At 30.9% G+C, this 144179-nt stretch overlaps 2 protein-coding genes across 2 annotated transcripts; one reads left to right on the top strand and one right to left on the bottom strand.

Annotated features, from left to right (window-relative positions):
• The first annotated feature begins 61955 nt into the window (after positions 1 to 61955).
• Positions 61956 to 81768, top strand: LOC123300076 (polypeptide N-acetylgalactosaminyltransferase 35A-like). The gene is made up of 7 exons (XM_044882549.1): positions 61956 to 62456; positions 62959 to 63100; positions 64810 to 65107; positions 69692 to 70054; positions 72744 to 72896; positions 75732 to 76076; positions 81042 to 81768. Exons 1-7 carry the CDS (start codon positions 62141 to 62143, stop codon positions 81309 to 81311), a joined length of 1887 nt encoding a protein of 628 aa, XP_044738484.1. The 5' UTR covers positions 61956 to 62140; the 3' UTR covers positions 81312 to 81768.
• Positions 81769 to 115073: 33305 nt separating this feature from the next.
• Positions 115074 to 138193, bottom strand: LOC123301408 (organic cation transporter protein-like). Its single transcript, XM_044884146.1, has 8 exons — positions 138190 to 138193; positions 136852 to 137018; positions 136246 to 136426; positions 134680 to 135003; positions 125838 to 126111; positions 122068 to 122335; positions 116179 to 116500; positions 115074 to 115197 (listed from the first exon to the last, which is right to left on the bottom strand). The coding sequence occupies exons 1-8, from the start codon at positions 138191 to 138193 to the stop codon at positions 115172 to 115174; spliced, it is 1566 nt and encodes a 521-aa protein (XP_044740081.1). The 3' UTR covers positions 115074 to 115171.
• Positions 138194 to 144179: the final 5986 nt, after the last annotated feature.

Here is a 144179-nt window from a genome sequence, read left to right as displayed (position 1 = left end):
TAGAATTTGTGTAGAATTCAGAGTCGTCTGAATCGGGTGTACCTACTAGCCATTTCAGGATTTTAGATCATGCATTTATGAGACCTCGACGTTTTCTTAAAAGAGTTTTTGTTGTAGTCGGTTTGTCTAATTGTAAATTGTGGGATTGAACGGTATTAATTAATGATTTAATTTCAGTTAATTGTTGCACTAATAATTTTTGTTGAAGTTTACAAGCTGCTGCGTTGGAGTGATTACTTGGTATCAGTGAACATAACGTATAAGATTTATGGTAAAAGCGTGTTGCTGTGTTTAAATTTTCATTGAAAGTAGTAGTATTTATAAAGTGAAGTAGAGTTAAATGTTAGCTACATATTTTTGTCTTCGAGGCGTTTGAAGAATAAACCAGGTGATTTATCAATTTGTTCCACCTGTAGTTCTATTGTCGCCTGGCGAATTAATAGCAGTATGAACAATCTGATCATCATCTGAAATATAATGTTTCAGATTATTTTCATGATACGTTTTGTTTGATTTTTTCATTTTTATAGTGACGGTGTGTGATTCAGGATGGACTGAAATGATTTTGAAAGGACCTCTGAATCGGGTTTTTAGTTTTCCTGGGGCTGCTTGGCCTTCCTTGATTAATACATCGTCTCCCACATTAAATGTGCGTGGTTTGGTTTGTTTTTTGTCATATTGGGCTTTATTAACTTCTTTACTTTTGGTTAAATTTACTCTTGCAACTATCCGTATTCATTTTAATTTTTCCTGAAATTCTTTTGATAGATTTTGATAGGTTTTTCTGCTTGTGTTTTTCTCGAATGAAGTGGGAATATGTGGATCTATCCCGAAGACCAAAGTGTATGGAGTTTCGTTTGTGGAACGATTTTTATGGCTGTTGTATGAGAATGTTGCTAGGTAGAGCATTTCATCCCAATTATCCATTTCGGCGTTAATATAAGCTCGAAGATAATTTTCTATGTAAGAATGTGTCCTTTCTAATGATCCATTGGTCTGTGGATGATATGGTGATGTCAATTTTTGTTTTATGTCGAATAATTTGTTTACTTCTTTTATTAGTGCGCTGGTGAAGACCGAATCTTGATCCGTGAGGATGGCCTTAGGAAATTCGAATTTACAAGCATATTTCAAAAAAGAGATAGCTGTTGTTTCAGCTTTTCTATCTGACATTGAAAAAGCTTGCAGATGTTTCGTAAGGTGATCTTGTATGGTTAAGATGAATTTATTCCCATTTGATGTGACCGGTAAGGGACCTACAAAGTCCATTGAAATTTCATCGATGAAATTTTCCGCAGTGGTGGTGATAACCATGGACGCTTTATTTAGATTAGAAGATTTTGCTTTTTGACTTGTAGGGCATTTCTTTATATAGTTTTCAACGTATGTCTTCATTCCCTTCAAAAGTATTTTTTTCGAAGTTCACTATACGTTCTTGAGACGCCTGGATGTCCTCTAAGTGGGGAATCGTGATATTCTTGTAAAAGTCACTTCTTTTCTTCGTCTGTACGGATAATGGTAGTGGTTGTTCCTTCCTCAGATACAGTATTTTCGTTTGGTTCTGTATTATTTGGTTGTGTTTCATTTGGTTCTACCTCGTCTGTGTCTATCTCATCTGGTATTTCGTTGTTTTCGTTGTCATTTTGTTTGGAAGTAGATGGAATTTGTTCGGGTTCTTCATTTGAGATATTTAGTTCGTTTTGTAGTATATTTTGTATTTCGTCCTCAGTTAGAAGCGTACTGTAGTTTATATTTTCGACGTTTATTTTTTCGATATTATTATGAAAATGGTATAACAATAGGTTATTTAGATATTTTGTTTGAATTGATTTATCTATAAATGCTAAGTCGGTGAAGGTGTTGAAGTCAGGTGATGTAAGTGCTACTTCGTCCACTACTTCATATAAAAGTTTTGGGTTTATTTTATAATTTTCGTGCTGTTTTAGAATTAGTAAAATTATATTTTGATTACCATTTTCTTTTCTCAGAACTTGACCAAGATTTGCATTTTTAATTTCATTTAAGGTAAAATTGTTTAGAATAAATGTTTTTAAATTTTCGTTAGTATTTAAATTTTTTGCACATGGTATTATTAAATTTTTAATGGTTGCTATATCGCAGCCAGGGTTAAATCTTATTATTGGATTTGATTTTTTATTGAATTTTTGAAAATCTTCATAAGATTTTTCTTTATTTATCATTGCAACAAATATTGGGCGACTTAAAGTGTCTGCAGTATAATTTGTTTTTCCCGGTGTGTAATTTATCTTGTATTGGTAGTCCATAAGTTTTAGTGTCCAACGTACAAGTCTGCTAGTAGGGTCTTTAACCGAATTCAGTCATACTAATGGGCGGTGATCCATTTTTACTAAAAACTCGCGGCCATAGAGGAAATGATGGAAATTTTTAATAGTTTTTAAAATAGCAAGGCATTCCTTTTCCATAGTAGAGTAATTTTGTTCGGCTTTGTTTAATGTGTAAGAGTAGTATGCGATAGGTAACTCTACTCCGTCATACGATTTTGTTAGTATCCAACCTATAGCCAGATTTGAAGCATCTGTGGTGATTGAAAACATTTTATTATCATCGGGGTATTGAAGAATTGGTGCTGCAGTAATTTTTGATTTTAAGGTTTCAAAAGAATTTTTACATTTTTCGTCGAATATGAATTTTTGGTTTTTTTTTAATAGTTTGGTTAAGGGCTTGGCTATTTCACCGTAATTCTTTATAAATTTTTGATAGTATCCAGTGATACCTAGGAAACTTTGAATCTGTTTAATATTTTTTGGTTCATTAATTGTTGAGAGCGTTAATTTGTGGAAGTACATTTTTAATTTTAAAATAAAACAAAATTGTTTAGCAAAATCCACTTATCAATTTATTGTTAAAAATATGTTAACAGCTGTTTCGGCTTATTCAACCATTATCAAAACAGTAAACAATATTACGTTGTACACCTTTATTTATACTAAACTTATTGTGACGCAATATCAGGTGATATTAATTTAAAAACAAAACAATATAAACATAATAATAAATAAATCTAAAATGGGTTAAAAAGAATTTAATTTAAAACTTATAATAATTAAAACTAATGACTAGAAGATTGTAAATGTTAAGTCAGCGCCGAAAACAATGATGAATAATAAGCATCCTTTTGGTCATTAAGTAATGTATTAGGCCTTTTGGAACATTTATAAATTTCCAATCCCTCTAATACATTCATCCTACAACCCTTTTCAGTTATGTGTAGAATGTCCATTTTTGCATTGAGGTGATGTCCTGTCTCCAGCAAATGTGTGGCGAAAGTAGATGCATCTTTGTTGTTTCTGAAACAACGCAGGTGTTCACGTTCTCGAATATGGAAACTTCTTCCCGTTTGCCCGACATAAACCCCTTCACACCCCAAACAGGATAATTGGTATATGCCCGACTGCTTCTCTTTATCAATTTTGGATTTGTTATTTATTATAATATTGCCCCATTTCACCGGTGGTTGCAACAAAGATGCATCTACTTTCGCCACACATTTGCTGGAGACAGGACATCATCCCAATGCAAAAATGGACATTCTATTATTCTATTATCATTCTATTCTATTGTTTTTTAATATTTGTAAAATTTCTTTTAAGTATGTAAGGTGTTCGTCTAGACTTTTTCCAAGAATAATTAAGTCATCTAGATAACACATACATTTTTGTTGTAAAATTTGGTCATGAAATATTTCATTCATAAGAGTTTGGAAAGTCGCTGGAGCGTTTACCAAACCAAATGGCATTCGAAGGAATTCGAAATGACTGTGACCAATGGTGAAGGCTGTCTTAAGAATATCCTTGGACTTGATCGGAATTTGGTGGAACCCACTCGCCAAATCAAGAGCCGAAAAGTACTTGTTTCCCCCTAAATTTGATAATATTTCATCAATTCGTGGAATTGGGTAATTGTTTGGTATGGTTTTTTGGTTAAGCATTCTGTAGTCAATAACCATACGATATTTTTTTATGTTTGAAGCGTCATGTTTTTTATCTAATATCCAAAAAAAAAGAATTGTATGGACTTTTACTTTTACGAATAATATTATTTTTAAGTAATTCGTCAATTTGTTTTTGTGCTTCTTCACGTAAATGTTTGGGTAGAGGATAAATTTTATTTTTAATTGCACAGCTCTCATCAATCAATTTAATTTCATGTTCAATTTTATTTGTATCTCCTGGAATATCGTTTTCTAACTTTACAATTTGGTAGAATTCAATAATTACTTCGATTAACTTAGATTTTTCTTCTTCATTTAATGTGTCCGTACGTAATAGTTTTAAAATTACATCTTTCCTAGATGGTTCGATTTTTGTATTAAAAATTTTCGCGGGATCCAAAGAAATTGAAATAGTTTTATAGTTAATTACAGCATTATGTTTCGTTAGAAAATCTGTACCTAAAATTCCGTCATATGGTACAGTGTCACTATCCACTAAATGGAAAAAATGATGAAATTTGTGACCATTTTTAATCATGTACACTGATACAAGTCCAAATGATGAATTTGTTCCATCAGTTAATTGTTCCACCTTTAATTGATATTCTAATGTTACTATTTATATCCGTTTTATGATTGACGTTTAAATTGTTAACTTTTAATAAGACTAGCACCTGTATCAATTAAAAAATTAAATTGATTGTTTCGAGAGTGTTCGGAATTAAATAAAAGTTTTTTATCATTTATTATTGCATTTGGAAGTTTAGTGAAGCCCACTCTGTTGACTTGCTCGGAGTTGGGGCTTCCGTTAACCCGAGTGATTTGTAGTTTAAATGATTTACATCGTTATTGTAATTATTTGATTGGCTTGAAGTACTGGGATTATTTGAGCCACTATTAGCGTGAGCTATTTTGGGATTTGAATTATTGAATTGTATGCCCTTTAACATTCGTCAATAAGTACATTGTTTAAAATTATAATTTCGATTATCTGAGCGTGATGCCTCTCCAGAATTAGAATTATTAAATTGTGAACTAATATTTTTATTTCGATAGTCTTTAGTATTATGATTATTTTTTCTACAAATTTTACAATACTTTCGCGTATTACTTGAGTGAATATTATTTAAGCTTGTATTCCTAAGTTGGTTTTGCATGCTAATGAACGCTTCTTCTTCGCTTGGTATTGATAACGCTTCATTCATTGAGTTGCAATTTTTGTGACGTAGAATATTGGATATTTCCGGTTTACAATGGTGTGTAAACCTTCTAAGTGCCATATCCTCGATTAATGCTAATTTTCCAATTAACATGGATTTCGAAGTAGTTTTTTCTTTTACTTTTTGAATAATACGAGAATTTAAACGTTCAATGCGAGAGTAAAATTCTTTTATTGATTCATTCGGTTTTTGCTTACATGTTTCCAACTGTTCTTGTAAAAATGTTAAGCTTTCCGTAATTTGAAAATTTGTTCTAATTTTTGTTTTAGATTTGCAAAAGTTGTAATGTTTGTAGCGTTTAGTTTATTTTTTACATTGGCAGATACTTTAGAAAATATTAATGCCGTTAAGGCTCTTTTTTGAGAATCTTGTGAAAGACTTAAAGCATTTTCGACATTTTGTAGAAAATTTTGAAGTTCGGCTGGATTGCCATTATATGGTGTAATTATTTGTGCGAGAAATGATATTGGAATTTTTTCGCTATCGACAAATGAACCCTTATCTTCAGAGATTTCTGGTTCAGGAGAATTATTTCGTGATGGGTGAGAGGACATTGTGAATTGTGGAAGGGATAAAAATTATTTAAAAAGTTAACAGCAGAAGCAAAATAAACAATTCGCTTACCTTAATACAAGCTCGGCTTTGCTGCGTCTAGACCTACACTGGTTTGGAACTGCTTAAACTTTTGTTGTTTTTTCGTTATTGTTGAACCACTGTAATGTAATTATACAAGCACCGTCTTGACCTGGTATTTTTCCAAGCTGGTAATGTTCGTAAAGCACAAATTTTTAAGTTTTTCAACGTTAACTAATACGTAGTATTATCCTGGAAGGATCGCCAATTTTGTCGTGACCTCCAATTTCACTTTTAGTGTTAGTTGTTCTCCTATGAAATGGATTCGACTGGAAATCCTTCAGTGCGGTTTAACGGGATCGCCACTTGATTTTTTCGTAATTAATTCAAGAAACGGAGCTTTGATTTATTGTTGCGTTAATTTTTCGACTCTTTCGATGTTCACTTTCATTTTATTGAACGTTGATTGACTTCTATTCTTGTTCGTCGCATTTAGGATGTTTTTAAATTATAACAATTTATTAACTTTTAATTAAATTGAAATATTTTGTATTTAATTAATAAAAATAACTTTTACAATACAATAATGATTATAACAATTAATACGATATAAATTATTTTGAACATACTAACAATTCGAAATTAACTTAACATTTTTTTTTTTTCAAAACTATCAATGACTAACTCAAATTAAAAAAATAATCCTGCAAAAATCATCTTGAGAAAGGAATTTATTAAAAATGAATTTATTTACTATGGGAGTCTGATTAGTCAGCAATTATTATGGGAATCTTGTTACGATGTAACCGTTCGTTGTGAGAAGCATTTTGTAGTAAGCATCTGCCTTCATATAGTTACTTACTAACCTTTAGTTGATTGTAAAAAAAAATTCTAGGGTTTTTGTTTTTTTAAATAATTATGGTGGGAGAAAATTTGTTGAGATGTAAAAAAAATATAAAGGGTTTCCTTCTTCTTGTTTGGGGCTCCTGGGTGAAGGGATCTGAATTTTTATCTGGAAGCTTGAATATGGTTCAATAGACTGCAGGCCGCATGTTGAATACTGGCGGTCACAATGGATAACTTCTATTATAATATAATGTAACATACGGTAAATAAAATAAAAAACATTTTTAAAGGTAATGTGAATATTTTTCATTTGTTTGATTTTGCTTGTATATGTTAATTTGATAACTCATCCAATGTAGAGATTATATTTTTTAAATAATTTTAAAGTCATCACATAACCTAGATCCAAAGATGGCGTGAACGCATATTTTTGTATGGAGATGGTCGAAAAACGACGTCCAAGTTGACGTCCAAGACTGACGATGATTGCGTTGCAATCGAAATATCGATATTTAGCGACATGTAAGTCCGTTGTATGTTTTTTAATTGTATTTTTTAAATAGAATTTCTTAATATACAATTTTATTTCGAGTATCGTAGTATTTATTTCAATAACTATGTCTCAACTCGAAGTCAACAAGAATTCATCCTTAGACGTCCAAGTTATTTATACAGTTTTCAAAAAACGTAACACGTTTATCTTCGAATTAATACATTTTTGGTACATTGTATCGGGTGTTATTTGTCGCGATAATTATCCTTGAGATTTTGAAATTATCATCCATGTCGGGTTGGTATAATACTATCCATGGAGATTCTATTTCTTTTGTATTACAATAATGTAGTTTCGTTTTAACTAATAGTTTAGCCGAGGTTCCGTAATTCTATACGTGTGTAAAATATAATTTATAGTACGTTGTTTCTGAGCATCCATATTGCTGTTTAGTATAATTTATTTCGTGTACGTCAGTGTTGTAGTCGAAATTTAAGTACATTTATCGTGTTAAGTTTTTATGATTTATTTGGGTGACATGCCCCATGTTATAATTTAAATCGACGCAGGTTTAAATATGTTAAATTTAATTTTTAGTTTCCCATATAGTGTCTAAGTTTGTTAATATTTTGTTCAAGTTCACACTATCGCTATTAAAAAGATTGTTCATAGATTTAAAGTTAGTTGTCTAAATTTGTTAGCATTTTGTGTTAAGGTACACGGTATTGCTTCTAAATAAATTGTGAATAGGTTTAAAGCCAACTGCTTAAGTTTGTTAATATTTTGTTAAAGTTTACATTATAGTTATTGAAAAGATGATTGATAGCTTTAAAGATACTCGTTGAAGTTTGTTAAATATTTTGTTATAATTCATGCTATCGTAACAATATAAATTATTATAGATTTGAACGTAGGTGTTTAAGGTTTGTCAAACGTTTGTTCTAATACACGTTATCGTCACTAAAAATAAAGTATTTTTATATATCGAGTACAGTGTTTTCAATTATGTTCTCTTTCAGACGTTGCCTCTGTTACTCATTTTTTCACGCTGATGCATAGGGGTTCCTTTGATAGGAATTAGATCTGGGTTAAATCCTCTGGAAACGGATTGGGTTTGGTTACTCAATCCCCACTTGGCCCCATTTTAACATCTGGCACCCGCTTCTAATGCCAATCCAACTCTCGACGTCATTGACTAATAGTTATTTTTAACTATCATTACCTTATAAATTTATTTTTGCAACATTTGGTAACAAATATTTTATTATTTTATTTTTCGTAACAATCTGTGTTAGAAATCCGATGCACCATATATATATATTTATTTATTTATTTATTTTTCTTTAGCACACATAATCTTGCAATAGACTTTCAAATGCTTCAAATGAAAAAACTTCATTTGGACTTTTTAGGCAACTCGGTTGTTTTATTGTCGTATTTATCTGGGCTAATATAGAATGAATTATAGGATGATCAGTAAGCATATCTATGTTATAATTTACTTGATAAAAAGGTATTGCATGTAAAATTAAAACAACAAATGTAATATTTGTATATGTATATTTATTTACATAATCCACTTTTTTTTTATTTAAAAATTTTTTCACAGAAAAATTAATTGTTTTGTATACATTCGATCACTTGGATCATCTTCAGAACATACGAATAAAGTTAAAAATTTACACGGTTTATATACTATTTTTGCTTGTGACGTAATGATCAAGTGATAAAAAAAGTTAAAAACCTGTTCACTATTATGATAAAAAAACATTTTATTTTTGCTACAATATATCTTATTATTATGAAGGTCAAGAATTTTATTTATTTAATATTAATAAACTTATTTTGTTTCAAAATTTGTAAATAAGTCAGGTGTAATTTGTTAAAATAGCTATTATAAATATTGTCAGATTAATTAAAATAAATAAAAATTAAATTAAATTAAATTAAATACATGGTATGTACATGTAAGTTATATGTGGAAAATTAAAAAATTATTAAAAAAATTTTTTAAAAAACAACAAAGGGGAAAATTTAAAGTCCAACCCCCAATGACTCTAGTATTAAAAAATGCTGATTTCATCTTTATTTCAATAGCTGAAATAAAGAAGATGAAACTAGGTCAGTTTGGTCGTTCAACTATAAATCTGGACCTTCTTTATGCTTGAACACCTCCAGTGACTCCAGTAGGTTGAGTTTTTGTCCTTTTTCTGTGATATGTAATATTTTGAAGTTGGTGTTCTTGGGTGTGTGGTCCTCTTCTCGTAGGTGATTTGCAAAATTGGAATCCTGTTTTTTTAACCTATATGAAGATAAATGTCCCTTTTTTCGTGTAGAAAAAGCTCTAACCGTTTGGCCGATATATAGGGCATTGCAATCACCACAGATTATTTTATATACACCCGATTTCTTCATAATATCACATTTGGACTTGTTGTTAAGTATTTGATTGCCCATAGTTGACGAAGGGCGAAACGCGATATTTAAACCTTCATCCCTTAAGACTCTTGCGACCCGTTCTGATATGTCTCCGAAATACGTGATTGTGTCAAATATTAACGGTTCCTTTGTAGTACCAGGAGCTGCAATGAGGGCCATTTTTTTTTTCTTTTATTTCTTATGAGACGGTCAATTCTTCTTTCGGTTCTTTCACATATATCAGTGATAATTTTAATGGTGTCCTTGGTTGGAATGTTACCAAACATATTCGTTATGTCCAAAGACGCCAATTTATAACCCCCCCTGTATGTGAAAGTTGGATAATTTTTTGGTTAATTCTAAAGAATTTTTCAGGATATGTTCACTAACAAAATTTAATTCCGCTCTTAGCCATGTGTTAAGTTTTTTGCAGACTTTGTATGCTGGACTCCCAATGTATGAAACCACTGGTCTTATGGGCATTCCTTCTTTATATAATTTAATTAAACCATATAATACTGGGGCTCTTGGGTTCATTTCAATCAATGAACATTTTTCGTAATCGTTAAAGATGGCGCTGGAGTCCTTCAAACATATTCTAATTTTATTTTGGAATTCACTTGTCGGATCTTTTTTAAGGTTTTGTAATCTTTCTTTGTATAAATGATCACCTACTTTATTAATATATTCTTGTTTGTTAATTATTACAGTTGATCCACCTTTGTCTGCCTTTGTCACAATTAAATTCTTTCTAACAAGTTTTTCTTTTATTGAGTTGATATTCTTCCATTGGTATTGATCAGGAGGGGTGATAAGATTAGGTTTTAAAATACTCTTTATCCGTTCTTTAGCCATAGTGTTATCTGTTGTACGTCTTAATGCCAACTCACATTCCACAATTAGATTTTCTTTTATTTTATTTTGTTGTAACTTTGGAGCAAATTTTAAACCTTTGTCCAATATGTTTAATTCTTGTTGGTTTAATGGTTCATTGGATAAATTAACTGTTCTTTTTTCAAAAGAAATTGGTTTTTGTATTTCCGTATCGATCTGTGATGCAAGCTTTACAGATTTTTCTAAATTCAATAATTTTTTGATTTGATTAATGAATTTTTTATATATATACTTGCTTATATAGTTTCTAGTATCGGTATTGCATGTATCTAAAATTTTCCTCTTCTACTTTAATCTTGTTTGTGAGAATTTTGCTGTTAAGTTTTAAATTTTCACTAATTGTGTTCTGTTGATAATCTTTAAAAGTAATATTCTTGAATCAAACCATTTGTTGATTGAAACTGATTGTTTAAGTCATTTTCGTTAAGTTAAGTTGCTTCTCTAAAAATTTTTATGCTTTGGGCATCTGTGTCATCCATGTTTCCTGTACTGCTTTTGATGATTGATCCAAGTCCGTTAATCCTCGTATAGTCCTTGTGTAGGGACATTTTAAATTAATTGCATAACTCAGTAAATTTTAAATTACTAAATTTTGTTATACTACCTAAACTATCTATTATCTTAACTAGCGTTGCCTGACCCAGCTTCATCAAGGCCATGCTTTGGGTGTAATATTAACAAGTCTATTACAAATGATATTCATTATTTATTACTGTTTTTAAATGTGCAATCTTGGATTTATTTACTGTTTTTACTATTAAATCGATTTTATATTATATTTTAATTAATTACTTCACTTTGTTCAATTATTTCCTAATTTTTATTCATATGTTATAATTTATGTAATTTTTGAATATTATTAAAATAAACTATTTAATTTATTTCTCCTTCAGGGAGTACGTTTTGTCAAGAGGGCGGTAAATCTGAAATGAACGTTTTTTTTTAATTTTTGATTTATCTATCTTGGTATTGTTGCCTAATTTAAGAGTAATACGTCGATTTTCAGTTACTAAAGATTTTCGAAATTTTGGATTCAATTTATTGTATTTAAGTCCTTTTCGAAATACATTTTCCCCTGATTCAATGTTCGGTGGGTCTGCAATGTTTGCGTTTAGTCTTTCGAGTCGGTTAGCTTTTAGTTGTGTTTCTTTTTGTCTTACCTTTTTAATTCCTTTTGTTGCATATATTTTACGTTTTGGGGTACTTATGGTAATTATTGGGTGTAATATCTTTATTGAAAGTGTATGTTCTCTCCGTGAATAGTTCTAATGGTTTAAATTTTGTTGTGGAACGGATTGAATTATTTTAAAGAAGTTTATTTTCGTCTAACAAGTCTGGTGGTAATCTAGTCTTACCTTTATTATACAGAATTTGATAGTGTTCCGCAAGGGTTGAGTGAAATCTTTCTATGGGCGAAATACTTATGATATTACTAGTTGATGTAATTGAAAACTTGTCAAATAGAAATTGTACTTTGATTTTGTATATGAAATATACCCATGTGTACTAAAGCGTTTGATTGGTTGTCTGTCGTATTTTTTAGTACTTTTAGTTGTTCAGTTTTGTTCAAGGTACAAGAAGCGTAACAAATACACTTATCGGTAACTATAGGACCTTGAGAAAGTACAGTACCAATTCCATAGTCACTGGCGTTTGTTGTTAAGTTAAATGTTTTGAAAAATCGGAGTATTGCAATATTGGATCTTTCATTAAAAATTGTTTGCATTATTCAAACGGTTGAATGTAATCCGGTCGAAAATTTATTATTATACCATTTTTTAATTTTGTTGTTAGTGGTTTTATAATTGTTGCTAAATTATGTATAAATTTTTGGTAGTATCCTATAAGCCCAAGAATCTCTTTTAATTCTTTAGTTGTTTTTGGCAATGGATAGTTTTTAATTGCTGAAATTTTATTTGGGCTTTTGGGTTTAGATGCTGTCATTGAATACTATGTGCCCTAAAAATTATATTTCTTTAACCATTCTTAAAAAGATACACGGCATACAACTATGTCAATAACATAAACTATACAGTCCTTCTCTATGAGATCCCTCAGGGTATTATCCATGACACGTTGAAACGAACTTGGCGCGTTCTTAAGCCCAAACGGCATAACAACGCACTCATAATGGCCGTTATCTACGCTGAACGCTGCCTTTTGAATATCCTTAGAATCCACTTCTATTTGTCGAAACCAAGAGGCCAGATCTAGTGATAAAAAATACATACATCTACCAAGTTTGTCCAAGATATTAGGTTTAGGATAAATATTAGGTAAAGGATATTTATCGTCTATAGTTTGTTCGTTTATCTTGCGGTAGTCTATTTCTAAACGCCGTTTTTGTTTCTTTTTGCCTGGTTAAGTTCCTGTAAATAATACACAAAATGTATAACGTGTTAGCATAAAAATGCCACCATCTTGCTGGTATAGTCAATGAAGAAACGAAATTCCATGATTTACTTGCAGAACTGGATTTAAAGGTAGTAGAAAAAAAAAAAAAAAAAAAATATATATATATATATATATATATATATATATATATATATATATATATATATATTTAACTTTATTTGACGTAAAAAATCAATTTATACAATAAATAAAAGAAAATAAACTTGTATCAATCAAAATGAAAACTTAAAAATAAAATAAATAACAAAAATAATATTAATAATAGAAATAAAACATTAATTGCAATAGAAATTATACAAAGACGAACAGAAAAAAAAAAAAAAAATTAATGAAAATAATCATTCTAATATAAAAATGGAAACATAGACGGCTTCATTTGATGTACGACTCCCTTTTTTTTGAGATATGTTTAAGGTAGGCTACCACGGGTTTTATTTTAGCCTGTTCGGGCACATTCAAAATATCTGTGGCAGAGTATATGTTTAGGCGAATAAGCTCATCTCTTTCTACACCTGCAGTTCCAGGACAATCTTCTATCAAGTGTTTTATACTTTCAACCGCGTCACACATGGCACACACTCTAACACCCTCTTCTTTCTTGCTGTTCCATTTAAACCCATACATACAAAAACTTGCAATCACATACCTTTCACTCCTTTCACTTATACTCAGATACTGAAATGGTGTCAGATAGAAAGGTATTGAAATGGTGTCAACAGATCTACACCGATCTGTTAGCAAATCCAATTTGATATCAGTAGAAAGATAATTTAATTACGAAAATGATGGTGTTGGCTTGCGTTCATGGAAAAAATTGAATACATTGAAATGAATCATTATCACGAGCGAAGCAGTGAGCAAAACCTAGTAGTATAAATAATTTGTTCTGTATCGGATATATAGATCACTCCAATAAAAATATTTGTCACGTTATAAACAATTTTTAATATGTTGCACAGCGACAATTTTTTTAAAAATTTATTGGAAACGTTTTTCTTCAAGTGTGATTATGTCAGCTAATTATTTAGAAAATGTTTCAAAGTTACGATGTCGCGAAAACTATGATCATTGGGCGTTCGCAGACGAAAAATTCTTGATTTTGGTAGGCCTTATTTTAAACAGTGAAAACGTGCTATCGGAAACTGATGAAAATAAAGTTCGTACTAAATTAATAATGACCATTGATACATCTCTATATAGGTACATCAGAAATGAGGCTAAAATACACGGTATGTGGAATAAATTGAAATCACTTTTTGAAGATTCAGGGTTTACACGGAAGGTCAGTCTTCTCAGACATTTGGTATCAGTCCGATTAAAAACCAGTGACTCACTGACCAGCTATATTACCCAGCTAATTGAAACCGTACAGAAGCTAAATCGTATCGGTTTTAATATTGATGACGAATGGATTGCTTCCTTGTTGTTGGCAGAACTACCTAAAAAGTTTATCCCCATATTAATGACTATGAAACACTCAGGTATAAAAATTATGTGTAACACTATAAAAACTAAAAACGAGATATGACCTCGGATTTCGAAGAAAATTCGAAGAAAAGTGCTTTTATTGCTTAATAAATCGTCAAGCAATTCCAAGATCAATAATAACTTGTTTTAAATGCAGAAATGTTGGCCACCACAAAAATCAATGTACTGTTCAAAAATCAAATTAACAGACTAATTGTTTTAGTGCAGTATTTCGAACAAACTGATTGGTATTGTTATCAGTGAGTAGAATTGTTGAAACAGGGTGTCCTTTAATAAAAATGGTGGTTGCTATTACAACGCTCAAAATGATTGCATTGGTAAATCTAGTTTGGAGAATAACGTATATAAATTAACCATTCTAAAGTCTGAATAAGTTTTACCAGCTGCACTACTTGGCACAGTATTTAAGTAGTACTTGGCACAGAAGATTAGGTCATGTAAACGCGAATAATCTGGAAAAGATGTAGCAGGGAGTAGTTGAAGGTGTGACTTACCAGGATAAGTATAATATCAGCGAGGCAAGTTGTGTTGTGTGTAGCAAGCGCAAACAAGCAAGATTGGCGTTCCCACTTAGTTCAAGTACAACCGGTAGAATACTCTACTTAGGCGATATGGGTCTAAGTGGAACAATGGAATACACATCACTTGGTATGGCCAGTTATTAGTTATTATTTGTGGATGAGCATAGCCGCTTATGTTTTGTTTATTTCTCAAAAATAAGAGATGAAACTTTAAAATATTTTTAAAGAATTTAAAAATTTAGACGAAAACCAGAAAACCATTAAGAAGATCAAACCAATGACCAAGTCAATTAGATCAGATAATGGAGGGGAGTACATTTCTATTGAAATGGAAAAATATTTAAAGAAAAATGATATTTTTCATCAGAAAAGCATAGCTCACACGCCTCAATGACCAAAGTGAACGTTGTAACAGATCAATTACTGAAAAAGCCCGGTGCTTACTCTTTGACGCTCAATTGTATGAGCAGAATATGTAAATACAGCCGTGTATTTACAAAATAGAACACCAAAAGCTTGTCTTGACAAATGGACTACTCCTTATGAACGAGGAAGAAACCAAACCTTAGCCATTTCAGTGTTTGGTTGCCTAATTATGGTTCACATACAAAAAGAAAGTCGAAGATAGTGAGATAAGAAGGCATGATGTACTTAGTAAGATATTCTGAAAATATCAATGGTTCGTACAATCCAAAGGACAAAAAAATTACAATATTCAGAGGCGTGGTAGTGTAACTAGTGTAATCGTATAGAAAACACAACCAGATCAGAGCATCCTGAAGGAAAAGCTTCAAATAAAACAATGCTCGGAGAATGTAAATTTAACAAAAATTACGTTAAAATTGACTAGAAGCAAGTTATTGGAACCTTCAAAAAATAAAAAGATACAAAAGTACGAAAACTTACCAAGGTCAATAATTTCCATACAAGACAATAAATTAACAAAACTAGAAAATTATATTACAACTTATAATAATAATAATAATAATGGGGTTTAACCTCCGTTTCTCTGGCATATTCGCCTATAACAGAGGCCACCCACATCATTATTTGTGAATCTTTATTTATTTAATTACAAATTATATTTACAATTACATTTTTGATGTGGGTGGAGTCGGTTACTACGTTCTTATCCAAGCGACGACAATGTGATCAATTCTGCACTCCCATTAATTATAATTGTTCACACTGCCGCTGCCTGGATTCGAACCCGCAACCTAAGTCTAAGTAAACTAACGGTCTATAACTTAATGCCTTAGACCGCTCGGCCACTTAGGCTCTTATATTACAACTTATCACCAAATTATTCGGGGTATTAATAAAGAGTAAAGGAACTTGAACTAAACTTAAATCACATAAAACCAAATATTTTGTGTCTCACTGAACATTTTTTAAATGACGCGCAAATTAAAACTATAAATAATGATGATAACGAATTGAAAAATACATGTCGTTCCGTAATTTCACATAGTGGCACGCGCGGACCCAGCCCTCAAAATAGGTGATGGGCAAGGCACAGCTGCCTGAAAATCAGTCCGATTCCTAGACAGGACATGTTTACAAAATATATGCCGCCCTGACTATTTTGTACAGTGTATTTACCCACGTGGGCAAGTCCGTGGGACGAACACTAGTAATTTAATAAACCTGCATGATGTTTGTTTGTTCGCTTACAAAAATTACAAAAGTAAATGTGTATTTGTTTGCATATCATAGTGTCGTCAGATTTAGACTCTAAACTACTGAACAAATTTTGATGAAATTTTTACAACTTCAAATTAAATTAAACGCTAGTATACGATTTACATTACATAATTTTATGTAGGTGCTCACTTAAATCACAAATTCAACTTTTCGTTTTTTTCGCGAAAGCGTTGTTAATGTCATCGATATTCGAATGTTTAGGAGAGCTAGCCCGACTATACTTTCCGGTCCGATTGAGACACGCAACCAACATTTTATCCCGCGAAGTATAGAAAACGATTTCACAGCGGTAGCTACGCTCGTCGTAGGAGTTATCAGTATTTGTAAGAAAATCTTTATATTAGGGTTCAAATCTCGGTCGCATGCTTCGATGAGTTGAGCTACCGCTGGTATGACGGAGTTTTTTCAAATTCAGTTTTTCATTCGACCATCCAGGGTCGGTATTCATTTATAATATATGCTATCATTTATGAATCGGAGCCTTCATCTGAACCACTTTTTTTTACTGCCTGGATATCGATATTCAAGTCCTTGACACTGACATTTGTTTCAGGTAGTAAAAGCCCCAACTGAAATTGGTCAAGTACCTCTCGAGACAATCTTTGCCCCAATTCATTGAAAACGAAGTCTAATAGGGATATGTAAATTTATTTCCGAAAGTAGTCACATGCTTTGAAACAAATTTTTAACAAAAAAAATGTTTCTCCAAAAATTCTCAGATGGGGATTTTGTATAAAATTAGGAACAATAGACTAAATATTTGAAGCGATTTATTGTTTTTTTTTATTAAATCATTATTCTATTTAGGTGATGGGCAAACGCCCATCATGCCCATATGGATGGATTCGCCACTACATGGTAGTGTATCAATTTATTGTGTTAAAAATATCATCACTTGTAATCTTTTGGAATTGGAAGCAGGCCCGCCGCTGGGTGCTTGAACGCCCGCGTGCAACACAGATTGTTGCGCCCCTTGTTCTACTGCGACACTACGTTTAAATAAACAGAAGAAACAAATAATTATTCCTTATGAAGTATATTTCTTCTCATTTTTAAACCACCCATATGAAATAATTCTTAAAAGTTTTACTTGTAAATTTACTTTAGTAAACTTAACTAAATTTATATATATGTGAAAAATGTATTGTAAAGATTTGGCAGTGAAGCTTCAAGACAATTTATAATAAAATAAACTTACCAGTAAAAGACTTTAAAAAAATAAAAATAAATGCCGATTTCAATTAGGTATATCTGATGAAAGAACATTATTTTTTAGGGATTATTTGATATGGTTGTAAAAAATCAGTAGAAAAACTTCATAAAAAAGAAAATTTGTTCCTTTATTTTATAGAAATTTAACTATTCGTGACATATTTCTGGAATCTGAGCTAGCTCGAAATCTGAAGTCTTTCCTAATAAATTTTTAAAAGGTTTTTCTGATCCATTGTTGATCTTGTTTTTTTTTTTTTAATTTAGAAAAAGATCTTTCACCAAATGCAATTGAAAGTGGCAATGTAAGGAATATTCTTATTATAATAGTGGTGCTTGGAAATGTTGAAATTAAATCATTCATGAAAAGATAATCTAAAATAATTTGTGAATCCTACTGATTTTTTGCAAAATGCATTATGCATTTTCGTTTAACAAATCAATGCCATATCTGTTTCATTATTCGAATTATCTTGAAGCTGCCAAATCTTTACAATGTTTCATTAACTCATCATTAGAGTAACTTCTATCTCTCTTTCTCTTTACTCTTGAAATCTATTTTTAAGGATATTTTGCTTGGTTAAATATTCTAAAATAAAACTCTTTTGTAGAACTACTATCAATAATTTAACGATAAAATTACGTTTTGATTGTAGAAAGACTCTCTGTACATTCTTTCTTTCTTGAAATCTTGCGGCTTAAAACCTTTGATACATCAGGAACTGAGGTTTTACCAAATAGGTACCAATACAGTTGAAAATATAAATTTAAATCTAATATACAATGCTTCATACTTGCAGTAAAAGACTAATAATATACAAACATTAATATGCAAAGACTAATAATATGCAAACATACTTCTTAGTAATCAAATAATAATACAATGCAAAATCTTTTAATTTTTGGGTATTGAGTGATCACCGTAAAGTTGCCCACCGTATTTTTCGTTCCAAAATAAAAACCATATGATTCGATTGTACTCGCAAAAAGATGGATTGTTCCATAATATCACCCTCTTGTACCGCCTTTTTTTCGAGATATTCAATTTTATGTGTGCGGGGGGCCAACTTCACGCTAGCCTCCGCATTTTTCGTACTACAATTTTAATGCCACCATTCTAAAGAGCATGATGGCTTTAAGAGCAGCACAAAAAATGCGGGGGCTAGCGTGAAGTTGCATATAAAATTGAATGTCTCGAGAATGGGGCGGTAACAAGAGGGTGAAATTCTGAAACAATCCATCTTTATGTAAGTACAATCGAACTATATGGTTTATATTCTAGAACAAACAATGCGGTGGCTAACTTCACGGAGATTATTAAGAGTTGTTAATTTTGATTTTTAATCATATTATATATTGTAAAATTTAGCTTAAAAATTTACAAAAAATAAAATAATCAAATTATTTATAGCACAGTATCACAGCATTTAATTTTTATACATTTAGATTTGTTTAACTTTATATAGTTGAAATATAGGCCAGTCACATTTGACATAAAAAATCGCTATATTTGCTAGAAAACGTCTATTTCTGCATTTTTAATATGTTGTTGGGACCACTATCAGTAGCATCTATTCAAGTTTGCAGCTTCGAAAAACCTGTGCTTACTTTGCAGTACTCAAAAAACCTCGAAATTGTTGCCCTTTTTTTAGTTTTCTCAATATAAGTCCAAAACTATGCGTTTTTTTTCGAAAATATCTTCTACAAGTTTTTTAAATAAAAAAATTGGTACAATTTGAGACCAAAATCAGCTCTGTACTTCAATACTTACCGAGATATAGCTATCCGAAAATCGGCAATTTTTTCGAACAAAGCGAAATTTTAATATTTGGTCTATTTTCGACTTTGAATACTAATATAAGAAAAGAAGCTATTGCAAATTTAATTAGCTTTAATTTAAGCATAGAACGATGTCTTTAGGCCATATAGTTCATTCACTAATCTTAAAAATGTAAAAAAGAAGAAAATTGCATTTTTTGCCAATTTGCTCTGTTTAGTTCTCAAAATGGTTTGAAGGTATAAATCATTTACATCCACCTTTTTTGAAAAGATAAATCATATACATCCACAATATATCGGATGCTAATCGCAAAACAACTTGTCTAATCAGTAATAGATGTGTTGAGGGATACCCGGTAGAACAATGTTTCTTACGTTTTCATTATTTATTTTTTAAATTTTCGTTTATCAAGTTATGAAAATTGACATTTCCTTATTAAAAACTCAATGATCAGAAGCTATCAGATTTTTACATAGGTTTCATTTTTTTGTTACCCTTTATTTTGTTTCCATAGCGATGATATATATTTATTACACAAAAATTTGTTACGTTTTTTGGGTCTAGCCTCTCCTTAATTGCTCTCCACCATATACGCCGAAAATAGTGTTGATAAGATCCTTAGTGGCCACGCTCATTCTAGGGCTGTATGATCTGACATGCTCACCAATTTAGCATTTGCTCACCTGATTTTGACTGCTGAAGTTCAGTTCACGGACGAAGAACAAACTGAAAGCATCCTCAATGAAAGTCACAGGTCATCAATTCTTCTCATCAAAGACTATGACATTTTTCAAATTTATAGTGCCAAATTTAAAACAGCTCTGGATAAACTTGAATCAAATGGGCCAACTTCAAAAGTCTGGGTGCAGTATGACCGCACTAATGAAGCAATTCATCGAAGCGAAAAGAATGGGAAATAAAGCGCTACATCTAACGACAGTTGGAAAAATGCCACCTTTTTTCCATTCATCAGGCCACTTTTAACGCAAAAAGTGCTAGGCTGTACCTACAAGACATGCGGTTTAAAAGAGAGAATGGTCCCAAATGAATGGAGCATGTTCACAACAGGAGGCTTTACGATTTGCCGCTCAGAAAAATTTTGGTCTGGGCTATGGCCAGATTTAACCATAAAACAAGTGTTAATGAGGTTAATGAAAAGTCACGGAGGATTGACCCATGGTCGGGGGATATCAAGTAGCGTTTTTTCACGATAGACTGGAGATATGGTGTTTATGCTCAATATTTTCGAGAGCGTGGAAACGTTTTGGGACATTTCGAGTACCACCAGTGAACAGCATGTTGATATGATCAGCACGGATTGAAAAAGAAACAAGTGGTGTCGAGGAAGTGGAGCACTACTTTCATATCTACCCTACATTTCCTGTGACAAATAAACTGTTCCATCCATCAGTAGTGGCATCGTTGGAGCCCCCGAGATTAATTGCCACATGGCTAGAAAAATTGGAATATAAGGTGCCAAACAAATTACAAGCAAATCATTTGGAAATGTTTCTTTTAAAAGAAAAGACATAGTGCACACCTTGGCATCAATGGGCACTTCCATCAAAGTGAGAGATAAACGTGTGGATATGGAGCCGCAAGCAAAAATCATTTGGAAATGTTTCTTTTAAATGAAAAGACATAGTGCACGCCTTGGCATCAATGGGCACTTCCATCAAAGTGAGAGATAAACGTGTGGATATGGAGCCGCAAGCAATATTCCAGCGTTTGTGTTGTATAATTAAGAAATCAAACAAAGAGTTGAAGGAACATTTCAAGTATGAATTCTCTCCATACCCCACAGCACTGTTCACAGAAGAAGGTATGCGCAAGGGAACAAAATCAACGTTCTACTCAGCTTTCACTCCACTACCTCAAAATATCTCAGTAAGAGCCGACACATTTGTTGTGATAGATGGGGTTTACTTACTGCACACGGTGATGTGGCATCGTAACACCTCTGTGAGGAATATCGTCGCAGGATATGTCAGCTACACCTAGAGTCATTTCGGACAAAATGTTGCGGAACACAAAAACTGCCGAACGCATAAGGCGCTATGGCTCTTTACAGAGTAACGAAATCGTGTTTGAAGAGTCAACCATAATAAAAATGGCCCAGGAGAAGTTATTAGCTAACGACTGCAACAAGCGACAACTGATTGGTCTGATTTGCTCGACCTTCCAAAGCCAGGGAATTGAGACAAAGCAAGCTTTTGAGGATTGTGACTGCGATATTGTCAAGTTGGCACTTGAGCAGAGCATCTCTTCTAAATCAGTGCCAATCATTGGACACGATGTGAACCTCCTTGTCTCTGCAAATTTTGCTCCGATGTCTCTTGCAATAACGTCGTCGAGCTTCAAATTGAAGACGAAAGAGAAGACGATGTCGAATACTTTGTATAAAAATAATCGTTTATAATAAAAATAAAAATAGTCCTCGAAATGTCCTAAATATTCTTAATAAATATTAATATTTGAAACATATATTTCTTGTGTATACAATTCACATCCTTTCAAACTAAACTTCTAAGTAAGAACTAAACTTCTGATAACTTCTGATCATGATCATGAGTTTTTAATAAGGAAATGTCTATTTTCAGAACATGATAAACGAAAAATTAAAAAATAAATAATTAAAACGACAGAAGCATAGTTTCTACCGGGTGTCCTACAATACATCGGTTACCGATTAGACAAGTTATTTTGCAATTAGCATCCGATATATTGATGTACATGATTTATCCTTTCCAAGTACCTTCAAACCATTTTGAGAACTAAACAGAGCAAATTGGCAAAAATGCAATTTTCTTCTTTTTTAGATTTTTAAGATTTGTGAGTGAACTATATGGCCTAAAGTCATCGTTCTGTGCTTAAATTAAAACTAATTAAATTTGCAATAAAATTATCCCTTATAATTTTATCCATAAAATGAGTATTTTCCCCGATATCAAAGTCGAAAATAGACCAAGTATTAAAATTTCACTTTCTTCGAAAAAATTGCCGATTTTCGGAGAGTTATATCTCGGTAAGTATTGAGGGTACAGAGCTGATTTTGGTCTCAAATTGTAGCAATTTTTTTATTTAAAAAACTTGTAGCAGATATTTTCTAAAAAAATGCATAATTTTGGACTTATATTGAGAAAACTAAAAAAAGGGAAACAATTTCGAGGTTTTTCGAGTACTGCAAAGTTAGCACAGGCTTTTCGAAACTGCAAACTTGGATAGATGCTACTGATAGTGGTCCCAACAACATATTAAAAATGCAGAACTAGACGTTTTCTAGCAAATATAGCGATTTTTTATGTCAAATGTGACTGGCCTATATTTCAACTATATAAAGTTAAACAAATCTTGTAAATAATTATGTTCTTTATGACTGGCATAGAAGGCATAGGTTTGTAAACATTAAAAACATACTTTCATAGATGAATTATTCTGCATTTTAAACTTTCTTTCTTTAAAATTTGAAGTTCAAATGTACATGTAACAGAATTCTTAGCATACACTATTAGACCAGAGTTGATAATTTTTAAAATCCAACAAAATTATAGTAGGATGAACCCCATTGAAAAAGGAAGAAAATATAACAAAAATGATAGGAAAAATAAATTATGGGCGATCTGAGATCGGGAAGTGGAAGGGGGTGCGTTTTAAGGGTACAAAACAGTTTATCTTGATTTTCGGCGAAACTACAAGTCCTATAGAAAAAAGTTAAATTGCAAAATTGTAGGTAATGAAAAGTTTACAACTTTTGTTCATATATTTTTTTCACATAACCTCAAAATGTATATGAAAAATTCAAATAACCAAGTTTTTGGTTTATCATTTTTATCTTTAACAAAAAAAAAGGAAAATTAGAAAAATCTCAAATAAAATTGTTTTTTGGTTTCATAAAAATTCATGCTTGTTCTGTAGTAAAAAAGAAACACTTTCAGAAAAAGTTCATGAAAATTTATTTTTTTTTGCCTGAGAAAAAAAATAAAAACGAAAAAAACAGTTTTTTCCGATTTTCTTTCTCATGGAACTTGAGGTTATGTTGAAAAAGTCTCGTACAAAAGTTTTCCAATTTATCATTATCAAGAACTTTCCTGCTGAACATTTTCCGCTAGGAAGTCATTTTTCCCTATTAATCTCAAAAAAAAATCCAAGTTTGTGACCTCAAGCGCCGAACGCAATTTTATAAAAAATCGAAAAATTCGGTAAAATTTAAAAGTTTATATTTTTTGATAAAACTTTTTCATAACGTTTTTAAAGTAGACTAAATTTGCTACAATATGAGCACAACACAACCTAAACACATCAAAGCTAACGTCAAATACGGTAGTTTTGATTTTTAGCAGACTTGTTTATGATGTTGTCCTAATGAATAATCCAAATTTTCGTGCTCCAAACGCAACTTTGTTAAAAATCGAAAATTTTCGGCTTTTTCTGATTTTGGCAATTACAAATGGGTAGTTTTTAAAGCATCTTTTTAAAATATTTTTATAGTAAACTAAATTTTCTGCAATATGAGACTACAATCGTCCATGTAGACCTAATAGTTTCCGAGATAAATTATTTCAAAGTTTATCATTTTGTCTAACTTCGCAATGTCTTGCAATATTATATCGTTTTGAATGAATTTTGTCCCAGAACAACACTAGCACACTCCGCCGGAGGTAAGTGAAACTACCTCTCGCTAATTAAGTTAGAAAAAATGATGAATTTTGAATAGCTTTTTCTCGGAAACTATTGGGTCTTCAGTGACGATTTTAGTGTCATATTGTAGCGAATTTACTTTTAGAACATCTTGAAAAAGTCTTTCAAAAACTACCCCGTTAGGGTTAAAAGCGCCAAAATCTGAAAAAAATAAATCTGAAATTTTAACGGGTTTTTTCGATTTTTCACAAAGTTGCGTTCGTCGCTTGAGGTCACAGGTCACAAATTTGGATTATTCATTGGGACAACATCATAAACAAATCTTCTAAAAAACAGAACTACCGAATTTATGTTAGCTCTGATGTATAAAGTTACGTCGATAAATTTTGAAAGGCTTTATCTCGGAAAGTTTTGCCGGGTCTACAGAGTCCATTCTCATTTCATATTGTTGCAAATTTAATCCACTTTAAAAACGTTCTGAAAAGGTTTTATCAAAAAACTAGTCCTTTAGGGTTATAATTACTCCAGGGAATGAAGGTTTTGATCTCCGAAATCCAAGTAAATGAATCGATTTTGATGAAATTTTGGGAATATGCTCTACTTATCACCCTATGCAAAATCTATATCACGCCGAAGTATTTTAACCAAATACTTTTTGAGCTATTTGCAATAGAAAGCGCGCAGATTTGACATAAAAAAAGCATGTTTTCAGTTGGTTTTTCGTGAATTACACTAGACGTTTTTCCAGGATAGTTGTTGGAATAAAATTGTAGCCAATAAAAAAACAAAGAGAATGATTGCTTAATCGATTTATTAAATACAACGATCAGTAAGTAATACCGTATCAAAAAATATTTTTTTTAATTCATTATTGTTTTTTTTTTTTTTTTTTTGGTGTTTGACGTTTAAAAACGGGGAAAAATGAAATTTTATAGCTTTATAAGCACAAGTAGTGCTTCAAAATTAGCTGTGTTAAAAGTCGATCGGACAAAAATTGAGTGAGTTACAGTTGAAAGAACGCGGGCTATTCAAATTTTTAAAAGCGTGAACACCCCATGTTTTGAGCCTTTTGACCCTTTACCTTTTCAAAACTAAGGATTATAAAACGATGATACTTTTAGACGTTAGAGTCCTTATTTAAATTATCATCCAAATGCCCTTTGGAAAATCAAAATCGATGAAAAATTACGGAAGTTATCGCAAAAAACCAAAAAAAATTTTTTTAAGTTTTTTGGAGCAAAGTAAATTTATAGCACCTATATGATGACAAAACGTATACTATGTGTTTTTGTACCATCTAGATATATGAATATCACTAGTATGATATAATACATGCGTTAAGCAATGCATCTAACTGAGAGGTATTATACATATGTGTGCAACAAAACTGCCACTCTCTGCGTGCACACAACAGAAGATCTGTCGTATCTGTCTAAACATATATAATTTACGGAACCTGGAATATAGCAACACATATAAAATATAAATCACTCAAGTCAACAGATACAATAAAATACTTTTCTATTATTTCCCAAATTATATAAATAGCGATGTAAATGAAATAGCGTCATCTTTTAATTACCAACTTTTGACATAAGTTCAATTTGTGTAATTACTGGTGGACAAAGTTTCATAATTAGTTAATTTCATAATTATTGTACTTAGAATAATCAAATTCAATATTAATAATTTGTACTTAAAATAAAGAAAAATTTTTTTTAAGACTTTTATTTTTCGAGTTTTATAATTGGCGCAGCCGGTAGGATAGTGCCCATTTTTACGGTACTATTATCCATCGAAAATTCGTGAAATAACTGGTGTAGTAACTCAAGTGCGGAATTTTCGAGTGTATTTCAATACTTCAGGATACGAACCTACTAAACAAACAAATTTATTATAAAACTTCACTGGAATCTGGAAATTAGAAGCAACATTGTGGTCCAACAATTAACATCATCAAATCACTGGTGACTTAAAGTATTTATCATCGCAACTAAATACAAGTTAATTATTGGAAACCTAATTGTTAAAACTTAATATGGAAGGCGACCATAATTCAACTGTAAGTAACTTTTGATTATTGTATTTGCTTTCCTTAATGCCTAAAATTCCCAAATTATTTAACAAAAGTAAACGAGTTCCATACTCCCCTGACGTACACCAATCGACTTCAAGTAGGGACTATTCGGAAGCAGAAACCTCAGGCTCTGATCAAGCTTCTGAGGGCGAAAATAATTTATATAAAAATTTCCCATTAAAAAAATAAGTTTTAGACGAAATAGTAAACCAAATAAAAGTTATAACAATTGAAGACGAAAACATTGAAAGTAATTTTAAAGAAACTTTAAAACAAATAAATCAACCAAACAAAATGACTACCAAAGAAATGGTTACGGATATGTTTAGAAATAAAATTGTAGGAAAAGCTAACTAAATACTAATTTCAGTTGGAGACCCTAGTGCATGGAATCTAATTTTAGAACACTTGAAAACTCGATTTTCCGATAGACGAACCGTAGAAACTATTCTACACAAATTAAACACGATATCTCAAAATAACAAATCATTGGCATTATATTATTCGGAGATATCTGATTTACAAACCGCTTTGCTAAACTCAATAGTTTCTTCCGAACTACAGAATTTATTAACGGACAAACAGAAATTTACATAATGATCGCACTGAAATCATTCATAGCAGGACTCGACCCAAAACTTAGTTACATTGTTAGAGCCAATCGCCCTACAACAATTAAAGACGCATATGACATCTGCCTTAACGAAATCAGTATGCAACAATCAAGTAACGATAGATCGCGACTTTCTCACAAACATGAACCATTACAATGTAGTACGAATTATCAACCCCCAAGAAAACCTATGAACAACAATAGACCATTATTACAACCACCTCGGTTCAATTATAACAATCAAAATAATAACCCACAACAATTTAGACAAAATTCTCCTGTGAACAATCCCTTATTCAGAACTCAAAATAATTATAATAGACCTCCGGTATATGCACAACAACAATACCGACCCCAATATTTAATAGACCACCCCAACAATCGAATAACAATAATCAAAATCGACCCACACCTATGGACATAAGTTCAATAAATACAAGACAAGTAATACATAGACATCTAAATAATCAGGAAACAAACAATGTAGACAATCACGATAACTATAACGAATACGAATATGAAAAGAATTACGAAGACGAAACTTATAATGAATTACATTTAGAACAGGACGAAAATTTTTCGGAAACAGCCTCGATCTACGATCCTCCGGATTTGTCGAAATAAACTTTTCAAAAACTAATAATACTTTACCCTACATAAAAATTAACAATTTAAAATTACTAATAGGTACAGGAGCCGATAAAAACTTCTAAGATCCAAAATATTTGCCCAACTTTTCAAAATTTTACCCAACCAGTGTTAAACTAAAAACCGCCCTTACTTATAAAATAACGCAAAAAGTAAAAATACATCATTTAGAAAATTTTAATAACACACAATCAATTTATTTCTTAATATTCAAATTTCATCATTTCTACAAGATCTACAAGATCTTAACGCTACAAACACGGTACAAAAACTTTACAAGATCTTAACGCCCAAATCGATTATACAAATCAAATTATTCAACTTAACGGAATAAAAAATAAATTACATTTTAAAAAATTAAATGAAACGCAAATTCATAACATAGAACCTAACAAAACAAAATTAATAAAAATTACAATTAATGTAAAAAACGGCGACATTTTTATACCGGATATAAAATTAAATAATCATGTTAATATCTTATCAGGAATTTATAAAACAAAAGATCATATTACGAATGCACTCATACAAAATGACTCGTGCATTCAACAAAAAGTAATAATACCAAAACAAATAAGAGCAGAAGTGATCAACCAAACTAAGCAGTTAAATAATATACAACGCGACTACTCAAATTACGACTATGATTTTGCAGTACAACATCTACGTACAAGCCACTTGAACGTAGAAGAAAAACAAGCATTACTAACCTTGTGCTGAATATAAAGATATATTCTATACACCCGATCAAAAAATGACATTTACCTCCGACTTAAAACATTCCATTAAAACAACTGACGACGTACCGATATACGCTAAATCATATAGATACCCCCATATACATAAAGAAGAGGTCACGCGACAAATAAGTGAAATGTTAGAGAAAAATATTATTAGACCATCCAATTCTCCCTGGTCTTCACAAATATGGATCGTCAGCAAAAAGGCCGATGCCTCTGGCAAAAAGAAGTGGAGACTAGTGATCCACTATAGAAAATTAAATGAGAAAACAGTAGATGACAAATACCCTCCACCTAATATCTCAGACATATTAGATAAACTCGGTAAATGCCAATACTTTACCACATTAGATCTTGCTTCGGGCTTCCACCAAATTGAAATGGATCCCAAAGGTATACCTAAGACAACCTTCTCAGTAGACCACGGACACATAGGAAAAAACGTACTCGTATACATGGACGATATTATAATTTACTCTTCATCACTTCAGGAACACATTCAAACACTCAAGTTAGTATTTGAAAAACTTATCAGTCAGATCATCTAACTTTAAAACACAATTAGACAAATGCGAGTTTTTAAGAAAAGAAATCGAATTTCTAGGGCACATTGTTACAACAGACGGTATCAAACCCAACCCTAGGAAAATCGAAGCTATCAAAAATTTTCCAATTTCGAAAACAGTAACCGAAATAAAATCATTTTTGGGACTAATAGGTTACTACCGATAATTTATTAATAACTTCGCCAAAATCACCAAACCAATGACTGAAAAATTGAAAAAGGATTCAGTAATAAACATCAAAGAACCTCGATATGTTGATTGTTTTGAGTATTGTAAACAATTGCTAACCAATGACCCTATACTGCAATATCCAGATTTTACCAAACCATTCGTCCTAACAACCGATGCCAGTAACTTTGCGATAGGCGCCGTGTTATCACAAGGACCTATTGGGCAAGATAAACCGATATGTTATGCCTCACGTACATTAAAAAAAGCAGAGTGTAACTATTCAACCATCGAAAAAGAACTTCTCGCTATTGTTTGGGCTTGCCAACAATTTAGGCCCTACCTTTTTGGGCAAAAGTTTAGTATCCTTACGGACCACAACCCTCTAAAATGGATATTCTCACTAAAGGACTGTAACTCCCGCCTTTTACGCTGGATAATAAAACTATCAGATTATAACTTCAATATAGACTATAAACCAGGAAAACAAAACGTAAACGCCGATGCACTCTCTAGAGTACAATTAAACAACAACGAATCACAACAAGTAGAAATACACACACAACACTCAGCTGATGAAAATCTTTTCGACGGCATTAGAATAGCCGAAAGACCCTTAAATGAATTTCACAACCAAATAATCTTAGAACGAACAATAGGGAAAAAATATGAAAATTTGACACTATTTAAACTAAGAAAAGACAAATATTCGAACTAGTAACATTTAACGAAAACGACTTAATAAAAATAATTAAAGAGTATTTTTCTCCTAACAAACTTAATGCAGTGCTCACTAACGACGAAAAAACATTCAAAGCATTATCAGACGTACATGAAAAATACTTCCAAAACTATAAAAATATACGATGTACAATAGTATTAGAAGACATAGAAAATACAGACGAGCAATCAAAGTTAATAAAACAGTAACACGAACTGACCATACACAAAGGTATAGAAGAGACGTGGCAACACTTAAAACGAAAATATTATTTTGATAATATGAAACCTAAAATAACTTCATTCATAAATTCATGTGATATTTGCAATCAAGGCAAATACGAACGACCCCCATTAAACATTAAACAAACACAAACAGAACAAGCTACCAGACCTTTTGAAATACTTCACATAAGACGTACTCTTAATAGAAAAATCAAATTTCTTAACTATATTAGATAAATTCTCAAAATACGCCGAAATAATACCTATGAATTCAAGGAACGGCTTAGATATACTTAAGGGCTTACGACAATACTTATCACGACATGGACTACCTACAAAAATATATCACGATCAAGGTACAGAATTCAATAACTACCAATTCAGAGAATATTTACATTTGTATAATATCAAAAACCATGAGATTTGCGCTCGTTCGTCTCACGGAAATTCTCCTGTCGAACGATTACATTCAACAATATTAGAAACTTTAAGAATATTACGACTAAAGAAACTACAAGCACCATTGGACGAATTAATCGATATGGCTACTCTAGTCTATAATAATTAGATTCATACAAACACTAAATTGACATCTGTCGAAATCATAAACGGTATACGTGAAAACCAAATTATTAAAAACGAAACTAATAATGCAATTAACGACTATAACTTGCATAGACACAAATATTCTTTTCTCTTCAAATGCAAATAAACTTACTAAATGATCACGTAGATAGCATTATAGAATCAATACAATTATCCAAACTTGGATTACTATCAAAACATATTTTAACAAAAAAAGAACTCAATTTAATCCGCGATAAAGTACATTCAATGTTTAGAAACTTCAATGATGAACAAATTTATGAAATACTCGAGTTAAAAGCATATTTTAACGATACGAACATAATATTCACGGTACAAATCCCTCAGATACATACCAATGAAACATTCGTGACGTACAGACTAAGACCCTTACCTATCAACAATACTATAATCCTACCAAAAACAAATTATATCCTCTACAACCCCAAGCAAAATGCATTCATTGAGAAACCTTGCAGAAGAATAGATAACCTTTCATTATGTTCACGTATTCAACTGCAAAACAACGATGTAAATAACTGTGAAGTAAAAATAATCCAAAACGAACCAGCTAAATGTTTATTGCACCACACAATGGAAAAGAACTTTATAGAAGAAATCGAAAATAATCATATCATAGCCTACACGGACAATGCAATTAACATCAACACGACCTGCGGAAAGAACATAATAAATTTTATTGGAAAATTATACATCACTTACAATCAATGTAAAATCATTATTAATGGAATTACTTATGGAGAAATATCATCAACATTAAACAATTATAAGTTAGAACAAATTATTTACAACGAAATGAAGATTGAACAACTATCTAACGATACGACATTTGACACTCTCAAATTAGACAGCATACGAAACACAGAAGAAATCAACTTATTGAAGATTCAACATTTTTCACATATTGGAATGAATATTATCATCATTGTCGTAATAATCATAACCATAATAACCATTTTCATTTTTAGTAAACGATACAGAAATAAAAGGAATCAACCGCTACCAACAGCCCCAGAAATGATTGCATTACAACCTGCAGCTAACCCTTTCATAGTTAGGCTTCCGTCTTAAGGAGGGAGGAGTTACGGAACCTGGAATATAGCAACACATATAAATATAAATCACTCAAGTCAACAGGATGTCCATTGACGACATCAAACTATCCACGTTTTGCATACGAGTACGTACTATTATTTACATATACATAAAACTATATACATATACGTACAAGTGAAACTTCCGTAGTAATTAATTCGGGATAGTCTGTAGATTTTTCTTGATTTTTATTATAAATCATTTTTATTATAATTTCCAGTCAATTTTTCTTTGCTGCAATGTATTTTTTTGTACACTCATTGACAGTTTTTGAATTACATAAAAAGTTTCACTTTTGACGCTGTTAGTTTTGGACTGACGCATACATTTTTTTAAGACTTTTATTTTTCGAGTTTTATAATTTATATAATATATATAATACCTCACTTAGATGCATTGCCTAACGCATGTGTTCTGTCATACCAGTGATATTCATATATCTAGATGGTACAAAAACACATAGTATAATACTCATATAACACACACAAACACACATATATATATATATATATATATATATATATTTTTGCAATTTTGTAATAAGGCTCTACTTACAATCCTCTTCAAAGCCAGCCTCTCCCAAAGTGTACTTTTTGCCCTTAGAGAGAAAAACTATCCCTTATAAAAAAATGTGTAAAAAATAAATAAAAAGTGGTTTAAATTGCTTTGCTGGATTAGGTAATGATAAATCTTTGATTTTTAAATAGAGATGAATTGAAATTTCACATAAAACTATGTAACTTATTCCTTCATAAGTTACACAATTTTATGTGAAATTTCAATTTCATCTTTATTTAAAAATCTAAGATTTATTATTACCTAATCCAGCAAAGCAATTTAAACCACTTTTTATTTATTTTTTATACATTTTTTTATAAGGGGTAGTTTTCTCCTCTAAGGGCAAAAAGTACACTTTGGGAGAGGCAGGCTTTGAAGAGTATTGTAAGTAGAGCCTAATTACAAAATTGCAAAAAAGTAAACGATAAATAAAATAAATTTGTTATTTTGATAAATACAAGGGATGATCTACGGATACAGGGGATGTTTTTTGGGATTGAATGATGTTTCAAAGTATATTTAACATAATTTATTATACTCAATTCTGCAAAGCACTTTGAAACACTTTTGAATTGTTTTGATTGAATTTTTCTAATAAGGGGTTGAGTTCTCCCTTTATTGGAAAAATAAAACATCGGCATAGGGTAGACTTTGAAGAGGATGGTTTGTAGAGCTTAATTACAAAATTTCAAAAAATTCCATGAGTTTTAAGCATTGAATCTTTTAAAAATGTCGAAAAATCGTTTTTTTCATCGTGATTTATGGTAATTATTAAGGGTTGAAATATTCTGAAAATTATACTTGTAATGATAAATCATGGCACAACTCATATTCAACATAATTTATCATCCCCCCCACTCTTACAAAGCCCTTAAAACACTTTTTATTAATTTGTATTGCATTTTTTTCAATAAAGGGTATTATCCCCTTAGGATAAAAAGCGCCCTTCGGTATGATATAGATTTTGAATAGGATGGTGAGTAGAGCTTATTTCCAAAATTTCAACAAAATCGATTCGGTTAATTAGATTTCGGAGGTTGTACCCTATTTTCAGCTTCATTCCACGGAGTAAATCGCCAAAATCTGAAATTTTTACGAATTTTTTGATTTTTGACAAAATTGCGTCGGCGCTGCCAAGCCTGACAACTACTGGCCAAGTTGTTATCAAGTGAAAGTTTGATGTCTAACAAGAAATTTTTTCGTTTTTCGTACCAACAAATCCAAGGTCACAATTGTGGCTTAAAAAAGTAAACAAAATGGGTCATAGCTCGGTCCCAAACCGTTTTAAGAGGTCTATTTATATTAAATAGTTTTCAAACCGCATCTCGTTAAGTTGAAAATTCGTTGAGAAATTTAATTTTGCAACGAAGGATTTTCACGGTTTTTTAAACCGCTGTAATTGTTGTTAATATTGAATATGGGTATAGGGAACCAAAATTGCTAAATAAAATTGACATTTTGTCCTTTCCATTCCCGTCAAGCAGATTACGATCGGATAAAAACTCAGATCATGCGGCCTGCTCAAAGTCAACCACTTTTTTCAGACATCTATTGCAAAATGGATCTAGTGCAAACCTATGAGATCGAAGGAATCGTTCCAAAGCTAATTTTGTTCTTTGAGGTATCAGCTACAAGATATAGAGGTAAATTATTTGCAAACAAATAAATTCAATTAAAAAATAGCGTTTTTAGGCATTTTTTCGCAAAAATGTGCAACAAAAAATTTGTTTGTTTTCTTTTTAAGTTCTAGAAAAACCTCTAAGAAACAAAAAGATCCATGGCACCAGTATCCAAAAGTGCACCATTTACGAATAACATCGCTAACAAGGAAGCAAAACAAAATTTTCAGCCGAATTTATTTAATAATTCCCATCCCCTAGTTCCGGACAAGTGATCTCAGGAGGTCCATTATGAGGGTACCCCCTTCCAGAGATTAAAATCGCTTCTGACCTTTAATCAACCACAACGCGTTAGCCATATCTTTTTCCGTGATTATATTGGCCTAATACTAGTAAGCTAAGTTTCAAGGATACAAGGTAAAATACTTGACCATTGATAAAACACTAATTAGTGACCAAATATACTAACAATCTAGTGAAAGCACATTTCTATAGTACGAATCGGTAGGATAGTTGATCCGTACACTTAATTAGTAACCGAATATACTGGTAATCTAGTCAAGGCACATCAACGGCACGGAGTTGACATCTCCTCTGCCCTGGTGGTAGCGACTGCTAAATAAATTGGAACATCCTGTAGTGATATCGAGTCTGAGAAAGTTTCCTGATCAAGAGGAATATCCAACAATATATATATATATATATATATATATATAGTATGCCACGAAAGTTCTTGGCCCCACTTTAAAATCATATTTTTTTCTGAAGTAAATCAGATGCCAAATATGTTTCAAGCAAAATCTGTTCGTATAAAAGGTGGAAATCGTATAAGGACCATGGATTAGATCTGGACCTTGAAGGTAAGTAAAGGTATACTACATTTAATTATAGGTAAGTGATAGAAGAAAAGTTTTAATTAGAAAGTTTTATAAAAGAACGAATTCTTTTCGTTTGAAACGAAAAGAAAGAATTTTTTTTTAAATATTAATATTGGTAGTTTTTATAAACAGGGTGGATTATTTTAATCTATGTATATTCTTCCAATAAGATGCTATAATGACATATTTTTAAATCGCATTTCCTCCGAAAGTTAATGTTTTTCGAAAAAGTGTTTTAAATAAAAATTGTTAGTTTTTTTATAAGGGTCAAGTTTCTAATTTAAAGTCTTATTCTATCTCTTATCGTTTAGAATCTAAATTGTCTATTAAAGAAACTTTAATAGCCAATTAAAAGAAAGCAACAAGAGGAAGAAAAATATTTTAAGAAGTTATTACAAAAAGGAAGAGAATTTCACATCAAACACAAAGTGATAAAAAAGCGTAAGATAAAGTTGTTTGAGAAGGAAAGCTGAGTAGACTAACTAAGACTTCCACCCCACCAGCGCTTTTGTGGCCATAAAGAGAAACTTAATTTTATGTTTTTTGGAACTCTTTTTTAGTTTAACAGACATGAGATAGTTATCCTTTCCCTCTACCATTCATACATAACACGTTCACTATAACCACGTGAACCATCTTGTAGTTTATGCCTCAAAGAACGAAATTAGCTTTGAAATGTTTCATTTGATCTAATAGTTTTTGCACAACTCCATTTTGCACTAAGTGTTAAAAAGTGATGGCTCTAGCACACTAAATCATTCATATTATTATTCAGTAATAATATTTTATATAACCTAATTTGAAATATTTATTCATTAAGCTAGTTACTTATGTTATCAATCATAATAATTGAATTGAGTTATAAGTTGTAATACAACGGCATGGTTTTGATTATATTTACTTGTCAGCAAAAACCAATATCCAATATTCAATTTTTACGTCATAATATTTTATATTTTGACCTAAATGTTTTATATTTAAAGGCAAGCTAAAATATTCAAAATTCATACAGTGATAATTACAACTTAGTTTTGCATCTTTACAATACTGTGATCTAATAACGTTAACCACAACAATACAAGTGATAATTTAATATAAAATATATTTTAAACTTCATCGAATAAATTAAATAATCAAATACAAAAGTCGTTTTCATTCTACTAAGGATTCATAAGGTCTCTCCTTTCTAAAATACAAAGACCTTTGGTGGCAGCATCATTCCCTGGACCCAAGGGACACAACAATATATGGAAAAATGTTGCATTACAGCTTAATATAATTGATATTTATTTCTTGCACTAATTCCCAGTAGTTATTTTTTCACAGGTTTATTATAACGTATTGAATGTAAATACTCAAAATCCTTACAAAAATGGTAAAAACTTTTTTTATAGATAATTAAATTTCCTATTTTATAGTCAATTTCTTTTTTTTTATATTAAAAAATTAGTTTACAAAATAGATAGGTAATTTAATTATCTACAGTAAAAGTTTTTACCATTTTTGGTCTAAAGTGCACGATTAGGGAGATATAGCCTAAAACGGTTTTCCTTAAAATGGAGACACTTCCCCTGTCTATTTTTGTAATGATTTTGTGCATTTACATTCAGTACGTGATACTGAATATATTCAAACAATAAAATAAGACCCATACTTTAGTGCATTACAAGAGCACCTAACTTCTATATTATTCGAATTAAGATGAGCATTTATGTTGGCTGTATTATTCATTTTGTCAAAATATGTCCCCTTCAGGACCCACAATAAAAATATTTAGCTAGATTATAAAATTATTATTCATTAGCTAGACCGGTTTCGATTGCTTTGGCAATCCTCTTCAGTAGCATTAAACCTCTTAAAATCTTAAAATTAAAAAATAAATAAATTACAAAAATTTGAAAAAGACCGCAACACCTTGAAACAATTAAAATATTACCCTTCAAAATTATTTACCAGATTATAATAATAAAAATTTATGTTACACCCTCTAAAACAATATAACTGCCTGCTTTCTCCTAAAACACAATTAAATATTAAGTTTAAACCTTAAGATAAGATTATCGTTATGAATATATCAACCAAAGGATTAAGCCTGAAAATAAAAGATTAATAGAAAAGTTGTAAATATTAAATAAAAAAGCCAGAGATCAAAAAAATTAAGAGAAAAATAGACTACCAACAACTTAAAAATTTTAGTTAGCTAGATTAACTGTTGAGAGTACATGAGACGATTAAGTTTATTGCTTAATTATACTTGTTGTGTACACTTTTTACCTGTTTTATTTGAAGGGATCGAATGGTGCTCGTAAAACAACACAATTTGGGCGGTGTTTCTTTTAGTTACCTGTTTCATTTGTGTTTTCTCGAGATACTATATTCTATTCTATTTTTCAACTTTATTTTTATTTATTTCTCTTTCCTATTATTATTCTTTTATTTTTTTTTTATTATTATTATTAATATTATTTTTACTTCATTTGATTTTTGTTTGTTTCAGATAGTCATTTGGTAAATTTTTTTTTCATTTTATTTTCTTGTATTTTAATTTGTTTTATATTTTTCTTTGTAATTTTGCTGACTTCATTTTCATTTTGTTATTATTTTATGCTGTTGTAGGTACAATAACTAATAATTTCTTCTGTTTTAGGTACACTAATCAATAATTTCTTCTGTGTTAGGTACACTGTTTTACTTCATTTGGTAATACTTATTCTATTGTTCTTTAATTAATTCAATTTTTTTTTTTTTTTTTTTAATTTGCTTATTTTTATTTAATTTGATTTATGTTTTGCTATAGGATTTCTTAAATTCTGTTTTAGGTATACTGAGGATCAAAATTTGTAAGTTGTTGGTAATCTATTTTTCTCTTAATTTTTTTGATTTCTGGCTTTTTTATTTAATATTTACAACTTTTCTTCTTAATCTTTTATTTTCAGCCTTAATCCCTTAGTTTGTTTAATATATTCACAACGATAATCCTATCTTAAGATTTAAACTTAATATTTTATTGTGTCTTAGGTGAAATTAGACAGTTATATTGTTTTAGAGGGTGTAACAAAAATTTTTATTATTATAATCTGGTAAATAATTTTGAATGGTAATATTTTATTTGTTTCAGGGTGTTGCGGTCTTTTTCGGATTTTTGTAATTTATTTATTTTTTAATTTTAAGAGGTTTTATGCTACTGAAGAAGATTGCCAAAGCAAATGAAACCGGTCTAGTTAATTAATAATAATTTTATAATCTAGCTAAATATTTTTAGTGTGAGTCCTGAAGGGGATATATTTTATTACCTGTAGTATTAATAATATTTAACGAAATATCACTATAATATTTTAATATATAAGTCGAAGGTAGTGTTTCGAAAGAAAATTTTAGAAGCAAAATTTTAGTAGATTGTATATTTTGTGCATTTGACCTTCTACCGCGTCTGAGGGAGTGTTAGCCCCTTAGGATTGGTCTGTCTTATACAATATTTTCAAAATCTTATCATTATAAAACATTAAGATTTTGTGGTGGCAGCAAGGACCTTTTGGGCACACGACAATATTGTAAATATTGTATACTTTAAAACACTAGTAATATTATAACATACGTTGATCTATATTTTTCAATAAAATTATTAACATGGAGTTCCCATATACAAAACATACCACATCCTCTTTTTAACCCCTTAGGGGATGAAATTACTTTCTTACTGCTCATTTACGCCATTTAAGGATGGTGCAAAATTTCAGGCTTATACACCAAGCGGTTTCAGCTGCGCGTTGAGCGTTCAGTCAGCTTGAATTCTTATATATTGTTGTGTACCTGGGTTGGTCCAGGGGAAGATGCTGCCACCAAAGGTCTTTTATTTAGTAAGGAGAGACCTTATGAATCCTTATTAATGAAAACGACTTTTTTTATATTTGATAATATCACTTTATTGTTTTGACTTGATGTTGAAGTTAATAGTTTTAAAACTTAGTTTGTAATAATCACTGTATTATCGAATTGACGTTCAAGTTGTAATAATCACTGTATGATTCTAATTAATTTCCAATGTCTTTAAATACAAAATTTCTAGGTCAGTATATTAAATATTCTGACGTAAAAATGAAAATATTAAATGTTAATTTTGCTGACAAGAAAATATAATTAAAGTCATCCATGTTGCCATTACACATTAGAACTCAATTCAATATAAAATACAATATAAATTTGCTGACTTACTTAATAATCGAAACTATGCCAATATTCTAAATAAGGCTATTAGTAAATATTATTACTTAATGATAATAATTTAATTGATTTAATGTGTTAGAACCACGTTTTTAAGGATAACGCTGTCCAGGGCCTAACAATATATTGTTAGCACTCTAGCACACTAAATCATTCATATTATTATTAAGTAATAATATTTTAAATAACCTAATTTGAAATATTTATTCATTAAGCTAGTTACTTATGTTATCAATCATAATAATTGAATTGAGTTATAAGTTGTAATACAACGGCATGGTTTTGATTATATTTACTTGTCAGCAAAAACCAATATCCAATATTCAATTTTTACGTCATAATATTTTATATTTTGACCTAAATGTTTTATATTTAAAGGCAAGCTAAAATATTCAAAATTTATACAGTGATTATACAACTTAGGCATCAATTTAGATACAGTGATTAGTACAACTGAAAGTTTAACGTGTAACTCAAAAATCATAAATCGATCAAAGCAGTAATAACAATATAAAATATCTTTAAAACATCGAAGAAATTTAAAAATAAACAAAATACAATTATTAAACAAACAACAGTGCAGTCAGTATTCATTTTTAATCAACAGTTGGATTTCAACATTGCTGTAACAATTTACAAGAGATACTTGACATAATTGGTGTGTGTAACACTTTTGTGATTTGGTTGATTAACGAATCCAATAAGGTTAGTAAGACATTTTACATTTTTAATGCTCTCAAGCTCCTTATTCCCAGTTCGGTTCATCCTGGTATAAAAATCCCCAAATTTTTTTTTTTTTTTTTTTTTTTTTTTGTTGTTGCAAATATACCCTAAAAAGTTGTATAGTCCTGTGTCACTTTCCTATCCTCTCTTTTTCTAAACTTTTACTTAACTTTTTTAAACATGCTTTGTAACATTTTCGACACGACTTACCCCTACTCTTCTAGTGCTACCCTCAGACAAGACAAACTTACTAATAGAACGACTCTCCAATTAAGCAATTCAAAGAAAAAACCACCCCCTATATGTTCATCATACAGAACGACTCGTTAATAACGCGATGCAAGAAAATATTCCCCCTAAGTGTTCTTCTCACAGAACGGCCCCTTAATAGCGCGATAAATGCAAATAACCCCCTATATGTTCTTCGTACAGAACGACTTCTCTATAGAGCGAATTATATTAAACGCCCCTACCCGCGCGATGAAATCAATTTTCCAGCGAATTTAACAAATACTTCTCTCAATGCGACGCCGCATCTTGTTAACATTACACAAAGCATGGAAATTCTTAAAACTACTAAATTCAAACGAAAAAAAAATCCCAAAACTAAAAAAATCCCTTTCAAATCTCGGCCCCTATCTTGTAACTTAAACCATGAAATATTCTATGCTCAATCTATACGTTTCGTTTAATCCTCTTATCTCTACTTAAGTCTCAATTTAATTTAATTTTATCTCTCAACACGGCATTTTACACATTCTGATACATTATCCAATCTTTAAAACCCTAACTCCCAAACGAGAACATTAAATTATGCAGAAAGTTTTACTGGATTTGGATATAGCCAACCAAATTCTTGAAGGAAACTGTGAAGTGTAATTGTTCTCGGAACCATTAAATGGACAACCCAGAAACTTGTCGAAGTTGGAAGTGGATATTAAGCCATTGGTCACTGGAATCACAATTTATAATGGAAACAACGTATACACTACATACGTCATAATATTGTATATTTTGACCTAATTGTTTTATATTTAAAGGCAAACTAAAATAATCAAAATTCATACAGTGATTATTACAACTTCAAAATACTACCAGTAACGTAAGAAAACAAAACAATTATACTAGTGCAAGTTTAACATATAACATTAATTATTAATAAAGTAAAAGTGAAAATATAAAGTCGTATTCATTAATAAGGATTCATAAGGTCTCTCCTTACTAAATAAAAGACCTATGGTGGCAGCATCATTCTCTGGACCAAACCAGGTACACGACAATATATAATAGATCTAGCTAAAAATATCGAAATTGTTGATTCTACATTTTTTGAAAACAAATATCTAACAACTTTCTTTTGAAAAATTATTTATAAAACCAATTATTTTCAAGATATTGTTAATCAGCATATAAATATATTTTTTTGGCCGTTTTTCCCGATTTTCGGCTGAATATATCCCATTTGTTGATTGTGCGTTTTATTTTTTAGTAAACAAAATTTCCGACAATTTTTGTTTGAAACTTTTTTTCTTAAAGTTGATATTGATATTGGTTTCCAAGATATTAGTCAAAAATGGTTTTTTATGTATATTGTTGTGTGCCACTTACTAGGCTACCACCAAAAGTCTCAATATTTTAAAAGAAGAGACTTTGTGAATCCTTTTGAGATGAATACGATGTCTTTACACAGATATTTTCTTTCGGTATTTCTTTATTTTAATTTATACGATGTTATAATATATTCTATGTTTAATTTAACACTTGTTTTTTTCGAGATTACTAATTAAGTTGAAGTTGTAACTCGAAAGTTGTAATAATCACTGTATGATTTTTGAATATTTAGCTTGCCTTTAAATATAAAACATTTAGGTCAAAATATAAAATATTGTGACGAAAATTTTAAATATTAATTTTGCTGACCAGCTAAATAAATCAAACCATGTTACTATTACAATTTAGGTTATAACATTAAAATATTATTACTTAATAATAATAATTTTGATTGATTTGTGTGTTTTTAAGGATAACGCCGTCCAAGGCCTAACAATATATAGCGTTAATTATCGACAATTAGATATCGAAACCTTCCTTTTTTTAGTTTTTTTTTTTTTTTTTTTTTTTTGGACTTTGAATAAGTTTATGAAATCGCTTTTTTCAGTTATTTTGATCGACCTATCAGAAAAATTGAAGCATACACTACAAAATGTAACTCTTCCTGACATCTATGGGCCACAAAATAATGTACATTAACTGGGATATTCAATTTGGTATTTTTGTATAGACATTTTAAATGTTTCTTATATTAGTGATAAAATTTGTGTCTTTTTAACTCAAAAATACCGAGTACAGCTCAGTCATCAAGGTACAAAGTAATTTACAATTTTATTAAAATAAAATTTTGTGTAGTAGATATTAAAAAGTATGCATTGAGATACTTTCAAAGTCTTAATAAGTTGTGAAGAACTTAATGAAATTCACAATGTTACTAAAATGAAGAAATCAGTTGAATTTTTTTGAGACTTTGTTCCTATGACGTTTTTGAGAAAAGCGTTCCGTAAGTTGAAGAAATTTAAGATGCATCTTTATAAATATGGTCAAATAAAACTCTCGCAATATAATCACGGTCGTTCTGAAATTCGACGCAGACCATTCCTTAGAAATATTTAATAATAGTTTAAATAGGATAGAATAGAAAATAAATTTTAATAAAATTGAAATAAGAATTGGATTTTAAGACTCTATCTATCGATAGAAAATAGAACTACAGTTTATGTAGTTTCGTAGTTACATAATATTTAACGGAAATGTTATTTAATAATTTTACAACACAAATAAACGCGAGTTAATTTCTCATAAATTTCAAATTGTGGTCAGGATATAAAAATTTCAGACACAACTATTTAACCTAACATTTAACCTAAAAATTAAAAGTTCAAAATGTAAATCAAAAACAAAAAATGATAAAATTTAAGGTCCTAAATTTGTATGAAAAAAATTATACATAAAAAATTTATGTAACAGCATAAACTACAAAGTTTAGATATATAAAAAAAGTAGGAAAACTATCGCAATTATAAAAGACTCGAGGAGCCAATATGGTGATGTGATGGCACAGGACATTCTTAGATCATATATTTTAAAGTATTGGTATAGAGAGTTTTTAAAGTATGGTTAACATTCTTTTTTACTCGTGGCGCTGAAACCTTAGCGTTAAAATTTTAATAAATATAAACTAAGAATAGTATAAATAAGAAAAAAATTAGTTTATTGTAAAAAAAGTGTGGGATAATTTTTTTTTACAATAAAATACTTTTTTTTGCTTACTATTCTTGTTCTTAATTCAAATTTATTTTCCATTTTTCAAACTATTATTTATTTTTTATCTTTGTAAAAAAAAAAATCATTTCTCGAATTTTTCAAAAATTCGTTAAAAAGTATTTATAGATATTTCTTCATCGCAAATCTTACTGAATTTAATTGATTATATACTTTAGAAGATTTACTGAACATTTTAGATTTCTAAAGTGATGCAAACCATTTTAATGGGGACCCCCCGACAAAGAGTTTTTTCCTGTGTAACTCTCTCTAAACTGAACCGTTTTTCTTGAAACACAGCTAAGAACACTCTCCATTAAATTACGTTTTCAAGAAGAAAAAATTTTTTAAATGGGTTCATCCGTTTGAGAGCTACGATACTTAATTTTCTTCTTTACATTTTTTTTACTCGTGGCGCTGACACCTTAGCGTTAAAATTTTAATAAGTATAAACTAAGAATAGTATAAATAAGAAGAAAATTTTGTTTATTGTAAAAAAAGCGTGGAATACTTTTTAAGATATTATCAAAGCTATAATCCTTCTACTCATGTCTGTCAATAAAATATTTATAACTATTGATATCATGCACCCCACTTTTTTTTACGATAAAATATATTTTTGCTTACTATTCTTGTTAAATTCTTAATTCAAATTGATTTTCGATTTTTCAAACTATTATTTATTTTTTATGGGAATGGTTTTCTCGGGAATGAAGGACACAAATAAGTGTATTTTACTTTAAATTTTTTATTTGCCGACATTTAGACCTGAATTGGGTCTTTTTCAAGGCTCTATAATAGAAACACACAACAAGTTAATATTTAAAAAAATGTTTACACTTCGTCATAAGTGAGATAAAAACAAGTGAAAAGAAACAATTGACTGAGTTAATTGTTGAAATACCATGCATAGTCAGTGTTGATTTCTTTATCACATAACACATACAAAAATATATAGACAGTGTTGATGCGCAAATGTTTGTTTTTTTGACGTCACGTAAATAACAAAAGATATTCACTTTTAAATAGACACGCCCACAACTAATATTCCTATATAAATACATACTATAAAATTTGCACCTAATTAACGCCCTCGTGGGTAAACAGTGATGTTTACAAAAAAATGTTTCAAACAAAAGTTTTTTATTTTTTTATTAGGAACATTTTTTACATTTAAACTTTTGCTCTATCTCTAACGGTTACAAAATGGGTCCTACGGATCCAAGACCCAATTGACCTATGATGCTCATTTACGAACTTGACCTCACTTTTTACGTCCTGAGTACGCTGTAAAAATTTCAACTCGATATCTTTTTTCGTTCTTGAGTTATCGTGTCCACAGACGGACGGACGGACGGACGGACAACCGGAAATGGACTAATTGGGTGATTTTATGAACAGCTATGACAAAATTTTTTTCCTAGCATCATTATTTTTAAGCGTTACAAACTTGGGACTAAACTTAATATACTATGTATATTTCATATGCATGGTATAACAATATATAAAAACATAAATTAATAAATAGCTAACACATAAAACATACATTTAAAAATGTTATTTTATTTCCCCCATATAAAATTTACAAATTAAAAGTTGAAAGTTAAAAGTTAAAATTGACTATCACTCACTAACAAAAATGTCTTTTTTTGCTAAATAATTATCTGTCAAACTAGTACGTGCAGATAGACAATAATAGATGTTAGATATACCATTATCCATAGACTTGCTAGGTAGTGATATCTTATTATTTCTTTTGAGCGGTGTGTAACTTCGTATACTCGTTCAGTAGGTTGAGGTAGCTTGAACTGAGGTTGTTGGTGTCCATTCTAAAGTTTACCGTCCTATTCATTGATATATGAAGCATTTCACTTATGTTTCTTTTTGATCGAGCGCTTTCATTGTCCAAAATAGAGACTCGATCAAAAAGAAATTCATGATTGGAATCGAAATGGTGTGTAGCGAGGGCCGTTTTGGGTTCTTTGTCCCGTTTGTTTGGGGCACAATCGTTCATATGTTGCCTTATCCTTTTTTTTGAGGTATTGGCTCGTTTGGCCAACGTAGCAACTTCCACATATACAAGGAATTTTGTAGATGACATTGGATTTTTTGTCCTTATCTGTTTTGTCTTTCAATTTGGTGAACAGAACACTTTTGATAGTTTTTAAATTGTATAGTGCCAATTTTGATCCCGTACCTGAGAAACACCGCTCAACTTTTTGTGAAAGTTGAGGTATAAATGGAAATTTAAAGAATTTGATATTAGTATCTTCTGTTTTGGTATGGTTAGGACCATCACTATCTTTTTCCCTGTTTTCGAAAATTGCCAAATACATTTTTCGATCAGCCAATTGGGGTAGTTATTATCCCGTAATATGTTTTTAATTATTGCCACATTGTCTTCATAATATTTTTCATGGCTGAGGTTGTTTGCTCTCCAAAGTAGACCTTTTATTGTCCCAATTTTTTGATGTAATGGATGGTTCGATTTATAATTGAGCATCCGCCCAGAGCTAGTGGCTTTCATATACCAATTAGTTATTAGTTGGTTGTCTACGGATCTCGCGATTCGAATGTCTAGAAAAGGAATCGTGCCATCTATTTCCATTTCCATGGTGAACTTTATCCCCGCGTGGATGCTATTGAAATAGTCCAATGTTTTATCCATTTCGGATTTCGGAGCAAGTATAATCGTGTCGTCCACATACAGAAATAACATTGGAATGTCAAATGGAACTTTATTGCAAACTTCATCCAGAATGTGGCACATTACTAAATTAGCAATGGCCGGGCTTGCCGGGTTTCCCATACTTGTTCCTTTTACTTGCTGGTAGAATTTGTTTTTAAAAGAGAAATAACTCGTATCAAAACAATAATCTATTATTTCCACCAACAGTTGTTTAGGGACATTGACATATTTTTCCATTTGGTTCCAATATTTGTCGATGACCCAAAACGGCCCTCGCTACACACCATGAATTTCTTTTTGATCGAGTCTCTATTTTGGACAATGAAAGCGCTCGATCAAAAAGAAACATAAGTGAAATGCTTCATATATCAATTGGATAGGACGGTAAACTTTAGAATGGACACCAACAACCTCAGTTCAAGCTACCTCAACCTACTGAACGAGTATACGAAGTTACACACTGCTCAAAAGAAATAATAAGATATCACTACCTAGCAAGTCTATGGATAATGGTATATCTAACATCTATTATTGTCTATCTGCACGTACTAGTTTGACAGATAATTATTTAGCAAAAAAAGACATTTTTGTTAGTGAGTGATAGTCAATTTTAACTTTTAACTTTCAACTTTTAATTTGTAAATTTTATATGGGGGAAATAAAATAAAATTTTTAAATGTATGTTTTATGTGTTAGCTATTTATTAATTTATGTTTTTATATATTGTTTTTATCTCACTTATGACGAAGTGTAAACATTTTTTTAGGTATGATCTCAATTGTTTTTACGTTATTTTGACTAATTGGTGTAATTTTTAAATATTAACTTGTTGTGTGTTTCTATTATAGAGCCTTGAAAAAGACCCAATTGAGGTCGAAACGTCGGCAAATAAAAAATTTAAAGTAAAATACACTTATTTGTGTCCTTCATCCCCGAGAAAACCATTCCCATTATTTTCAAGGACAGAGATTACGTTGTTCTTTATCCTGAAAATCCCGGCAAGGATAACGGGACTAACTGAATTGAATGAATAAAATATTGAATTGTGATCGGTCCTTGATAAGTATGACAAATTTCGAATTAATCCGGCCTCTTGAGGCGGGTCAAAATGATATTCGAATTCCGTTTACGTTTCTTACTAACATACGTATGAATCTAATAAAAGCATATTAATTATAAGATCGAACGAGCCCGCCGAAGGCGGGTGAAGCTCGATCATAATTATATTGATAGTTTCGTTCGAAGAGATCATTCTGCAGTACTGCCCTTGTACGCTTATTCAATACCACATACTTTAACTGTAAATTAAAATTAAGTTAGTATCTATGGAGACGTGCTTATTTATTCTTCGTTCAGTTCAGCTTTGCTGGGAGGGTGACATATTGGGAACATATTGGGTGGGAGTGATCTCTTCGAACGAAACTATCAATATAATTATGATCGAGCTTACAATTATATTTCAAGTTTCATTCTCGAGATCACTGTGTAGATGTTCAGAGCTGTGATGAGCATATTTAATATATTAAATATTGCTTAGGGTTGATTAATAGTGTCACTTGAGCTGCAATTTTTTTTTTTTTAAATAAAGTTAGTAACTAAGCATAAACAAAAGCATGTTTACATGTGAACAACTTTTAAGGAAACAATAATATAGTTTGAATTCATAATAATGACAACAGGGTGGTATTGATTCTGCAAAATTATATCATTAACAATGGGTCTGTAATAAAGTCTTTCAAATACCCTTGACTTATCTGACCATCCTGCCAGAGTTTTGATAATACTTACGCCAACTCCTTCATTGAAAGCAGAATTTTATGAAAAGTATAGAATTCGATAACTTTACGCTTCAATAAAGAGGCTCGAAGCCATCTAATGATAGTATTCTTCGATGTATTTATAAACGGTTTCCTAGTTTTGATAAATAAAAACTCAATGTAGTCGGCTACTATTGACATGACATTTAAGTACCGTTCTAAAGTAGATGCCCGCATTTATATTTTATTATTATTATTATTTTTTTTTTTTTTTAAATTTATTATTATTATTTTATTTATTTTTTTTTTATTTACTTATTTATTTATTTAATTTTATTTTTTATACTAGTAAGGGTTGAAAGGCACCGGGTCTGGTTGGTATAATTTCGTCTGGAATTTATGTTTCATAATCTACACGTTCTTTAATAATATATAAATTTTAATATATTCTCTTAGAGGAATTGTCTGGATGCAAAAGCTAATACTGTTAATACAGCTAGTACAGCTAATTATGTTGTTAAATGTTGTAAATCAAGTTCATTTACCGAATTTAACTGCGATAGATTTCCAAGAATTTGATAGAAACTATCATTTCTAACACTCTGCTGTTTAGCAAGTTTAATATTACAGATATTAACGCCCTTGAGTAGGCGTGATACCAAAGGATTTTTCCAATATCCTTTTCACAATTAAGTGATAGTACGGAACGAATGGTATTTTAAGTACTACCTATACCTCTCTCCTTCTGTGAGTTTTTTTTTTTTTTTTTAAATATTCAATAAAAAATTTTTCTTTGCAAATAAACAAATAATTTTGTGATTATTATTACTAGTATTATTATTATTTAATTTTTTTTTTTTTTTTTTTTTTTTTTTTTTTTTGTAAATAAAAAGAAACCAAGTCTTTTTATAGACTTGGAGTATTATTTTAATGTTGGAGTGGAAAATGACTTAGTAAGAATGCTCATGGCATCATCATTTCTAGCCTTTTGTTTTAATGTTTGGCTGATAACCGAGTAGCACGCCTTGCACTTCAATTAAAGATTTTAAGCGCGTGATAAAAATCTGATCAGTTTTTTTTTAAATTTTTGAGGGATGGAATTGATTTGATTTTCGTTGCGAAGAATTTACGAATTTTTTATTCGAAAACTGATTCGGTCAATATTATTTAATTGTTAAAGAAGATTAGTTTAGATAATATCTTTCCGGGTTGCCGACCGTCAAACTGCACTTTTACGTTCAGAAGCATTTTGTAAACTGAATCCTGCAGAAATTTTCGATGCGAAGATTATTTACGTGTCCAATAACCTGGCATACGCAATTTTGCCAGCAAATTGTTGGCACGCATGTAATTATAATATATTTTTGATACTGATATTAAAACGCGTAAAGTGAAACTTTGGCTCCTATCACTATTCAATTAGGTATGTCGGACCTTTCTGGCCAATAGACTTTGACCGGCCATATTTTTTCTGAATAAATATGATATTTTTCACAAACATGATGACCATGAAATAATATATTTAAAATATTTTCGTCCAATTAAATTCAAGCCGACCAAGCGCATCTTGTTCGTCTAAGTGATAATTATTAATTTTTATGCAAAAATTAAACTAGACTTAATCACGAAGCGTTCAAGCTTGAAGACTCCTCTCCTATCGTAGGTAATATGATCACAGTTATTATTAGATTCTAATACATTTAGATGACGTTGTTGTTCAAACGCATTTGAATGAAATCAGCCATAATTAACTGCTGGACAAGCAACTGTGATATTTTTCACAAATTGGACAAAAAATCCCTGAAGATGCGATGGTGGAATCCCTAAATTTTAAAACTTATGTGTGGGATATTCAAATATCCGTGTATTCAAATATCAGCGTTTCCTGGGAAACGGTAGATCACTGAATGTTCAATTTATTAGGTACATGTTGTATGATGAACACACGAATTGTCAAATGATAAATAAAGGACACATTTGTAAATTAATTGATACTGTTTGTTTCATTCTTTCGAATTTTACATTATGTAAATGGAATCTTTTTTTTCTGTTAGAGCAATTGTCATTTGATCTAAATCAAAATAAAGACAAATTTACACCATGTAGGAGAGTTGAGATTACTCTTAGTCTCATTTAATATAAATCCTCAATATTCTAAAAGCTTTTTAAGTTTATTGAACACAGAGCAATAGTCAGCAATAGAGTCACCAGTCATCTGGGCAAACTGCTGATATCAAGCCTAACTCTCTTTGGTAACAGAGAATAGATTTATATATTTTTGTAAAAAGGAACCGCCAAATAATAAACAAATAAATTTTTAAGACGATTTTTCCAGATAAATGTTGGAATATCCCCAGAGAATTTTATGAATTGGAATAATGAAATCAAAATATCCCATTGATAATAATTTTTGAATTGTTCTATATTCCTCTATTTTAAAATTTTTATAAGATTAATTAAGCAAAATCTTTATAAGATTAATTAAACTATTTAAATTGCGAATAAATCTCATTTTGCTCCTCAGACATAGAGATAAAAGCAGATTTGTATCCAAAAATCTTATCAAGGATAAAAGAGTCACCGGTGATTTTGGACCCAGAGTGTGCAAAGTATCTACTCGAAATAGGACTAACCTTTATTTCCACTGCGTCTGGAGGTTTTGAACTGGAGGTAAATGATTCGCTGACCGGGATCGAATTGCTTGGGTGACACTGCTTGATTTATTTTACAGACAATGTTCTGATGAACTTACGTCTGTAGCCCGCCTGATTGCACTTAGTCCTTGCAGCGGACGAGCATCTCCAGTTTAAAACGAAAAAGTTATAGGTTGGTGCTTGATTTTTTAAATACAACCACGTTTTTTCAAAAGCAATTGATTCTAAATGATCTTAATAGTAAAGAAATTTTACCATCTTAATGTCTCCACCAAACACGTGTGGCGGTAGTTGATACTTATTTACCATTAAAAATTCCACTTTAAAATATATACATAGATAATATTTCTATCACCATAGAAATATTTTTGCGAGTTCAGTTGCATTGGAATGTCAAGTTTTACTTGTAAATGGCACAATGTTTTTGAAATCTTTTTGAACCATTTTTTAAATTTATACATTTTCACCTGTGGGTTATTCTTCACGGATTGACTTTCCATTATCATCAAGGCAGAGATACATCTGGAAAAAAACTCCAACATCGTGCTGCTGGAGTCACAAATAAGTTGTGATAGCGGGGCCTTGGATACTGACCCCTATTCATTATTCAAAAAATTTGCGGATGATATTGTACCAGTAGTCGCTAAAAAAACAAACAAATCTTGATGAATAGCACGATATTAATCGCAAGATATAGCCGTTTTATGTAAAACTGAGAGCAATTCAAATTGAAAATTGGAGTAATGAGAAGACAATTTCCTTTGTTAGGATAAATGTCAGTCATTATTCTAGAATTATCATTCTTGTTCATGGCTGAAGCCAGTAAATCTTTCCAAAAAGAATTAAAAAAAAAAAAAAAATTTATATATATATATACATATATATATATATATATATATATATATATATATATATATATATATAACCTGGACCATCGAAGAAGAGTAGAATGGGATAGCTAACTATTCTATTTTAATTACTGATTGATAATATGATTAAGTCGGAGATATTGGAGCGCTGTAACTACGTTAAAAATTAACAAAAGTTAATAAAATTTGCGGAAAAATGTTCAGAAACGTATTCTCTATAATATTGCTCTCACCTAAATTTATGATAAAATGACAAGAAAAAAAGTTATTAAGCAAAAAGAGAAATTTTTGATTTTGTTACTTTTTTGCTCATAACTTTTTAAATTTTAAGTTTATCGCAAAAAGTCGTATATACAAAATTGTAGCCACGACAATTTGCTACAAATTATGTCTTTACAAATTTTTTGAGAAATCAATATTTTACGAGATACAGCAAAATATGTTTCCACCCCTTTTTTCAAGATGGCGGGCGGGGGACAAGGGCGCCAACCCCACAAACTTGGGGTTAAGGTTGTATTGACCTCCCCTACATGTCCCACAAATAAAATTGCATCCTCCCGAAAATGTTCAGTCAATGTAACATTTCAATGGACTATCTTGGTAACACACAAACAAATAAAACATATAAAGTCATTTACACCTCTCTCTCTGAAGTCACTTTTTCTGGGGAATAAAGTGATCATTTGCTACTGTGGAAATAATTAGATATTTTCTTTGTTTTTCCACAGCCAACCTCATACATGTTAGATGAAATACGCCTTAAAATTGGAAAGGGACCAATTCTGACCCTATCCATTTTCTTACGATTGAGTTTATTTCCGTTTTCTACATACACTTGATCTCTTATTTTAAATTCATATATCTTCCTGTTTCTATCTATTCTTTTTTTTATTTAGCTCAAAACTTTTATTCGAATTTCTTATAACTTCTTCTCGATCACGGGCTAAATTTCTTTTTCCTAAGACCTCAATTGGTGTTATATTAGATATTTTTCCTAATAATAAATATTGTGGTTCGAATTTTGTTGAACTATGAATGGTCTTGTTGTATTCGGCCACACAGTCATCCGCTATTTTTGTCCAGGCTCTTCGATCTCCACTATTAATCTTGCATCTGATTCTATTTGTCAGAGTTTGGTTCAGTCTTTCGTTGAGACCGTTTGATTGAGGACAGTCAATTGAAGTAAATATTAATTCAATATTCATTTTCCGTAGATAATCTTTAAGTTCATCAGACTTTAGTCCGGTGTATTGATAAGCTAGGATGATATTAATTCTATGCTCTCTTGCAATGGGATCTATCAGTTTTATAAAGCCTTCGCACACTTACCTGTGGTAGTAGAGATCCACGGGTATCGACTGAAATGGTCAACCAATATGTGCAACTTCTTATTTGATCTATTTCCACTAAAACCACCTACGGAGTCTATGGACATAATTTGGTATGGTTCCACTGCTGGACCCAGTTTTGATAATAAACCAATGGGTCTGCTTCGACGAGCTTTATTTTCCGTGCATATTGAACAATTCTTGCAAAACTTTTTAATTAATTTATCAAGATTTTTGAAATAATAAAATTGTCTTATCTTTTCTCTTAGTTGGAATACACCAATATGGCCATAATTTTCGTGAACTCTTTGTATTAATTTCATACCAAATGAAGTAGATACAAATATTCTTGATCTACCCCGTAAATTTTTAAAAGTAATATTATTTCGTTTTTCCGTATTTGTAGCAGTGTTGAGTTCTTGAATATTTTCTCTTTGATCGTTAATTATTTCATTTAATTCTATAAGATTCACTACTTTAATAGCGTCTTCATTTTCAAAATATTCTAAAACCGGTTGTCGTGATAACAAATCCGCTAATATATTCTCCTTGCCTTTTTTGTATACAATTTTGAAATTGAATTGAGACAAATAATGAATTAAGTCACCTAATATTTCATCCGTTCTTGCTTTAGTTTTTAGATATTCCAGAAGTTTATTAATTATTGTTTGTTTTTTACTGAATGAATCATCTAATGTTCTGAATTCAGTAAAAAGTTCGCCAATAGATGTCTTGACGATCTAGTTTGTTTTGTACTTCTATGGATAGTCCAACTACAATCATGTTTATACCTGAAATTTTTGTACCGTTTCTCTCCATTTCTAAACATAGTCTTTCTTTACTTAACGCGTAATCAATTAACAAACCTCCTAGATATTTATAACTATGTGCTTTCCTGACTTTTGTCCATCCTTTATCCTCAAATACTGTTAAAAAAGACTCCCTCCATTTCACCCAATCTACTAAACCAATCTTTTTTAAATTAGATTCGTACCAGTCTTTGGACGAACCTACTACAAAGAAGCGAAGAATTTCCACCCTTTTTGAAGCGTTTCTTGCGTTATGCCTATCACATTCTTCTTCAAACTTATCCAACCATTCTGTCGAATTTACTTTTATATCAAATTTTTCCAAAATAAACTTTTTTTCAACTTCATATAACTTCAAGTCAGCACAATTTAATTTTAATTCCAATTCTTCGATTTTTTTAATTAAAATATTGTCAAATTCAGTTTGTCCCAATCCACTGTCTTCTAAAGTTGAATTAATTTCTTCTAATGGAATATCTTTGAAACACATATTCCCGTCATCATCAAAATACTCTTCTTTTAATTCGTCATCAATTTTTACAGCAATTTTCCGAAATCCATTAATCGGTTTTATAGCTAAAACAGCTCTTTTAACCGCTGATTTTGCAAATAATATTTTGTGATAGTTTAAATTTTGGTACTCTTCAGGTAGTGTATAGCACAATGTTTTATTTTCTGATAATCCAGCTAATTCAAAATCTTTTTCATTCCTCTTGATAATGTGAACAAATAATTTTAACTCTTTATTTTTTTCAGCCATTTTTGATTTATGTATTTAATAAATGTAATTTAATTTGTAAGTTGTTTTAACTGATTTATTTATTCTGTCTATCAATTTATAACAGGTGAGAAAAAAAAAATTAATATAAAATTCTCTTAATATAAACTCCAAGAGTGGGCAGGCGAAGATGACGTGATTTATGTCGCAGTATTGATAGCCACATCTACAATTCGTGTCGGGCACAACGTTTATTTTCTGTAGATGAGCGGGTAAAGTGTTGTGCCCCGTTCTGAGGCGGCCAATCATTGTAATATTTTTCCTGCCCACATCCCATTCATGGAACCATGTTTGAAGCGCTGGAGTAGGCTGTAGTGCATATGTTTTACGACCTTTTGTTGAATTTCTCTATATTTGATTCCAATCATTCAACATAGACTTTCTGCAGACGGCCCAAAGATCTTGTGCTGGCGGTGGTGAGTTGTCTCCTGCACCATTTTGAACTGCGTCCCTAGCCAACATATCAACAAATACGTTACCACGTATACCAATGAGTGACAGTCACCACACAAAGGCAACGCGGAAACGATTTTGAATTAGTTTCAATACGGTATTTTTTATCAATACTATCAGAGATGGGGTTTTGGAGTAAATACTACTTTGTTTTAGGAGGGAAAGGGAGCTAAGTGAGTCGGATATTATACCTGCCATTTCAATTCCATTTGACTCCACGTATGAGAGTGCTTCCAAAATAGCGACACATTCTGCTGAAAAGATTGAAAAGAGTTCAGAAATACTCAGAGTGGCAGAATTCGCGCTATTGGTGCAATGGATTGCAACTCCCACACGTGAATTTGGTCCCACTTTGGAGGCGTCTGTATAGATGTATGTGTAATTTGGGAAAATGATGTTAAAATAATTATTGAAAGTGGAATTGACAAAGGATGAATCATAATCGGCATGTGCCTTGTCAAGTCCACAATCAACAAAAACCGGAATGGTTAAATATCGGGAGGGAAAATCAAAAGAAAAGAAGGAGGGTAAAAACGATTGGTAGATGGGAATTAGCGCAAATACTCGATAAGCCACCAATAATAAAGGGAGCTCCTTGTTTCTCCAAGAGTAGAAATTTGTACTGAGGGTGTTTAGTTGAATAAGTTTCGGAATTAGGGGATGGGATAAAGAACTATATTGTTTTAGAAAATTTTTTTTGGTTAGATACAGACGACGGACTTTCAGTGGAACATCCGCTGCCTCAATCAAAAGGGAGTTGGTAGGACAGGAGCGCATTTACTCTAAAGCAATGCGTAAGGATTGAAATTGGATTTTATCTAATTTATACGAACGCTGGTCAGATAATGGGCATAAGAGGAAAGAACCATAATCGATGAAACTTCGAATTATTAGTCTATATATCGTAAGTAAAGTACTCTGATCAGCTCCCCACCAAACTTTAGTGAGAGCACGAATGATGTTAATTCGGGGAGTACAATTATTAACAATATAGTTGACATGTGAGTTCCATTGCGACTTTCCATCGAAAATGACTCCAAGGAATTCCATAGTTGTTTGACAAGGAATAGATGTGTTGAGAAAAGGGATGGATTCAATATTACATCTATGCCTAGTGAAGACAATAGCTGAGCTTTTTGTAGCCGATATTTCCAAATTGATAGATATTAAATGGTTATGCAGTAAGGTTAGAGCGTTTGAAACATATTCTATAACTGTTTGCAAGGATTGGGAAGACGTATACAGGACAAGATCATCTGCGTATTGCAGGAGTTGGATGGGAGGCTGATTTACAGTATGTAAACCAGAGGTGCAAACATTGAATAGGAGGGGGCTTAAAACTGCACCTTGGGGTAAGCCCAAAAATGCCGTTCTGGCCCCGGTTAAATGATTTTGATAATTAATAGTGAGATAACGAAATTTCAGAAATGCATATATAAATGCTGTTAATTTAGGAGGAGCCGACAAAGATGTTAGGACGTAGATGAGGACATTTATATCAACATTATCAAAAGATATCCATTCTCTGGTTATCTAGAGTAGAGGAATTCTTACGAAAGCCTCGCGAGTACGGTGAAATGATGTTGTTATATTCACACCACCATTCCAACCGATTTTTTACCAAGTGTTCCATTACTTTGGACACACACGAGGCTAGCGCAATGGGGCGGTATGAAAGATGTGAGTTAGGGTTCTTATTGGGTTTGAGGGTTGGAATAATCATCGTATGTCTCCATTCGCCCGGAACAGATGAATGCTTAAATAGCTGATTTAATATTGACAAAAAAGTTGTTTTTGCATTGTCCGATAAGTTTATCAGCATGCTATAGCAAATATTGTCGAGCCCAGGGGACGAGGCCACTAAACCAGACAGTACTCCCTTCAATTCACAGATTTCGAACGGACGATCCAAAAGATGATCATTCTGGGTATTCGGGATTTGTATAGGGGTTGGGACAAAATCCGGGGTTAAGTTTTGTAGGAAGTAAAGACTCCAATTTTGATTTTCTGGAATGGGAAGGTATGGATTAATAACCCTTCATATATCTTAACCTTATTCCAAATTTCTTTAACAGGCGTATTCCTGGATAGACTTTCGCAGAAAATCTTTCAGGAATTCCACTTTTTCTCCTTGAATAATCGTCTGGTTTGTGCTTGAAGCCTTCTATAAGTACAGAATCTATCAGGGGTAAAATTATCCCTGAGAGATTTCAAGGCCTCCTTTCTTGCATGAATTTGAGCTTTACATTCGTTATCCCATCAGGGTGTAGGGGATATTGGTTTTTTAGGAGGTTTGGCTAAGTTCATCAACTGAGAATATTTTGAAAGGAGTTATTATAAATGAAAAGTATATATATGCCAGCGACTCTTACTGCAGTTACTTGGAAGAAAGGGTTATTCGACTCAACTGGAATGATTTGAACAGAAACACGCCTGTTTACAAGAATCGCAGTACCGCCATATGCATCATATCTATCATTTCGAAAAATTTGATATCCGTGAATTTTAAAAGTTGAATTTTCGTTCAACCAAGTTTCACCAAGCAATACGATGTCAATAGGATAGGAAAATAAAATAAGTGCTAGGTTAATTTTATTTTGAGTGAGGCTTCGTATGTTCCACTGGAGCAGTTTGGGATCTTGAGCAATCTGATCCATTATTGAATCTGTTTACCATAGTTTGGACGATGTTTTTTTTTTAATAGCTGGGTTTAAATTAAGGGAGTCTAATACAGAGATAAGCGTAGTAAAGATCGGATCATTGGGAGACAGTAAGGTGGAAAAAGACGTTGAGGGACAATTATATGCTATGGAAGAGTTTGATCTACCATTTGGGTTAATTAGCAAATTATTAATTTGAGTCGCAACAGAGCTTGTAGGGAGCGTGGAATCTTTACGTCTCTTTGGGGTAGGGGGGTTAGTTGTCGAAGTGGAAGCTTTTGAATAAGTCCGCCTAATTATTGGTTTAGCAGTCATAATTGGAGAGGTGTTGTAGGACAATGCAGGGAATTGTTGAGGGGTGGATGTTGCATTAATTGGATTGGGAACAGTATAATTATTCAATATTTTCGGCACTTGGCCGCTAGCTTCAAAATAGGTTAGGCCATGGGAAGCCATAATCTTTTTTACTGCTGTTTGCCTTTTATATTCTGGGCAATTTTTATACGTTGCAGAATGATCGCCATTACAATTAATGCAAACTTTAGGAGTATCTTTAGGACAATGGATGGATTCGGGGTGACAAGCACAGATGGCGCAGCGAGCTGAACTTTTACAATTTTTAGTAATGTGACCAAATCTACAACAATTGTAGCATTGAGTCACGGGAAAAACGTAGGTTCGACGGGACGGGAGCAATAGAAGAGAGTAACATATTCTGGGAGCGAGGTTCTTTCGAAGGTGACTTGTATTGTTGTAGAGGGTTTATAGGATGCTGTGTCCTCAGAAGATATTGTTTTTCTTGACATACGATGTACTTTAATTATTTTAATATTTTTGTTATTTTTGATATTTTCGAGAATAGTTGCCTCATCGATATTAACGTCTATATCTCTAACAATACCTACCCGAGTGACACAGTGGGTAGGTACATAGGCATGAAGGTTTTCTTTTTTAAGTACATCGTTGTCAAGAAAAGCATTCGCAGATGTACTGGAATTATATAGGACGCAAATCCTGTTGCGACCCAAATTTTCCACCCTGATGATATTTTGGACTTTGTTGTTATATAGAATACGTCCAACAGCTAGAGGGTGTAGTCTGCCTATATTATGGTCATTTGATTCAATAAAAATTTTAAAAGATCCGAATGAATTTATTGGATATTTGTATACCGGTTTTTCTTTCTGGGGGTTATTTTGTTGGTCGTAGGGAACGGAAGGGATGCATGGCTTATCTATTTGCGTTTGTTCAGAGGGAGGGTTATCCAGACCCATCCGAGGAAGGTCTGAGGCGGGATCATCTTCATTCACCTTTTTAAAGGTGGGTAATTGTTACTAAAATTATTTTAAAATACGTATGTAGATATATTTAGTTATATTTAAAAAATAAAAATGAATTAGTTTTACTAAAAACAAATAAAATTGAATGTAAACAGCACTATATAGTAATAAAATATCCGACTCACCACAGGTAGATTAGGTATAAACAAGTTGAACAAACGTAAACAAAATTTTTATTTTTATGTAGGTAATTGTTACGCAATAATCTTGTTATTATTGCAAACAAAATTTGAAACGCGACTATACTCTTTCAAAGTTATAACAAGACTCAATATATGTTTTGTTGAATGAAAAATAATTTTGTTAAATGTTTGACATTTACTATTTTAAATTTTCACAGAATACTTCAATTTATGGTTCAAAATGATGATTATAGGTCTGATTCATCTATAATCATTATTTTGAACCACAAATTACAGATTTCTGTAGAAATTTAACTTAGTAAATGTCAGATTAAATTTTATTTGTTTATTTATTTATTTTTTTTTTAATATATCTTTATAAATTATAGCTCATGTGTTATTCTGAAGTATGAGGTATATTGCTGTACAGTTTCATTAAAAACCATTCACTAGTTTTAGCGCGAAAGCGTAACAAACAAACATATTTATTTTCGTAAATATAATGTATAGAGATAGAGTTAAATGACTATTCATCATAGATAAAATAATAGTAGAGATCATATATGTAATACTAAAGCTATATGGGCAGTTGGTACGGGAAAGAATGTCCAAACTTTACGGTGCCGACAATATTTGTTTTCTCTCTCGTTCGAGACATTTTATGTATACTACGCATGCTTGATCTATACTGCGCATGCGCAGAACTGACAAATGCGATCGGAAGAGTGAGAGAACGATACACTATCTGTTTCACTTAGTCCGAACGCCTTCCACTTATAGGAACTGCCCATATAGCTTTAGTATTACATATATGGTAGAGATGAACTATACAGTATTAAAATGTTAAGAAACCAATGAAACCAAAGCCGTTTTATGCGGTATGGTGCGGTAGAAAACGAAGTAAGAATGTATGGTAGCGAAAGCATGACGTATTATTTTGTACAGCGAAGTACTCAGAGTAATTATACCATGTATATATGAAATATACATAGTATTATAAGTTTAGTCCAAAGTTTGTAACGCCTAAAAATATTGATGCTACAAAAAAAAATTGGTATAGGTGTTCATAAAATCACCTAATTAATCCATTTCCGGTTGTCCGTCTGTGGTCACGATTACTCAAAAACGAAAAGAGATATCAAGCTGATGAGAATTTTTATAGCGTGCTTAGGACGTAAAAAGTGAGATCAAGTTCGTAAATGAGCAACATGGGTCAATTGGGTCATGGGTCCGTAGTACCCATCTTGTAAACCGTTAGAGATAGAATAAAAGTTTAAATGTAAAAAATGTTCCTTACAAAAAAATAAACAACTTTTGTTTGAAAAATTTTTTTGTAAACATCACTGTTTACCCACGAGGGCGTTAATTAGGTACAAATTTTATAGTATGTATTAATATCAAAGTGAATATCTTTTGTTATTTACATGACGTCAAAAAAAAAAATAAACGATTGCGCATCAACACTTGCGCATTATATGAGAATATCAGTTAAATATGTCAGATATGTATGTATGTGAAATGTGACAAAGTTATCAACACTGCCTATACATGGTATTTCAACAATTAACTCAGTCAATTGTTTGTTTTCACTTGTTTTAGATTAAATTATTTAGTACAATTAAAAATATAAATTTTGTGAGTGAACTGTTAAGGAATAATTGAAGAAATTGAGGGATATCTTTTAAAAAATAATAAAATTTAAAAACAATTTTTTTATATATTTTTATTTTTCTTGAAAAACAATGATTTTATTTAATGCATGAGCGTTGAGCAAACGGCGACCTTTTTTAGATAAATAAAAATATTTTTCTTCAAAGTGTAGTGAACAAATCACACTACTTTTTGTTGGTATCCAACTATCGGCGTTCATAGTTTTTGCAACCCACACACGTTTTTTCCGCAGATCACGTGGAAATCTACACACAAAAAAAATTTATTTTTATTTATTAGATACTACCACATTATTTAAATTGTTATGCCCATGATAAAATTTACAATTATCATATTACTTATGCTATATGAAAACGATAATGATTAAATTATCTCTAGTTAACATTTTTATTAAATTTATTGTGAATTCGTATTAATTATATTTAACATACAAGTTAAACAGATTTTTCATGACATAATTTCGACAAATATAAACATATTATTATGAAATGAAAAACTTTTACATTTTACAAAACAACTAAAAAGCCTAAAAAATAACTTGATTCTCTATCCCGTAAAATATAACTTTATTTTCTTATAATAAATCTTATATCAAAGTTATCAGTAATAAAAATTTTAAGAAATAAACATGAAAATAATAAAACAAAATTTTAAAAAAATTCGATAATCCGTACCTGTTAAACTGACATATAATGACAGTTTATTATATATTAACAAATATTGTGGGTACAAAAATGGTAAAAATATTTTTGTACTTACTTTTGATAAATTACACCATCAATTTTATTTTTCGAGTTTACACCCTAAATATTACAAGATTTCACACTGCCCGAAACCATTTTATAACAAAAAATTACAATTTTAAATACGAAATATGTAAATTTACTTGAGATCTTCACTGGCCAGTGGTCGATTGAATACTAATATTCAGTGACAATATTCATCGTCTTTAGTCGTCTTCACGGAAACATATACTCGTTGCTTATGTTCCATATATTCGTTGTGTGCGTAGTCATGGTAGGGATAATAAAATCGATGCCAGCGCTTTAAGTGAAAAATTTTGGAGATAAAGTGGGCTGTTATGACTAATTTGCAATTATTTACATGTTAATGATATAGAAACTGTCAAATTAAAATGATTGAAAAACACTAATTAATTAAACTTAATGCATTAAAAATTGTGAAAATAAGAAATCAAATTGTACAAATATTATTTTTCAAATGTTAATTATCGTAATTATTTATTTAAATTTGTGAAACAAGAATATTAAATTTTAAATGTAAATTTTCAATGCAATCCACACAATTATATATGCATCCATTAATTCTATAATTAAAGTAGTGTATCGTTGTCATGGAAACGAAATTCACGCTCGGAGCGAATACTATTACAATGTCTTTGCTATTCATACATCATACATGTCCTAATATGTGTCATAGCATGTATAAGATGCGCTTTCGGCAACCAAGTTCATACTGTCGCGAGGCGATCTAGCCCAATGTCGGTAGCTGAGCTGTAATGGTGAATTCACATAACATAATAAAGCAATAGGCAACGAACGACACGCGACTTACAAACAAATGAATTCTATCAAATTATGATTTGAGCAATACATTTTATGACCCTTAATCATAATTTCATTCTTTTCTGTTTCGCACTATCATATACCTTGTATGTAAATACTGTTTCATGAAGGAACAAAAATGTTATTCTCTATTATGTGCATTTAGTTTTACGTTTTGTTTGTGCCATGGCCTTTATTACATTCATTTTAAGGAATGTAAGTTAGGCTTTATGATTTTGATTTTTTGAGTTATTCAGTTGTTGACATTTAAACGTCACAACGTGTCGTGTTTTTAAATTTCATAACATGATTTCAAAGCATATTGAATATTTTTTAATAAAACAATATAAAAAGTTGAATTGACCCAAGGTCTTTTTGTCATGCTAAAAATGGGTTGTATTGCATGAAAAGACTAAAAACTAGGCTTTAAGGAATAAAAGTTAATTATGCACATATTTTAATAATTGAGTACTTGTGTATGTGTAAATTATTGTATATAGAATGTCTTCTCGAAAATCATTTTTCTTTGGTTTATTAATTGCAAGTATTATTTGGGCAATTTGTTTATACATTTATATGAATGCATTGCAACCGTATGAGACACCAACATTTTCACCGTCAATTGAACAATCGTTGAACAATCAAAAAAAATCAAAATATCAAAAAAAGTTTAAGTATAATAATAATAATGAATTGAATTTCATCAATGAGAAAATTGATCGAAAATCAATGTATAAAAAATACATAAATAGTGATAAATTAGTTAATCAATTACAAGCGGTTAATTTTAATATATCTAATAGTATCGACCAAGATTGTAAGTAATTTCCTTTATTATTATATTATACACATGTTTTATTTTAATCGATAGGCCCAAATATCTTCTAAAATACTTACACTGCAAAAAAATGTTTTGTACAAAGATTATTCAAATTAAAGTCGGACATTATATTCTAGCGCTCCATTTGATTTGCGTCTTCTGGATCCTTTATAATAGTTTACTAAGAATCAGATCCTTAATAGTAGGAGATAGAATAACACTTTAAATTAGAAATTTGGACCTCAAAATAATTTGAGTCTTGGGACATGGATCCAATATGGGGCTGAATCTAGCAGACAATTCTTGAAAAAGTATTTATAGATCTTGCTCCCTCGCATATCTGAATTTGAATTACTGAATTTGGAGAATTCAGATTTTTTTTTGGAGATTTAATTAATTAGCTAATTAATAATAATTTTAATCTAGCTAAATATTTATATTGTGGGTCCTGAAGGGGATATATTTTAATAAAATGCAATATTTTTTTGGTATTTTGTAGCTCAACTATCTCAACTGGGAATGGTTAAAACGGAGGAAGATAAACGAAAACGTGATGATGGTTATAAAAATTATGCGTATAATACGTTAATTAGTGAAACAATTGGTTATTCTCGACAAATACCTGATACAAGGAATCAATTGTAAGTTAGAAAAGGATTTGTTGAATTATTTCACCATCATATGCTTTTTTATTTATTTATTGGAAATTTCACTTTGGGGATTTCTTTTTGAACGATTTTTTATAATGACGAATTCTATTAAGAATGTATGAGCGTCAAGGCAATTTTAAATAAAGAGCTTGACTTTTTTATATGAAATTCGACTAAGTCTAAATCAATTCTGAAATTTTTTTTTAGAAGGAGTTGCCCGATTATATAAATAAATAAATTATTTCAAAAATAGGCATATATAACACTGGTTTTATGGTAAAACGGTAGATGGATGATATGTTTTCTAAATCTAAAATTGCCTTGGTGCTCGATGACTAGCTCAGTCTTTTATACATACAATTTTTAATTAACAAAATTTTCTCGAACTTTCGATTTCATTGTAAACTAAAAAAAATGTTTAAATAATTGGCGTAAAATTTTTTGGCTTCGTGGAGCCTTTCTTTCATAGTGTGTCGCATTTAAGATGAAGACACTCTTATATTTTCGTTATTCATAGGAATATAGATTTGAAAAAAAAAACTGTTATACAAGATGATGGATTACATTTTTTAAGATAGGTACTTAACCGAAATATGAACATTATAAACTTAGCCTACTACAAATTGATAAACAGGGTTGATTCTTGATATTTTACCAATTTTAAAATGCCAATTTTAAAATATAATTTTTTTGCTAATGCAAACAAATGAAAAAGTGTTCATTTGTAAGCCGTTAGAAGTAAAACAGAAGATTTTTATTCCTTATAAAAAAATTAATAATTTTTATTTGAAGCATTCTTCAGGTTAACTTCAACTAGTGGTTTGGTGAAACAATCTAGAAAAGCAGAAAAAAATTCTAGAAAATACTTGCGAAAATTTTTGAAAATATTTTCTAGAATTTTTTGCTCATTCAAACAAATGAAAAAAATATCTTGTGAACCGTTAGAGATAAAACAAAAGTTTAATTATACAAATTATTGCTTATAAAAAAATAAACAACTTTTGTTTGAAATATTTTTTTCTAAACATCCCTTTTTACCCGTGAAGCAGTCTCCAAAATACTTTCAAAAATTTCGAAAATTTTGCAAGTATTTTCTAGTAAACCACCAGTTGAAGTTAATCTGAGAAAAATCAACTTTTTTTTTTTTAGTTTTGGAGAAAATGGACATCAAAGTTTTTTCCTAAGCAAAAAAACAATTCAAATAAAAGTAGTTAATTTTTTTATAAGGAATAAAAATCTCAAAAGGAATAACTTCTTCATTTAAACTTTTGTTCTCTCTCTAACGGTTTACAAGATGGATACTTCTTCATTTGATTGAATGAGCAAATTCCATTTTAAAATTGGCATATCTCAATACTTCAACTAGAACTTTTAATTGAATTATTTTTTTATTTGAAACATCTTTTTTTTGTAATTTGTAAAAAACTGATTAAAACCTCAAACTAACCCCCAAATAAGAAGTTAGGTACACCTCTGAGAAGTCGAGGAAAATTTCAAAGATGCATTGATTTTTCTCTTTTATTTATTTAGTTTAATTGTACCATATGCTGATTTTCAGGATAAAATTCGCATTTTTAATTTTTTGCATTATTTGGTTCAATGAGTCTACCAAATTGCATTACGGTACTTAAAATTCAAAAGCATATCTTATGTTTGCCACTCACCATTTGTATCGTAAAATAAATTGATCTCTTTTACAGATGTCGAGAAAAAAAATATCCAGAAAAATTACCATCGACAAGTGTAATTATTTGTTTTTATAACGAACATTTAGTAACGTTATTGCGTACAATTCATTCGATATTAGATCGTACTCCGAAACAGTTACTACACGAAATTATCTTGATAGATGATTATTCCGATATGATAACGTTACATTCGGATGTAGAACGTTATATTAGTCAAAATATGGAAGACAAAGTTAAATTATTTAAGACTGATCGGCGTGAAGGTTTGATTCGAGCACGTATCTTTGGTGCAGATAAAGCTACAGGCGAGGTATATGTCTATGAAAATACATTCGCGGACAAAAAATTGGATCTCCGGATTTTCCCGTAAAAACACTCAAAAATTGATATCACACAATGGTCGTGTTGGTAAAGCTAAAAAAATTTTTCTCAAAACTGTAACATTACAAAAACCCAAAATTGTTAAATGTTTTGGTTATTTTAGGAATTATCAAAGTAGTCTCATGATGTTAGTTGAAATTTCATATGATTTACTGCCTCACTTATGCCAATTTTTAATTTTCTACCATTAGAATAGAAATTTTCAAATTTGAAGCAAAAAAAGAGGGTGATTTCGGAAAAATAACGGCCGTAAAATTACTGATCGATTTATGTCTATAACTTTTTTTATCTTTCATAATTTTTTGAAAAATGTACATCAGTTTACAATTTTCCGTGTTTTTGGTAATAAGTTTAACATTCTTAAGGATGTATGAGCATGACAACAATGTTTGATTTAAAGGCTCAAAATTTGTTTGTAGGTAGTCTTTTACTCAAAGAACATGTGGTTAAAATTTCAGCTTAGGTAACCGTGCAAATTTTTAAGTAAAAAGTCATTAAAAATCGATATAAAATACATTGGCTCTTATGGAGGAATCTCAAAAAACGACATATTTTGGAAGTTTTTGATAATTTTCACTTGGAATGAATGAAAACAAATTAAAAAAAAACTTTTTAATAGAAAGTAAACATATTAGCAATGAATTAGAAAAGAAAAAAAACTAAGTGTCACCGTCCATATAAGGGATGTAAGAGCAGGGTAGATTAAGGGTTGAAATTATTTTTATCTTATTTTCAACTTTGATGATGAATTTTGTTATAACTTCATGAATGTAGACGAAAAATAAATTTTTCTATATGTGTCTTGGTTTTCGAAATATCGAAAGCTAAATAATTAAACAAAATTTCAATTTTCGATATTTTGAAAATTAAGCCAGGTATCGAAAAATTTTATTATTACTTTTCGTCTTATATCGTCAAGTAATAATATAAATTTATCATCAAAATTGAAAATATCTATTTTTAAATTTGTGCCCCCACTACCATGCTCATACATCCTTAACAACTGTGTATATTAGGGAAAAAATACTAAGTTGTTAAGCAAAAAATTTGTATATTTTGATTGAATAAATACGAGGCATTCATACTCATTTTTGGTTTCTGCCATCTAGTTATAAAAATTATAAGCAAGAAAAAAATTGTATATAGTGATGAGGGGACGAATATTCGTATTCACATTCGCGTATTTTTTAACATTCTCGTTCGCAAAAAACTTTGCGAATGTTTTTGACAAAAAATCATCATCATTTTTTATCACTAATATGTACTTTACTCATATTTTTAGATTACTTTTAAATTTGAATGTTGGACAGATGCAATTATAACTCAAATAAAACAAGTGAAATCAAACAATTGATTGAGTTAGTTGTTGAAATACCATTCATAGACACTTTTGATTACTCATATACCTATGCATGTCACACATTACACATATACCTCGTCACAATTTTTCAAACTTTTGTTCATTTTCAATGAGTTAAATAAATTTATACAAAGTCGGACCCATTAAAATAACTTCCTATACTGGGAAGTTAATAATATTGTGTTTGTATAATTAAAAACACGGAAACGAAAGTGATCGGATAGTCGGCTTTATCTACTAGTCGAAACATCACTAAAAATGAAAATAATTAAATGTGAGTGTCAAAAAATAAATAAAACCGTCAAATTAAGAAAACCCCGCAAGATTTATGTCAGGTTAAAATACAGCATGGCCAGGGCATCAAGTTGAACTCTACTATGAAAATCCGATGCGCTTGAGTTACTACACTTGTCGATTTTTTTTTTTTTTGCATTTACAAAAATTTTTAATGAGATTGTGTCACCTCCAAATCGTCAGTCCAAGGTATAGGAGCTTCGTTGGGATCCAATTAACGTCCCCTATAAAAATCTGACGCTCTTCAATTACTTTTTTTATCTCCCATTTTTAAACCTTCCACACGGCCACCCCCACCGCAATAATTGTCAGATTAATATCTTTCCGTTAGCAGAGATACGTGGGATACAGCTTCAATATCTGTCGCGCTCGAGCTATTCCGTGTATCTGTTTTTCTTGCATTTTCTAAGGCCTGTAAATTTTCTTCCCACTGGTAAATTGAAAAACTTTATAGAGCCTTTTTTTATGATCCTCTAATCTACAAAAAGTTACTACACATTTAGTAACGTGAGCTCTCTTTAATAACTTAATATAATAACTTGGAACTGACCTATTTTTTCTCTAAAATGCATAGTTTTCGAGTAAATTGCAAAAAATAGCAGCTCCCATTTTAATGATTTTTCTTAAAAGTTTTCATTTTATACATTGTTTAAAATCAGAAACCTTAGAGAGGTTCAAATAATCTGGAGAGGGGTAAGGCAAGAAACCGACTGTTAAATCAACGCCCAGCCCAAATCGCTAATGATAGAAGTTTGAAATTTAGAGAGGACTTTGATTTTATTCTGTAGGTGTCATTTAAGGATTTTTCGAAATTTATCTCCTAAAAGGGCGAAATAAGATATGAAAGTTTGTATGAAAATATATATATAAACCGTCATTTTTGAGTTCACTACTTAACCGATTTTAAAAATTCTATATAATACTACATTATCAGCAAGTAACATGAGTTGTAATTTATTTTGAAAAAGTTAGTTTAAAAGTTGCAAGTAGTTTAAAAGTTGCACATATATTGTTTAATAATGTAAATAACTATCAGTTATCAATGTTATATCTTCAATTCTCTTACCTTCATTTTTGTTCACAAATTAATGGATTTTAACTTTTAGTGCGAATCCATAATTTTTTTCAAAATAAAGTACGCGCCATGTCACTTGCTGATAATTTAGCATTCTATAGATGAAAGAATTTTTAAAATCGATTACGTACTGAACTCAAAAATGACGTTTTGTATATATTTTCATTCAAAATTTCATCCCTTAGGATATGATATAAAATCAATATCCTTTCGAAATTTTAAACTTCTATCAAAAGCGATTTATTCTGGACTTCGATATGCCAATCGCGACATTGCCTATTTCACCTCAAAATTATTTCCCTCCTCTGAAATGTTTCTAATTTTAAATAATATACAAAAAGAATCATTTTGAAGAAAAAATCATCAAAATAGAAGATGCTATTGAGAACTTCCGAAACAACAATCATTGGTGCGACTATCTCTTTTTTCAGCGAATTTGAAAATTTTTATTCTATGTGGTGGTAAATTGAGTGATTGTCCGCGAATGTGATATACTTATTTAGTTGGGTAAATCTACCGAATTTTGAAAACAAATTCGGTAAATTTTGGGAGAAGGCTAATTTTTTTTTAAAATAAGTTTCTTTCGATGTTAAAAACACAGAAGAGGTTCCACAACGATCCTCACGACCATCTGCAGATCTTTTTTTTAATAAAAAAAGAGCTGTTTGTTTTGATTTGCTGCAGCAACCTTGCATGCTATCGAACCGTGAACATAGCAAAATAGCCTTAAAATCTCCACCAAACCGTTGTAATCTCATTTTTTTAACTTTTTCTGATAACTTTTAGAAAAATGAGTTGAAATTCTGGAAAAAGATGTAACTTTCATAAAAAACTGTGGTAAAATTTAGCTCGATACATAACCTCAATTTTCTCAAAATTTTCCTGAAAAATTTCAACAGCTCGAACTGCACTTCAGCCAAATCATCGGATTTTAACTTTTTAATTGCAGGTTTCTTCATGTACTTTCCTTTCGGATGAGTTGATACATTATAAAACAAAAATGCAAAAAACTGGAAAAAATTCAGATTTGCATCATTACAAATAAAAATTTCTAATTTTTTCAATTGTTGTACCTTTTAATGATGCAAATCTGATTTTTTCGAGATTTTTGCAATTTTGTTTTGTAATGTTTCGGCTCATAATCAGGTTTAAAAAAAAAAAAAAAAATCGTTCGCACTATCCAAAACATAAAAAACCTGCAATTTTACAGTTAAAATCCGGTGATTTCCTTGAACTGTACGAGCTATTAAAATTTTTCAGAAAAATTCGGTTTTCTCAAAATTGAGAATATGTATCGGGCTAAAATATACAACATTTTTTTATGATCATAAGTTCAATCATTTTTTCCCAGAATTTCAACTCAATTCTTTCATTTTTCGAAAAGTTTTCAGAAAAGTTGAAAATATGAGGTAACTGCGGTTTTATTCAGATTTTGAGGTTTTTTTTAATGTTCAGGGTTTAGTAGCAGGCAAGGTCGATGCAAAAATTCTTAATAAACAATTCTTTTTTTATTCAATCCGACCAACAGAAGAAGAGATATTCAAAAAGACGTCACCAAAGAAAAGTAGAGATAAATTATCCCAAAACCGCCTGCAGGCAAAAGGTCGTGCGGATCGTTGTCTAACCGGAAAACTCCTTTTCTCTGTTTTTTACAACGAAAGAAACCTATTAAAACAAAAATTAGCCTTCTCGAAAAATTCATCGAATTTATTATCAAAATCCGGTAGATTTAACCAACTATATTTGATTTTATAAATGTAGAAGTTTTGCTCACAAAATTTTAGGTGATTGTGTTTTTAGACAGCCATGTTGAAGTGAACAAAGATTGGCTGGAACCATTATTAGAACGTATTGCCTATTCGAGCACAATAATTGCAGTGCCTGTAATTGATATTATAAATTGTGATACATTCGCGTATACCTCCAGCCCGTTAGTACGCGGTGGATTTAATTGGGGCTTACATTATAAATGGGATAATTTACCAAAAGGAACATTAGATAAAGATGAAGATTTTATAAAGCCAATAAAATCACCAACGATGGCTGGTGGATTATTTGCTATTAATCGTGAATACTTTTATAAACTAGGTGCGTACGATCGTGGCATGGATATTTGGGGTGGTGAAAATATCGAAATATCTTTTCGGGTAAGTTTTTGAACTTGAATTACTTTAGTGGCGATATGAACAAGTTTATTTGAATCAATATACACAAAGTAAAAAGTTATCTATCTAGTGATATAAAAAAGAACTATATATATAGCTCGTTGTATTCGGAACGATGATTAGAAGCTTTTTTAGCAGATAAAAAATTCAAAAGTTATAAACAATTAAAGATGACAAAAAAGGGTACTAAGTTCTACGACAATATTTCATAAAATGTTAATATTTAAGAAATTTGTTTAAAAAATTTTTTTAATTTTCGTAAAAATCAATTTTAAGAAATTTTTCAAAATTTTTTTTTTTAATTTTCTTAAAAATCTATTTTAAGAGATTTTTTTTAAAATAGGTTGAAAATTCTAATAATCCATTGAAATCTCTACTCTCGGAACTATTTCCATTATTTATAATTTTAATTTACCGTTGAAAAAAGATATTTCGCTTAGAGAAGAAAAGAGCGTCATATTTAGATTGTTGTAATAGCAAAGAGACAAAAATGACGCCACACTAAATAATTTGTTAAGGTATTAAATTTTAATTAAAAAATTTGAAAAAATTATGGTGTATTCTAAACACTTTAAAAAATTTATTACCGTTGGAAATTTATCTTAAAGTTAATTTTTCAACAAGTCAGACAATTTTTAATTAACAAAATTTTATCGAATTTTTGTTTTCATTGTACCCTAAAACAAGTGCAAAAACAATTGATTGAGTTAATTGTTGAAATACCATGCATTGACAGTGTTGATTACGAAATAATTTTGTCAGTTTTTTACGTCATGTAGCTAAAGAAAGATAGCCACGCATACATAACTGATATTAACATATAATACATATAATTTTCGCCCTCGCGTGTAAACAGTGATGTTTACGAAAAAATGTTTCAAACAACAGTTGTTTATTTTTTTATAAGAAATTTTTTTACATTTAAACTTTTGTTCTATCTCTAACGGTAAACCATTGTAAACCTTGACCCACCTTGTAAAGAAAGTGGGTCATACGTATTTGATCTAAGTTGCTTATTTAGGAACTCAACCTCACTTTTACATCCAAAGGCCGCTATAAAAATTTTGGCGTGATATCTTTTTCCGTTTTTGAGTTATCGTGCTTACGGACAGACAGTCGGGCATACGAACAGACAACCGGAAATGGATTAATTTGCTGATTTTATGAACACCAATACCAAAATTTTCTTCGTAGCATCAATATTTTTAAGCGTTACAAACTTGGGACTAAACATAGTCTGCCTTGACATATATTTCTTTATTGAAAATTCCCTCTTTAAGAATCCCTTTTTTTAATTTCTTAAATATTAATACTTTCTGAATCTCGGTCCAAAAAAAAAAATTCACAAAATGGCGTCGAAATGAAAAAAAAAAAGTATTTTTATCCCCTTTTTTATGATTTTTTTTTTTTTTTAAATTCAAGTTGTAGAAGATGAAGAGATTTTTTTATAAGGAAGATTCCCATCAAATTTTAAAGAAATCGGTTGTTTAGAACTTGAGATATCATGTCACCTCCAAAAATGTAGTTTCAAGAAAAACGTGTTTTCAGTTTGAAAGAAGTAGAACTTGAGATAGCATATCACCTCCAAAAATGTATTTTCAAGAGAAACGTCTTTTAAATTTGAAAGACAATTCCGGCAGTGCTACTCGGATAATGATATAACTCACTTTGAATTAATCGGCGATCCCAGATTCATACTATGGGTCTTCTTCTACTTCTTATGCAATGACCGAGCTGTTTTGCCTTCATTTGAAGCAGCAGAAGCTCGTAGTATAGAGCATCAATTCGAATTTCGTTAACAGAAAAACCGCTGTATCTCCGAAAATAATTCGAATTACGAAAAATCCGTTTAAGGATATATTCTTAATAATCTAACCTTTAAAAATATGCACACAAAAAAGTAGAATTTTTAAATTTCTAGACCAGAATATTGTCTTAATAATTTTTATTTTGTAGAATCATTGTTTAGTATTAACCCGATCATCTTAGTCAAAATAAGTGGTCAACTTTGGAATCTAACAGAATAAGCTGAATTTTTGTGTGAACATTTATTTTGATACTACAAATATTATCTCAAAAGTCACATATGAACACGAAGCGCATCCGGACCGTTTTTGAAGTAGAGAGCGCAGAAGATGGAGCGCTCAGCTATACGTACCTAAGTGCAGGGTCAATATTTATCAATAGAAGGTATTAAATAATTATTTAAGTAGTATTTAATCGGTAATTTAGTGAAAAAACCGTATAATAGACCGGATCAATCGTGAATCTCAGTCTATTAAGCGGTTTTTTCCTTAATTATTCGTTAAATACTACTTAAATAATTATTTAACACCTTATATTTATAAGTAGTGACCCAGCTGATGTACGTTAAACTGAGCGCACCATCTTCTGCGCCCTCTATTTAAAAAACGGTTCAACGTACAAAAAAAAGTTTCAGGCAAAATTTGTAGGAAATTTTATTCTTTACAACTTTTATAATAAATGTTGTACGATTGAAGGCAGAAGAAACGAGATTAACACAAAAAACTGATTTTCGCGATCTTTGACCTTGAGTATATAAAGACTTTTGAGGCAGCATTTGTACTATCAAAATAAAGATTTGTACAAAAATTCAGATTCCGAGGTGAAACACTAAGATAATTGGAGTATATTGTTGATTTGATTGCAGGTGTGGATGTGTGGTGGATCTTTAGAAATTATACCATGTTCGCGTGTTGGTCATGTATTTAGACGAAGAAGACCGTATGGAAATCCAAATGGTGTAGATACCATGCTACACAATTCACTTAGAGTCGCCTTTGTTTGGTTAGATCAATATAAGGTATGCCTTTTTAAATCTTACGCCTTCCAATATTCCTATTACACATGTGTGACTGGATCCGCCCCCTAAATTTCTTTTGAAATGAAGCTATAGTTTTTGTACTGATGATAAAATTTTCAAATGTTAATCGACCTTACCTACTACTAGCCCAGATTAATAAGACAATAAAACAGCCGATCTGCTTAAAAAATCAAGGTGAAATTCTTTCACCGGCATTATCTTTATTTGGATGCAAGAAAAGACTTATGAAAAGTCAATTGCAAAATCATGTGCAAGATATTCAAGGTCTAAGGTCCTGAAAATAGGTTTCTTTCAAATATCTCGTAAACTATTAAGCTTATGGCAGTTTTGGCTATTATAAAATTTCTACGTGAGTTGATTTTACATAAAAAAAGTTTTATATAAAACCTCCGTGGAAGAAATAGTTTTCAAAATATTTGGCTCAATAAGCTTAAAGTTTCATTAAAAATGAAGTACGATTTATTTGCGGGGTACATTAAAATCTAGACCGGATCGAATCTTCCCAATAATGGGTCGCGACTGTTGAAGTCGCTATGTAAACTGCACTGGTTTTTTCTTTTCTGTTTTTATTTAACGCAGTCGGATTTTTTTTTTTTATTTTACACTATGTAGTTAGGATGTTTAAAGATACCATGACCCTCACTTCCCATAGTTGGTCGACTTCCATTTCCAGCCTAATTAAAATTAGATGTTCACTTACCGTATTGTTTTTTAAAGTATAACGTAGGTCGCAATATTGATTCTGTACCAGTTGACAATGTAACACCCTATTGTACAACACTACTTAGTCTAGGCGCTGAGTGGGTTTCGTATGCATTTACGCTGAATCCGAATTTTCAACTTGCTTGCAATCGCTCAGAGTGGGGGGAAATTTTTTACAAATAAATTCATTGTTTATACGGTTATAGCTGCTAAACTATTGACAAATATTTCTGTTTTTTATTTTTTTTATTTTCTTATTTTTCGATATCGGGTCGTTTGTCGAAAACTTGGATGTAACATTAACTTTATATTGCAAACAACATATCAAAAAAAATATACCTGATTTGATACAACGTTCACTCCCTTTTCATGTTTAATTTGATTGAATCAAAATTGATTTATACATTTGCGTTCGGTCGCAATAACAACTCGAGTTTTAACAGAGATATTTAAAAAAATAAAAAAGATTCATAAACTAGAAAAAAAATTTGAAATTTTCTCTTTTATGTAATTATGTGGGATTTTCTTTCTCTAAGGGCTCGCTTTCGACTTAGAAACAAATAGCGGGCCGGAAAAATGGTAAAACTTAGTACTAACAATCGTACTAGCTTCGTTTCTATTGCATAAAACGTATTTTTATGTGTAGAACATTAAAATATAGACTCATAACTTTAAAATGAGTAACTTAAAGTACAAAAAGCGCTGCACGCCGACCTTATCCAAAATCATTTTTGTTTAAAATTTAACCATTTCTCCGGTTCTATTGGTCGTGTCAAGACGAATAAAAAGAATTTATTTGTTTATAAAAAATTTCCCCTTACTCTGCGTGAGGAGCAAGTTGGAAATTCGGATTCAGCGGGTCAAAATACGTCGAAATACATTGCTTGTTCGGTGGGACTTGTAAATGCATACGAAACCTACTCAGCGCCTACACTAACCCTTAAACATTACCTATTAAACATTTTGCATACATAAACATATACAGGGTGTCTACTAATTAAGTTAACATATGCTTGAAACTCGAAAAATAAATTGGGTGTGTGGGCACACATCTTACGCAGACATTAAACTTTATCCAGGTTTTCAAGCTCAATGAAAAACTCAGTCTACTCGGTAATTGGTAATCGATGGATGAACACTTTAAATTAGAAAGTTGTTATTGATTCAAAAAGTAACTTTTTTTTCGAAACATTTTTCCGCAAACCGTACAGTTTAGGCAAATACGGACTGAATAGTTCTACCAAAAATTGTTTTTCCGTATCAAAATTGTTATTTCGTATAATTTTTTTTAAGAAATCTAGGCAATCTTCGAAAAAAAAAATTAGAATAACTCCAGTAAAAATGGTTTATTTTTCTATAAAGATCATTTTTAATTATTTTCAATTACTGTATAAAACAATCGCTTTTCAAAAAAACTTTCTAATTTAAAGCGTTCATCTAATGTTTGTCAGTTACGAGTCAGAGTGAGGTTTTAATTGTGTATCTTTAAAACTAACATTCTTCGTTGGAAGTATTTTTCTCGATTACATTTATTTATCGAGTTTCAAGCATATGTCAACTTAAAAAAGCACCCTGTATAAATAGTCTTCAGTACAGAGGGGTGTATGATTTCGTGACAAACATTCTTAAGAAACTTCGTGAGTGGCTTAATTTCAGTGTAACATACAACGTTTTTGTTAACAAAGACTTTGGAAATTGAGGGGTTTTCAATATAGAAAACGGAATACAAGTCAATAAAACGACCTATTGAAAAATATGAACAACCAGTTGCATTTTTCTTAGCTTCGTTTTCATACCCTCGTTTTCCGACATGTTGGAGGTGGATGTCACGCCAAACTGCCCAATATTTTTGCAGGTCACTATTGTTCTCTATTATTATATTCAATTATCTTGCATTCAAGAAAAAAGCAAATGGTTGTTCATATTTTTTCAATAGGCCGTTTTTTAAAAAGCCTAAACCAAATTTTTCGTAAATAAAAACGTTGTAGGTTGCACTGAAATGAATCCACTCACGAAATTTCGTAAGAGTGTTATTCACGAAATCATACCCCCAATGTACTGTAGACTAATAGTATCCAAGACTATAATACAGAACATGGTTTTTTATAACAGGAACATTTTTTGAAAAATAATCCATCAGCTATACAAATAAACTATGGTGATGTTAGCGAACGTTTAAGTTTACGAAAACAATTAAAATGTAAATCATTTGATTGGTATTTGAAAGAAATTTATCCAGAATTAGAACTGCCAACAGATACTGAAGAACGTTTACGTCAAAAATGGTCAGCAATAGAACAGAATAAATTTCAACCATGGCATTTACGAAAACGAACATATGTGGATAAATTTCAATTACGTTTTACAAATTCAAGTTTGTGTATTGGAACAGTTAAAGATCATAAAACAAAAGGAACATTGCTCTCATTGCAACGCTGTAAAACAATTACAAAGCAAGTAAGTCTTCCTAAACTATTCCCAAAATGCTATCAATGTCAAAAGTAAAATCATTATTTTCTCGTGCTGGGGCAAATTAAGGCAAAATTTTGGTGTCCATTTTCTAAAAAATATAAAAGATGGAAGAATGAAAATTTTTAGGTAGCTTCAATTTGCGAGCCTTATGAAAAATTATTGAAAAAAATTCAAAAAAAGTTTTCTAGCAAATACTTCGAAAAATTTTCGATACCTGGTACAAATGGGGCTGAGTAGCGATACAAAGCTGCTTTTTTGGTACTTTTTTTTGCTTTCCAAACGTAATAAACTCCTCTAAGGGGTCCAAATAACACACCAAAAAAGCAGCTTTATAGCGCTTCTCGGCCTCATTTGTATCAGGTTTCGAAAATTGTTCGAAGTATTTGTTAGAAAACTTTTGGATTTTTTTCCATAATTTTTCATAAGGCTCGTAAGGTGAAGCTACCGACAAATTTTCATGCCTCCATCTTTTATATTTTTGAAAAGGGACACCAAAGTTTTGCCCTAATTTGCCCCTGCACGATAAAACAATTATATTTAAGAAAAAATTTTTGAACAAAAGTTGTTTATTTTGGTATAAGGAACATTTTTTTACCTTTAAGCTCTTTTTCTATCTCTAACGGTTTAGCATAAGTAAAACTCAAAATTTTAGCATTTCTAAAACTTTTCCAAGCATCATATCTCAAAAACTATTACGGACATACGGAACTGTAGATCAGCTTAAATTGTTTCAAATTTAGTATACTTTCAAAATGATACTGGCAACTAATGTCAAAAAGCTCACAGTTTTTGAATTGCACTGCAAAAACTGAAAAAAAATTTGAAAATTTTTCGGTTTTTCACTTATTGCGCAAGAAGCACCACTTGTCTTTTGCTTGCAAAATGTGGTTTCATACTCTCCTAAGGGGTTCAAATAATATACTAAAAAGGTACCTTTACATCGCACTTTGCGATTTTAATGTAGGATTTGACTGGCGTATATTCATAGATTGGCTGGCTGATTTTATAGACTTTAAAGATTAGAATTAAAAAATAGCGGTGAAAAGATGGTGGTGTACGAATTTTTTCCAAAGGCGTAATACTTAAGAGAAGCTTCTAAGTGATTTGCAGATCGTGTTTTTTTACGGTCGTAGAAAAATTATGAACATTGTTGTAACCGGTGCCGTTCCAGACGGTTTTATTGTTGACAAATAGTAGACAAGGGCAACCAATAATTTGAATCAGATTGTTTTGTGTTTAATTTACGATTGACTTTACCTTTAGTTTGTATTAATTGCAAATCCGGTGTATAACGACCTTTGACGATAACTTGTTTTTTGTAATCGAAAGATAGTTTTGAAAACGCATAATTTTTTTTCTATTCACACACCATCTAAACAAGTTTGGTAGTGAATACTATTCATTTTTCTCTATTTTCATGCAATGTCAAAATATCTTAAACACCTGATAATATAACCACAAACAAACTAAAACAATCAATATTCGACTCGACTCAGTATAAAAATAATAATAAGAAAAAGTAATAGTGCTTTATGTGCGTAGATCACTAATCGTTATAAATTATGGAGATCTTCTCACAATTTATTAATCAAACTTGTAGTGTAGGTGTATTTAAATCAAGAAGAAACGAAGCTACTTCGGTAAATGTCGTAGTTTGTCGTGTTGTAAAAGCGTCTGTCTTTCTATGCGTTCTTATGTGTGGCATTTTATTGTATTTATGCGAACGTACAAACGTATGCTACGTGCACACATATAAACATTTAGGCAAGAATAATTCGTGGCTTTGCCTGGAGGACTCAGCACCGCTATTGCAGAGCAATGCGAAGTTACTTAAAATTCAATGTATTCCGTATATAATTATAGATGATATCTGTTAAGATGTTGTGTTTATTGATAGTACTCGTAGATAAATAATATTAGATATCATAACAAGATTATACATATTTGTTTGAATTATGTAGGGTAGGCAGTGTCTTTCTGTCTATATGAAATACACACTACTGAATGTCAATCACATAACGCATAGTATAAAGCAGCGGTTGCCAAAGTTAAAACCAAAAAGTTCCTTTCCTAATAATACAAATTGTCCAAAAAAAAATGTATATCTTGGTGAAGCTTCAAAGAAATTTACCAACTAATCTAATTAATCTGCGAAACGGATGACAAAATTGACATCAGAAAACAAATAAACGGTCCGAAACATCGGACAAGACTTTATTATATTATAAAATTGATACATTATTCTTGTAATATTTTGATTGAAAGCAGCCAATTGTAAGAATTATTTAAAAACAAGGAAAAGCTTTAGTTTCTTAACTTCACTAATTTGGCTTAATTAAGTTTTATTTATTTCTTTATTTGATTTATTTGGTTATGTGAACAATTTGAATAATTATACGATTTTATGATGCGATTTTTGAGGTTTTATTGCACTTGAACGTAAATAGTTTACTAAAAAAAAAAAAAATAACCTGTAAGAATTAGTTTTTACTCGAAAAAATCTCTAAATTGCCTTACATAATTACCAGAAACCTTTAGTAATGTATTTTTAGAAAGAAAAATTGATCCTCCGTCATTACAATAATGCAGCTTATTTTTTACATGTTAATTACCGAAAACCATCAGTAATGAATTTATGAAAAGATGAATTGATCTTTTGTCGTTACACCCGTGTATTCTCTGTTACTGAGTTTAGAAGCCAGTAATACAGTTGTTTTTAAAGTTAACTACTAGAAATATTGAGTAGTTTGCATCTGCTTTGATATATTTGTTATTTTTAACAATGCAGTGATTTTAGGAAATTAGTAATATTCACCAAAATAAGAATTTAATTTTGCTGCCTAAAAAAATGGTTTTCCCAAGGGAGTGGGCCTTCTCCAATTTTCCTGGATATGTAGCCTATACCAATCCTAGGAACACCTTAAGGTCTAACCTTGTGTCATGTTTAATAGAAATCGTTAGAGCCATTTTTGAGAAAACCCCAAAAAAAAGGTTTTCTTTAGGGTGTGGGCCTTCTCGAATTTTCCCAGATATGTGGGTTATACCAATCCTAGGAATACCTTAAGGTCTAGCCTTGGGCTAAGTTTAATCGAAATCGTTAGTGCCGTCTTTGAGAAAACACAAAAAAAAGTTTTTCTCAAGAGTGTGGGCCTTCTCGAATTTTCCCGGATATGTGGCTTATACTAATCCTAGGAACTACTTAAGGTCTAGCCTTGTGCCTAGTTTAATCGAAATCGTTTTTGAGAAAACCCCAAAAAAAAAGTTTTTCCCAATGATGTGGGCCTTTTCGAATTTTCCCGGGTATGTGGCTTATACCAATCCTAGGAACACCTTAAGGTCTAGCCTTGTACCCAGTTTAATCGAAATCGTTAGAGCCGTTTTTGGGAAAATCCCAAAAAATCATGTTTTGGCCTAGAGGAAAGTATCCTTAAAAAAAGGCCTAGCGAAAAAATGAAAAAATCGTCTGGAATTATGAGTTTAAGAAAAATCGGTTGAAAATTAAAGGCTCCAGCTTGGTAACAGACATACCGACATACCGGCGGACGCAACATTTTTTGGAATCAGGGACCCTCAAAGCGTGTATTTCCGTTGAAACCCCAATATCGATTTTTTTTCGATCACAATAATTTATTACTAAAAATACGTTATTATAAAAACAACCAAGAAAGATAGTGTTGTTTTGTTTACGGCTAATCAATGTCTAAATTAACCTAAAAAATTCGCAAAATAAAAAAAAAACTGTTTTCTTGCGATAAAACAATTTTGACGTCCAATGCAAACAAATTAAATGAGAAAGTTATATAGTCCAATTCTTTTGGGACACTGTGTATTAATAGTAATAATACCAATAGTTTATGGAAACAATAGATGAATACACTGATAAGCGGGGAGCCCGTGACACTAAAATTACACTTACACGAATTTCAAAATTTCGCTTATCGCGCAATTATTATCTTTTTTTTTTTTAAATTGTTCATTTTGATTTCTATATTCGAAATATCTCGGTGTGATAGCTCAAAACTTCACCAAAATGTCTGTCACACCCGTAAAATATAAAAAAATTGTGGCAAAAAATATTTCTGTCGGGATAAACCCTGGCACACCTAGTCTTTATTGTACCTATCGTTAAATAGCATTGATTCATATGCGAAATTTCGAAATTCATTCAAGTGCAATTTTACTGTCACGGGCTCCAGGGCTATGCCGTGTTTAACGAATTTATTTTTTGGTTAAATATTTAAATATCAATAATTAGGTAAATCTACCGGATTTTGATAATGAATTCGGTAAATTTTGGGAGAAGGCTTTTTTTTAAATAGATTTCTTTCATTGTAAATAATACAGAATTGGAATTTTCCGGTTCTGGTACGATGCGCACGACCATCTGCACGCGGTCTTGGGGCAATTAACCTTTGCATTGTTTTCTTAACGTTTTCTTGAATATCTCTGCTTAAATTAATTTTGACGTATTTTCGTATTATGACCATGCTTCGGCATTTATTATCCTTGTCAATCTATTTTGAGACGTGATTCTCACTCTGTTAACAATTTCAGTAGTTTATTTTCAAAGGTATAACCTCAATTTTGAGAAAAACGATTTTTCTTAAAAATTTCATTAGCTCGTACAGATGATTTATCTGATCATCGGATTTTAACATTTTGTTTTAAATTACAGAATTTTTTATGTAATTTCGGAGAGTGCGAACGATTCGGTCAATATTATTTATTTGTTTAAAAACAATTACTTTTTGACAGATGAGCAACATGTGACAGCATATATTACAGGGTTGCCAGGTTTAATTCGCTAAATAACTACTATTTACAGAGCCATATTTTTTCTCGTTCTAAAATATTTCGTGTTCTCTTATGTTGTTAGAAATACCTTAACGCTATCTTTTTATATTGTCTGATTTGACCTTTTTCCTAAACTTAAAATTTTCCGTGTTTCAGATGTGGTATGAAACCGATAAGAAAGAATTTGTTGTTGGGCAAATGTTATGTTTAGAAGCAAGTGAAAATTTACCACGGGCTATGAAATGCCATGAAATGGGTGGAAATCAAGAATGGAAACATAATGGCGGTCGTGATAATGGTCCTATTTATAACATGGCGGTGGGTATGTGTTTAGGTGTAAGTGATTCAGTGCAAGAAGGTGTTATTGTTGAAATGGTGATGTGTACAAGTACGTTTAAAAATCAGTGGGATATTTTAAGAATATAATGTATTTATTATGTAGTTTTTAACAAGGTTGCCAGAAATTGCTATTTTTCCGGAATCAGGCCATTTTAATAATAGTGTAAGCGTGCTACTTTTAACAAAAAAATCGTTACAGGGCAAACTCAGCGGGAAAGAGGCGATAAAAGTGTTACAAATGTTGGGTATTTTCTTCGTAAAGACATCAAACATATAAAAAACAAGTAAACAAACAATTGACTGAGTCTGCCACAATTAATCTGTCACATTACACATACATACATGTCACACATATATATAACTGATATTCCCATATAATACATAGTATACAATTTGCGCATATTTTACGCTCTCACGCGTAAACATTGATTTTTACGATAAAATGTTTCAAACAAAAGTTGTTTATTTTTATATAAGAAACATTTTTTACATTTAAACTTTTTTCTATCTCTAACGGTTTACAAGATAGCTCCTAGAGACCCAAGACCCAATTGACCTATGTTGCTCATTTACGAACCTGACCTTACTATTTACGTCCTAAGCACGCTATAAAATTTCAGCTTGATATCTCTTTTCGTTTTTGAGTAATCGTGATGACTGACGGACAGACAGACGAATATCAGACAGACAGGCAGGCAGGCAGAATGACAATTGGAAATGGACTAATTAGGTGATTTTATGAATATATATACCAAAATTTTGTTCATAGTATCAATATTTTTAAGCGTTACAAACTTGGGACTAAACTTAGCATACCTTGGTATATTTCATATACATGGTATAAATACTAGCTAAAAGTATAACTTTGTAATGGCTCGCGAATGGTATCATATAAAATAGATATATATATTTCTGAAATAAAATTATACTTCAATTATTGACAAATATTTTTTATTTAATTATATTATATAATTTTTTGCAATTTTAATTTTATTTTTTTGTTTTTTGAATACAGTTACATATTTTAATTTTTTTATATGAATTTTGGTGTCTTTACGCAGAAAATAACCTTTGCAGAAATTGCTTATCGTTAAAAAAAACTTTTTTGAGCGACTTTAAAAATAGGTCTTTTTTACAAATTTCTCATAAAATACTAAACTTAGAAAAAAAACCAGGCTATTAGGAATTCATATAGATTCAATTGTTCCAAATTACATAACGATTGCATTTTGTTCGCGGAATAAAAAATTAAATACAAAAAAATGTTTTTTTTCGTTTTACTCGAAAATTTTGAGGATAAATTAAAAAATGATAAAAATAAAAGTTCTAGATTTTTTTACTGCCTAGAACTATTACATTAACCTTTTTTTGATAGTATTTACGCCTCAAAGCAAAAAACCGTTAGCCACTCCTTTAAACAGCCACCTCTCCTTACCGGCAAGCATTTAGCTGTTGGATTTTTACCCAAAATTAGTAACCCCTTTATCGATCCTTTCCTGCTCAGTTTGCCCTGTAACGAATTATTTTGTAAACTGAATACTTTTTCAGATCGTATGGTATATATTATTATTGGTTGAAAATAATGAAACGCTTTGGGTGCTACATTGGCCTTTTTTCCATCACAGATGTCGCTATTTGATAGCAATGTTTCTGGCAACCCTGGTTTTGAAATATGTTTGCATACATTAAAGCTATACTAGTAATGGTCATGTATAACATCGTGCCTTAATCATATTTTCTGCAGAAAATACATAAAAAGCTATATCAGATATAGGACAGTTTAAATTATTATTTGATTTAGCTAAACTTGCTTGGTTTTGAACCTAATGTTGAACTTTTGAAATCGTTTTTTGTAACTTAACTCCAAACGCGAAATTCTATTTTGCTAAAATTAGGTATGTTGACAATGATGGTGTTATGTTAAAGGAAAAAATAAATTACTGTAACAACTTCTAGTTTTTTTTCCCAAATCCTCATTATCCCCTTTTTAGTCTAGTCGACAAATTCAAATTGGTGAAATATAGAAATACTGGTCGTAAAAATACGTGTGATATCTATTACTACAATGAATAAGCCGGAAAAAAATATCGAAAGTGAGGAAACAGCACCGATTTTAATTGGAATCTTTTTATAGGTCACTTTATGGACATATAATATTATGCAGATGTACGGCATCGCCTTAATTTTGATTGTTAATTATAGTAACACATTGAAACTAAAAGTAGAAAATTTATAAGAAACGCACAACACAATCAAATACAAAATTTGTATAAACAGTATGTGAATACACAAAACAGATCTAGAGTATTTTCAAAACACAAAACACGCAAAAGTCAAGAAGAGCAATATTTTTAAATAAGGAAAGGAATCAGCTCTCAAAACACAAAACGCTCTAAACACAATAATATCCACAGATTCTATAATCGTTCCGTAACATTTTCATTCAATGAAAACCACCTAATGAAAAGTTCATTTTTTTACTGTTAGACTGGTCAGTCTACATTTTTCGAGCCAAAGTCAAGACACAACAAAAACCAATCAAGACATGTAAAAAGTCGAAAATTTCCCGAAAAATTCAATGCACTATTTTGTTACACTTTGCGTTTGCATTTTGTTACAAGTGGGATCACATTCAAAATGGCTGTTGGTTAAAAACAGTTTTTTTAGGTAAAACAGGGACTGCCGATAGAAGTGAAAACTTGGAACTTTTAGTATAAAAATTTTAAATTTCATAATATTTGAATTAAAATTATCAACATCAATTTGGTTTTCACATCTATTGACACTCCGAGCAACAATTATATGGATGTTTATATGGTTTTTTTATTATTTAAATATATTACGGGCTGTACAAGATTATGACAAAATATAAATACAATTCAATTGAAATAACAATTAATATACAATTATATGATTTGTGTGTAGTATTTATATTTACATAAATTTCAATGTACTTATTATATACGCAGCACTAATGTTACACTATACGTCAGCTATATAACTACAGATATACTGCTATAAGCGTGTCGGCGCGCGCACAGCATTCTGGTAACGCGAATACATAACATTTTTGCATACCAAAAAGTGCCCAACGTAGCTAAAGAAGTTTTCACTTCCAAAAACTGTTAAAAATTGCATTTTTTTGAAACGCCCGTAACGACCCTTTGTGAAACAGTTAGTCCTTAATATGTCCAAGAAGAGTGTTTTTGTTTTGAAAAATATTGAAAAGTTTGGGAAAAAATCGCTTTTATCGACAAAAAGCCGTTTTTCTTTAAATTCCAGTAGCTCATATACGCGTGCTTTTTTATAAACGTTTCTGTGCTTAAAATTTTCTTCAATAGTGCCTGAATATGTGCAGATATTGGGCGCTTGATTATCGGTAACATGCGAAATTTCCTTCGAAAAATCGGTTTGTAATACTATATTTATTATTATACCATGCATATATGAAATATACATAGTATATTAAGTTTAGTCCCAAGTTTGTAACGCTTAAAAATAATGATGCTAGGAAAAAAATTTTGGTATAGGTGTTCATAAAATCACCTAATTAGTCCATTTCCGGCTGTCCGTCCGTCCGTCCGTCCGTCCGGCTGTCCGGCTGTCCGGCCGTCCGTCTGTGGTCACGATAACTCAAAAACGAAAAAAGATATCGAGCTGAAATTTTTACAGCGTACTCAGGACGTAAAAAGTGAGGTCAAGTTCGTAAATGAGCATCATAGGTCAATTGGGTCTTGGGTCCGTAGGACCCATCTTGTAAACCGTTAGAGATAGAACAAAAGTTTAAATGTAAAAATTGTTCCTTATAAAAAAATAAAAAACTTTTGTTTGAAACATTTTTTTGTAAACATCACTGTTTACCCACGAGGGCGTTAATTAAGTGCAAATTTTATAGTATGCATTAATATAATTGTATATATGTGTGTGTGTGTGTTTATTTAAAAGTGAATATCTTTTGTTATTTACGTGACGTCAAAAAAACAAACGACTGCGCATCAACACTGTATATACATTTTTGTATGTGTTATGTGATAAAGAAATCAACACTGACTATGCATGGTATTTCAACAATTAACTAAGTCAATTGTTTCTTTTCACTTGTTTTTTCAATTTTTTTAATCTAGTTTATTTGCTTCTAGTTTATATTTATGTTATTATTGAAATTTTAGTAATCAATGGAGTTTTTTTCCTTCAAAAATTTGTTGGGGCATCTAGTAAAACTGTGCTAGAAATTTTAAAATTGTTTCCAAACTACGCACAAAATCGTTTTGTTTTAAGGTCATCCGGATGATGCTAGAGTACTAAATTATTATTGCAAAAAAGTGCGATATGAGTGATGAACTGCAGCACCATCAGTAGGTTGATTGACTAGAAAGAATTTCAGAAAATATAACTTTTAGAAGCAAATCATATTACTGGTAGCGATTCGCTGCCAGTCTATTGCGGATGTTCATGATTGATCCTTTCAAACTACCTTCAAAGCATTATGAGAACTACACAGAGCTAATTGCCGAAAAATGCAGGTTTCTCTATTTTGGATATTTAAGCTTTGTGAGTGAACGATATGGCCTACAGACATCGTTTTTTGCTTATATTAAAGCTAATAACATTTGCTTTAACATCTTTCCTCATGATTTCATCTCAGTAAGTATTCAACCAACAGAGCTGATTTTGATCTCAAATTATAGCGATTTTCTTCTTTTTGAAAAACTTAGAGAAAATATTTTCTGAAAAAACGCATAGTTTTGGACTTATATTGAGAATATTAAAAAAAGGGGCAAAAATTTGGCCGCCATCTTGAATATCTCACTTCCGGGGGAAAATACCTTTTACCCAAAAGTAATATGATTTGCTTCTAAAACTTTTTCTGAGGCCTTTTTTAAATATTATAACTAGTCTATGAAGATTCGCTAAGTTAAGTAACCACGTACATATTGAAGTTTTTAACTTTTCAAATCACTCCGTACCGAAATCACGACTCAGTACCGATGCATTTTTTTTGTAAATAATAAAAATATATGACAGAGGCACAGAATCTATTGGTATTATTAACGCAGCTAGCGTTATCAAATACCAAAATATTGTTTTGTAAACCGGGAAAACGAAATTTGTTGTATATTTGTATTAGTTTCAAATTTCTATATTTAAAACAATATGTTGAAATATTTTATATAATATCAGACGACGACACAACATTCTCTTTTCTTAAACAAGGAAAAAATATAATTTGTGAGTATTTGACCAGCGCAAGTAACGGCTAACAAATTTCAAAGTTTTTAACCATAAAATTACCAAAAACAAAGTTATTTCTAAGATTGAATGCGAAATAATTTCAATTTTGTACTAAAATTACAAAAAAGTGCATCGGTATTGAGTCGTGATTTCGGTACGAGGTGATTTGAAAAGTTAAAAAGTTCAATATGTAAGTGGTTGTACATGAACGAAATTATGCTAAGGAAAAACCATTCTCTTGTGATGTTTGTGAGAAAAAATTTAACGCCCAACAAAATTTATTTCTACATAAGCGAACTCATACTGGGGGGAAACTATTTTCATGTAATATTTGCGAGAAAAATTTAAACAACAAGCCCATTTAGTTATACATGAACGAACTCATACTCGAAAAAAACCATTCTCGTGTGATATTTGTGGGAAAAATTTAATTGTTCACAAGTGTTATTTGTATATAAACGAACACATAATAGAGAGTAAATTTAAACTCCGAAAAACTTTAGTTCGACACCAACGGGGGAAAAATCATTCTCTTGTAATTGTAATAAAAAGTTTAATCAAAAAAAGCATTTAGTTTTACATAAACGATTACATATGGGAGAATAATTATTATCATGTGATATATGTGAGAAAAATTTAATAGTCCTCATATTTTAGTTCGACGTGAAGGAGCACCTACTGGGGGGAAACCATTTACATGTAATATTTGTGAGAAAAAATTTAAACAAAAAGTCCATTTAGTTGTAGATGAACGAACTTAAAGAAGTTAAAAACAAAAATTTGTGCGATCTTGCCCAGGGTTGGGAGCATAGATAATAAATATTTATATTATACTATAGATACGCATCTCTATCATCACCAAGGAAACTTGCAGATTTAGTTCTCACTCGACTCACGAGATAGCGCTTCAATCAGTTGACCGCCTTTTTTAAAATACTCAATGCCAAATTCTAAATACAATGTAATTTTTTACATTTTTTTTGTTTTACTTTTTTAGAACATGTTTTGGTAATACATTTTTATTTGAAATGCTATCAAATATCCTATTTTCCAAATCATGTACTTAAAACAGTAAAACCAAAAAAAATAATTAAACATTTTAAAGGAAAAAAAAACGCTTTTAAATTATAAAATAAATTTATTAAACAACTAATCTTTTATTTTTATTTATACTTTTGTTATATCTAATTTTTTTTTAAATATTTAATAAAAATTTTAAATTGTGTTTTTTACAACTAAAATTAAAACTAAAAAATGTTTGCATCCGTGTTGTAATTAACAGTTTTAGATTTTGCAAATACGCAAACTGAGGTAAATACGAATGCATAATCTCGGAGCCTTTTGAATATATTTTTCGAAACAATAATTTGGCCGCAACAATAATTTTTTTTGAATATGCCTTAATTTCAATTAAGGTATGTTCATCATCTGAAGCAGCACCTTCTGTTCATAAATAATTTCTGCAAGTACGACAATACCTAATTGTTTTTAAAAGCGATTTTGCCAAATATTCGGAAATATAAGAATGGGTGTATTCGTTCTCTGCAGAAATAATCTCAAAATTTTTTAACGCAATTCCATCTACTGCCATTGAATTATGCTTTTCTGCTACTCTGTCTACTCCATGTAAATGTTCATTGTCCAATAGAATAAACCGCTTGAGTGTCAAGAGCACCCTCACTGTCATCCTGCTCATAGTTTGCTCCTGGGAAATGTAGTGCCATGAAATTATTCACTATCATTGTTTTAAATGAATTAACAAATGAACTGCACAAATGCAATATTTTCAGCATAAATTTTTGCATTTCCAATCTTTTAAGATCAACTTTCAAGCAAATCTTATCATGTCTTTCGCAATTTGGTAATATTACCTTGCTTCTTCTTTTACTATTACAAAGTAGATTTTTTTCTTCAAATCTACCAAAATAAAATATAGATTTTTGATAAAATAGAAAAAAAAAGCAAGGTTGGTAACCAACCTATTGGAAACGCAGGTCGAGTTAAAGAAACTGCAGTTGATTCGCTGATATGTTCCTCTTCGATATTTAAAGCCACAATCTTTCGACTGATAGACGCAATAGGTGATCCTAAAAATTGATTTCATTTAAATTTGCCATGTCCTTTACAATAAAAATTTATTAAAAAATTTTTTGGAACAAAAATTAAAAAACACATGTGCTAAAAATTAAAAAACTTGGAACTAAAAAAAGCTTCTATATACATAATAATATGATAGATATTACGTATCAAATAGTGCAAAAGTTCTTAAATTTCAATAATAATTCAATTTTTTGTGATTTAATAAAAGCTACATTTTTCAAACGTTTAAGGAAATAAACTTGTGTTTAATGGCGATGTATACAGTAAACATAACAAGTTAAAAAATTCATTAATGAATATTTAATATCTCTTTAGCTTTCATTTTTATTCTCATAACTATATTATTATACCATGTATGAAATATACATAGTATACTAAGTTTAGTCCCAAGTTTGTAACGCTTAAAAATAATGATGCTAGGAAAAAAATTTTGTCATAGGTGTTCATAAAATCACCTAATTAGTCCATTTCCGGTTGTCCGTCCGTCCGTCTGTGGACACGATAACTCAAAAAGGAAAAAAGATATCGAGCTGAAATTTTTACAGCGTACTCAGGACGTAAAAAGTGAGGTCAAATCGTAAATGAGCATCATAGGTCAATTGGGTCTTGAGTCCGTAGGACCCATCTTGTAAACCGTTAGAGATAGAACAAAAGTTTAAAGATAAAAAAATGTTCCTTATCAAAAATTAAACAACTTTTGTTTGAAACATTTTTTCGTAAACATCACTGTTTACCCGTGAGGGCGCCAATTAGGCGGAAATTTTATAATATGTACTATACTTAATTAACAGTTATGTATATGTCACATGTTTGTATGTGTAATGTGATAAAGAAATCAACACTGACTATGCATGGTATTTCAACAGTTAACTCAGTCAATTGTTTGTTTTAACTTGTTATATTTACTTTTAGCGTAAATTATAATTGTCAATTACAAATGCATAACAATTAAATTCGGTATACCTTAAATTCACTCACCAGGTCGTTTTGATGCAGTTTTGTTTAAATTTATGTTCATCGTCTCTGCATGTATAAATTGTGAACCTAAAATAAATAAAAATTACCTTATAATCAAATCGTGACTACATTCGTGGATCCTCTATAAGACATACTTACAATAATAAATTAAACATATTGGTACAGGAGGATTAAATAAAACAAAAAAATTTAAAGAATTGCATAAGACAATAAATTGAAAAAAAAAATGGTGACTGCTGCTGGATTTGAACTCGGAACTAGTAATTACTAAAATAATTACCAACTGCTAGCGCCTGAACGACCACAGCCATTTACCACGCTCGAAAAAAAAAAAGAAGATATATATTTAACAAATGTCATTTATTTTTCATAACTTTTTCGCTTTTTTTCAAGGTTTAGCAACCGAATTACCATCTGGCAAATTAATTTTAGGTTTTTGTATACTTAAATAACAATATTAAAATTACAGACATGATAAAATTCTTTTAAAATTTAGTATTATGACCTGTACATTTAGGCTGCGCAGTACTAAACGCAACCACTTCCGGCAGCCAGACCGCCCAAGCTCTAACAGAAAGAGCTAGGGGAACAACATATCATAAAATCAGCAATAATAAAATTATCTCTCGAAAACGTTGCGAGCTCCTATACTATATGGATTTACATAAGGATTTTAACTTCCTACTTAAGTGCAAGCTAGAAAAAGCAATAGCCTTATAGTTAGTTTGCAATTTTCCTCTTGAAGCTTGGAATTTTATTTCGCCGGCGAAATATAAATTGCAGATACGATAGTTTTCTCGTTTAGAAAATTCAATGTCCGTTCAACCAATCGCTATCGTCCGTTTTTTAAAACGCTGAAAAATTAAGTCTTTCAAGAAGATTTCTTCCCAAGTTAATAATTTTTTTACTTACCTATCTCAGAATTCTTTGGAATCATAATTTAAACTAATCTCGTTTTGCATTTTTCATATTATTAAATTTCACACAACAATTGAACAATTTTTTATTTTTAATATTTATAATAAATATTTTATAATAACTGACACTATTTCAGAATATGGTATTAAAGTCTGTCAAGCATGACCAAGTAACTATGATCAAATGTTTCTATTTTTATATTTTTATGTTCGTAAAAATTAAGAAAGTTTATGTGATACATAAAACGTTTTTGTATTATTCATTGCCTATAATATAAGAGCTTGAATCTACTTTGGTGACATTAGAAGTTTTTGGAGCTCACATGGTAAAAACTGTTCACACAAACAAAGTACAAAGTTTTGTTTTTAACTTCTTTAAACAATGTAGTCGATTAGTGTTTATAAAGATTCATTAACTGGCCCTGAATTCCGAAATTATAAGATATTTATACTTTACGGCTCTCTGTCATTAGTAAAACATAGACTTGTACACTCAAGTGTACAAGTGGTAGGTATTAATTAATACCACCAACACCTCCATACGCATGTGAAGACTGTGGCCTAATTATTACCAAAATGAAATAAATTAAATGATCATAAACATAAAAATTTTGTTATTTTAATACACAAATAATTATTTATTTATTGAAACTAAAATTTTCGAATATTTCGAACAGCGTATAACTTTTTAAGGACGGCTGCCGATATTTTTGTTGGTAGAAGCTTAGTTTAAACGTTAATAGATGTACGGATGTTGCTGTTATGAACTATGATCTCAATAGGCTTTTGTCTTAAATTTGAAAAATTAGTTTATTCGTTACATTAGTATCTGATTAGACCAAAAAATATTTAAAAAAATACACTATTGGCATTATGTATTTTGCATTTTCAAAAACCAATTTAAAAATTCGAAAACAGTGTAGACTTCCATGTCGTATTGAATGACATCACGACTTGTCAAACAATCATTTTGTGTTAAAAAGTTGTAAGCAGTTGTAAGTCAACCATAATCTTTGTGCACGGCAATAAATCAAGTAACCTGCTTCGTTCTATTAAAATGTAAACAAGATTAATAGCGTTTTGCATGGCGTGACATAACACTTTGTAATTGATGTTTGCTGTCACGTGCCTGCCTAATTTTAGTGAATTTATTTTCTAAAAATAATAATATTGATTTTTTATAAAAAGGATTTTGCGTTTTTTTATCTACGTACCATGGTTAGTCATTATAGAAACTCTTATCCATCCGATTTATTCTTAGTGGACAAATAAATATCAATACCTGAATCAAGCAAGATGTTCGCAGCTAAGCTTAACGATAACTAAGAATGCCTTTAAGAAGTTGTAGAATCTGTCCACAGAATCATTTTTATGAGTTAAATTACGCCCAGTGGTCAGTTGTACAAATTCTCCTAGTTAAAAATTAGCCAGATTTTAGCATGAATTACTTACTCCCGTCGTCGAGACCTTGCAATTTAACGTAAGAAATTCTTTTGACTTTGTTACTTTTAGTAAATCAGTAAATTTAGAGGAAGATTATGTATTGCTGTCTTTCAACGTTGCCTCGTTGTTCACCAATGTCCATCTGAGTCTAGCCCTAAAAGTAATTCACGAAACTTGGGATAATATTTGTCATTTAGTTAGAATTCCACAAGATTTATTGGTTAAACTAATGAAAATCTGTTTTGAATCTTTTTTAAATTTTTATACAAGGGACAACATTATGCACAAATTGAAGGAACTAGTATGAGTAATCCTGCTAGTCCTGCAGTTACTTCTAGTATAGTGATGGATTTTCTAATAGGTGAAATTCTAACCCTGATACCGCTCAATATTCCTTTTTTAAAACTTTAAGTGGATGACAGAGTGACAGTTATGTAGAGTGTTGAATTTATTTAACAGCTTTGATAAAATATAGTTGACTATGGAATTAGAAAATGACAAACGTATCTCATTTTTGGATGTACTAGTTATAAGATCCGGAGATAACCTGACTACGGATTGATTTATTAAACCAATTAATTCAGGTAGACTGTTAAATACTGATTCAAACCACCCAAGATCTCAAAAAATTGGTATGATCAAACGCTTACTAGATAGAATGGTCAAACTAAGTAGTAAAGCATTTCATGAAAATAATTTTGAAAAAATAAAAATAATGTTACTAAAAAATAATTACAACATATCCTTTACTAGCTTTTGGCCACGGCTTCGCTCGTGATAATGATTCGTTTCAATGTATTCCATAAATGATTCATTTAATGAATCGTTTATTCATTTAGAGAACCAATTTTTAAAGACTCAGGATAATAACTATACGTTCGCTGTGCTCCTTGAAAGAATGAAATAAAAAAGTGATACAGTATAATTTTCTGGCAATCGCTTGTGATAATGATTCATTTAGTGAATCATTGATTCATTTAGAGATCCAACCTTTATCTCACTTATCCCCTCTATGTACTGCAATATACACAATGTCAACTTTGAAGACCCTTCTACCTACTTGATTTCGCTTAGTCCGACTCTTAAATGCCAAGTTTACTTACATCCCGTTGGAAAATAAGGCGACATTCGGTGATGTATTTCAATGTGCTCTTTTAAAGAATGAAATAAAAGTGAAGTGTGATACAGTATACTACTGTCTCAAACCATGAGCACATAGATCAATTTGTACAACCCTACCTTAAAAAATGACAAAGTTTTATATAAACTTTCACCTCCTATCTTAGCCCCTTGAACAATTAATTTTTTGAAAATATTAAGTAATACAGTAAACTTTTCTTTTGATCCATGAGCTCATTTATCATTTTGTGTACTTCTTCAAAAACTTCAAAATTGATAAAGTCTCAGGCAAACTTTCAAATTTCTATCTTCAATGGGTTTGCCCTCGACTTTTACTATCGGTTAAAACTCTAATTATACAGCTACATAATCATTGTTTCAAATATTTCTTACAACGATAAAATAAAATTGTAAACTTTCAGTTTATAAATAATGATTCGTTTGTGAAAAAAATAATTAAAATCTCTGTAAATATATATAACCTGCATGAAGTTAAAAAAAACTATTGTAACATGACAAACATGTTGATCTACAAAATTCAGATCCCTAGGATTAGAATTTTGAAAAATCCTTTCTTACCGGATGCCTAAATCATACAAAGAACACGCTCTACAAGTTTCAGTTCTCTATGAACAGCGGTTTAATGTGTGCAATGATCTGTCAGTCATTCAGGACAAAGCATTTTATATGTATAGATAAAAGCAGTTATAGCAGGTTATAGTGTCCGACCGGAGCTTCGGCTTCGGCTTCGGCCACCTTCGGCCAAAAAAACCACCTTCGGTCATAGATTCGGCTTCGGCCTGAATTCGGGTCGAAGCCGAAGCTTTGGCCGAAGGTTCTTAGCAAACGTCGGAATTGAACGAATTGTACTAAATGTTATTATTTTGAAATAAATTTCAAGGTAATTTTTTAATCATCTTTAGATTGACTTCTAGATCAACTTCTCAAGATCATAACCTCTAAATCAACTTCTAGAGATCAACTTTAATATTAAAGTTTTAAAATCATGTTTTTAAATTGCTGTAGTTTTCTTTCCACGTGGTCGGCCTCTTGTCATGTCTATACGGTATACCGTCTATACGGTATTTTGCCCTTTCATAACGTGGGGCCCTTATACCGTGCACGGTATACTTTTTCACGGTGTACTCTTTATGCCGTTTCTATACCGAATAGACGGTATACCGCCTACACGGTATACCGCCTACACGGTATACCGCCTACACGGTATACCGCCTACACGGTATACCGCCTACACGGTATACCGCCTACACGGTATACCGCCTACACGGTATACCGTCTAACGGTATACCGCCTACACGGTATACCGTCTACACGGTATACCGTCTACACGGTATACCGCCTACACGGTATACCGCCTACACGGTATACCGTCTATACGGTATACCGTCTACACGGTATACCGTCTACACGGTATACCGTCTATACGGTATACCGCCTACACGGTATACCGCTTACACGGTATACCGTCTATACGTTGATCTTCACCCATTTGATAATTTATCAGATGTGACAATTTAATTAACTTTTCACTATTTTTTTGTCTGGCTATTTATAATTAGTTTTAATCAGCTTTTTCCATGAACCCAAGCCAATACCATCATTTACTTAAATTAATTATCTTTCTCCTGATACCAAATTCAATCGGTGTAGATCTGTTGATACCAAATAAACAGGTGTAAGCCAATATAGGTAACTGTAACTACATCGATCTGTTAATCAATCTAAATTGATATAAAAAGGAAAGATAATTTTATACGAAAATAATGGTATACGCTTGCTGTAAAAAAACCCTTCATGGAAATTGATTAAAATATTGGTTAAAATTGGATAAAATATGAATAGGAACATAGTGCTTATGAGAGGAAAAAAAAAATTTAGTAAATATTTTATAGAAACGTTTACTCTATTAATATTTGTATATTAAATATTCTTTCTAAGATATTTGATTTTTTTACAAAGTTGTATCTGATTAGATACAATTATTATATATAATAGAGAAGTTAAAGAAATATATCATAGTATATTAATTTTAATCCCAAGTTACTGGAGTAAAACTAAGCAAAAAAAGGCTGTTATATGGATTAAAAGTTCGGACAGCGAAACTTTGGGGTTTTTCTTTTCACATCAAAATAAGTATTTTTTGAAATTTTATACTGCATTTTCAAAAAAATATGAAAGCGGGTGGGGGAAGGGAGTGGATGTTATAAAAAGGGCTATATTAATAAAAACATCTAAAGTTTTGGGTTACTTTAGAACTTTTAACTATTTTGACCTCTTTTTAAAATCTTTAAAAATACATTTATTCCATACACCCCTTCCCCCTAATAGCTCGGTGGTTACAACTTAAAAATTTTGCTTTAAACCATATAGGCCTCTTTTAAACATAGTTTTCTGAAGCCAAAGCAAAAAACACCCCCCAAGGGCAGTACATACACTCCCCAAACATTTATTTCCAGAAAGTGTTAAATTTTTTGTTTTTCGCAAAAATATGGATCAAGGAGTCATTTTAGGGATATGCAACTATTCTAAAATCGAAAAATAATTTAAAAAGGCTACAATTTTAAAAAAAAATTTAACTACGTAAGAGAAAATGACATAAAATGGCAGCCATTTTAAACAATTTACTAAATTGGAAATTTCGAAATATTGAACGGATTTCGCTAAAATTTTAACCGAAAGTTGTAAATCATAACACCTACTACTGGTATTAGTTTCATTAAAATCAATCAAATATTTTTCAAGTTACAGTCAAATGAACTGTAACTGGGAGAGGAATTGACGAAACCCCTCCAAAAAAATGTAAGAGGTAGTTATTAACATTGACTACAAACCTTCCAAATTTGAATTTGCACCGATATCTCCTCTTGCGAATATAAAATAAAAATGATAAAATTTCTGAAAAAAAAATTCCATTTTTGACGCCATTTTGTTGGTTAGACATGTTGCACCACTGCGGGAAAGTAAAAAATTTCAAAAAATACTTATTTTGATGTGAAAAGAAAAGCCTCAAAGTTTCGCTGCCCGAACTTTTAATCCATACACAAGGCGTAATTTTACTCTACTAAGTCTGTAGGGCTTAAAAATGATGATGCTATCAACAAAATTTTGATGTTATCAACAAAATAAAACGATAACTCAAAAACGAAAAGAGATATGAAGCGGAAATTTTTATAGCGCGCTTAGGACGTAAAAAGTGAGATCGAGTTCGTAAATGAGCAACATAGATAAATCAGGTCTTGAATCCGTAGGGTCTTGTAAACCGTTAGAGACAGAACAAAAGTTTAATTGTAAGAAATGTTCCTTATAAAAAAATAAACAACTTTTGTTTGAATCATTTTTTGTAATCATCACTGTTTACCCACGGGGGCGGAAATTTGGTGCAAAATGTATAGTATATATTATATGGGAATATCATCTTTGAATGTGGTACTATCTAAGAGTGGACATCTTTCTTTACTTACGCGACGTCAAAAAATAAACGATTGCGTCATCAACACTGTCTAGACATGGTATTTCAACAATTAACTCAGTCAATTGTTTGTTAAGTGCGCGTATAGCTGCTTTCGTCTGTCTTATATTACCTCTATGAAATATACACATTCAAAATATTAATATAGCGCTTTCATAGACTGCGAGAGAAAGAGGGAAGACGGTCCCATTTTTGGGTCTCTTTAGCTTAATTCACTTATTGCGTTTCCTATGCTTTTAAGCCTCTATATTATATATAACCTCTTTGAGTATATGTCACAATTGAATTAATAAATATCATAGGCTATCACAGTGTGGCGCCAGTCATGTTTACAAAATTGCCGGTAAAAAAAAATATTGTTTATTATTTATTTATTATATACTATTTTTGTAATAATTCAAAACATCGTTTTATAAAATACTTACGATTTCCCGTGTCCGACCATTTATCTTAATGAAAATCATTTCGTTCACGTTTCTTTTGTACCTGCTTAGTGTCCGACCGAAGGTCGATTTTTGGCCGAAGCCGAAGCCGAAGCCGATTAATCGGCTAGCGCCACAACATTCGGCCGAAGCCGAAGGTTTAAAAACATGATTTTAAAACTTTAATATTAAAGTTGATCTCTAGAAGTTGATTTAGAGGTTATGATCTTGAGAAGTTGATCTAGAAGTCAATCTAAAGATGATTAAAAAATTACCTTGAAATTTATTTCAAAATAATAACATTTAGTACAATTCGTTCAATTCCGACGTTTGCTAAGAATCTTTCAGCTTACCAAATACTCCTGAAAGTATTCTATCTTTCTGTTTATACCACACAATGCGAGACATAAGTGTTTGAAACAACTTCAAATTAACAACACTTTCTATGTATAAAAAAAATTGCACAATGGATCGACTTCTAGAATCAGCTGATGAAGAAATTGTTTTACAATAGAGTATATACGGTTAGAAATGATAATAAGAATTGAATTATCTTCCACAAAAAAGACTACATCCTCGGACATGGATAAAGTAAAACATAATGTACAACAAATACAAGTCACAGTACTTTACTATGACTTGTGACTTGTGCTCTACTGCACAAGTCATAGTAAAGTACTGTGACTTGTGCTCCACTCCACAAGTAATTGTAAAATACTGTGACTTGTGCTCCACTCCACAAGTCATAGTAAAATACTGCGACTTGTGCTCCACTCCACAAGTCATAGTAAAATACTGTGATACCGCACACGGTATGTTACATTTCTGTAGAATACGCTTTCCCATCTGTATAATGTATACCGTGGACGAGAGTATACCGCACACGGTATGTTACATTTCTGTAGCATACGCTTTCCCATCTGTATAATGTATACCGTGGACGAGACTATACCGCACACGGTATATTTCTTTGCTTCAAATAAGCCTTCCAATCTATATTGTGTATACCGTGTACGAGACTATACCGCACACGGTATAAGGGCCCCACGGTATAAAAGGGCAAAAATAATTTCATACCACGCCTAAATAGACCGTATACGGTATACCGTGGACGGTCTAGACCGTAGACGGTATACCGTGTAGACGGTATACCGTGTAGGCGGTATACCGTGTAGGCGGTATACCGTATAGACGGTATACCGTGTAGGCGGTATACCGTGTAGGCGGTATACCGTGTAGGCGGTATACCGTGTAGACGGTATACCGTGTAGGCGGTATACCGTATAGACGGTATACCGTGTAGGCGGTATACCGTGTAGGCGGTATACCGTTTAGACGGTATACCGTCTATACGGTATAGAAACGGCATAAAGAGTATACCGTGCACGGTATAAGGGCCCCACGGTATAAAAGGGCAAAACTAATTTCATACCACGTCTAAATAGACCGTATACGGTATACCGTGGAGGTCTAGACCCTAGACGGTATACCGTATAGACGGTATACCGTATAGACGGTATACCGTATAGACGGTATACCGTCTAGGGTCTAGACCTCCACGGTATACCGTATACGGTCTATTTAGACGTGGTATGAAATTATTTTTGCCCTTTTATACCGTGGGGCCCTTATACCGTGCACGGTATACTCTTTATGCCGTTTCTATACCGTATAGACGGTATACCGTCTATACCGTGTCTACGTGTCTACCGTGTCTACCGTGTCTACGGTCTAGACCGTAGACGGTATACCGTGTAGACGGTATACCGTATAGACGGTATACCGTATAGACGGTATACCGTATAGACGGTATACCGTATAGACGGTATACCGTCTAGGGTCTAGACCTCCACGGTATACCGTATACGGTCTATTTAGACGTGGTATGAAATTATTTTTGCCCTTTTATACCGTGGGGCCCTTATACCGTGCACGGTATACTCTTTATGCCGTTTCTATACCGTATAGACGGTATACCGTGTAGGCGGTATACCGTCTATACGGTATACCGTCTATACCGTGTCTACGTGTCTACCGTGTCTACCGTGTCTACGGTCTAGACCGTAGACGGTATACCGTGTAGACGGTATACCGTGTAGGCGGTATACCGTATAGACGGTATACCGTGTAGGCGGTATACCGTGTAGGCGGTATACCGTGTAGGCGGTATACCGTGTAGGCGGTATACCGTGTAGGCGGTATACCGTGTAGACGGTATACCGTGTAGGCGGTATACCGTATAGACGGTATACCGTGTAGGCGGTATACCGTGTAGGCGGTATACCGTGTAGGCGGTATACCGTTTAGACGGTATACCGTCTATACGGTATAGAAACGGCATAAAGAGTATACCGTGCACGGTATAAGGGCCCCACGGTATAAAAGGGCAAAACTAATTTCATACCACGTCTAAATAGACCGTATACGGTATACCGTGGAGGTCTAGACCCTAGACGGTATACCGTATAGACGGTATACCGTATAGACGGTATACCGTATAGACGGTATACCGTATAGACGGTATACCGTATAGACGGTATACCGTCTAGGGTCTAGACCTCCACGGTATACCGTATACGGTCTATTTAGACGTGGTATGAAATTATTTTTGCCCTTTTATACCGTGGGGCCCTTATACCGTGCACGGTATACTCTTTATGCCGTTTCTATACCGTATAGACGGTATACCGTCTAAACGGTATACCGCCTACACGGTATACCGCCTACACGGTATACCGTCTATACGGTATACCGTCTACACGGTATACCGTCTACACGGTATACCGTCTACACGGTATACCGCCTACACGGTATACCGTCTACACGGTATACCGCCTACACGGTATACCGCCTACACGGTATACCGCCTACACGGTATACCGCCTACACGGTATACCGTCTATACGGTATACCGCCTACACGGTATACCGCCTACACGGTATACCGTCTACACGGTATACCGTCTACACGGTATACCGTCTACGGTCTAGACCGTCCACGGTATACCGTATACGGTCTATTTAGGCGTGGTATGAAATTATTTTTGCCCTTTTATACCGTGGGGCCCTTATACCGTGTGCGGTATAGTCTCGTACACGGTATACACAATATAGATTGGAAGGCTTATTTGAAGCAAATGAAATATACCGTGTGCGGTATAGTCTCGTCCACGGTATACATTATACAGATGGGAAAGCGTATGCTACAGAAATGTAACATACCGTGTGCGGTATACTCTCGTCCACGGTATACATTATACAGATGGGAAAGCGTATTCTACAGAAATGTAACATACCGTGTGCGGTATCACAGTATTTTACTATGACTTGTGGAGTGGAGCACAAGTCGCAGTATTTTACTATGACTTGTGGAGTGGAGCACAAGTCACAGTATTTTACAATTACTTGTGGAGTGGAGCACAAGTCACAGTACTTTACTATGACTTGTGCAGTAGAGCACAAGTCACAAGTCATAGTAAAGTACTGTGACTTGTATTTGTTGTACATTATGTTTTACTTTATCCATGTCCGAGGATGTAGTCTTTTTTGTGGAAGATAATTCAATTCTTATTATCATTTCTAACCGTATATACTCTATTGTAAAACAATTTCTTCATCAGCTGATTCTAGAAGTCGATCCATTGTGCAATTTTTTTTATACATAGAAAGTGTTGTTAATTTGAAGTTGTTTCAAACACTTATGTCTCGCATTGTGTGGTATAAACAGAAAGATAGAATAATTTCAGGAGTATTTGGTAAGCTGAAAGATTCTTAGCAAACGTCGGAATTGAACGAATTGTACTAAATGTTATTATTTTGAAATAAATTTCAAGGTAATTTTTTAATCATCTTTAGATTGACTTCTAGATCAACTTCTCAAGATCATAACCTCTAAATCAACTTCTAGAGATCAACTTTAATATTAAAGTTTTAAAATCATGTTTTTAAACCTTCGGCTTCGGCCGAATGTTGTGGCGCTAGCCGATTAATCGGCTTCGGCTTCGGCTTCGGCCAAAAATCGACCTTCGGTCGGACACTAAGCAGGTACAAAAGAAACGTGAACGAAATGATTTTCATTAAGATAAATGGTCGGACACGGGAAATCGTAAGTATTTTATAAAACGATGTTTTGAATTATTACAAAAATAGTATATAATAAATAAATAATAAACAATATTTTTTTTTACCGGCAATTTTGTAAACATGACTGGCGCCACACTGTGATAGCCTATGATATTTATTAATTCAATTGTGACATATACTCAAAGAGGTTATATATAATATAGAGGCTTAAAAGCATAGGAAACGCAATAAGTGAATTAAGCTAAAGAGACCCAAAAATGGGACCGTCTTCCCTCTTTCTCTCGCAGTCTATGAAAGCGCTATATTAATATTTTGAATGTGTATATTTCATAGAGGTAATATAAGACAGACGAAAGCAGCTATACGCGCACTTAACAAACAATTGACTGAGTTAATTGTTGAAATACCATGTCTAGACAGTGTTGATGACGCAATCGTTTATTTTTTGACGTCGCGTAAGTAAAGAAAGATGTCCACTCTTAGATAGTACCACATTCAAAGATGATATTCCCATATAATATATACTATACATTTTGCACCAAATTTCCGCCCCCGTGGGTAAACAGTGATGATTACAAAAAATGATTCAAACAAAAGTTGTTTATTTTTTTATAAGGAACATTTCTTACAATTAAACTTTTGTTCTGTCTCTAACGGTTTACAAGACCCTACGGATTCAAGACCTGATTTATCTATGTTGCTCATTTACGAACTCGATCTCACTTTTTACGTCCTAAGCGCGCTATAAAAATTTCCGCTTCATATCTCTTTTCGTTTTTGAGTTATCGTTTTATTTTGTTGATAACATCAAAATTTTGTTGATAGCATCATCATTTTTAAGCCCTACAGACTTAGTAGAGTAAAATTACGCCTTGTGTATGGATTAAAAGTTCGGGCAGCGAAACTTTGAGGCTTTTCTTTTCACATCAAAATAAGTATTTTTTGAAATTTTTTACTTTCCCGCAGTGGTGCAACATGTCTAACCAACAAAATGGCGTCAAAAATGGAATTTTTTTTTCAGAAATTTTATCATTTTTATTTTATATTCGCAAGAGGAGATATCGGTGCAAATTCAAATTTGGAAGGTTTGTAGTCAATGTTAATAACTACCTCTTACATTTTTTTGGAGGGGTTTCGTCAATTCCTCTCCCAGTTACAGTTCATTTGACTGTAACTTGAAAAATATTTGATTGATTTTAATGAAACTAATACCAGTAGTAGGTGTTATGATTTACAACTTTCGGTTAAAATTTTAGCGAAATCCGTTCAATATTTCGAAATTTCCAATTTAGTAAATTGTTTAAAATGGCTGCCATTTTATGTCATTTTCTCTTACGTAGTTAAATTTTTTTTAGAAATTGTAGCCTTTTTAAATTATTTTTCGATTTTAGAATAGTTGCATATCCCTAAAATGACTCCTTGATCCATATTTTTGCGAAAAACAAAAAATTTAACACTTTCTGGAAATAAATGTTTGGGGAGTGTATGTACTGCCCTTGGGGGGTGTTTTTTGCTTTGGCTTCAGAAAACTATGTTTAAAAGAGGCCTATATGGTTTAAAGCAAAATTTTTAAGTTGTAACCACCGAGCTATTAGGGGGAAGGGGTGTATGGAATAAATGTATTTTTAAAGATTTTAAAAAGAGGTCAAAATAGTTAAAAGTTCTAAAGTAACCCAAAACTTTAGATGTTTTTATTAATATAGCCCTTTTTATAACATCCACTCCCTTCCCCCACCCGCTTTCATATTTTTTTGAAAATGCAGTATAAAATTTCAAAAAATACTTATTTTGATGTGAAAAGAAAAACCCCAAAGTTTCGCTGTCCGAACTTTTAATCCATATAACAGCCTTTTTTTGCTTAGTTTTACTCCAGTAACTTGGGATTAAAATTAATATACTATGATATATTTCTTTAACTTCTCTATTATATATAATAATTGTATCTAATCAGATACAACTTTGTAAAAAAATCAAATATCTTAGAAAGAATATTTAATATACAAATATTAATAGAGTAAACGTTTCTATAAAATATTTACTAAATTTTTTTTTTCCTCTCATAAGCACTATGTTCCTATTCATATTTTATCCAATTTTAACCAATATTTTAATCAATTTCCATGAAGGGTTTTTTTACAGCAAGCGTATACCATTATTTTCGTATAAAATTATCTTTCCTTTTTATATCAATTTAGATTGATTAACAGATCGATGTAGTTACAGTTACCTATATTGGCTTACACCTGTTTATTTGGTATCAACAGATCTACACCGATTGAATTTGGTATCAGGAGAAAGATAATTAATTTAAGTAAATGATGGTATTGGCTTGGGTTCATGGAAAAAGCTGATTAAAACTAATTATAAATAGCCAGACAAAAAAATAGTGAAAAGTTAATTAAATTGTCACATCTGATAAATTATCAGATGGGTGAAGATCAACCATACACCGTCTCTTTTATTGAATGTATTTTTTTTTAAATTTATTCCACAAGGGGTTCAAAATAGTGTTGAAAATTTGCATGAAACTTGATCAATTTTGAAGTTAGAATTGCAAAAAAATGATATATGAGCTCATTGTTCAAAAGAAAAGTTTACTGTATTACTTACTTTTTTCAAGAAATTCATTGTTCAAAGGGCTAAAATAGGAAAAAAATTTATCATTTTTATACCATGCATATATGTAATATGCAAGGTATACTTAGTAAGTCCCTAGTTTGTAACGCTTAAAATTATTGATGCTACGCACAAAATTTTGCTATAGGTGTTCATAGAATCACCTAATTAGTCCATTTCCGGTTATCCGTCCGTCCGTCCGTCCGTCTGTGGGCACGATAACTAAATAACGAAAAAAGATATTGAGCTGAAATTTTACAGCGTACTCAGGACGTAAAACGTGTGGTCGAGTTCGTAAATGAGCATCATAGGTCAATTGGGTCTTGTCATCCTGTAAACCGTCAGAAATAGAACAAAAGTTCAAATGTAAAAAATTTTCCTAATAAAAAAATAAACAACTTTTGTTTGAAACATTTTTTCGTAAACATCACTGTTTACCCGTGAGGGCGCCAATTTGGCGGAAATTTAATAATACGTACTATACTTGAATATCAGTTATGTATGTGTCACATGAATGTATGTTTTATGTGATAAAGAAATCAACATTGACTATGCATGGTATTACAACAATTAACTCAGCCAATTGTTTGTTTTCACTTGTTTACCCTGGTGGAAAAAATATTTGAAAAAAGAACAAGAAATTCTGAAAAAGTCTTAGGAACTTTGAATTTCTCAACGTTTTCGGACTAGTCTAATTCAGAGTTATTCAGAGTTCTTAATACTTTTTTAAAGTTTCTAAGATTTTTTCAGAGTTTCCTAAGACTTATTAAGACTTATTCTTTATTCAAATATTTTTTCCACCAGGGTATGGTAGGATTGTACAAATAGATATATGTGTTAATAGTTTGGGAAAGAAGTATACTGTATCACACTTTTATTTCATTCCTTAAAGGAGCACAGCGAAATACGTCACCAAATGCCGCCTTATTTTCCAACGGGATGTAAGTAAAGCTGACCTTTAGGGGGCGGACTAGGTGAAGACAAGCGGATTGAAGGGTAGCATTTGGGTCTTCAAACTTGACATTGTGTATATTGAAGTAAATAGAGGGGATAAATGAGATAAAGGTGGGATCTCCAAATGAATCATTATGAGAAGCAATTGAAGGAAAAGTATACTGTATCACTTTTTTAATTCATTCTGTAAAGGTGATGTAAGTAAAGTTGATTCTCTAAGTCTTTAAAATTGGTTCTCTAAATGAGTCGACGATTCATTAAATGAATCATTTATGGAATACATTAAAATGAATCATAATCACGAGCGAAGCCGTGGGTAAAAGCTAGTTACAATATATAATTTTATCTAATTAGGTATTAGATAAAATTCGGAAATTGTGCGGAGACCATATATTACTTTGCAACCACATTTTTTTACAAAAAGATACCATAAAAAGATATATTTTGACATCAAAATGGATTTCCTTCAAGTTTTACAATGAAAATAAATGGCGAAAAACGCGATATTTTCGCGACAAAACAGGGTTTTCTCGTAAAGTTAGGAACGGATTGGACTTTCGCTAGTCTCTTTTGGTTCGTTTTTTTAGGCCTACTATTTTTCTCCTAATTATTCCGTTGAAAAACGGGACGGGATATTTATATTAAAATCTGTGGTATTTTCTTTCGTATTTACTGAACTAATAATTTTTAAACCTCTATAAATGAAAATGGCCAAAATTTTTTCCTCTCGGTATCATCCCAACGTACATACTATCAAAATTTTCATTCACTTAGGTTTTATTGATAACTAGCAGCTGCATTTCCCCAACTGCCGATAACAATTCTACTAATTAAAATCAGAAGTCTACCCGAATTCAGTAGTTACAATTTCGACTATCAGATGGCAATACTTGTTCTTGTACTTATCATTTTTTAAAGACAATAAAAAAATATTCAAATTTTTATCAGATAAATCCCGCCAACTGGCGATAAAAAATTTGTACTATTAAACAGGAAGTGGATCTCTTTTTCAGTAGTTCCAATATAGTCCATCTGATTACTTATCATTTGTCAAAAGTTACCGAGAAAGATGATAATTTTTTTAAAATATAAATAAATGTAACAGACAACGTTGGAAATTGTATGTATACTATAGCCTCGAGTTATTGGTTTATTCTGATTAAATAATACAATGAAAAAGCCAGAAAAAAGTGTCGAAAGTGTAAAAGTGGGGAAACAGCACCGATTTTAATGAAACTTTTTGTAACGTGTTTATAGGATCCCAAGGAACATTTAGCCAACTTAACCTAGTCATAAAGGGGCATAGGGCCTAAGCGGGAATTATAGGTAGTTCAATTTTTTTGAAATGCTTATTTTAACTTAAAATTGTCATCTAGTGGATATTTTTGATTGCTGAATGCGAATTCGATGTCAGGTTACACAAATTCTGTCACGTATTCCAAAAATCGTGACATTTTAGACCTGAAATTCCACTTTTGGCAAAACGGAAAACTAAGTATTTACCACCGAAACTGTTCACTAGGAAGTATTTTTGATCGCTGAGTATGAATCTGATGTCAGATTAACGAATTTTGTCACGCATTCAGAAAATCGTGCCATTTTTACCAAGAATTTCACTATTTTGGCATGAAACTTCTTAGTCTTTATCGGCACTGTATTTTTTATCGCTGATTAGAAATGCGATGTCCGATTACACGGATTACATGATTACTTAGAGCACAGTTTGGACGATAAATACTTAGTTTGCAGTTTTTATGTCAAAAAAGTGAAATTCTTGGACAAAAATGGAACGATTTCCGGAAGATGGGCTGAATCCGTGCAATCGGACATCTTATTCGTAATCAGCAGCCAAAATTATCTCCTATAGCAAAGTTTGGACGTTAAATACTCAGTTCGTTATTTTTGTGCCAAAAAAGTGAAATTCTTGGCCAAAACTCGTAAGGTTTTCAGAATTCGTTAATCTAACATCAGATTCGTAATCAGCGATCAAAATTACCTCCTAGATAACAGTTAGGACGATAAATACTTAGTTTTCCGAGTTTTCCGTTTTTGTACCAGAAAATGGAATTTCGGGTCAAAAATGTAACGTAACATAATTAATGTAATTTGATGTATTCGGATTATTAATCGGATTCGTATTCAGCGACCAAAAATATCTACTAGATGACAATTTTAAGCCAAAATAAGCATTTCAAAAAAAAAAATTTGGGCTATATATGCTCCCGCCGGGATCCTATGCTCCCTCATGTCTAGGCTAAGTTGGCTGAATGTTACTTGAAACCTATAAACACGCTACAAAAAGTTTTATTAAAATCGGTGCTGTTTCCCAAATTTTCCTATGCACCTCGGCTTTTTAGTTGTACTAAAAGTCACTTCAACTGATCTGAAAAAATAAATTGGCTTAAGTCGGTGAAAATGTTTAATTAATGAAAAACCATATTCATATAATTTTTATTTGAAAAATAGTTTTAAAAAAGTACAAAATTTATTTATAAACTAAAAACTGTATTTAACTACTCACACAAATAGATGAATTGTTCCATATATAGAGCAAGAGGGACATGCAAGTTCGACTATCGAACAGGTACATGAATTTTCTATTGCGGAAAATAAAGATTTAAGGTAACTTTAACAAAAGCCGGAACATCAGCCAGGCAAACGGAAACCATATGTTTGGGAGTAGAGCCAAACATGCAAAGAAAATTTTGTTTGCAACGAACAGGCACGTGGCTGATGTTTTGACAGAATGTTAACAGAGATGTCTGCAAAAACATTTTTCCAAAACATCATCAGGCAACCGGGAACCGTAGGTCTGAGTAGATAGTCAAACATGCAAATAAAAGTTTTTTGCCAAGGGCAGATACGAGGCTGATGTTTTGTCATAATGTTAAAAGTAAAGTTAAAAACCCAAAACTACCTCCCAAAAAAAAAGATTAGGTACGCCCCTGAGAGATCGACTTGTTTTTACAAAGTATTTACAACTTAATAAACAACTTTCAAGAAAATTTCAAAGATGCATTAATTTTATTAGACTGCCAGTTCAATTAATTGTTCCAGTTCATATCGACAATAAATGCGTCCAAACAGCAATTAACTGATGAATCGAAAGTGTTTACATTTAAAACATCATCATCATTACCTTAGTGATGGTGCTTTTGATGGATTTAGAGCCAAAATGGGTGCAAATTTTATTAAAATAACGATTCTTTAAAAACATTATCAAAATATCTATTTTCTACCTAAGACGAAATTTTTGAACACATTTTTGAATAGTAACTAAATTTTTCTAATTTGGTACGTTTTAGGTATGACGTCAAAATTATGTCCATGTATGTGTTATGATAGATACTCTACGAAATTCTAGGATATGGCTCGTTAAAAAACCTATGAACCCTAACTTTCTGCCGCGTAGTAAATAAGCTCCTGACTCGATGTGGATCATTTTCCTTTACGGGATATATATATATATATATACAGGCCGTTTTTGTACCATCTACGCATACCAATATCATTAGTATGACAGAATACATGCCTTAAGCCATGCATCTAAGTGAGACGTATTATATATGTGTTTAGCATGTAATTGCTTCTACAGATACGATCAGGGTTGCCAGATGGGGCGATTTATCGCGAATTGGCATTTTTTTTTTCATGAATACACTCCTTTTTTTGAGTTTGGGCGACAAGTCGCAAATTAGGTGCTTTTCATTCCTCAGGTGAAGTCTAAAAAAATGTATTTAATACATAAAAATTCTGTATGAAAATCTGCTCTACTCTGCATTTTTTAGTGTGAAAAGTAATAAATTTCACTTATTTAAATAAAGGTATTTATCAAATTCATATTCTTGAGTTTTCCATTGACTCTGTAACTATTATGTTATAAAAGAGTATACAAAAATTTATTTTAGTTCTTCTCAGCATTTTTATTTAGAAAAAATCAATTTCTTTTGCGATCTTTGCGAATATTTTGCGACTTTCGATCACAGATGGGGCGACTTGAATGAAAACTTTCTGGCAACCTTCTGTTGTGTGCATGGAGAGAGTCAGAGTTTTGTTGCATACAAATATTATTAATTGATATACACATATATTATAATACCTCTCACTTAGATGCATGGCTTAAGACATGTATTCTATCATACTAATGATATTAGTATGCCTAGATGGTACAAAAAGACAGAATATATATATATATATATATATATACTCCAAAACTCCCAAAACTACTCCAAAAGAAGTAATAGTGGTTCGTTTACGAGTGGGGAATGAGAGGGGGGAAGTGCTTGGCAGTATTCTGTAACGTTTGTTCGGTCGATATGAAATTTGGTAAACGGCACAAATTTTTTTAGTTTTTACTTACTTTTTTTACAGCAGTTTTCGAAAATTCTTCCACTTCTTCCATTGTCATACTGTTAGTCTGCAGTGTTTATATATATATATATATATATATATATATATATATATATATATATATATATATATATATATATATATATATATATATATATAAATCCGCATCAAAATCCGTTGCGTAGTTTCAAAGATTTAAGCGTACATAGGGACATAAGGACAGAAAAAGCGACTTTGTTTTATAATATGTAGTGATAGGGAACACAAATCAAATTTTTATAATTCAAATGATTAAATCGGCTTAGAGGGTCAACGTCTTAAACTATTTTCGATTCATTGTTAACACTTTGAATTATTAGAACTTCTGGTGGCAGAGATTGTTATACCATTGAAAGAAATAACGAGCAATCTTTGGGCATTTTGGATCGAATGATAAATTTGCTAACTTCTCGCTTCAAATGTTCCTAGAAAAAAAACGTTGAAATCAGCATTTAATGTTTTATTTTTAAATAAACATATTATCATTATTATCATGATTCATGAATATTATTAGGATTTACGTAACAATTCTTTTTTTAGAAAAATAATAAAATAATCCATTTTCTCTAAAATAAAAATTTCTATTTTTCACATTCAAAACACGAAAAATAATCCTAATTTTCTTTTTAAAATAGAAAAAATATTGGGGTAAATCTACCGGATTTTGATTGGAAAATTTTGGGAGAAGGCTTATTTTTTTAAAATTGGTTTCCTTTTTAAAAACCAAGAAAAGGAGTTTTCCGGTTCTGGAACAATCCGCACGACTTTTTGCACGCGGTTTTGGGACAATTTATCCCTACATTGTTTTTTTTGGTGACGTTTCGCAAATATCTCTGCTTCTATTGATTAGATTGAAACGAATAAAAAAGAATTGTTTGCCATGGATTTCTGCATCGATCCCTGCAGATAGCCCTGAAAATAATCACAAAGCCTCAAGTAAATCGCAGTAACCTCATATTTTCAACTTTCTCGAATGAAGGAATTGAGTTGAAATGAGATGTGACTTTTGATCATTAAAAAAATCTAGTAAATCTGGTAGCCCAATTTTTCAAGAGCCCGCACAGTTCAGGCAATGCATTGGATTTAACTCGTTTTTTTTTTTTTTAAATTGCAAGTTGTTGTTATGTACTTTCGGATAGTGCCAAGAGGGCGTCCATTAATTACGTGTGGCATTTTTTTTTGAAAAAAAATCGTATTCAAAACCTTGCAATGATGCAAATCTGGATTTTTTCAATTTTTTTGCACTTTTGTTTTGTAATGTTTCGGCTCATAATCAGGTTTTGAAAAAAATCCATGGCACTATCCGAAAGAACATAAAAAACCTGCAATTTAAAAAATTAAGTTAAAATACGATGATTTGCAAAGTCGATGGAGAAATTCATAACAAATAAATTCGTTTTTTTATCGCTTCAATCTAATCAAAGAAGCAGAGACATTCAAGAAAACGTCACCAATAACAACAATATAAAGATAAATTGCTCCAAAACCACAGACAGAAGACCGTGCGGATAGTCCCGGAACCGGTAAATTTCTTTTCTTTATTTTTTAAAACGAAAGATTACTTAAAAAAAATTTAGCCTTTTCTCAAAATTTTCCGAATTGATGATTATCAAAATCCGGTAGATTTATCCCACTAAAAGAATTGAACTCATATTTATCATTTTTCTGAAAAATGTAGAATAAATTAAAGTTACGAAACAACTTGTCGGATAAATTACTGTTGTCAAACGATTTCTTACACAAAAGTTCTTTTATTACCCCATAGACTTTTAAACAATCATTTAGTCCCATCACCAGATTTGATGAGGATCCCGAAATCGTGCAGTCTCTTTCGATTCCCGATATCAACCCAAATTCTCCCAAGTTAGAAAAAAAATATGTATTTTCGTAAATTGGACAATTTTGAGCTGCTTTTATTTTAAATTACTAAAAGCATATTTATTTAAAAATGTCATTATGGAAAAACTGGGTACACAAAGCCTAAAAAATATCGTACAATATTTTAATTCGGTGGTATAATTAGATTAATTTCACTATCTACCTACGCCATATCGCTGCCAAATTAAAGTAAAATTACGGCTTTTCTGCGTAGTGGCAGCTGTTTGGAACCGTCAGAAAAGTATAGCATGATGATATTCGAGAATAATTTTTCAATAACGATAGCTTAACAAAAATTAGTCTGTAATGAATAATTCTAAAAAAAATATGCTATAACCTCCAACGGACGGGTAAGTAGTATCACGTCATTGACCTGGATTGATGAGAGTGAATTTAATTACAATTTTTTAACACCATGAAGTTATTGGATAAACGATATGTCACTCACAATAGACAAGGATAGATAGATGACCGATTAAGTGTAATTCATGAGCACAAAAGACTGGAGTATATATTACTAGCTTGATACACGCCCACTTCACTGGGCTTAAAAGTAAAAACCATCGCTTTATTGCCTCCACCTCTCTTGATCTTACTTATCCCCCTTTCATAACACTCGAAGGGATTGTTTTACACAGCTAAAATATATGCACAGTTTTCAATTTCTTTTAGCATAAAATAGTTATAATTCATTATGCATTTCAGAAAAGATGGCCATAAATTACATAGCAGTGGGTTGTCCTATGCTTTACATAGGTATTATAATAAAAATAATTGCATAGAGCAGGAGATGGTCGTTTCATTAATACGTATGTTTTGTGCAAATTTATTATTATTCAAAATAGCTTATAGTTAACCAACGGATTATTATTGATCTGCAATATCAATAAAAAAACTATGTAGGAATTTCGAGCTGGAATTTACCAAATATTGCATTTTATCAAAATCATTTGTTTTCCTACAAACTCAAGAAGAGCGTTTTGCGGATATTTTAAAAAGTAAATAAAGTATGTTAAGCGTGGTATCCAAATATCAAGATATTTTCAAGCAACAAACGGCCAATGAAATGAATGAATTATAAATTATTTGTACATTAATCACAGCACAGATTACATTAATCACAGGAGGTAGCAAATAATACCAAATAAAATTTTAAAAAATCAATCATATCACAGTCTTTAAAATCAATAATATTATTTCATAAGCTCGTTAAGCATTTTCTAAAAAGCATTAATTTTTCTACAAATTTTCAAAAATAAATTATACTTTAATATTTGTACATTACAGGTTACATTAATCACAGGAAATTACAACTAATACGAAATACTAATAAAAAAAATGTATGCGTCAGTCCAAAACTAACAGCGTCAAAAGTGAAACTTTTTATGGGTAAACTGTCAATGAGTGTACAAACAAGAAAAATCTACAGACTATCCCGAATTAATTACTACGGAAGTTTTTATATATATATATATTTATATATATATATATATATATATATATATATATATATACGGGGTGTTCCAAACCACCCGTCCAGGCTGATTATTCTGAATAGTTTTCAAAAAAAATTGAAACGAAAAAACACGTATCAAATATTTTTTGAAACTCTATCTAACCATACCAAAAACACCCTCCACCCTCAACCCCTGTTAGGGGTAGGGGGTGTAACTTGAAAAAATCAAATGGAAACCCCTATTTTTTTCTGCAGATTTGGATTCTTCAGAAGAAAAGACAAACATTTTGTCTAAGAAATTTTTCCCGATTTTCGGTAGATCACGCTACAATCGACAAAAATCGTTCTTTTAGATTTGGCATTAGAATTGCAGTTCAAGTGAAGGCGAGAAAAGTTTTTTGAGTCGAGAATAGTTATTTTCAATTTTGTTTTTGTTTTTTTGAAGAAAAGACTATTCTGTTTTTGTTTTTCATATTTTATTATGATTTAGAAAAATTATTTTTGTAAAAATGTTTTTTTTTTTATTTTGGAAAGTCTGAAAAAAAATTAAATCTAAAATGATTCATATCTAATTCTTTCTAAGAGCTTTATTTAGCATCCTCCCAATTGTCTAGTGGTTTACCTCAATTACCGCAATTCGACATTTTCGCTTCTCTTTTATTTTCGTTGAATTTCTAACTTTTGTGTTGCTTTTGTTTTGTTTTTGTTTTGGTTCTGTGTGTTTGTGTTTTTATTTTTATTTTTACTTTTTCGTTTTGATTTTTGCCATTGAACGGCGCAATTCTTATGCCAAATCTAAAAGAACGATTTTTGTCGATTGTAGCGCGATCTACCGAAAATCGGGAAAAATTTCTTAGACAAAATGTTTGTCTTTTTTTCTGAAGAATCCAAATCTGCAGAAAAAAATAGGGGTTTCCATTTGATTTTTTCAAGTTACACCCCCTACCCCTAACAGGGGTTGAGGGTGGAGGGTGTTTTTGGTATGGTTAGATAGAGTTTCAAAAAATATTTGATACGTGTTTTTTCGTTTCAATTTTTTTTGAAAACTATTCAGAATAATCAGCCTGGACGGGTGGTTTGGAACACCCCGTATATATATATATATATAAACATTCACATATACATAAACATTCTACATTAAGAAAAGAACTATATAAGTAATAACAATAAAATAAATACAAACAAAAAATTAATAAAAAATATTAAAAACTGCTATTCAATTATAAAGATAGACACAGTAATGCCATCTATTAAATATTATAACAAATACAATCAATCAAATATATTTAAGTTCTTTCAATTTTAAGTTTAAGTAGGTTTGAACTATCCTTGTTTAATAAAATATGTACAGTTATCAAGTCCCACGGCCTCTCTCACTCTGCTGGAGTAAATGGTATTAAGAAAGAGACAACAAGGAGTTTAACAGTTACAAGCTAACAGTGTTGTTAGCTTGTTAGCTTTTCGAGTTTACTCTCATGACAAAACGCTAGTGTCCCATAAAAAGTTTCACTTTAATAAACCCATCTTATTCACAGTCCTCAAAATCAGTAATCTTATTTCACTTTTTTGAAAATCATTAGTTCTCCTTCAAATTCAAGGGAAGCGTTTTTCGGAAACTTCAAAAATAATTGACGTATGTTAAGCGTGGTATCTAAATTTCAAGCCATTAAAAACGGACAATGAAATTAATTATTATCTAGGAATATCAGTAATAGTAATTATATTAACTAGGAATATGAGAAGGCTGTGATTAATATACAAACAATTCATAAATCATTCATTTCATTGGCTGTTTGTAGCTTGAAAATAGAACGCAAATTTTATTTGGGTACCACGCATAACATACTTATTATAAAAGTATTTTTGAACATTTCCGAAAAACACTTTTCTTGAGTTTGTAGGTGAACTTATGACTTTTAGAAAATGAAAAAGTGGAATAATATCACTGATTTTGATAAGAATGTGATAAGATGAGTTTATTTTTATTATTATTTAGTATTAGTTGTAATTTGCTGTGAATATTGTAATCTATGCTGTGATCAAAGTACAAATAATTCATAATTCATTCATTTCATTGGCCGTTTGTAGCTTGATAATAGTTTAAAATTTGGATACCACGCTTAACATACTTCATTTATTTTTGATAGTTTCCGAAAAAAGCTTTTCTTAAATTTGTAGGAGAATTAATGATTTTTAGAAAATGAAAAATTTAATAAATTTCAGCTCGAAATTCCTACGTAGTTTTCTTCTAGATATCGTAGATCAGCGATGGTTTTTGAAAGCAATGGAGGTCGCATTAAGCATTTGTTACAGGGGAATATAAATAATTTACAAGCTATTTTGAAAAATAACAAATTCATAAAATACATACGTATTAATGAAACGACCGTCTCCTGCTCTATTCAGTTGTTTTTCTTAAATGAATCAAAAAACTGATTCCAACTTGTTTTGCTATTATTTACTTTAATATACAAAATATGATATTGTCTTTTTTATTGACTTTTTTTAATGTATTTTAATAGATTGTAAGACGTCTTATTTAGTTTAGGTATTAACACAATACCAGCATAGTTAAAATATAAAAAGTCTGCTGGTTTGACCAAGTCCAATTAAATAATTCTATACTGTTTAAAAAAAAATCCCATCCATAGTTCAAAATAATAAAATAAAATTAACTTACATCTATTTATTATCATTGGCTACTGGCTATCGAATGATAGTCTGTGAATGAACAAATTTATCAATTTTTGCCATACCCGTAGCTCCCAAGTTAGGCCTTTTTTTGTTGCTCTAGATGAGCTTATTTTGTTAAGCCAGGTTTCTGCAGTCAATAATAGAACACCGTGTAAATGTCTTGATTCATTGAGTATATCAGAAAAGGTGGCCATGAATTGTATCTAGAAATAAATTTTATAAATTGTATCACAGAAGTTTTTAATTAATGGTTCAAAATATTGGTCAAAGATGGCGTTGTGAAATGTCATAGACTAAATTTATATTTAAAAAAATAAATAAATCTTTATAATTTATAGCTCATGTGTTATTCTGATTTATTCTGATGTATATTATTGTTAAGTTTCATTCAAATCTATTCATTAGTTTTTGCGTGAAAGCGTAACAATCTAATAAACAAACAAACATCCTTACTTTCACATTTAGAATAAATAGGGATTTGTTTACATCCCTATCCCTACCCCTTTATATTATAAATGTGTAAGTAAGGATGTTTGTTTGTTTGCTTGTTTGTGTGTTAGTTACGCTTTCTCGCAAAAACTAATGAATGGATTTGAATGAAACTTAACAATAATACAGCTCATACATCAGAATAACATATGAGCTATAATTTATAAAGATAAATATAAAAAATTAATTTAAAAAGATAAATTTAGTATATGACATTTCACTACGCCATGTATGAGCATTATTTTGTACCATGAATTCCAGATTTCTGTAAAAATGCTCAACTAGATTCAATTCATGGCCAACTTTTCGGATACACTCAATTAGACAAGACTATATAACATTTAAAAAATTGATATCTGTACATATATTTTATATGTGTAAAACAATCCCTAGTGTTTGAACGGGGATAAGTGATAGCAAGAGAGGTGTTGGCTATAACGCGGTGGTACTCACTTTTAAGCCCTGCTAAGCGAGCGGCTAAGTATAACTTCTCAAGCGCGTATGCACACACTTTTTTAAAATAGTCTATCGGAAAATAAAAGAACTTATGTATATTTTAAATAACAAATCATTTGTAAATCATGCACTTTTACGATCTCGGCCCGACGACAAGTTTGATGTATTGACAGATGCCATACTTTTACCAAATGATTCGTTATTTTAGTCAGTGTCTTTAAATCATGAAATCTAATTACCTCTTGCATTTTTTCCATGAAACACATGATAAATAGCTTCCTCAATAGTGTCTGGTAACGGTTTGTCTTTAGTTTCTGGTAATGGACAAATTAAAATTGCTTGTAATGCTGACAATGTGGCTAATATCAATAATATTGGTGGCCCATTCGACCAATACTCAGATTGTAATAATCCCCCAGTTTGCATTGTCCCAAATGCAAATATAATCGGTGATAATAGCGAGCCCAAACGTGAAAACATCGCTGAGCTTCCGATTCCAGCATTACGTACAACTGTTGGAAACAATTCACCAGTGTAAAGATATAATCCTGGTAACGATACCTACAAGAGAACAAAAAATTATAAATAGACACATCCATAAAAGTTCAAAATATGTCATCTAGGCTATCGAAACCGTTTTTTAATCGTTCATTTAATTAAAGATTTAATGTTCAAATTTTTAAGTTAAGTTTAAATTTTTGTAAGGTAATATAAATGATTTTTTATTAATGGTTTTGAATCCAAAGAGTTTATATGAGAATGCGATGGATCTGTTAGCTTGTAAGTGGATGCGGTATGATGAATGAGAGAGAAGACTGCCAGTGTGTTTTCCTGTGTACTTATCATACTCATATGATAAGATTTTGAGTCTGCTATTATATTTGGTTTGTACAAAGAGTTTATAAACAGTTTTGTATTATTTTATCTGAAAAATGAAAAAGTGTTTAATATGCAGATTTGTATATTCTCCAATATATGGCCGCAGTTTATACTAAGTACACAATTTATTTTTTCAGAAATATTGGTAGATCAAAGTGTTTATATTGTGTTTGTTATATTAATAAAGTTTCTTTTGACGTTTCTACTTTTTGAATAACTATTAATAATATTCTATAAATCGTTTTTTAACTATTTACTTAATAACAATAATGTAAACAATATGTAGCCAATGACATATAGATTAGACAACGACACAGAGGAACTCACTGGCAGTCTTCTCTCTCATTCATCATATCGCAAGTTTTGGGCTCTGGCGTTCTCTAGTTGTATAAACTCTTTGTTATACTATCTATGAATTGTCATAGCAATAGCCGTTATGATTCATCGCGCACGATTCCGAAGTGTTTTAATGTCACAATTTTTTTAAGCGAGTATATTTATTACAAAACACTTTTAAATGTAAATATTTTATAATAGGTATCATTTTTTTGGTCCTACAATTGATTTGACACGTTTTTAGTACATCGAAAAATTTATTGGAATTGTCTATTACATTCCATATCATTGTATAGTTTCAGATCCCAAACTAATAGTATTGGAGACGGTATAAGAACGGCGTTCACCCACCTGAGAACCAGATGGGACATATTTTTGTGAAATTTTCGTAATTTACAGGGTGTCGCTAAAAGGTCTTTACAACGCTGTACCACATATAGCTTAGCTAAAAATAAGTTCATTATAAAAACATGCCCTAGTAAAAGGCCGTTTTGGTACGCGCAATACGCTCTTGAAATTTTTGGAATCGTTTTTCTTCCATAACTTTAGAACGGATAGTGCTATTTTGATAAAATTTGGTACATTTCATACAAATCAACTATTATTATCAACCTTATGAGCAATATCAATTCATGGGCGTAAAATCCCACCCCCCAAATTTTAACGCTCATAGAGGTAAATGATTCTAAGTATGTAATTTAGATGAAATTAACTATTTACTTAACAAAATGTGCTCTTCATAAACATCGATTATTTTCATAGTTTACTCAAAATTTGAACTTTTAATCTTTGGTAGCAGCAAGATTGAGACAAAAATTAAGTTTAGAAAATTATTTACATTTGATTCAGATATTTTTTAGATAAAAATAAGACTTAAACAACAGTAATTAATTATTCATATCGGCGTTTTCTTTATGCTTAGCTCAATCGACTTATTTTGAGCTAAGCTATATGTGGTAGAGCATTGTAAAAAGCTTTTAGCGCCACCCTGTATTATCACGCCTATGATAGCCTATAAGCTTGATAGTAATCAAATGAGTTTTAAACTTAAAATAATTATCCTGTCCGGTTTTTCATCGAGATAATTATGATAAAATTAGTAGTTTTAAGAAAAAATATTTTGAAAAAAAATCGGAGTGTAGGAAGTTGTTTAAAAACTATCGAAAAGTTACGAAAAACAAGTTTTTTGCAAATAAAAAACGGGAAAATGATTTTGATAAAAAACTAAAAATAGAACGTTCAAGGGCGAAAAATAGCTAAAAAAAAGCACTAGCTAAAGTTAAATCCGATCGAAACTGTACGAGAAAACACGTGGTTTTATGACCGAAAATATCGTTTTTTTCGCCGATTAATTTCTCAGTTTCTGAAAAGCCGTGCGCAATCGCTAACGAAGCATCCTATGGCAATTTTAAAAAAAAATATCTTCTTTTAGAGTTTCCCAACAACCTCTGCATAATTACAAATCTTGTAGACGATGGAACCGTGAAAACGCAAAGAAAAATCAAGTAATATTTCATTTTTATTAAATTGAAACGAATTGAAAGAAAATATAATATTCAAATATTTGGAATATTTGGAATATATTATTCCAATATTTTTTTATTTTCCATACTTAATACATCTGATGTATACTATAATCGTGAAAGTTTGGATGGATGGATATATGGATGGATGGATTGATATTTGTTACTGTCTTTCACGCAAAAACTATCGAACAGATTAGGATGAAATTTGGAACACAGATAATTTATAACCTGAATTAACATTAACTTAATTAACGCTCTATTTTTTGTTTTTATCAAAATCATTTTCCCAGTTCTTATTTGCAAAAAACCTGTTTTTCGTAATTTTTCGATGGTTTTTAAAAAACTTCCTTCACTTCGATTTTTTCCAAAGTATGTTTTCTTAAAAACTACTACTATTTTTATCATAATTATCCCGTTGAAAAACCGGATGGGATAATTATTTTAAAATCTGAGGTATTTTCCTACGTATTTACTGCACTATGATAGACATATCGAAAACTGTTCATGACTGTTTATAATTAAATTAATTTTTTTCATAACGGTTTTTTGCAGGCAAGTCTATACCCTTATTTTCGTAATTAATAACTTATCGTAATCTTTTTTTTACACCAATTAAAAATCAATCGAAATTGATATCAAAAGACAGATTTATTTAAGAAAATTATGGTATAGGCTTGAATGCAAAAAACCGTTTTGAAAATAAATTGATTAAAATTAATAAAATTAAAAATAACCATGAACACTTTTCGATAGACAAACTATCATAGGGATGTTAATCAATCAATAAAATTTCAGAATAAATATTTCTGATCTGGCTATCAGAAAGGTGAAGGTCGACCTTATACCGTCGTTTGGACTATAAAGTCAGCCATCATTATTTCCTTTCATTATACAGCGTGTCTACTTAAGTTGACTCCATATGGAAAACTTTTTTATTATAAGGTTTACGAAAAAAAGGTATTTTTTATAAAAATCTTTGCTTTCGAAAATAGTAACATTCAGCTAATCACTCTTGTTATCAAATGTACAGGGTGCCACAAATTGAAAAAGGTCGATAGGAATGTTAATGGTCGTTTAGAAATGTAGAACATTTAGAACAGATAATAAGGGGAACGATTCAAGAAATCACTCCCGAGATATATAGGACTGTATTTAAAGAATTTTGTAAAAGCACAATTGTTAACGATGGGAATGTCTTGACTATTCCAATTTTACAAAGCCTACTTATAAAACACGTTATCTGTTATCCCAATTAACCAGTCATCGTACTTCAAATGATTATTTACTGATTTGACGATATGTAACAAAATAATTACCTAATACAGAACATTTATTTTTCATACATTTCATTACAAATACAATTATTGTTGACGTAAGTAACAACAGTTATCTTCAGTTCGTTTTTGCATCAACGTATCCACCTTCGCATTCCATACATGTTCTTTTACTAAATTCCTTAAATATATCACTCCCACATATCTCGGGAGTGATTTCTAGAACCGTTCCCCTTATTATCTGTTCAAAATGATCTTCATTTCTAAACGGCCAATTGAATATTAATATTTTCGAAAGCAGAGATTTTTATAAAGAAACATTTTTTTTTCGTTAACCTTATAATAAAAAAGTTTCCCATATGTAGCCAACTTAAGTAGACACTTTGTACGTGTATTTATTTCATTTTTGTCTTATTCAGGTATTTTTTTTTATTTTAATTTTGGCATTAATTCTACTGAAGAAGATTTCCAAAACAATCGAAACCGGTCTAGCTAAATAAAAATAATTTTATAAACCTAGCTAAATATTTTTATTTTGGGATTTGAAGGGAGTATATTTTAACAAAATGCATACAGCCCACAGAAATGCTTTTGTTAATTTAAATAAGAACAATGAATGTAAAAATACGCGCTAAGAATTTGTAATGAAATATATTGAATATACAGAGTGCTACTTAAGTTGGCTACACATGAAAAACTTTTTTATTATAATAGTTACGAAAATTAATATTCAGTCAGCTATTCACTTTTGACATCGAATATACAGATTGACCACAAATTGAAAAAGTTCGATAGGAATGTAAATGGTCGTACAACAGATAATAAGGGAAATAGTTCAAGAAATCACTCCCGAGATATGTAGGACTGTATTTAAAGAATTTTGTAAAAGAACAATTACATGTATGGAAGGTGGATACGTTGAGGCATAAACGAACTGAAAAAACTGTTTTTACTTACGTCAACAATAATGATTATAACGTAATGTATGAAAAATAAATGTTCTGTATTAATTATTTTGTTATAAATATTTTAAATTAGCAAATAAACATTTTATTTGCGATGACTGGTTAACTAGTATTACAGATAACGTGTTTTATAAATAGGATTTGCAAAATTTAATTCAAAATTGAATTGGTCAAAACATTCCCATCGTACAATTCATTCCTAAACAGTTTTCTTCAGTTCGTTTCGCCTCAACGTACCCACCTTCGTAGTCCATACATGTAATTGTCGTTTTTCAAAGTTGTTTAAATACACTCCAACATATTTCGGGGGTAATTTCTTGAACCGTTTCCCTTATTATCTGTTACGACGTAAACGACCATTAACATTCCTGTCGAACTTTCTCAATTTGTGCACCCTGTACGTTCGATGTCAAAAGTGAATAGCTGAATGTTGTTTGAAAGCAGAGATTTTTATAAAGTTTTCTTTTACGTAAATCTTATAACAAAAAAGTTTTCCATATGCAGCCAACTTATGTAGGCACTCTGTATAATTTTTATAACGATCAAGATGATAATATTAAAAGCTAATGGTTCAAATTAAAATTTAATTTTTAGTTACATATAAAATTTCGAATTCAATGTTTCCAAATTTATACTCTTCTTATCATTCAAAAAAATTTTATCTTCCTTGATAACTTGTTGGAAGGCGCACAGGAGTATTTATGCCAAATTTTCGGACAAAAGTCAGTAAACTCAACTATTTTGTTTTGCATTGAGAGTTGTTTTTTTGTGTAGTTAGATAACCACTCCCTCACAAATAGGTCACTTGAGTTACCTTAACCTCGCCCCCGCCTGCTTTGTAAGCCGCAATCTATCTGCTCTAACAGATACATGTTATTATTGTAGTTACTCTCGATTTACCGTGTCTTTCAATTTACGTTTACTGTGTTTGTTAGTGCAACTAAGTAAGGATTTTTTTAAATATTGAAGGCGAAGGTTTGTGCTTTATTTATTAGTATTTAATCTAATTAAATATTTGTGATTCATATTTTTTGTTAAAAAAGTTAACTTTTAAAGACAAATTTGGAATAAATACTTCACTGTGAGGTAGTACTGATAGCCTTACCTCGTCAAATTTATTCATTATTTTAGACTAAATACTTACGTACCGATAATGAAATTACAGCCATTAAAACAAGTAATAAGTTTAAATAATTCAGGCTTGGTGGAATTAATTGTATTAATATAAAACTAATCATTCCCAAAATATTGGCTGAAATTAATGAAACTTTTCGACCTAGTCGTTGTAAACAGCATACGCAAAGTATTGCGCCTGGTATCACAGCTAAACCACCCATTCCTACAGTTATCCATGGATTTGTTCCAACGGATCCCAATCGTAATGAAAATGCGAAAAATGTAAAACCATTCATAAACCTACAAACAGATAAGAAGAATCATTTAAATATATGTTTAATGTTTTGATTTAAATGCTAAAAGACTCAACCAAATCCTTAGTTATGGAACATATAGGGAAAACTCAATTCTAAAAAAATATCAACTTGAACTTAATTTTTTTTCATCCTCTGGCGAGAGATTTTAAACTTTCGATGCGTATTCTGGATCGCCAGATGCCGTTTCAAACAGTATCGGGCAGAAACCAAAACCAAGGAGGGCCAAAAGTCCTTTACTAATTGAAAAGGTTGATAAAAGTTTTGTATTGTTTTAAATATTTTATACCTTAATATTCTAGTGTCATTAAAATTTTGTTTCTAGTCCTAATTTAATAAATTTTTAACAGGTAGCGAAATTACGAAATGGGGGTTCATTTTAGGGGTTGAAAAAGTTTTTTTGCGATTTAGGGCAAAAAATGACATCATAGCGGAAAATGATCAACAGGAAAGTTCTTGATAATAATTAATTGTAAAACTTTTGTAAAGAACTTTTTTCAACATAACCTCAAATTCCATGAGAAAATCGCGAAAAACTTTTTTTCGTTTTTATTTTTTTTCTCGGTCAAAATAAATTTAATTTTCATGAGCTTTTGTGAAAGTGTTTCTTTTTAACTACAGAAAATTCATGAATTTTTATGAAACCGAAAAACAATTTTTTCTTTGAGATTTTTCAAATTTTCCGTTAAAATTGCTCATTTTCCAAACTATTTTGATGTTTTTTTCGTTTTGCATATTCTGCTTAGGCTTATTTAACCCGTTGAAATGTCTATTTTAAAATGGTCTATCTATGTGTATGGCTTACTTTTCATTCAACCGCTTAAAATCCTGAAAAACCGAAAAAACGATTTTTCGTCGGTAAACACGATTACTCTAAAACGAAAAGGGATATCCAGCTAAAATTTTTATGGCTTGCTCAGGACGTAAAAAGGGTCTTGGGTCTTTGGTCCGTAGGACCCATCTTGTAAACCGTTAAAGATAGAACAAAAGTTTAATTGAAATGTATTTTTTGTTAAAAAGTAATCAACTTTTGTTTGAGACATTTTTTCGTAAACAGCACCGTTTATCCATGAGGGTGAAAATTAAATTGTGGTATAGGTGTTCATATAAACACCTAATAAGTTCATTTCCGGTTACCTATTGTCTATCCGAATGTCATCACGATTACTTAAAAACGAAAGAAGATATCAACATAGGTCAATTGGGTCTCGAGTCCGTAAGACCCATCTTGAAAACCGTTAGAGATAGAACAAAAGTTTAAATATAAAAAAATGTTTCCTATAAAGAAATAAACAACTTTTGTTTGAAATATTTTTTCGTCAACATCACTGTTTGCTCGTGAGAGCACATATTATGCGCAAATTGTAGTATTGTATGGGTATATGAGTTATATATGTGTGACATGTATGGATGTGTAATGTGATAGTATAATCAACACTGTCTATACATGGTATTACAACAATTTACTCAGTCAATTGTTTGTTTTCACTTTCAAATAGGGTTCATATTTCAAATATGGTTCAAATCTAGGTCGCATGTTACCGACTTTGGTTGATTCACTATCATTATTGAATCTCCATCTGAACCACTTTTTTCACTACCTGGATATCGATATTCAAGTCCTTGACACCGACCTTTGGTTCGGGTTGTAAAACTCCTAACTGAAATTGAACGAGTACCTCCGGAGACAATCTTTGCCCCAAATCATTGAAAACGAAATCAAATAGGGGTATGTAAATTGATTTCCGAAAGTAGTTTTCTACCGATTTCGCTATGATTTTTTCCGATTTTTGAAATCTACATGCTTTGAAATGAATTTTTAAACAAAATAAATATTCCTCCAAAAATTATCAGAGGGAGATTCAGTATGAAAATTAATGAAAATTAGGAACAATATACTAATTATTTGAAACGATTTATTGTTTTTTTTTTTTTTTTTTAATTTTATTAAATCATTAATCTATTTAGGATATGGGCATGCCCATCATGCCCATATGGATGGATCCGCCACTGCGACAACCTTTATTTCTCGTGTTCGTTATCAGTTATTTTTTGGGTTCGCTGAGCTCTGTCGTGGAATTTATAAAAGTATTTCTTTTGGGATAAAAATATATTATGTGAAGCAAATTACTACCTACACACGATGCCATCAAACAGCATGGCTTGAGGACTTACTTTCAAATTCAACCATGGAAAAAAAATAACTTGGAACCTCTGAGTAGGGGTTGCAAAAGATTGAAGTATTGACTAATTGTGATCCGCGCAACGGCTCCTCCAGCACCAGAGATCTTGATTATAACAATTGGCTTGTGATTGCACTGCAGGCTGCCATGGTAGCTGTGGTTGTAGAAAATTGCAAACTAGCTGTTAAATTTTTTGTAAAGAATGCATGGGGATTAATTGTGACAATGTAAAAGGTGATATTGCAGAAGACGATATTATTAAAGATATCGATAACAATATGATACCTAACGATATTATGTTTGATAATATTATTGAGAAAATTTAGTACTATTGCCTGGTAGAAATATTTTTCTGCCAATAGTTTAATGTAGTCTTACAGTGTTCTGAAAAACAATTCTAGATGAATAAGTTAGTCTGAAATTCTGAAATACTTTGAAAAAGTCTGGAAAGGTCTGTGTAAAACTTATTAAGAGTGCATTATTATAAGTTTTTGGATTCTACTAGAAAACTTTTTCAGAATTAATCAGACATTTTGTGAAAATTTAGCTAAAGTAAGAGTAAGACTTTTTCAGAATTAAACAGAGCAGAGTAAAATTTAAAACATTTCAGGTTTTCGAAAAATATTTACTGTAGGTTTTATCATATTTAATACTTCTCGTAAGGATAAAAGGCCGTTCTGCCATATATATGCACTATGAGAAAAAATGCTCCACATAGACTCAAGAACTTATTTACTACGCGGCATAAAGGGTACATAGATTTATTTACGTGCTAGATCCTAGAATAATATGAATTTCTCCGGCAGTGGTGACATTTACGTATAGTTTAGTATGCCATTGTGAACCGTTTTAACTGCAGTCCAAATTTCATTTAAACTTTAAGTTTCTTTAACTTTAAGGGCCAGATGACACCACGAAATGAATCAAAAATTAAAATTGAAGGACTTATGACCCACCTTTTTCGTTTAAAGAATTTTTCTCCACCTTGTATAAATACAAAAATTGTATATTTCTACTCAATAAATCTTCGTGGTATAGTGTTAAAAAAAATTAATTAATTAAAAAGTTATTAACTTTTTAAATCGCAGTAAAGGGTTTTTTGCCCACCCTTTACCTATAAAATTTTTATTTTTTTAAATTCAAATTTTTCTTTTGAAAAGTTTTTTGTAATCTTAAATTATCTGAAAAATAAAATCTTTCAATTCCTTAAATTCTCTGAAAAGTAAAACGTTCCAGGCCTATTTAATTGCACTGTATGGATTTGCTTGAGTCTTTTAGACTTCGAGAATAAATTTAATACTTTACCAATTCAGATATAAAATTAATGTACGTTTTAACAGGATCGGCGATTTAAATATCGATTTAAAGTTTATAGTTTTTTCATCACTTTTGACATCACTCTTATCAGATGATAAAATTAATTCATGTGTAGCCATTTTTATATTTGCTTTGGGTAATTTATTTATTGCACAAATTTCTTCGAGTAATTTATACGCTTTTTCTTTTTTACCAGTTACGAGTAACCATCTTGGCGACTCAGAACACAACCAAAAATTGAATAGAAATAGTATACTTAAAACTAAAACAAAAACGAATAAACTTGAAGAATTAGCATGAGTAAATATTATACAGCATAATACTCAATACTCGAAATAAAATTGTATATTAGAAAATATTATTTGAACATTTGAATAAATCTTACATCTAGATATCGTTGTATGATCTTATTATCGCAGTCAAACAATTCTTTTCACTTAACAAAATTCTGAAAGAATTCTTCTATAGCCCGATGCCAAAACAAATTAATTATGTCGAAAATTGGACAAGATCTCGTGTCCAATTTTATTTTTTTGTTTGGTTATAACTCTAACTTCATTTTCCACCGTGTCTTTGCCTGCTATTAATTTTCTTTGAAAAAAATTAAATTCACCAGGCTATTAAGTACAATAAAATAAGGAGTGGAATCTTTGATTTATGGCACAGTTGTTTATTAGGTTGTAAAAACTTCATACAGTAAAATCAATTACTCAGGGGAAGGGGTGGTCTTAAATCCTTTTTTAGGGCTTAAAAACAATTAGATTTTTACAATTTACAAAAAAAACTATGCAACAAATAACATTAAAATAAGTTGTAGTTGAAGTAATTGTGAAGAATTTCATTTTTTATTCGACATTCTAGCTTCAAAATTGACCGAGATAAGTATGCCAATTTTAGGATTTTTTTGCTCATTCAAGCACGTGCGAAATCTGCTTATTTAAACCTGCTGTTAGCTTTATATTAAAAATATTATAACTTCGACAAAAAGTATTTTAAAGGATACGCGTCTCCTTTAAATATTTAGCTATTAATAAATTTGACAAAAAGAATTCGCACCCATTTAACAATAAAAAAAATTTTTTAATAAGAATACTCAATAAAGCTTTTTATACTTTGTATATATATATAATATAAATCAAGGTTTACTAAGTTTAGTCCCAAGTTTATAACTAGAGCTAAGAAATATTCATGTTACGAACAAATTTTTGGTATAGGTGTTCAGAAAATCTCCTACTTAGTTTATTTCCGGATGTCTGTCGCCTAGATAACTCAAAAACGAAAAAATATATCAAAATGATTGAAATTTTTATAGCGTGCTCAGGGCGTAAAAAGTGAGGCTGAGTTCGTAAACGAGCAAGATAGGTCAATTGAGTCCGTAGAACCCATTTTATAAACCGTTAGAGATAATTGTTTTCATCTGTTTTATGTTAGCCTCCTAAGACTCTCTTTTTAATACATTTTTTTATTTATTTTTTAATACATTTTTTATTTAGTATAAAACATTTTTACGTAATTAAAAAATTACAGTATTTTTAAAAAAAACTTGCATATCTCGGTCAATTTTGGAACTAGAATCTAATAAAAAAAATTAAAATGTCCTAAATTACTTCAGCTACAATTTGCATTTGAATTTTTTTAAATTGGTTTTTTGTAATTTGTAACAAAATTGATTTAATTTCAACTCCTTAAAAAAGTTTTTCAACCACCTCCCTGAGTAGGCAATTTTCCGGTACGAAACTGTTACAACCAAATATTTAAAGGAATAAAAATCGGTTCAGAAATGACTCTCTCCGGCGGTTAAGAGTTTTCTGTCTTGTAGGAGATCGTAGGCTTCACGCGAAAAGTAAAAAATTTCAAATTATTCGCACTTTCTCCGTTTTTGGCTTATATTGCGAAAACTATGCATTTTTCACAGACCATTATTTGCAAAGATGGCGATTCTGCGAAAATTACAAAAATGCCCATTTAGCACAACCAAATTAGATAAAAAATCACGGAAATAAAGAATATAGTGTTGCGTCTTTGAAATTGGAATTTAATTTTGTTCTATCTCCAACAGTTTACAAGATGGGTTCAATTTCATTTTCTAGAATATTTTTAGTTCTTTGAGAATGTTCAACTCCCTATCTATTATAGTTTTGGAGAAAATGGACACCAAAGTTTTGTCCTAATTGGCGCTCTCACGAGTAAACAGTGACGTTTACAAAAGAATGTTTCAAACATTGTTTATTTTTTTATAAGAAATGACTTTTACGATTAAACTTTTGTTCTATCTCTAACGGTTTACAAGATGGATCATTTTTCATTTGATTAAATGAGCAAAAAATGCACAGTTTTAAAATTGGTATTTCTCGGTCAATTTTGAAGCTAGAATGTTAAATCAGCTATAATTTTGATTTGAACTATTTTTTATTTGATGGATAGTTTTTTTGTAACACACCCCATCCCTGAGAGTTCGATTTTTTGGTATGAAGGTTTTACTGTTGGAATTATTAATATCGTAACATCACAGTTATCATGTTTAGCGATATTTTGCTTAGTTTATATATCATAAACTGTAGTACTGTAGTACGATGTTTTGCTACCATGGATAGTTGAAAATAGTAGTAATAGTTCTTTATGACAGAATGTAGAATGTATGAATGATTTTGTAATGTGTATTGTTATACAATGAATGTAATTTTCTTTATAATAATTAATTTAAATAAACGAAATATATAATTAATTATTAGTGTCCGATTATAAAACCAATAGGTTATGGGCCCAGATCCCAGTGTCTTCGTAAATATAAACGTTGAGTGATTGTTTTTTCCAAAAACTTTTTTAAGTTTGAAAAATTGTGAACACGTGGATTGATCATGATAAACGAAATTGGAAATTCTACATTACCATCGTTTGAGAAACTGAAGGGTAGGTCAAACTTTCTGGACTGGCAGTTTCAAATGAAGAATAGTCTACTTCATGATAATTTATGGAACTCAGTGAAAGGTTACCCTGAATCGGACAAAACTGATGAGTCTACAAAATTACGTAGAGACGAAAAAGCTTTATGTAGAATCAACTTGATGGTTGATAAGTGTTGTTTTCCATATGTTATGAATTGTACAACAGCAAAACAGGCCTGGCAGGCCTTATCCAAAGCTTTTGAAGATAAAGGGTTGAACAAAAGGTTGATACTTTTACAAAAACTATTTTCTGTAAAATTAGTTGATTATTCGACAATGGATGAATACATCAACACTGTGATGGATATTTCAATGCAATTGTCTAGTTTAGGCAAACCAGTTGATGACGAATTTATAGGAGTAATTTTATTGAAAGGACTTCCAAAAATGTATCGTCCAATGGTAATGGCTCTTGAAAATGTGGAAGTGGAAATCACAAGTGATTTTGTTAAAAGTAAACTACTTCAAGATGCTGATTGGAATTCAAATTCACAACGACAAATAATTCGTGAAGAATCAGCCCTTGCATCTCATCAGAAGAAAAAATTCATTCATAAAAAGGACAAAGAAAAGAAAAACCCCACTTGCTGGCATTGTAAAAATACAGGTCATTTAAGACCACAGTGTCCGAAGCTGAAATTGGAACAAGATGAATCCAAAAAGGAAAATAATCGAAAGAAAAGTAACGCTTTATTTTCTGCTTTTAAGGCGACTAACGTACTTGCAAATCAGCATGAATGGTACGTGGATTCAGCTGCTAGTAGACACATGTGTTGTGAAGAGGTAAAACTGTCAAACTTTACCAAGAAAAATAATGGAATGACCATAACTGTAGCAAATGGTGACAAACTCACAAGTTTGGGTAGTGGGAATGCTCCCATATCATTACCAAATGGAAATTATGAAATCAAAGATGTAGTTTGTGTACCTGGACTTTCAACAAATTTATTATCTGTGAGTGCCATGGCAGAAAAAGGTTACACTGTTGTTTTTGATAAAAATAAATGTTCAGTGTACGACACAATTACTTTAAAAGGTAATGTTATAGCTTCAGCTGATATTATTGATGGTATTTATCGGTTAAATGTTTTGAAACATGAAACTAAAAATATCATAAAGAAAAGTAATTTGATATTTGAAAATCATGGATTAATATCAAAAGTTGATGAAACCCGTTTGTGGCACTTGAGACTTGGACATCTTAATCAACAATATATGAAAAGAATGAAAGATTTGGTGACTGGAATTGCACCAACTACTGTTGATGATCCTCGGAAGTGTGTATCTTGTATAATGGGTAAGCAACATAAACTTCCATTTAAAATTAACAAAGAGAAAGAATTAGCCGCAAATAAATTGGATTTAATTCACTCTGATGTTTGTGGACCGTTTCAAGTTGAATCTGTAAGTCAATATAGATATTTTGTTACATTCTGTGATGACCATAGCAGAATGATTTTTATTTATTTTCTAAGAAATAAATGTGAAGTTCCAGAAAAATTTAAAGAATTTAAAGCACGTGTAGAAAAAGAATGTGAACGTTCTATAAAAATTCTTCGCAGTGATGGCGGAGGTGAATATATTAGTGCTGAATTTGAACAATATTTAAAAAATGAAGGTATTAAACATGAGCTATCCGTTCCGTACGTTCCGGAACAAAATGGAGTAAGCGAAAATATTAATCGAAAAATTACTGAGCGAGTTCGCTGTATGTTGCATCACGCTAATGCAAACATGAACCTTTGGGCAGAAGCTGCGAACACGGCTGTTTACCTTCTAAATCGAGCTCCGACAAAAAGACTGAAAAATGCAACTCCATTTGAGGTTTGGTATAAGAAAAAGGTCGATATTTCTCATCTAAGGATTTTTGGAGTTGATGCATATGCGCATATTCCTGATGCTAAAAGAAAAAAGTTGGATCCGAAAGCACATAAATATATATTTGTCGGTTATAGTGATATTAGCAAAGCTTATCGACTATATGATCCGTCAAATGGTGTTATAAAACTTGCAAGGGATGTAGTGTTTTGTGAAAGTGAAGTTTTAGAACGAATAAACAATCAAGAAACGACAACACCTATTCCCGATTTGACTGAAACAACTGTTAAACTGTCAATGCCTGTTGTTGATAACATCGCTGATGTTAGTGAAACGCAAATGTTAAATGAATCTACAACTGAGTATATTACTGATGACTCCGTGGAAGCCATCGTAGAAACAGAAGATGAAGATTATAACGTTGAGGAAGATATATTTGAGCAAGAAGATACTAGTGTACAGAATACTTCTGATACCACAGATGAATCAAATAGTGTAAATGAATCAGTTTGTGAATTAAATGAAGATCGTAGGTATCCTCTTAGAGACAGAAAAATTAAATTATTTCCTGATTACGAAACTAATTTTCATGTACATATTGGTGAGGAGAATGAACCAGTTACTGTCAAAGAAGCCCTACAGGGTATTCATGCTAAACAATGGCGTAATGCTATTGAAAGTGAACTTCAATGTATGCATAAAAATGATACATGGGAACTGGTTGATTGCCCTCCAAATCAAAAGATTGTAGATTGTAAATGGGTTTTTAAGATAAAACGCGATTCTAATGGTAATATTGCAAAATACCGTGCCCGTTTAGTTGCAAAAGGTTTTACGCAAACTTATGGCGTAGATTATAACGAAACCTTTTCACCTGTAGTTAAATTTAGTACTTTAAGACTTCTGTTTAGTCTTGCTGTTCAGTTAGACCTTGAATGTGATCACTTAGATGCGGAAACAGCATTCTTAAATGGTTGTATATCTGAAACAATTTATATGAAACCACCAGAAGGTCTGAAAGGTAATCTAACAAATAAAGTTTGTAAATTAAAAAAGGGCATTTATGGCCTGAAACAAAGTTCTCGTTTATGGTTTTTTAAAGCGAAAGAAATATTACTCAAATTAGGTTTTAAAGCTTGTAATTTGGAACCTTGTGTTTTTACAAAGATTAATAAACAAAAAATCACAATTATTGCTCTTTATGTTGATGATTTTGTATTATTCTATAATGATGCTTCAGAAGCAAAAAGTGTAAAAACAGAATTAAACAAACATTTTGTTATGAAAGATTTGGGTAGTGTGCAAAATTTGTTAGGTTGGCAATTTGAAAGAGATAAAAATAATGGTAAGCTCAAGATAAATCAGACAGTTTACATTGATAAATTACTCAAAAAATTTAATATGGTAGATGCAAATCCTGTAAAGTCCCCTATGGACATTAATAAGAAATTCACACTTGAAGGGGAGCATGCTGATGTTCCTTATCAGCAATTGATTGGTTCTCTTATGTATTTAAGTGTAGGTACGCGACCTGATATATCTTATTCTGTTCATTTTCTTAGTCAATTTAATCAAAATCCATCTCATGAAAATTGGATTGCTGCTAAACGCATTCTGCGTTATTTAAAAGGGACAAAAACCAAAGGACTTGTGTTTGAAAAATCTGATGATTTTAAATTAATTGGTTTCGCAGATGCCGATTGGGCAAATGATATACGCGATAGAAAATCGTATACTGGTTACGTATATAAAATGGGTAAATGTCTATTTTCGTGGGAAAGTAAGAAACAATCTTGTATTGCTTTAGCTTCAGCTCACAGTGAGTATATGGCTATATGTGAAGCCGCTAAAGAAGGCATTTATGTAAAAGCATTTTTATCTGATTTGCTGAAAGGATCAGAAATTATGATTCCAGGACAAGCTGTTATCATATATAATGATAATCAAAGTGCACAAAGGATTGCTTCCAATCCAGAATTTTCGCGTCGAACAAAGCATATAGATGTTAAATATCATTTTATTCGAGAATTGGTTGAGAATAAAGAAATAATATTAAAGTATCAATCAACTGATGAAATGTGTGCTGACATTTGCACTAAAGCTTTACCTGCACCTAAGCATCAATTGTGCTGTGAATATTTAGGATTGGCCTAATGTTTCAATTAAAATTAAGATATTTAATTTTCTAATGTTTTATTGTATTACATGTACTGAGAATAGCATTGAAAATTGAATTTATGTATTGCTATGTATTTATATGATTTTGATGTTGACAATTGTGATGTTAAAGGGGAGTGTTGGAATTATTAATATCGTAACATCACAGTTATCATGTTTAGCGATATTTTGCTTAGTTTATATATCATAAACTGTAGTACTGTAGTACGATGTTTTGCTACCATGGATAGTTGAAAATAGTAGTAATAGTTCTTTATGACAGAATGTAGAATGTATGAATGATTTTGTAATGTGTATTGTTATACAATGAATGTAATTTTCTTTATAATAATTAATTTAAATAAACGAAATATATAATTAATTATTAGTGTCCGATTATAAAACCAATATTTACAACCTAATAAAAATAAACAACTATGGAGTATTTCAAAGATGCAACATTTTTTTCCTTTTAGATATACAGGGTGGGTCATTTTAATCTATAATGACTAATAGCTCGTTTTGTAATTGACCAATCAAAAAAAAAAAAAAAAATAAATAAATAAAATAAATAATAAAAAAAGTTGCAGAGTGCGATGGGGGGCATCATATTCTGAGCCCTAGTTCTCCCTAGTTCTTCGGATTTCTTTACTAGTCAATTTAGATCCTAAACGGCTAGAGGTAGAATAAAACTTTAAATTAGAAAGTTGATAACAAAATAACAAAACTAACATTTTTCATCTAAAAAATTTTTTCGAAAATCGTCAGCTTTCAGAGGAAATGAAAAATATGTCATTATTGCAATAAATCCGAAGAAAACACGATAACGACACAAAAATTACTTAGCCCAAAGTGGCCAAGGACAATAGAGGACATTCGCCTGTATCCATGACTTTGAGACCTACAGTTGTCGATAAATTTTAATCGTATTAGCTTTTGATTAAATGCAATAATGACATATTTTAAGTCGCATTTCCTCCAAAAGATAACTAGAATCTGAATTGTCTATTTAAGCAACCCGATGAGCTAGGTTCAATCTGATATCAGAACATGATATCCCCTATCAAACTCTACAAAACTATGCGATTGCATTGTTTAAAGCTCACTTAAACAAGTTAAAAACAAATATTTGTGTGATCTTGTCCAGGGAGTGGGAGGGTGACAAAATTTATGCTGAAAATGACAACGAGAATCGAAATAGGAATGAATTCTAAGCAAAAATAGACATTATCATAGTATTTAACGTAATAATTAATTTCGGAATATTTATTATTTTATTTCTATTAAAATAGTAGAAAAATTTGTAGTTTTTTGAAAAAAGTATACCGTACACTTTTTAAATTACTATAAATATAACTAGAAAATGAAAATTGGCGGAGTTATGATGAAAACAAAGTTTATCGGATGTTTCCTTTTATGTTTTATTCAGCACAACAATTGGTGAATTTACCACGGGAACTAAATTTCATGCTTTCCGCTTTCCAATTAATTTTATTTAGAAACTGGCAACAGGCTCAAGAAGTTCTAGCAGTTTCGGATTTTTTGAAATATTTCAATGCTTATACCTGCAGAATTAGCTGTCGATAAATAAAATAAATTTGCGTGTCGATAAATACCGAAATACAGGCATCTAAATGTAAGTTTTAAAATTTTCTAATTGTATGTTATTTTGAATATTGAATTGTATTTAATCAGCGCCGGTAATACCCCCAAATGTAGATAGAGCGAGATCGTTTTTCGGCGCCTTTTTTTAAAAAAATTAACTAATATTTCAATAATCAACACTTAAAATGCGAAATTGTTTCGCATTTGGCAATTTGGCGCACTTTTTTTTTTTTCGCACTTGCTCTAACCTTGGTCCGGCGCTGTATTTAATTTATGAGCTAGATACTTAAAAAATCTTGTTTTACCAGAAAGTGTTAGTTGCAGTTCTCGCCAATCACGTATCCAATAGCCAAGTAATGCCATTAATGCTGAACCTAATCCAAATGGAATTTGATATAATATTGGAATGATTGTACGATATTTTCCACCAACCACTTCCATGCATAAAACGAATGATATGGTGAGAGTGCCACCATTTGCAACACCACCCAAAAATCGAAATAATGTGAATACCCAGAAATCTGGCGTTAATGACATTATTATACCGCATATTGATTGAGCAGCAATTGCAAATATTAATGATGATTTACGACCGTATAAATCGGCAGTTATTCCAAATAAAATATTTCCTACAAATAAAATGGAAACAATTAATCGACTTCAAATAAAATAAAGTTCAGAAAATAAAACCCCGTCGCCTACAAATTCAAGCTTTTAAAAGTATGAAAACAAGAAAAAATTTCCATCTAAACTTGTTTTGATAAGTAAAATCGTCATTAGAGTCGGGGAGCCATTTTGTAATCGGTGGGGTTTTAGTTTTTGAGTTTTATTTAATTTAAACTATCTTGGGATTATAATTTTGCGATGAGGTATAACAACATACTTATGTATATACTTTTAAAGTGCTCATTATAGCCTTTCATTTGATCAATAAATTGCACCATATTCAATTTAATGTGACGTCACATAGCTTAGAACCAGCGAACGATCAAGACGCTTTCAATGATATTATATGATTTGTCAAATGATGATAAGTCGTTTAGAAGTTATGAGGGAACACATAAACATAGCCGTAGTCGGGGTAAAAGAAGGTCGTTTTTAAAAAATTTCAAATTAATAAAATCGTTTCTTTCCTGATAAAAATTCCGACTCAAAAATCGAAAATTTCCAATTCTAATTTTCGATTCATTCCAATTGACACCAGTTTAAAATTTTGATGCGAAATTTAATTGAAATGAATCGGATTAATTGGAAAAAATTTCCAATTCATTCCAACTTAATTTCGATTAACTCCAATAGAACTAGTCTGAAATTTCCAATTGGTTCCAATTCACGAATGGTATCAAATTGCAAATTTCAATGGAAATGAATTGGAAATTTGAATCGAAATTTTTTATCAGGGAATTATTTAATAATAGTTAGCCTTTTTATTTATATTCTGCCAATGCCGTGAACATAGCTTTTACAAATATAGAAAATAAAACAACTTTTAGATATTTTTATCTGAAGCGATATCAAAATGCACAAAAAAATATAAAAGATTAAATAATAAATAATAAATAGGTTTATCTAATTTTTTACCTAGGAGCATTTTTTAGCAGATGTTAATGGGCAATTTCTAATTAAGTATACCTATGACGTTGACTAAAAAAAATAATTGTCCTGAAGAAAATTATTAGTGAGGTATTTGCTTAACATTTATTTATTTTTTATTTGAAGTCAACTTCCTTAGAAAATTGTATTTTTATCTTTTTTTAACCCGAAAGAGGGATTAAAAAAAGTGATTTCTATTTGATATATTATTTAGAACTGTGAAGACGGGGGTCTTGGAAAATATGAACATTGTTTCGAAAAATTAAAGATTTTCTCACCTATTAATATTCCAATCATAAGTAAAAACAAAGATAAATCAACTAATCCTTTCCGGTCACAAACTAAATCCCATTCAGTTATTATTGTACTTTGGAATTGAGTTCGATTATATTCATAACCAAATTGGCATGATTGGTAATTTGTGGAAATATTTGAAATATTTGGCATGTGACACACATCCTAAAAATAAATTTATTAAAAAAAAATTAAAATTCAATGGAATAATTAAAGAAGTATAAGTAAGGAAACTCTGCATAAATAATATAGTAGTTTTCTATTGCGTATCGGTTGCTTAAATCGTACCTGAATCGAACATCAATACATGAACTAAATGAGAAATCGGTAATATACAGCGTGTCTACTTAAGTTTGCTACATATGTAAAACTTTTTTATTATAAGGTTTATGAAAAAAGTTAATTTTTTATAAAATGTTTATGTTTATGCAACTGTTTAAAATTTCGTAAAAATTAATGCTTAAAATAATAACAATTCATAAAAAAATTACCAAAGTATTCAAAGAATTATTATTGTTTGAATAAAATTCTCGCCATGATTCATTTGTAATATTCTGCAATTGAATTGGTTTTTTACAATAAAATTGTGCTGACGGTGCTAATAAAATATTGCCTAATTGAAACCATGCGATTGGTAATCGCAATAATGCCATTAATAATGATATTCGAAATTGCCATTTTCCAAAATTTCCAATTGTATCGAATAGTATATCAGATGGTGGTTTTTTTATTGCAATTTCATTACTATTTACGTCTTCTGAAACAAACAATTAATATTTAATATCCATCCACACACATACACAACAAATTATTATTTTTGTAATTAAAAATAAAATGAATAATTAATTTAATATTAGGTATAATTTAATAGCTATTTCATATTATATATTTAAATTCCCTGCTAGATAGATATTGTTTTCACCCTGAAAGTCCAAACAAAAAATTGTATGCCATAGTTACATTTTGAGGTGTTGTCTGGATAAACTGAATTAAAAATGGTAAATTTTTTTAAAAAGAATTAGGGAAGGGTGGATCATAATGATCTCCCTAAGAAAAAGCTATTATAGTAAAACTATTCGACGTATGCATAACGTCGAAATATTTTTGAGCTATTCAAATGTTATAATATTGGCATGTCAATTTCTTTTGATCTGTTCAATATTTCTCAAAAGGATTCGTTTTGATTGATCTTGTAAGAATAGTGGGTAAAATGATCCCATTGTATTTTTTTATCAAACAGTTCACATAAAATATTAACTGTTCTTTTACATTGCATCAACGATTAGTATGAAAACAAAAATCACTGGTAAATTCACACATTCTAAATCAATACATTCAAGATCCGTTACATGATGGGGGATCATTTATCTATTATAATTTTACACACAAAATAGGGATCATTTTAGCTTATAAAAAGGGGGTCATTTTAACCGTAACGATATATTTGAATATATATGCCTATGAAAATATGTTATAATATTATTAAAAATCAACAAAAGCCAAGAGTAAAACAGTAAGCCGGCAAAAACTAATACAAAAAAAGAAATTTTACTTCGAAATTTGTCTTACCATAAATCATAACAGTAAATTAATATTTTTGGTACAAAACACAAATTAGCTTATACACCACCATAGGTCTTTGTTGAACGATTAATTTGATTGCGCGGAAGCCATTTATCGATAAATATACTAGAAGACTTTATTGGTTTACTTAAAACAACGAGGTATCATTTCACCCTGAGGGATCATTATAGACTACTTTTCCCTAATTACCCATACAGCAGTAAATATCAGAGAAATTAAAGTTCGAATGAAAAAATGTTTTCAAAACTGCATGAACATTGAAGGGATAATAATTTTTGAGTTATACTTTGTTAGGCGCGTAAGGAAAAAATTATGAGAGTGAATTTTTATGATGCACACAGTACCCATTTTTTAAACTCTATGAAGTTATTCAATAAACGAAATGTAATTCACATTAGACAAGGAAATTATTGCAAACAAAGTATTAAAATTTTTAAAACTCTTTTGGAAGTATATACAGTGTTGTTTCCGCTATACGGCATGGAAGATTATGGCTCAACGGCTTGATTCTAACAAAATTTTCTTTCAGGAATAGATGGGGAGTAATTGACTGTACATTTTAAAATTATTTTCGTAATATACAGGACGTTAGAAAACGCGGAACGTTTCAAACTTGTCGTTTTTTTAAATGTAACACCCTGTTTTTTATTTCATTCTCAGGTTTATAATCAAAATAAAGTGAAGCAAAAATAAAAAAGAAAGATAACCCATAATGGGGTTATAAGAAAATTAGAATATGAATATCAAAATTAAGATTTACAAGTTACGAGTTACGAAGTTAAGAAATGATTTAGAGTACGAGTTAAAAAGTATGCTAAGGGCCCACCCATACAGTTTTCCGGGATAATTGTACTATTTAAAGCCACCCTGATATTTAAACTGACAGGTCCAGAGGTTTTAAGATCAGAACTTGGATGTAGTGTTTAGTGTTCAAAGTAAAGGCTTCATTTCTTTACTTTCCAAAAGTTACCGCATGGATTTGAATTTCAGATCTACAAAACAAAATGTCCAAAAGGAAAGTGTTAAACAATATCAAATATAATATAAACTTGAAAGATATTTTATGTAAATCATAATTAATTACAAATTGGTACAGTATCCTAAATTTAACACATTAAGTGTTTACTGAATAACAAAATCAAATATTTAGTAAATACACAAAATTTAAAGTGTTTTGCAAATAAAGATTAATAAATTCTAAGACATATTAGTCAAGAAACCTTAATTAAATGTATATCAAAGTTTAAATGGATGCATCATATATTGAAATAAAAACCCTTTCAAACTATCTCCAAAGATCCAATAATTATAATAAATTAAACATTACCAGATCATTTTCAATAAAAATACTTCTGCTTGCTCACATATCGTTTCCAAATACACCACGTGCAAAATAATTTAAAGGTTATATTGGATCTAGGATCCATTATTGTTGACATTTTAAATTTAATCCATACTCTAGGAGATCCCAAAAAGAAGAGAGCTCCTAATCAATACTCAAACGAGTAGGTAAATTAATTCGCGCATCAATCATTGCGCATAAGAAAGTAGTTCTATTATTTATATAATATGTTTGTTCGTAATTTATGTACTTTAACCGACATAAATTACGGAACAAAAGGTGTTTTTCATAAAGGTTACCTTACTTTAACTCCAAGGTTTTCGAAATATTATCTATTTTCTATTATTATAGTAGCAATGTTATCGTATAATTCCTCAAAGCTTATATCAGTTTTTCAAATCAAAGTTAACTTGGAGTCTACCAATCGCTTGAGTTTCTTGCCGCAACAGTGAATAATTGAATTATGTATACAGGTTGTACAATAATTATGACTAAATAATTACAAATTTTAAACGATTATAACTAATTTAACTTAAATACGACACAGAGTTTATATCAACAGCAAATGTGAATTGTAGCTGTTAACTATCAAATACTATCAACTTTTCTATTTCTAACTGTGTACGTTTCCATGAAAAACGCACATTTTCAGAACCGAACTGATTTTAACAGATTAGTTATTCTATTCTAAAACGAATTGATTATTCGCTTCGTAATTTTCGGACACCCTGCACATTACGAAAATATCTTAAATATATATATATATTATATATATCGTAAAAAATAGCTAGGAGGACAGTGAGTTTGACATGTTTTGACCCTCAAAATCGCGAAGTTTGCAACTGATTATCTCGCGATCTAGACAAACAAAAGTTAATAATATATATATATATATATATATATATATATATATATATATATATATATATATATATATTTATATATATATATATATATATATATATAAAAGTTAATAATATATATATATATATATATATATATATATATATATATATATATATATATATTATAATTTAAATACCCCTCTCGACAGAATTGAAATAAACGGTCTGAAACATCGGAGAAGACTTTATTATATTATAAAATTAATATTATTCTTGTAATATTTTGATTGAAAGCAGCCAATTGTAAGAATTATTTAAAAACAAGGAAAATCTTTAGTTTCTTAACTGCACTAATTTGGCTTAATTAAGTTTTATTTATTTCTTTCTTTGATTTATTTGAATAAGTGAACAATTTGAATAATTATACGATTTTATCATGCGGTTTTTGAGGTTTTATTGCACTTGCACTTGAACGTAAACAGGAACAAGGACCGTGTTGATGTTAACCCTGATACGAAGTTTCACTGCTGTCCCCGCAGCCTCTCCCTAGAAAATCCCATTTTCCTGTATTTTGAAATGTTTTCCCTAGGGTGTGGCCTTCTCAAATTTTACCGGATATGTGGCTTATACCACTCCTAGGAACACCTTATAGTTTATCCTTGTGCCAAATTTAATTGAAATCGTTGGAGCCATTTTTGAGAAAAGCCCAAAAAAAAGGTTTTCCCAAGGGTGTGGGCCTTCTCGAATTTTCCTCGATATGTAGCCTATACCAATCCTAGGAACACCTTAAGGTCTAGCCTTGTGCCCAGTTTAATCGAAATCGTTAGAGCCGTCTTTGAGAAAACCCAAAAAAAAATTTTTCCCAAGAGTGTGAAGTTTCTCGAATTTTCCCGGGTATGTGGCTTATACCAATTCTAGGAACACCTTAAGGTCTAGCCTTGTGCCTAGTTTAATCGAAATCGTTTAAACCGTTTTTGAGAAAACCCAAAAAAAAAGAAGTTTTTCCCAAGGGTGTGGGCCTTCTCGAATTTTCCCGGATATGTGGCTTAAACCAATCCTAGGAACACCTTAAGGTCTAGCCTTGTGCCCAGTTTAATCGAAATCGTTAGAGCCGTTTTTGAAAAAACCCCAAAAATCATGTTTTGGCCTAGAGGGAAGTACCCTTAAAAAAAGGTCTAGGGAAAAAATGAAAAATTCGTCTGGAATTATGACCAAACTGAACCAATGTACCGAGTTTGAGAAAAATCGGTTGAAAATTGAAGGCTCCAGCTTGGTAACAGAAATACCGACATACCGACGGACGCAATATTTTTTAAAAACCACTTTTTTGGAATCAGGGACCCTCAAAACGTATATTTCCGTTGAAACCCCCATATCGATTTTTAGTTCGATCACAAAACTCTATTATATTTATAATATAATAAAGTAAAAAGTGGAATTGAAAAGAATGTTTTTGGAATAAAAAATAAATAAATAAAAAAACAAAGTCGTTTTGTTTTCGAGATATTTATTTTGATGTAAATTGTCAAAATCGGTAGTTTTAGCATTAATTATCTCGTGTTATATCTCGCGGCTGCAACGATTTTCATAAAAATCAGTATGCAGGGTTTTTTGGGGCAAAAAATCGAATTAGCTTGGTTTCATTTTTAGAAAATGTCATTTGATCCATGTTTCAGGAAAAACTGAAACAAACTGAAAAATGTGACTCCTACGGCCATCTTTGGCGAGTAGAAATACTATCATTTTTTAAATTAGGAGCAACTAACTGCTTTACCGTCACTGAAACATTTAAGATAGGTTTTAGTAGATGGCGTTGTTACACGATTAGTATGCAGAGTGTTTTGGGATAAAAAATCGATCTAGCTAGGTTTCATTTTAAGAAAACATTATTTTTTCTCGGAAACTTAAAATAAATTACATTTTTTCATTTCATAGGTCTCTTTAAAAATAAATAACGAGCAAAGCTCGGTCATCCAGCTGCCAGTTAATAGCATACACAACCAAAGTACTGAGGGAAAATTTTTTAACACAAAATTTGTTCTTTACTAAAATCATTCGATTTTCCCATTCGAAAGGTGCCATATTTTTCTTAAAAAAGAGCTAAACAAATTCTTGTACGAGCTTTAAATTTCTGAATCTTTTGAAATAATCATCGCATTGAAGTTATTATAACTCTCCCACTTTTCATTTTTAAAACAGAACTGGTCAAAAATGTCAAAAATAGAACTGGCCGCCATTTTATAAAAAAGAAGGCGTTATCTAAAATCTTATCATGCTCATTATTAGAAAACTTGTATTTTCTACTTTTGGAATCTATTGCTCAAAATTTTATCACTCCCTGCCACTTTATACTGAAGATCAATCCTCAGTATGAGAAATGTAAAAGTGTTCAAATGAAAATGTAAAAGCGTTCAAAAAATTTTAAAAATTATTTTTCAACAAAGTTAAGACCACTCGAAAGTTTGTTTATTTTTCTTGTTGGCTATAAAAAGCTAAAAAAAACTAAGTTCCCGTATGAGCTTTTTGGACCTTAATTTTCGCATTACAAGCAAATTTGAAAGCAATAAGTTTTCATTGAAATATTTTACTAAACTTACTAGAATGTTTTGTGTTTACCAGTGGCGTAGCGGACTTAACTCGAGGCCGGGTCACAATACATTTTCAGCGCTCCCCAACCCATTCGAAAACCATGTAATATTGTATGAAAAATATACTTGCATATTACTAAAAAAATAAAGTAAAATAAATAAAGCCATATTCTCAAGCTAGGCTTTAAATTATAGACAAAAAAGAAATTTGTAGTTGAGAAAACAAGACTAGATTTGGAAATGTATATGATAATCTAGAATTAGTTCAAAAGAAACCTATTATTTATCTCTAGCCAATCCTTCGGGCATTTTGTGGCGTCTTCTCACACGTATTGTATCAATATACCATTTTTGACAAAGAGACTTCGATTTTTCTATTGCCTATTAATAGCTTGTCCCGAATTTAGGCTAGTTCAATCGCTACAGTCGCTAGTGATTCAATAAGGAAGTGCTGACAAACACAGGTTGGGTCAGCCGTGCCAGTAGAAAATACATGCCATTTCTATTACAGTTTGATTTAGACTTTTAGTGTTCCTTTTTTTCCTTTTTATTTACGAATTAACATTTATTATATTACACAGGCACTAAATTTAAAATACATATATTTTCCAGAAATTAATTATAACAAAAATAAAAATTATGCAGCAATTTTTATGTTTTGTGGACTATTTGTCGCCTTTGTGAGTAGCGCCCGTAGCTTGATGGACCCTCTTGCCCACCCCTCGCTACCCCACTGGTGTTTACTTACTTAATGTGTTATCGATGTTATCGATGGTTTTTTAAAAACCTCATACGGGGGAGTTTTTTATAGCTAATTTTCAAGAAAAATAAACAAACTTTCGACTGATCTTAACAAATTTCTTGTAAAATTATTTTTATAATTTTTACACGCTTCTAAACACTATATAAAATTTAGAGATAACATTTCATATCCTTTCCACCCTCCGTAGAAAGCGGCAAGGGGTAATACACAATTTTTTAGTAGTAGACTTCAAAACTAGAAAGTACAAGTTTTCAAACGAGCTACTGCGGTTCCAAATTCGATGATTTTTCATGAGATGCAGCTGTTTGAAATTTGGGTAAAATTTTGTTAAAAAAAATTTTTCCTTTAATACTTTAGTTGTGTAAATTTTACTACTATTCGCATTAACATTACTGCGAAGAGTGAGAATAATTAGATTTAGTTAGCGGTCCGGATTCTAAGGCCATATTCATCACAGCTTTTTCATTATTATACACATTATTCATAAAAAAGTAAGTAGTATACATTTTCATTTCTAAATTTTTAATTTCAATAACGTAAGTATATACCTAATTAAATTTCAAAATTTGAGCTAAAAATAACAAGCAAATATTAAAATCGTTTACGATCGTTTTTTTTTTTTTTAATATTCCAATTTATATTAACGTGTATGTTTTATAAAGGTGTAAATAAATAATATCGATTTGTAAAATGATATTAACTATTATTGTCAATATTTTTTTAGACAAAAAAAACTTAAAATCGATAACTAGTCTCCAGGAGATCTATGACCACAATTATTTTTTGAAGTTGACAT

Source organism: Chrysoperla carnea, chromosome 5, assembly GCF_905475395.1.
Source record: "Chrysoperla carnea chromosome 5, inChrCarn1.1, whole genome shotgun sequence".
NCBI classification, from domain to species: Eukaryota; Metazoa; Arthropoda; class Insecta; order Neuroptera; family Chrysopidae; genus Chrysoperla; species Chrysoperla carnea.
The sequence above is the reverse complement of the archived record's forward strand: the minus strand, read 5'-3'. Positions and strand labels throughout refer to the sequence as shown.

Bases quoted from the DNA above. Each gene is read 5' to 3' on its own strand.
- LOC123301408 (XM_044884146.1), bottom strand. The intron at 126,112-134,679 runs GTAAAACAAGAT...TTTTTGTTTTAG, and splicing joins ACTGCAACTAACACTTTCTG to TTTTAAGTATACTATTTCTA. The intron at 116,501-122,067 runs GTACGTAAGTAT...GTTCTCTTGTAG, and splicing joins TGGCTGTAATTTCATTATCG to GTATCGTTACCAGGATTATA.
- LOC123300076 (XM_044882549.1), top strand. From the start codon at position 62,141: ATGTCTTCTCGAAAATCATTTTTCTTTGGTTTATTAATTGCAAGTATT. The intron at 62,457-62,958 runs GTAAGTAATTTC...GGTATTTTGTAG, and splicing joins TAATAGTATCGACCAAGATT to CTCAACTATCTCAACTGGGA. The intron at 70,055-72,743 runs GTAAGTTTTTGA...ATTTGATTGCAG, and splicing joins ATATCGAAATATCTTTTCGG to GTGTGGATGTGTGGTGGATC.